Source organism: Silene latifolia, chromosome 9 (genome assembly GCF_048544455.1).
Source record: "Silene latifolia isolate original U9 population chromosome 9, ASM4854445v1, whole genome shotgun sequence".
Taxonomy (NCBI): Eukaryota; Viridiplantae; Streptophyta; class Magnoliopsida; order Caryophyllales; family Caryophyllaceae; genus Silene; species Silene latifolia.
The window spans coordinates 2,851,764-2,985,434 of record NC_133534.1 but is presented as its reverse complement, the minus strand read 5'-3'; the positions used below and the strand labels follow the sequence as shown (position 1 = coordinate 2,985,434).

Here is a 133,671-nt window from a genome sequence, read left to right as displayed (position 1 = left end):
TTGAAATTTGTTTAATACTTTTTATTTAGTACTGAAATTGAATAGGAATATAGGATAGCCCCTTAAGCGACCTTTGACACTTGGTAGACAAATCAGGAGAAACAAAAACATGACCCGGTAAAGTCTCCAGAACGGCTCAAAATGGATGTATATTATAAGGTCTTCGGATTTTAGTGTCTTAGAAAAAAAATGTTCGTAAATCACACAGACGGTTTCTCAGGTATGACTAAGCAACCTCACAAATTTTGCGGAGCAATAGATAACATTTGAGACTGTCGGTGTGCGATAAACCAGTCTCAGACAAAAATCGGATAATCATTGAAATTTGTTTAATACTTGTTATTTGGTGCTGAAATTGAATAGGGTAACTCTCGAATCGACACTTGACACGTGGTAGAAAAATCAAAAGAAATATAAATACAATCCGAAACATCCTCTTGAATGGCTTAAAATGGAGTGTATACTACACGGTGTTCGGGATTTTAGGGGCCTGGAACAAAAATGTATGTAAATCACACGAAAGGATTCTCACATCAGACAAGGCAACTTCAATATTTTTGCGAAGAAACGGATGACATTTGAGGTTGTTGGTGTGTGATAAACCAGTCTTGGACGAAAATCGGATACTCGTTTAAATTTGTTTAATACTTGTGATTTGGTGTTGAAATACCATAGGATAACTTCTGAAGCGACTCTGGACACGTGTTAGAAAAAACACGATTAGGAACATCCTCTCGAACGGTTCAAAATGAAGTGTATAATACATAGTTTTTAGGATTTTAGAGTCTCCGAACAAAAATCTCCGTAGATCACACAGAGAGTTTCTCACATCAAATAGAACTTCACAAATTTCGTGTAGAAACGGATTAAATTTGAGGCTGTCGGAGTGCGATAAACGAGTCTTGAACGAAAAAAGAATACTCGTTGAAATATGTTAAATACTTTTTAATTGGTGCTGAAATTGAACATGATAACTCTTGAAGTGACCCTTGACACGTGGTAGGAAAATCAGGAGAAATAGAAACACGACCCGGTACAACCTCCCGAACGGCTCAAAATAGAATATAATACACGGTTTTCGAGATTTCTAGGTCCCGAGACAAAAATGTTCGTAAATCATATGGACGATTTCTCAGGTCAGACAAAGCAACCTCACAAATTTTGCGGAGCAACGGATAACCTTTGTAGCAATCAATGTGCAATAAACTAGTCATCGGAAGAAAATCGGATAATCATTGAAATTTGTTTAATACAAGTACTTGTTATTTGATTCTGAAATTGTATATCAAGATGGATCTCGATTTGTAGAGAGTGAAAAAAATATGAATTAAAAAGTATTTTATTTTATTTTATTTTGACATGTTTACAACATATAATTTTTCATTTATGCATTAAAAATCTTTAAAATAAAAGTAAAAGCTAAAAGCACCAATTAGTTGACTTTTGGGCTTAAAAGAAATTTTTAACTTTTTCAAAATTGATTGTTTGACCTAACTTGTGCTTAATCGGTAGAAATGTACTTCTAAAAGCCGAACCAAACAGCACCAATGACGTGGTAGCCTAGGTAGCACGGACACTTCTCCTAATCAGCCGTCCCGTGTCCGACACCGTGTCGGACACCGACACTCCTCGGACACACCTCGAAACGTGTCGGACACCTACAAAGCCGTGTCTAACTTTCTACATTTATTCGGGCACGTGTCCGACACGTGTCCATGGTATTTCGGCCGTGTCCGACGCGTGTCCATGACATTTGGACATCATTTGGGGTGAATGATGTTCTTTAAGCGTGAAATGAGCTGTCGAAAGAGATTGATTAAAAGATTCGTTTGGATGGTAAATGAAAACGAGTTATAATCAAGGGTAAGTTTTAGCTTCACTTATTTAAATTTAATATCAAATACTTTTATAAAAATAAAATCGAACGTTTATAATTATAAAATATATATTTTATTAAATTTAAATAACGTGTCCCGTGTCCTAAATTTCAAGGGATGCCGTGTCACGTGTCCGTGTCGTGTCCGTGTCCCGTGTCCGTGTCCGTTTTGGTGCTACCTAGGTGGTAGCCTTGAGCAATTAAAAGTCTGATCATTTTATCATATGTAGACTTCTCTTAAATATTTACGGAAAATACTCTCAAATCCTCTATTTACTAAATGAATAGGTGAACTCCAAAATTTTCCCACCAAAAAGCATCTTTATAAATAAGGAAACTATTGACAATTTAATTGTATTCACTAAATAAGGTAATTAATAATTATAATGTATTTCATTATAAAAATTTTTTTCATTTAATATTAACTTTTTCATCAAATTTTATAATTTTTACGAAACACTAAACTATAATATTTTAATTAAAATATAAATAATATAAAGCTATAAACTATTAAATCTTTTATTGATGCTGTTATTTGAGAATGACTTGACGCATACTATGTATAAACAAAACTATAAATCGTTTTGATTAATTACATGACAAAAACAAATGAGAGAATTAATAAATTGGAATCATTAACTTTGTGGTATAAAAAATAGTTTTTAAAAAATACATTTCAGCACGTTACTCAATCTCTTTGACTAATTTTCAGTTTTAATTTTTTTTTTCTCGAAAAAATATATAATAACGAGAAAATGAACAATTAAATACCATTATTATTTTGCAGTTCAATTTTTGCAGTTCAATTTTACTCCGTTTTCTTAAATAATTTTACAGTTCAATTTTTTTTCTCATATCAAACTATAATGACATGAAATATGAAAAATTAGTGAGGTATTAATTTAGCATTATTCAGTAGTATAAAAGTAAAAATTCTATAAATACCGCGCATTTATGCGCGGGATCTAAACTAGTTCAATACTCATTCGATATACCCTAAATACTTGTATCAAGCGTCTCCAAGAAAATTTGTCCCACGATTTTTTTTTTTCATTTTTTTCTTTCTCAAGCTCATGGGTCTATTTAGAATAGGGTCAAGTAAAGTCTGGTCCAGACTAAGAAAAACCAGCAACCAAATCAACACAGGGTTTCAACATCCACGATTCGAATGGCAATGCACTTACAATCCATCAATATAGACTATCAACGAAACAAAATAAATCCACGGTTTTAGAAGTCTAAAAAAACCTTACAGTACAATCCGATCCTTCTCTGACAATCAAGTAATATTACACATTATATGATATGTAAAAAGTTACAAGGCGAATTCACATTTGTGTTTTTCTCCCTTGTTACATGTGAAGATGATTATTAGGATTCAAGCACAGGGCTGTCCTTAAGGACAGCCCCCACATTGCCAGCAGGATAACTTAGTCGGCAGTCCAACTCTGCTCGACAATCTCCCGTACTCTCCTATTGTACTCCCGCTTGTTCTCGCTGAACATCCGGGCAGCTTCCGAGTTTGCAGGTGAGTTTGGGTTGGGATCGCAAAGCAATGACTGTAAGGGACATAAACAAGAGTCATAACTCATAAGCATGAAACTATGTGTTTGAGAATCGAGAGCCTCATAATAATGCATGGAAATTACACCCGATTCCCAGAAGCAAGAACCGTGCTTTTTTTTTTCTTCTTTTATTTACAAAAGGGAAAAAAAACACCGTTAGGTAATTGGCACACTAAACCCGCCATGCGAAATGGCATATCTAATCCAAAGTTCCAAACCACAATTCTACTCACTCAATTCTTTTGATAAGACACTGTTTGGTAATTGGCACACTAAACCCGCCATGCAAAATGGCATATCTAATCCAAACCGCAATTCTACATCCCATTCCACTTCTCATTTTTTTTTCCCTTCAGGTTACAAATGGTTCTCTTCTATCCCCTTAATCAAATGAATTAGTCCAAATCTACTCCCTCAATGTTTTTGATGAGACGCCGTTTTGTTAATTGGCACACTAAACCCGCCATACGAAATGGCGTATCTAATCCAAACCGCAATTCTACATCCCATTCCACTTTCATCTTTTTTTCCCCTTCAGATTACAAAAGGTTCTTTTCTACCCCCTTAATCAACTTAATTACAACAACAACATCAGAGCCTTAATCCCAAAATGATTTGGGTCGGCTGACATGAATCATCTTTTAGAACCGTCCATGGGTGAACGCACACCTCAAAATGCGAAAATATAGAAAAGGAAAAGTGAAAAACAAAAGGGGAGTGAAACCTAATACAAAAGCCAAGTTAAACTTATAGGTTGTAAAATCGAAATTTGGATTTCTTTTATAAAAACTTAGAATTTAAATCGAGAATAAAGATTAAAACGATTTTGAAAACCGAAGTAAAACTTAAGGGTCCAAATTTTTTTATGAGATTCTTAAACGTCACGGAACCTATCTTTGTAAAAATAATAGTAAAAATGACTTGATTGAGAGGGTGCATAAAAGTGGTAACAAAAAGAAAAGAAGCCATTAATAGACAAGGGGACCAGGGGGATATATTCCATTAATCAGCAAGGTTTATGCGACAGAAGTTACCGCACTATCTGGAATGCTGAGGAATATATGGAGCTCTAGAATAGTAACAGAAGATCTGATAATCTTCTTTAGTTTTCCTATCTAACTCCTACAATCGAATGTTTTGCTAGACCGAACAATTAAACACTAGTTGGCTACATTCAACGTCACCTTATTAGGAAGCTTTGTTCAAAGCAATATCACTCTTATTTAAGATACCAAGGGCCATCTAAGGATATACGTTTAAGCTACCCACACGACCACATAAAATCTCTTAGCAGGTGGCATCCACTAAAGACGTTTAAATACAAATAGTACCACTGTGTGACACTGGATAACACTTTGCTCAAACTCAATAATACACCACCAAACAATACTGGACAAGACAGCCTACAGAATTCATAGGCTAAAACATCCCCGATTCTGGAGATAATGCCCTGTGAGGTAGCCTGTGCCCGGGGCAACCCCAGCGAATATTAAAGGAAATAACTTTATAGAGTAACATCAACCATCAGTACGATCCACGCACAAAGGAATCCTAACAATCCCTTAACCAGTTCGGAGTTCCGACTATCAAAAAGGAAACAAGAGTATGCTTCTGAACCGTTGATCGCCAGGATATAAGGTTTTACTTACGAGCACATGTTAATTCTTGTCCCTTCCACAGTAAACAAGCAACGGACATTTGAGGCACGAAGCTTTCAAACTTGCCTAATATAGTAATATACACCTTTCACGCTCACTATAAAAATTTTGCAGTTTACCCTAACACCAACCCCAAACATTAACGAGTTAACCCAAAGATAAGGACCTGAACTATCAGAATTTTTCCAGTTAAGGACCCGAACTATATAACATTACAGTTAAGGACCTCGTCATTGACTGACGTTAATATATTCATTCTGCCGTTTGCTTAAGGAGTTTGGCTGTCAACTTCATTTGGCTTGTTAAATGCAATACGGAATTGGTTTAATTATAAATTTGTTCAATGTTTTCATTTTTTTCCTACAAGTTTTGATGTTTAAAATGAATAGTGATACCTGATCAGGGAATTTTACTAGGGGTACAAGTACCATGATATGAATATTGTAAATTAATAGAAACAATATTAATAACAATAATAACAAATACTTATATCATTATTATTGAAAAAAAGTATAACAAATACCTGATTAGGGAATTTTACTAGGGGTCACATTTGTATTAGGCCATCACATTTTTATTAGGCCATATATGAGTTCGGTTAATCCGGGAACAGAAAGTATTCTCACATTTATGACACGACCCGATTGAAACCCGACCTAAGAGAACTCGCGAAAAAAATTAACCACCCCAAACCGACCAGTTCGTGACACGACACTGCATAGGCGCATACGACCCGGTAATTAGTGAATCGAACCGGAACTCAACCCAGCCAGATTGAACCCCCGATATTGGCTCGGTTAGAATGATGACCCGACAAAAATAAATAACTTCATTATTGATCAAAATGAAAGTGATTTAGTATTTAATTTGATAGGATTGACTTAAACCAAATAATGAGTTCGAAAACTAAAGTCAATGGTAAAAACTTGATGTAATGCGATAAAGTAACTAGGCAAGATAATGAACCATCTAAACTCGACTTGATCCAATGAATCGACCCGAAATGACTCGACCAAATAACGATCCACCCCGAATCCGACTCGACCCAAAAGGGTAGTCGGGTCAGCATGACCTGAATTCGATAATAACCCGGTCCGGCTTGACCCGGCCTAAAACCGACCTGACTGACCGATTATCACCTCTAGTTTCAGCTAACTTTACAAGCTAAAACATGTAAAAAGAAAGAAAAAAAAGGAAACTTAACGAATTGATTGTTTCAACCCATAATAAAATGGGTAAAAAACTGATCAATGTTAACTAAATAAAATATGAGAAATCCATTAATTGTTAGTGGGGTGATAAAGAAACCACATTAAAAATATGACAAGACCAAAGTAGATAGCCAAATCCTAGGCACTAGGCATACAATGATTAACAGCAGTTATCAATGAATTCCTTAACTGTAAAATTTTATAATTAGATCCTTAACGGAAAAAAATTCGATAGTTCGGGTCCTTGTCTTTGGGTTAACTAAAACATTAACCTAACAACACCGCAATATACAGCCATTCATTCGGCTGTCAAAAAAACAGCCATTCATTATAAAACAATAGAAGCAGAAGATAACTCTGTACCTGTATTGAAGTCAGGATAGCAGCAACATCATAGATTGGACTCCATTGATTTTGTAGGATATCAAGACAGATGCTTCCATCCGCATATACTAATAAGACAAAAATAAATCAGCTAAAATGAGCCAGTCTCATACTAACGTCGCACAGTAAAATAATCATGCAACAGAATGAAGTCATGAACAAAATAATGGATTCAAGTATAAAATTTTGTACGTCCTCTTTAAGTAATTATTGTTTTTCTTTTGGGGAAGGTTTTCTTTGTTCTTCCCATTTTTTCTTCATTCTTTAATTAGGCATTTTTTTGGTTCAAGATTACCAAATATTCTTATAGAAACATGGGCATCATGTATTAACACTACAAATGACTCGTTAACATTTCCAGATTATTTAAATTTAACCGGAAATCACATAGCAACCTTAACTCACTCCTCCCCCAGACCCCCACTAGCAACCATCACTCTGCAGTCTGCACTCCATGAATCACTACACAGGCACACATTCCCAGCCCAGCCAGCTTGGCCAAAATCCACCGAGTCTCTTCTACAGACAACCTTATTCTCAGAGATCCCATCCTCCTCTCACCTACCACCATTCTTTCAGCCATTCCCTTTCTCCTTCCTCCCTTGTTTCCTTAACCACAACCCTCATAGGCCATCACTCTCGTTGAATTACTTTAGCGCCAGCCACCTTAGCTTCAAGTGGGTTTTGGCAGTAAGCAAGGGTGGGACTGTGGAGAAGGTTAGCGTTCGGGGGAGATATTATAATTTAATTATATGGAAATAAGTATAATATTAAGTATCTCTCATTTGATCTTTTTCAGACAGACTTCTTAAGAGTTTGGCCTAAGACACTGTGAAAATCAGAAGTGGAATGAACATTAAAAGTGAGAGCGAGCAGCTGAAAATATGAGGGTACAACTGTGTTACCCTGACTCTCAGACACGACCCGTGTCTGACACGTGTCAAGTGTCGGATACGGCTATTTGTTCGAATTTTTCAATTTTTTGGTGTAAAGTGAAGTGTCGAAGTGTAGTGCAGTATTGGACAAGTAGGTGTCGGATATACAACACGGCAGCTAACTGAAGTGTAGGAGTAACAGGAGGTACAATGCAAAAAAAAAGTAGACGAACTCAAATCAATCTTTAAATGCTGAAGCATTACAAGGACTTTTACTAATACGCCGCAGATTTTATACTGCAACTGTGCTTGCCATCCAGTTTCAGATGGGCCCAAAAGAGTCAAAACACCGCATAGAATCCACATCCGCAGATCATACGTTCAACAATGAATTAATGATGATCTTGAATCTTGATTGGTGTTTTGCAAATTTGTCAAATCGCAAATCATTCAACATGACCCATAATCCTCTCCACTACCAAAACAATCATACAAGATTATGATACGGTTAGGTTTTACTAAGCTGGACAAACACCTCAAGGGGCATTGAACATGTCAGTAAATGAAACTACGCTAGTCATACAATTTAAATGCAGAGATGTACAGGAGATAGTGAAAAGAAAATTGAAGTACAAGACATGCATTTTTAACTTACTGTTAGGATGGAACATTCGAGATACAAAGCGCACTGTTGGCGGCTTATTGGGATAATCCTCACTGAATTGAAGTGTCAACTTGAACGTGCCTGACAGATTCAAAAGTACGAAGTTATACAAATGACCAACAAAAGGCTAAAGGAAAGAGGGGCTAGAGCTTTGAGGGCAAATGACAGACTTGACGCTAGAGTAAACATTTTCCTAAATAAAAGGACTCCAAAGGCAATTCTGAAGACATTCTTCTAAGCCATAACTCACACCACCCCAACATCTTAGCCCTCATGTTATAAACGTTTTATCAAATTGTGGATATGATAATTTAAAAAAAATCACCAGTTCTTCAATACATACAATTAACTAATCATAAACCCATATAACACGAAACTTTGTGGTTTTGAAAAAAAAAAAAAAAAACTATAATAAAAAAAAATAGAAAGCCGAAATGCTATAAAAGGCAGAAAGCTGGAGATTAATGCACAGCACATAACTACCATACTTAATACCAAGTTTAGCAGAAAAGAATTCTTCTGCAAAAGTCTATATTAGTCGACTCATATGTATTGAAGACAACTATTAAGAGAATTAGAAAGGCTATAAATTAGAGATTAACACAGTAACTACCCCACTAAATACCAAGTTTAGCAGAAAAGAATGTTTCTACAAACGTCTAGGCACGTCAAAGAAAAAAAAACCAAATAGGGATGAAGTTTGTCAAGAACGTGTTCAGCAAGATTAAGGCAGGTCAGGCACATTCAACAACGGTAAAAGGTTAATAAGAAGAATCCCCTTAAAGCAGCATTCTATTGGAATTTTGCTTACCTCCATCCCATGGTGTGTCATCAGGTCTGCAATTGAAACGAGGAAAAAAAAGGATCAATCTTTAAACTCTAAAACGGCCAATGAAAGAAAAGACGAAAAATCTATAATCTTCCTCAAACATACCCAAATATCACGGCGTTCCAAAGCATTATGTTATTGTCTTGAGGAGCACCGCTGATACCAGCCGGTGGATCTTGCTGCAAGCGCTTGAAATCCCTCATCAACCTCTTTCTTGCGGGAGTTGACATTCTCGCCGCCTAAAATGTAGACCGCAGAGGTAAATTAGCATATCACGTGAACTTCGTGAGCAATCACGCATTCAACTGACGCTTAAGGAATCTATACACATTAAATGTCTTTACGAGACTAACTTATAACGTAAATGGACTACAAATCAGTAGAAGATTGCCAAAATCAATTATTTTCCGAAATGAAATTAACACAGTATTATTGCACTTGCCAAAAGAACGACTAGCTTCCAAAAAGAACAGCTCTATTGGATATTTTTGATACTCCTAATCGGAGAGAATTAATCAAAGCTCTCAACTTCTTGGCTAAGAAAGAATACATGCATTTCAGTTCACTAACTACCGGTTATTTTAAAAGGGATGTGAATGTGATTGTTTCTTCTTTAATAAAAGTCACAAGTACAAACACAATTGTTAAAGGCTGCATCTTTTTCTCGCCCAATATCTCAAAAACGTATTAAGGTTGCCCTATAGTAGCAATCTACGACGTACAGCAAATAACAGGGAGAAGAAATCCAATCAACTATATAAATGAACAGCGATAAAAGCCAAAACAGAAAAAAAATCAACACTCTACAAAGTGAAAACTTTCAAGGGTTTCCCAGAGCTCATTCAAATTCCAAAAAACATGATAACTTCGGAAACCGCTAGTCGTTTAAAAGATCAAACTCTAATTAATCCATTACTACTCCCTTCAATTCTTTTAAACTACCTAATTTAAATTGTGCGGCAATTCCAAGGAATCGGAGATAATAATTAATTGCTTGTTTTACGACAAGCTTAGCTACTTCACACACAAAACCCTAAAACAATTTCGTGAATTGATCATCTTTCTCAAAATTAGGGTAAATAGTCAAACTTAATTCCACATGTATAAATCAAATCCACGAACAAAAACATTCTTGATAATCTATTAATCTTTCACAACAAAGCGATTCAATTTAACGAAGTATAAACCCTAAAATCAAAACTAGGGTTACGGAAACCAGATAAGTAAAGATGATTCAAATCAAAACAAAATTAATCGATGGAAAACAAAAGTAAATTGATTACGTACCCTAATTGATGAACAATTGCGGCGAAGAGAATGAAAATTGGGAGTGCGAATAAATAATTAATCGACCGATCGATTAGATTCGGAGAGAGAAAAACAATAATAATTCGACAGGCTCAAGAACAACAAGAAGAAGAAAAGGGGAATTTATACAAAGGGTAGGTAGGGGACCTACACTTCACATTCTGATGACTGTGCCAGGTAGGATAGCCGACATCGAGATTCGACTTGACAAAGCTGACCCGACTTAAATAAAGGTATTTTGAATTGCAGTAAGGGTCATCTGTTTCATTTTTGTGTCCCAATGTGTGTGCCACTCCACTCACATTTTGACACGTCAGGTGTTGTAAAACAAAATATTGCAATAATTATATTAATTTGTTGATGTGTTAGAAGATGATTTGGTGACACACATTAGAACAAACGATCCCCACTCTTTAAATTGACTTAATTTTAAGTTTGTGAGTGATGAAATGTTCCTATTAGAGTATTAGGTGGTTTCTAGAATCGATGTCACCTCCCATATACACAGGGGCGGACCCACTTGGTAGCAAAAGGTGGCGTCCGCTACCCCAAACGTAAAAAAATCGTTTATGGGATGGATTTTGTCTACCTCAAATATTTGCTTAATAATGGATAATTACATATTAGTGCATTAAATATGTAATAAACATCATATGGTTCAATGGTAAATGCTTTGTTTTTCCACCAATAGATCCCAGGTTCGATTCTCATGAAATACATATTCCCTCTTTTGTTTTTTGCTCTAGATAAAAAAATATAATCTTTGAATTAGAAAACAAAAAAAAATTAATAAATCGTAAATTGGTAAGAAATATAACATGAATTGAAATTTTAGTTGGGAAGTAATAAAATTTAAGTTATTATGTAAGCAGTCATTGTACTCGTTATACATATTACGAATTAGATTTAACAAGTTATGTACTATATATTTTTCTCGATCCTAAAATTTATTGATATACATGGCTAAATTGTTTTTTCGCTACCCCATACTTTAAATCCTGAGTCCGCCCTTGCATATACATGGAACGTATTTTGATTAACTCAATTTAAATGAACGTATTCAGATTGACTCGATTTAAGTTTACGAAAAATGAGATGGTGCTAAAGTTGTTCATGGACGAGACTAGACTTGACAAAATTCACCCACCCGACCCGAATAACCCGGAACAACAAACGAACTTAAGACTTGAACCCTAATAACCCGATCCGAATATCTATTGTTGCAAATTGATTATTATCGACGATTTACTTGATATCAGCTGACACAAAAATGACCCGGACCCAAAACGGTCCACTCCGACCCAAAATTAGCCCGACCCAAACCGACCCGTTTGACCGTTTGTCCGGTCTAGATGAGACGACCTATTAAGCTCATTTAGTCCCACCTGCTAACAAAGCGGGCTTGAATAATATGCTATCCTAAATTTAGAAGGCAGGCCCACAAACCCGTCATAGAATACAATCTCAAATTGTCATGCAATCATGCTTGAAGAAGCTACGGTATGTGCGTAATTTTGGGCCTAGATTATTTATTATCACCCCTCATCAACACAAGTCACAACCAGCCCACCGTTATTCAGCTCCAATACGTTATGGAGGTAAATTGTTGTTTGAGGTGTCGGTTGATTGTCACGGCGGAATTAATTTTTCATCAGTTTTACAAACACGTGAATTGGAGAATTTAAGTGAATTACTTCAAACTCGTTTTGTGTAAGGCCGTTCTATATAAATACTCCCTCTGTTATGGTCATTTGTTGTCCTTTCTGTTTTAAGAATGGATTTGATGAATAATTTAATCATTCACACTCAATTTGTTCCAATTGTCATCTGGTAATTGACCCCTTTCTTGTTCTTTGTGCCAAAACCAAAGGACAACAATTGACTAGGACGGAGGGAGTATATCGTAAAACAAGTTCTTTTAGTAATCACTTTTATTTACTCCCTAATAGAATTGTGTTTGTATTCGTTTTACAATTATAATATTGTAAAATCACCGTATACGAAACTTACTTTGTAATCCCTAATCTTTAAATTTCAAAATTGTGAACAAATTCCTTATAACTAATTTCTTAATTGTTTATTTTGTTATGGGAATTGATTTCCTTATTATAGGTTGTCTTAGTTTGAGCAAGATTAGGAATAGTTTGCTCTATATATGTACGTGATACATGTACAATACAATACACAATTTTGAGCCAAAAACAAAAAAAATACACAAATTCTTATTGAAGACATGACATATCCGTCACAAGCTGAAAACGGATACACCATTTTACCTCACAATGTACCCACTTTTTCTCTTTCTGCAACACTATTCATGTGGTCCCCTTTCTCCACTAACCCATTTTGTTACCATTTTATCTCACAAAATATCCGTCACAAATGGTAACCCGTCACAAGGGAGACCAATTGAAAAAAATAAACCCTTCTAATTGTCCTTTATTAAACATAAACCCTTCTAATTGTCCTTTATTAAACATAAATAAACCCATTGTTAACATTAACGAGAGAAATAAATCAATATTTCTCATTGATAATGTCGGAGCGTCTTCCCGAAAAATTGATTATCCAAATCATATCATGGTTACCCTCAAAATCATTGTTGCGATACAAATGTGTTAGCAAATCATGGTATAAAATCATCGGAAGTCGAGATTTTGTGTCCTTGCATCTTAAGCGCGCCTTTGAGCGTCCTACCAATTGTATTCCGTTAATTACTCAAGATTTATTGCACGGCGGTGATACGAACGAAGGTAACGCTAAGGATAATCATATATCATAGTAATACGTATCATATACGGAGTAATGTTGTTACCGTAATAGGACTATAGGAGAGTATTGTTATGGTAATAGGAAAATACTGCTCCGTATTACTATCGGTAGGAAATTAGATATTTGATTTTCCGTAATATTGTATCTCATAATTTAGATAACGGTAAAAGTATATTTTACATTATAAATAAGGGTCTTATGTAGTCAGTTATTCATCAATTCACAAATATATTCAATAATAATACAATTTCAATTACCTCCTCTGTTAACTATCTCTCTACAAGTAATATATACGAACTGATGGGAGCAAAAGCATCAACAAAATCATGGATTAGTTAGGCACCAATTTCAGAATAGACGGTCCCATATGTAAGACGGTCCTTTTGTGTAAGAAAACCATTCATTTATTGCAACTAATAAATGATTGTTTTTTCTTTTTTCATAAAAACAAATTGGGTCACAGTGTGAGACCGTCTTACACAAGAATTACTATTTCTTATTCTTAATTGTATATAAGACTCTCCATTAAGTATAGACGGTTTTTACATAAAAATAATGTACGGTTTCATAATCGATAATTGAACCGTGGTATACCATAAGACACTAGTTTTATACCCGTGCAAAAAATGCACGGGTCATAATAGCATGCATGTGCTATTATAGACCTGGCAAAACGGGTCAACGGGTCGGGCTCGGGTCGGGCCAATTCGGGTCTGTTAATGAGTTTGGGTTAATTCGGGTCTGTCAATGAGTTTGGGTTACTTCGGGTCGGGACGGTTCTTTTCGGGTTTCGGGTTTGTTGTCGGGTCTGTTTCAGGTCAAACGGGTCGGGTTGTTTCGGGTCAGGTCATTTTCGGGTCAATGAATAATAGAGAAATAGCCATTTCAAGTCTTTTCGGTTCAATTAGAGTTATATTTTGTCGGGTCATTTTCGGGTTTGGTGGTTTCGGATCGGGTCATTTTCGGGTCGAGTCAATTAGGGTCAGGAAAACTCGGGTCATGTTCGGGTCGGGTCGAGTCAATTCGGGTTTTCGGGTCACAATCGGGTGATGTAGTTCGGGTCACTTCGGATCTCGGGTCAGTCTTTTCGGATCGGGTTGCTTTTACCCGGTCTAGGAAATACCATCGTACACTAGAACTATTATAAGAAATCAGTAATCCCAAAAAGAAAACACAAATTCTCATTATAGACGGACACTATCCGTCCATACGTATAGACGAATACCATTTCCCCTCACAAAATATTCATTTGCCATAAAGTGGAAAGCACATGGGGGTGCCCCATCTTGTCCCCCTACCCATTTTATTAGAGGTCTTTACCCGTCTGTTCGCCCCACCCGTCTATACCAAGACCTATTGAAAAGAAAATTACCTGGCGTTAACTCATTTTCCTTTTGTTAACCACTACACTTTGATGTAAAACAAATCTTATCCTTCGGGCCTCTACTTTTCTTTATTTTTAATTATGGTGTATGATATCAAATTTTGGATAGTGCCGTGTTAATTAAAATCCCTAGAAATATAATGGTCCATTTAATATTATCGCTTATAGTATTTTGTTTTTCAAAAGTGACTAAAAAATGCTTCTAAAATTTATTCTTATTATTTTTCTCCAAAGCAACCCATCACGGAGACCCGGCCAACTCATACGGATTACGGAATAGGAGTTTAACAACATCAACATACTACTTATAGAATTACTTAGCTAATGGTAGAATTATGAACGGTTGAATATTATTGAATTGCATTGCATTGTTTACGATTCATGAATACAACTTATATACTAGAGTACAAGGCTACGATTCTAGGATTAGATAATTAGAGAATATGGAAATCGAAATATACACAAGATACGGAAAATATACGACGCTAGAACTAGGAAATATTTACGATCAACGACCTAGTTAAATATATTACAATAACTAGAATTAGGAATAAGATATACACATTATTAAAAATTATAAAAATTTGATATTTTTATAGCATTCATTACGATAAATCAATCAAGTTCTCACATGACTATATTTTGTCTTATGGACTAAGAATAATATCGAAGATTCCCTACGACCATAATAGTGGCAAAACGGTCAATGTTACCATTGGTCTGGTATAAAGAGAGTATTCTCCATAGCTAAGAGGAATATTCATCCTATTGATGCACTCCGATCCAGTTTTAAAGCATGCATGCAAAAACCCGTACAACTATAAAATCGTCTTACATTAAAACTTACTCCTTTATTAAGAGAGTGAATACACGCTGTTCTCCCAAAAGTCTCGATCATTAAGCGGCACAAGGCTCTCCATGTATGCGGACAAGGTTTCGCAAACACCATAGCCAGTAATCGTGATCACTTCAATCTTCCACGTTTCATCCGTATCCGGATCACATAAGATTAAACCGTTTGGACTATCAAACGACACCAAATTATTACTCACACAGTAATGACCTATTGGTTTCCGAATCCAACAATCAAGTACTACAGTGTACTCGTCACTCCAAATCCTACCATTTAACGTCCATATTTCAAACTTGTAATTATCGTAAAGTGTAACCAAGGCAATTGAATTATCACATACCATAAGACACTCGGAATACGTGTTATAGGTAATTGAACCTTTGATACGTGCCTCGGGTAGTCCAATTTCTTGGCACTCCTCTGTAGCCAAGTCGATAGCAATAATCACGTCTGATTTAGAAGTGTACTAGTATGAATGCCCGTGCGTTGCAACGGGGTAATTAACTTATTTATAATGCCAAAAAAAAAAACATTATAAGGGTTTAATGTTTACATTCTATGTCTAATGATTTGTTTACATATTATTAAAATATCTCTTTAAAAAAAAATAAAAGATTAATATATACGTGGGTTAACTCTTATTTATAATCATCCCACCTTATACTAATCTTTCGATGTGGGACAATTCTACTATTTATAAGTAATATATTCACCAAACTTAGATTTTTTCCTGATCTGGGACAATTCTACTATTTATACGTAATATATATTCATCAAACCTGCATTGTTTTTCAATGTAGGACAAATAACATACTCAGAATTACACCATCTTTTTTGCACTTAGTTCGACATCTAACCAGATCTCGAATACCGAATACAGACAATTGCTACTCATTATATCTAATAGTTATATTTAAATTTAATAATATGATCAAGTACTCTCCATTAATATTTGTACGTTGTTTTTCTTCAAAAAAAATTTAACATAATTTAGATACGGAAATTTTCCATAGTACCCCTTAATTTTGTCAAATTTTCTACGTTACCCCTACTTTTAAGAATCTGTCTATGGTACCCTTGAGGTTCCATTTTTTTGCCCATGGTACCCCCTAATATAAAGGCCGTTAAATGGACGTTAAGTTTGAAGGCGTGACAATAAAATAACAATTAAAAAATAATACCCTTTATTGTTTTATTGGTACGGATATCTCTCTTTTAAATGAAAATTTAATTAACTATATCATTATAATATTGGAAATTTTTCATGGTAACCTCTTTGATAGATTACACATGCTACCATGAACGTTTGTTTTCTATTTTTTTTATGATAATTGAAATATGTGCAAATGATAGGAACCTATACTCTAATGATAGAATATTTTTTAACACAATTCTAATTATATTATTTAAACGTAGTATATTTACCACACCTATATTATTTTTCAATATGGGACATATAAAATCTATAGGTAGAAAATATAATGATATGAACTTTTAAGAGTTCTCCAAGACAATACTTAAGAGACTCAAAAGATTTTGTGTTGATGCCTAAGTTCCAAGGATGCCTCCTATTTATAATCATAGAATCACCCATCTTATGCTATATTTCGATGTGGGAAAATTCTATTTTTTATATGTAGTATATTTATCACACTTATATTATTTTTCAATGTGCGACATATAACATATTACGAAATACACCATCTTTAATATGTGCAAATTATATGAAATCTATATATACTCTAATGATAGCATTTCTTACCATGAATCTAATAATATTATTTTCATAATTTTTTTACCGACATTATTTTGCCAAATGAAATGTAAAAGTTTTTATATAAAAATTAGAAACATCACTTGAATATAAAATAAGAAATAAAGAGTATATATTATAATAACTACAAATTTTTCCAAAGATTAACTTAGGTTAGAAATCATTATTGTAGAGACAGTAATACAAACTCTTTTAAGAGCTCTCTCTGACAATACTTAAGAGAATCAAAAGATTTTGGGTTATGACTTCTATTTATAATCATAAGATCACTCTGCCTTATGATAATCTTCCGATGTGGGACAATTCTAATATTTACACATAGTATATTCACCAGACTTACATTACTTTTCAATGTAAGGCAAATAACATACTAAGTACACCATTTTTTTTTGCACCTACTTTAACATCAACCCGATTTAATAATGAGAAAATACATTACAATACAATCTACACTCTAATGATAGCATTTTTTTGTCACAATCTAATTATAAAATTTTCATACGATACTTTTTTGTCAAATGAAATATAAAGTTTTTATATCAAAATTATAAACATCACTTTAATATAATATAGAAAATGTATATATATGGGACAGTTCTATTATTTATACATAATATATTCATCACACCTACATTATTTTTCAATGTGGGACATATAACATACTAAAAAGTACTCCCTCCGTACCAGACCAAAGGTAACACTTACTATAAACGGACGTACCACGCCAAAGGTAGCATTCCTTATTTGGCCCACAACATTACCAAGTTATCCTTATATCCATTTGATATTTACACAAAATGCCATTACATACCCCACCTACCAACCCACAATTAAACCCACAATTACATACCCCACCTTTTTTTTCCCTCTTTACCCTTACTTTTTCCACATTTTCTTAAATACTCCATTTTTCCCTACGTTACCTTTGGTGTTGTACGGAGGGAGTACATATCTTTTATATGAAAAATTTTTGGGTTAATACCTAAGTTTCAAGGATGCCTCCTATTTATATTTATAGAATCACCCTACCGTATACTCTTATTTCAATGTGAGATACATAATTTAATTATTTAGATGTAGTATGTTCATCATGCCTACATTATTTTTCAATGTGAAAGATATAACATACCAAGAAATACATGTCTCTTCTTAAAAAAACTACTATTGTATACATATTAATTATTTTTCTTTGAAGGTAAAACCACTTAGTCTCGATCATTAGATAGGGATCTCTACATCGTACATATAACGACTCATTAACGCTCTATTACTGCATTCAGAAGATAACCATTAGTAAAATCTTTAGTTTTGTACTGTGTCAGAAGACTACCATTAGTAAAACCATTAGTTTTGTATTTTTTGATTTTCTTGTTCATGTTCTTAACTCTTTCCCGGGTAGTTCCCTGCAACGATTTCCACTTTATTTTTTATATCATATCGTAGATAATGATAGAAAATCTTAAGAGCTCTTTAAAACAATATTTATGAGGCTCAAAAATTTTTGGGTGGATACATAAGTTCCAAATATGCCTCCTATTTATAATCATAGGATCACATCACCTTATACTAATCTTTCGATGTTGGACAATTCTACTATTTATATGTAGTATATTCACCCCTCCTACTTATTTTCCAATGTGGGACAAAACATACTAAAAAGTACACAATTTTACGTATTAGGAAGTACATCATCTTTAATATGTGCAAATAATATGAAATCTATACTCTAATGAGAGCATTTTTTTCCACAAAGCTAATTATATTATTTTCATAATTTTTTTAACGATGTTTTTTTGCCAAATGAAATGTAAAAGTTTGATAAAAAATTTGGAAATATCACTTGAATATAATTTAGGAAATATACATATTATAATAATTAAAAGATTTTCCACTTTATTTTTTACATCAAAAATTATACTTTCCTAAATTGATTTTTGATGATGTGGACGCTCTGAGATCGCTCGAAAAAACTCTCTTTTATATATATATATAGATTCTTTGTCCGACCCTAACCAATAAAAAATTCTATTCACAAAAGCATAACACGAGTTAGGACGCAAATAATAGCTTTTCGATAAATCTCCTGAATATCTCCAAGAGTCCGATTTTAGCGAGTAGATCATGATAGAAAGAGGATAATCCAAATAAGTTTCCCCATATTTATCATTAATCAATTTCTTATAACCCATAATAGCAACCACCTTGAAATCCACAGTCACAGGATCAAACCCGAAACCACAATATTCTTTATAATAAGTTAGATTGGATGACAAATTAGGTTTTTTAATCATCGGTGGTAACTTTTTAATCTCATTGAGTGCCGGATTCCACAAACAACGTGGAGGATAATACCGCGAACTACTTTCACAATAGACGTAATCACTATTCCATGAATAATATATCCCATAAGAAGGACCACAGATATAATTATCAGACGTTAGTGTAGCTTCTAATGTCCAACAATCATGGATTGTATTACTTTCATCGGATTCACCGAACCATAGTAACTCGGGTTCAATTTCCCTGGCTGGCGTTACGCTATATTGAGCAAGTAAACAATTGTTACGACAACCATTATAATTGTGCTTAAGATGCATAGATATAAAATACGGACTTTTGATAATTTTATACCATGTTTTACTAACACTTTTGTAACGTAACAAAGATTTTACGGGTAACCATGATAGAATTTCGATAATTAAACTTTCGGGAAGATTACTTAACCTTTTCTTTGAATAAGACATTAATGTTTGTTCTCTCGTGAAAAATTAAACATAGGGTTTGTAATTAGGCAATATAGCGTCATAAAAGACATGCCTTGCTGCCTAAGTTAGTTAAACCCTAATTTTATACTGAGGTCAAAATTTAGAAAGCGGGCTTTTTAACGTGTACCTTAAAAACACGCAAAATATTACTATTTAATATTTTCTTACTTTATTATAGATGACACACAGGGCTCAAAATTTAGAAAGCGAGCTCAATATTGATGAACAAATGACTGAAACGGAAGGTGTAATGCTCAAGTGAATAATTGTTGACAACGTTGTCTGTTCTCTTTTTTAACGGGAGACTACTTATATTGACCATATTTATACTGTCAAAAAAAAAAAAAAAAAAAAAAAAATTGACCATATTTACGTAGTACACCAAGGAGTTGTAAATGTAAAATTACAAAGAAAATACGCTTAAATAAAATAATAAATAACCATAGATGAACACTTTCCTGGGGACCTGACGCCCGGAGAGGGAATAATCCAGCGGAAAGAACTCACACAGTGCATGTACGCCAGCAGGGTGGGGTCTCGATCCGGGAGGATCCAACCTCCTCGTCATCAAAAAAAAAAAAAAAAAAAAGAAAAAAAGAAAAAAATAAATAACCATATAATACATACATATAGATCAAGTGTAGAATTCAATTCAACTTCGTTCTATTATAATTGAACCGTCTTACACAAAAATTCTAACAGCCATCTATTGAAGTAATTATTGAACCGTCTTCGCTTACACTTATTACGGTTTTCTTGATCTTCATCCTTGTGCCCCAAAAGTCTCGATGGAGTGGTACAAGACTTTCCATGTACGCGGAGACTGTTTTACAAGTTGCACACTTGCACCCTCATGCACATTAAACTTCCACGTTTCTTTCGTATTAGGGTTACATAAGATTAAACAATCCGGACGATCAAATAACACCAAATTATGTGATCTTATGTAAAATAGTTTAGATTGTTTAATCTTATGTGATCCTAATACAGGACGTTGAAGTGTTTGTTTGTTTGCCCACCAAAATCCCATGAATTCAAAAATTCTTGATTAAAAAGGTAAATAATTGATCGAGACACCTAAAATGAAATTGGAAAACAAATGACCGGGATGAAGGGAGTACTTCGTACCTACGATTCACAAACAACCCAGATAAAATTTTCAATAATTACTTCTCTAATTATACATTACACTAGTTGTTAGACGGAGCTATTAAAGACAATAGGTCTGAGGTTCGAATCGTCCTCCCCTTTATTGTAATTCGACAAAGTGCGCGCTTAATTAGCAAAAAAAAAAAAAAAAATACAACTAATGGAATTAAAATCGGTAATCTTTAAATTTCCAAATTGTGTACAAATTCCGTAGAACTAATTTCCTAAATTGTATTTTTTTAATGGGAATTAATTTCCTTATTATAGATTCTCTTAGTTTGAGCAAGATTAGGAATAGTTTGCACTATATATGTTCTTGATACATGTACAGATACAATTCTAATTTTCCTTTATTAATTTCCCATTGATATAAAATGTCGGAGCGTCTTCCCGAAAAATTGATTATCCAAATCTTATCATGGTTACCCGTAAAATCATTGTTGCGATTCAGAAGTGTTAGCAAATCATGGTATAAAATCATCAAAAGTCCAGACTTTATATACATGCATCTAACTAAGCACGGATTTGGTCATCTCAGGCCGAGCTTCATATGTGACCCGAGTCTGGGGATTCGAGCTTGAAGAGGTCGACGATAATGGGTCATGGGTGTGGTGGATATCGCAAAATTGTGATTCTTAATTGTAATTCGTTTCCTTAAATTTTCAAAACAGATTCGGAGATCTACGTACTAGTTAAGAATAAAGTTGTTATTAATGCATGTCTTTTGTCATGCAGTTTAATACAGGTTGTTAATTGTATAATACTCTCGAGGTAGTTAAGGACGATTTTACATAAAAATAATGTACGGCTTTCATAATCGATGATGTACCAAAATTTATTTGAATCCGGATCACATAAGAGTAACTTCCCGAATTTGCCTTCAAGTAATATCATGTTATTATCACAAATATGATTATACATCCAGTTGTATATAGAATATTGTACAACAAGGTATAAGAATCCGAGCTTTTATGTATTTTTTTCTGAGCTAATTTAAAGTTCATATTTTAATGTGTAAATTGATGAGTTTAGATACTTTCTAATAAAGCTCATATTCTTTAACATAAAGCTCGAATACTTTATTACAAAGCTCAAATTCTATACCGTACAACTGGTTGTATAATTCATGAATTGATTATTCACGCTATAGTTGCATGATTAATTAGTTATATTATATTATGTTTGAATTTCTTTTTCCGGAAAATTTGATTATTGAAATTCTATCATTGTTAGTTTGTTACCCGTAAAATCTTTGAAACTATTCAAAAGTGATAACAAATCATGGTATATAAATAAAATAATCAGAAGTCCGTATTCTATATCCATGCATCTTAAGCACAACTATGGTCGTCGACTCGTCGTACCAATTGTTTCAACTGATTGAAGTATAATATTCACGAGATGATCATCCGACTCAAATATTGCAATACTTGACGGCTCAATTATGACCCGTTTAACAAGATTTGTATAGATTTGCATCTGTTAATTTTAACATATTATGTTGATGTCGTTTGAGTATGACTTCTCATTAAGAAAACGACCTATTCGCTCAAAAAAATAAGAAAATAAAAGTAAAGTCTTGTTAAGCCGTACACTATCCGTCTTAAACTAAACACGGTCAAATTATTTGTGGAAAAGGTTTCGTTACTTAATGTGGGTTTATTTTAATAAATACTTTTAATCATTAATAATATGGTTATGTTTCAATCCGTTTTTCATTATTTATGCGTAAAACCGCCTTACAACTGACTAAATAATCGTCTATATGGAGTTATTTGTCCGTTCAGATTGTTCAAATTATGTGACCCTAATAATCGGCTATCACGTTATTCACGTACACCAGAGGGTTTACCCAGTGCACACCGAAGGTAGCGGCTGCGGGTTCCCTTGTCACAAAAAAAAAATAAAAAAAATTAGCATGCTTCCTCTAGTGGTCATGCAAAATCCCTAATCTTCGAACTAATTTCCTAAATTGTTACGAAGTATTTTTCTTAACGGATATTAATTTCCTAAATTGGTAAATCTTTAAATTTCCAAATTGTGAAATAATTCCGTATAACTAATTTCCTAAATTGTATTTTTTTTTATGGGAATTAATTTCCTTATTATAGAATATAGATTGTCTTGGTTTGAACAAGATTAGGAATAGTTTGCTCTATATATGAACAGATTCAATACAGACCTTTGATCAAAAAAATTAAACCCTTCTAAATTATAATTGATATAGAATGTCGGAGCGTCTTCCCGAAAAATTGATTATCCAAATCTTATCATGGTTACCCGTAAAATCATTGGTGCGATTCAGAAGTGTTAGCAAATCATGGTATAATCTCATGAAAAATCCAGACTTAATAAAAATGCATCTAACTAAGCACGTATTAGGTCATCGCAAGCTGAGCTTCATATGTGACCCGAGTCTGGGGGTTCGAGCTTGAAGAGGTCGACGATAATGGGTCATGGGTGTGGTGCATATCGCAAAATTGTGATTCTTAATTGTAATTCGTTTCCTTAAATTTTCAAAACAGATTCGGAGTACTCCGTACTACTTTAAGAATAAATTAATTAATGCATGCCTTATTATTATTATTATTATTATTATTATTATTATTATTATTCATCTTTTCTCATATTCCAAAATTGTGATTCTAATTGTATTTCGTTTGCTTCATAATCGATCGGAGTTTGTTTGAATTTCTTTTTCCTAATTGCATGCCCAACAAGGCCGGAAACTTTAGATATTTTTTTCTTTTTGTGTGTAAACCGGGGTGTCCACCGTCGACAACAGTGTATAATTCCCTCGCCGCGCGTGCTCTCACGAAGAGGTAAACGACTGGCCAAAGAGTTTGCTCCATTCCCATTGGCAGAGATCGAACACCTGACCTCATGGTTAAGGAATGAGGTGAGCAACCACCACACCAAACACATTTGGTAAGATATTTAGAGAAGTCCTAGAATAATTGATAGAATAATCATTTGTGATTACCATAAATGACTCGACTACTCGGAACTGTGATTTTCGCCCCGATTAAATCAAATCCTGACTTCGCTATTGGTAAGGACCCGAGTTACTAAAGGTAACTTTTTAAGTGTATGAATGATACAATGCCTTATGTTTTAGCCAAGAATTGCCAAACTAATAAACTTGAAAATAAGGATAATTAGATTGCCAAACCATTGACGGACTTGTTTTATACTCGCATCCAACTAATAAACTTGAAAATAAGGATAATTAGATTGAATCAATGCAATAAACTTGGAAATAATAATTATAAACAAGATTGAAACCAATAGAAGAAATTTCGAGTTGGTCATGAGTTTGTATTTGTTGTTCCAATCACACGAACACAATATTTTTACGACAAATTGGGCCAAAGGTAAAGCAGGAAGCAACAAAATAGCGAGAAAAGGACCGTGCTTCGGTTCAATCTCCTTAAGTTGTTTTTCAAACTAGCTTCAACTTTGATCTTCATCATTTGCTGCATAACACAACCAAAAGTGGATAAATCCGAAATTCACCATGATATTGATTACTACAAGAGTTTGTGGCTTACCACGTCATACGCGAAAGGATTCTCATCTCTCGCTTCCGCTTGTATCTCTTGCGCCAACTACATAATAATAAAACAGATTGGGACACAACCAACGATGTCTTAGTCTAGTGGTTAAGACGGAGGTATTGTGGATAATAGGTCTCAGGTTCGAATCCCTCCTCCCCCTATTGTAATGCGACTATGTACGCGCTAAAAAAAAGATTGGGACACAAAAGGTTAGCCAAATAAAAAGAAAAGAGAGAAAGAAAATTACATCTTCGAGCTGACGAACTATTCGAGCAATTTCGTTAAACGGAACATCTAAATCGTCATGCATCGGACGATTCCTTAACCGCAAACCCATCTGCCTTGTAGTCAACCTATCACTGTATGCAAATCTAAAAATTAACCCACAATTCAAATATCAAATTATACTTAACATTCAGGAAACGATCTTATATGAGACGATCTCATGATAATTTTACCAGACCTCTCATCACATACTAGGTACTTATGTTTAATAAAAAAAAATCGATTGATTAATCGTTAATTATCATACCTAGATCTGTAGGAGGTAGTAACATCTGGGGGAGCCATAATTGATCAAAAATCACAGAAATTACCAAGAAAATCAAGTAATTGTTATTTGTTAGGGTTTACGATCGAAAAATCTTTTGAAACTTTAATAAATCGGATTTTCTTTTAGAAGATGGAGTAATAATTACTCGTATATTTTGTTGAGTTTTTCGACGTGGATTTCCTTTATTGGGTATAATTCTACGTAGTATTCCTATATTTTCAGAATCATCAGCGATAGCGATATCGTCTAAATTTAGTTTAAGATGGATAATACCGTCTTACATGAAAATTTGTAAAATTCTAAGGGGGTGTTTGGTTGGGGTATTTGGAATGGATTCCATCCATTCAAGTGTTTGGTTGGACAATTTTGGAATGGAGTTTGATACCCAAGGGGTTCTAAATCCATTCCAAACCATTGGAATCCCATACCCAAGTCTCATCCCAGGATTCTAACTCCATTCCACCCTATCTAAACCCTAAAGCTATTGAAAACAGAAGAAAAAAAAAGAAACGGTACATGCTCTTCCTAACAATTCTCCATTGATATCCCTTGAAACTCCATTGTCAGATTGTCAGGTATGCAAATTAGCTTTCAATTTTTATTTTTATTTTGTTTAATTTGATTAACACATATGAAGATTGATTTTTTTTTTTTTAATAATTTCTTTTTAAAACGAAAAGATGATTACATAATTTGTTCTTTAAACAACTTTATACGTAATTAGATATGACTTACTCTTTGATTGGATGCGTATACTTCTGCCAATTTTTGTGGGTAATAATATCACAATTTTTCTACGTGTCATTGGATGTGTATTCGTAATTGAACTTCAAAAGGGAAGTAGGTGACAGTGTTGTTCCATATCCTCGAGGTTATTGCATTGTCAGGAATTCATATTTCAGTATCCAACTTAAAATCATTTGTTAGTGAATTCCTGACATTTTACAGCAATCCCTCAAACATAACATTTTACAAGTGGTTGATGTGTAAATTCCCATGGGGTTAGGTTTAAAGTTCACTGACTGCATAGTAAAGAACTGCCATGAACCGTGGCAGTCTTTTTACTGAACTATTACCAGGCACAAAGTAATGGAGTACCTGATATGAAGCACATATTTCAGTACCACAAATTCTCATTATAGACGGACACTATCCGTCTATACGTATAGACGGATACCATTTCCCCTCACAAAATATCCATTTACCATAAAGTGGGAAGCACATGAGGGTACCCCACCTTGTCCCCCCTACCCATTTTATTAGAGGTCTTTACCCGTCTGTTTGCCCCACCCGTCTATACCAAGACCTATTGTTTCAGTACAATCATCAAGTATTTTAAGTAACTTATATGTGTGGCACGGTTGAAAGAACAATGTTGTTCCATATCCTCGAGATTGACTCTAAAAATTTTCATTTAGTTACGAGTGAGACTAGCTGGTAATTATAATTCATGGTTACATAATTATTATTCGATTTTTTTCATTTGTCTTATAGTTACATAATTCATGGTTTCAGAAATGCCCCCCTCTCAATTGACCTTATTAAGGAGAAGGAAGAAGCAGCAGATTGAGTTGTTATTGACTATTTTGGTTGTGATTAATATAGTCATTATTCTATATCTAGTGTTGTGTATGATGGGCGTGACTATTCATAGAATTGAGCATCCTCGATATAGTAAAGATGAAAAAAGGCGTCTTAGACAAAGACACTTGCATACACTAATTAAGTATAGTGATATAATTTGTAAGAGCGAATTTCGTGTGAATCGAAAGACATTTTACGTGCTTTGTGAGATGGTTAGAGATATTGGAGACTTGAAGGAAACTCGAAATATGTCACTAGAAGAAATTGTCGCCATGTTTTTATATACATTGGCACATCATTTTAAAAATAGGACGATAGGAAATCATTTCTTGAAGAAGTGGAGAAAGTGTGAGTAGAAACTTCCATCGTTGTCTCCTTCATTTGTACTAAAATTACATAGCCACTTACTTAAAAAGCCAAAGCCTATAATGGAAGAATGCGAAGATGGTAGATGGAAATATTTTCAGGTATTATAATTTATTTAATCAATTGCAATATTTTTTTACAAGACTAATAATTATTGAAAATATTAAGCCCGCTCACATATACTTGTTGTTTTGTAGAACTGTTTAGGAGCCTTAGATGACACATACATTAGTGTACAAGTTCCAAATGAGGATAGACCAAGATATCGAACAAGGAAGGGTTCAATTGCTATGAATGTGTTAGGTGTATGTAATCCATTTATGGAGTTTATATATGTTCAACCTGGTTGGGAAGGATCTGCTCATGATGGTCGTGTCCTTCGAGATGCTATTAGTAAGCCTCATGGTTTAAAGGTTCCTCAAGGTAATAAAGCTAAATAATGATATTAGTAAAAAAAAAAAAAAGAATAACTATATATTCAATTGTAAAATGAAATGACTTTTTGTTTTTTTAATAAATTGAAGGTTTCTATTACTTGGTTGACGCGGGGTATACAAATTGTGAGGGTTTTTTAGCACCATATAGAGGTCACAGATATCACCTCAAGGAGTGGGGGGATCGACAACCAATGAGTGCAGAAGAGTATTTCAACATGAGACATTCTAAAGCCAGAAATGTTATTGAAAGATGTTTTGGATTATTAAAAGGGAGATGGGGTATCCTTAGGTCTCCTTCTTTCTTTTCAGTACGAACTCAAGGCCGTATAGTTCAGGCTTGTTCCTTATTACATAACCTTATTCGCAAATATATGCCAACTGATCATACAATATATGAGGCCTCAGATGACGATGAAGATGATGAAAGTGATGATGAGGATTCAGATGATGAAGTTGATTATATTACTTTGATTGAGACATCTGATGCGTGGACTAATAATCGGAATACCTTAGCGCAAACTATGTATAATAATTGGAGAGCTAGACGTAACCAAAATGCATAAGTTGTTTACCACTTGATTTTCCTATGCGTGCTTTGTAATGTTTCAATAACTCTGCAAATGTTTCTTGAAATCCTATGTTACTATTTTATTTTTGTTATAATGGAATACAATAATTTTACTTTATTGTTGGCTGGATTATTAACATTTGATTGTATATAGCATGGATGTTGGGCAAACATCTCAAGGTGGAAGGGGTAAAAATAAGCGCTCTTGGACTAAACTTGAAGAAGAGCATTTAATTGATGGACTGTTAGAGTTGAATAGTGATCCACATTGGAAAGCTGATGGTAGTTTCAAGAATGGGTTTAAGAATAAGTTGGAAGATATGATGAACAAAAAATTCCCAGGATGTGGTTTAAAAGCAAATCCTCATATTGAGTCAAAGATAAAGTGGTTTAAGGATAAATATAATGCACTAACGGAGATGTTTCGCACTTTCCGGCTTTTCCGGGATGATGAGAAGCATATGATAAAGTGTGAAAGACAATCTTATGATGATTTTTGTAGGGTAATACTTTTTCTCTCTTTTCGTTTATCTTTCTTAATTGGTGATTTTTTTTAACTCAACTTGATCGAGAATGTGTTGTATTATTGTTGCAGCAAAATAAAAATGCTCATGGATTGTGGAACGTTTCATTTCCACACTTTGATAAGTTGGCAATTATTTATGGCCCTGATCGAGCCACTGGAAGTTATTCTGAGACTTTTGCCGAAGCAGTGGAGAACCAACAAAATGAGCCCATTGACTTAAGCAAGGATGAAAGTGACGAAGATGATCTTATTGATGATAATGAGTCACTTTATCGGCCTACTCAATCTAGTCCAAGTGAACCGACTTCTAAGAAAGCAAAGACGGTGAAAATTCAGATGGAGAATACGAAACAAAAAACAAGGAAGAGAAAGATGCCGGATGTTGTGGATTTGACTACTTCTTTCAAAGATATGTCTTCAAACTTATCTGATTTCATGAGTGGAATGAATGTTCATATGTCTACTATTGCTAATGCTTTATCAACCACCCAACAACATGAACACGCTATTATGGTTCGTGAGCAAGAATTGGAAAATCAGAAGAAAAATTTGGTAAATGAGCTACTTGGCGTGCAAGGGTTGACTAGGTATGAAGCATTATTAGCTTCACAAAAATTGGCGTCTAGTCCAAGTGATCTCTCTCTCTTTTATCAGAGTCCAGATGATGCATGGAAGAAGGAGTTTATTTTTAACCTCATTCACCCACACTTGCCTCGAAATGGCAATAATTGATGCGTGTGATGTTTAGACTATCATATTTTTCATAGAACATTTTATGTGGATTTTTATTGGTGTTAGAATATTTTGCTATTGTCGTATTATATGAACATGTTCAATGGATTTTTATGGAGTAATTTGGATTTTTGCTTTTGTTGTAGTTAATTTAATTTTAAATAATATTAATTGTAGTTATCTATAATGAAGAAAAGAAAATGATTCGAAATCCATTCCAAATGTGAACCAAACAACATGTATGGCATTTAGAATCCATTACAAGCTCAAACCAAACAAGCATTAAAAAGTATGGGGTTCTAACTCCATACCTACTTGGTATTAGAATCCATTCCATTCTATTCCAATTGTTTGAACCAAACGGCCCCTAATAGATGTACTTTGTGGAGGGCGGGTAAAATGTCGTTTTACTCTACTTTTTCTTTTCTTTTTTTTTTTTAAAAAAAAAAAAGAACTAATCGTGTATGAGTGTAGGTGTATCACTATGTATGTAAGACGATTTTATATAAGTTTATTTTAAAACAAGTTATTTTAGTAACTTATATGTTTGGAAATTGGAATCTTTGAATCCGTTTTTTCATTAAATTTGTGTAAATCTGTCTTACACCAAACTAACAAATCGTCTACAATGTATGGAGTATATGGAGTTATTGAGCAAAATTTGTGAATACTGGCAGCTTGCTTCAATAAAAATTAGGAATAGCTTGCCCAATAATTGTGACCAAATTACGAATACTTTCCTAAAATTGTATTTTTTTTTTTGGAATTTAATTTCCTTATTATTGCTTATCTTAGTCTGAGCAAGATTAGGAATAGTTTGCCCTATATATATGTACCTAACCTAGTAACCTTATATATGTACACGACTTTATACAAAACAAATTTTCCCTAAAGTTTAAAGGAAGCATAAGTAAAATAAAATGTTAAATAGTCTTCTCGAAAGTTTGATTATCGAAATTTTATCATGGTTACCCGTCCAATCATTGTTGGAGTTCAAATATGTTTGCAAATCATGGTATATGTTCCGGGTGTAATTCCAGAGCAGTTATTTGTCACCACCCGTGCTTGTAGAATGACGTCTTTGATTGAATCCTCCTTTCGGTCTCCTGAAACAATGAACAAACTGAGGGCTCGGCTTTGGACCGAGCGAACTCACTCCGACGCTCAAGTCAGTAAACTTAAAGAGATAAGTTGTTACTTGGCGAAGTATATATTGTAGAGAGATAAGGAAGATATTACCAGATGAATAGTGATTCTTAGGTTAAATTGTGGATCCTTTCCTCAATGAGAGTTGAGGAGTATTTATAGACTTTCACCTTTTGTCACGTAGTGGCCAAGTTGCCAAGTGGCTAGCAGGTGGAAAGACTGATCTACCCTCGGCCGAGGGACCCATAGCAGGCCGGCGGGCCCTGTTGACTCGCCGCCGAGGGGTCTTGGATATGAGTTTGCGGATATGTGCCCCGGCTGGCTAGTTGTCCTAGCCGAGGCACGAGGGACAGGCCGACAGGCTGCGTCGTTTAGGCTGTCTAAGTCGTTGACTTGCTTGTGGATATCTTTGACCTTACTCAATATGTTGACTTGGTCAGCGGGTGCAGAATATGCCCCATCATATAAAATCACCAAAAGTCCGTATTTTATATCCATGCATCTTAAGCACAACTATGAACGTTGTCGTACCAATTGTTTTATTGTACAATATGCCGGAACGGATGCTCGTAATAATATGCTTAAGCCTTATTTGGTGTGGCACGGTGAAAGTGACCAAGGTAATACAATCCAAGAATTTAGCACATTAGAATCGCGTCCATATCGTCCTAATTATAATATTTGTGGCCCTTGTTATGGGATATATTATTTGTGGGATAGGATTGTTAAATTTGGTTATTGTGAAAGACTAAAAAATTGCCACCGATGATTATGAAACCTAATATTTCATCTAATTTGGGGTATTATAATGAATATTGTGGTTTTGGGTATGATCCAGTGACGGCGGATTACAAGGTTGTTGCTATTAAGGGGTATATTACTCATGGGACTGAAGACGACCCGTACGGATGGGATTTCTCATCGAATTACCCTCTATCTATCATGATCTACTCATTAAGGACGGATTCTTGGAAATACTTGGGAGATTTATCGAAACTCTACTATATTCGTGACAATTCATGTCACACTTTTGTGAATAGATGTTTCTATTGGTTAGGGTCAAATGATGAACTAGAAACAACTACAAACAACGGTGTGATCATTGCTATCGACTTGGTTATGGAAGAGGTTCAAGAAATCGGACAACCCGATAATATCTGTATCAAAAACTCAATGACCTATGACAAATACTCCGGGTGTCTTATGGTATATAATGGTTCAATTGCCTTGGTTACGCTCTACGAGGAGGAGTGTACGTTTGATATATGGACGTTGAAGGGTACGACTTGGAGTAAGGAATTAACGGTAAAACTTGATTATTGAGTTAGGAGTCCAATTGGTCATTATAGCATGGATAATAATTTGGTGTTATTTGATAGTCCAGATTGTTTAATTTTGTGTAACCCTAATACGAAAGAAACGTTTTCATGTGCGTGGGGGTGCAAGTTGTAAAACAGTCTCCGCGTACATGGAAAGTCTTGTACCACTTAATGATCGGGACTTTTGGGGGCACAAGGATGAAGATCAAGAAAACCATAATAAGTGTAAGCGAAGACGGTTCAATAATAATACTTCTATCAACGTTGCTGGCATTTCTTACAAAGGGATGTGGTTAATGCTGTTTTACAAGTTCTAAACACGGGGATTGTACCAAAGAAATGGAATCAGACATATATTACCCTTATTCCAAAGTGCACGAATCCTGAGGGTGTGGACAATTATCGTCCAATTAGTCTGTGTAATGTGATTATGAAAATTGTTACGAAGTGTATTGCCAACAGAGTACGTGGTGTCATAAACACTTTAGTGGGACCGTTTCAGAACGCGTTTGTGCCTGGAAGATGTATCACTGACAATATCATTATCGCTCACGAAATGGTGAATAAGCTTACGGCAACAAAAGATGGGAAGTGCGCGTTGATGGGATATAAAGCTGATATGAGTATGGCATACGATAGACTGGATTGGAATTTTATTCATTTGACATTACTCCACATGGGTTTCCCAACGAAGCTTATTGCGCTTATTATGGCAACAATAACAACGGTATCATATGAGATTCTGATTAATGGAGCGCCTACGATTCCTTTCATGCCAAATTGTGGAATTCGACAGGGAGACCCCTTATCCCCCTATATATATTTTTGTTATGTGCACTGAATTCCTTTCTCTGAATTTGCTAAAAGCTGAGTCAATGGGTACACTCAGTGGGATTTCGGTGTCCAGGGGTAGCATGCCTATTTCTCATCTACTTTTTGCTGATGACTCAATTTTCTTCATCAAAGGTGATGAACAGGGATGCTACTCCCTTGATAACATTCTGAAATATTATTGTCAAGCGTCGGGTCAACGTATTAACCACTCAAAATCTGCCCTTCTTATTAGTCCTAGCTCACCCCTAGCTTTCGCTAGAAAATGTATGACACTTTTTAAAGCACCCCTTTCAAACTCCTTTGGTACCTATTTAGGTTTACCATCGGATGTAAGTAATTCGTTGGAAAAAATTTCAAAAAGGACTATCTTTAATTTCATTCTTGAAAAAGTTGCAAAACGAATAGCGTCGTGGAATTGCCATTTACTTTCAGCAGCTGGTAGGTTAACCCTTATTTCTTCTGTCCTGTCCTCCATCTCTATTTACTTTCTATCGGTATTTAAAATACCGATAAGTGTGACAGCTAAGATTGATTCTATGCTTTCGCAGTTCTGGTGGACAGGGGGACGAATGGGAAAACATATTAGTTGGTGCAGTAAATTGTATTTGTCTTTACCTAAGAGGTTGGGTGGTTTGGGTATCAGAAATGCAAAGGGCTTTAATCAAGCTATGGTTGCAAAGTTAGCCTGGAGAATGGTTTCACTCCCTTCTTCTTTGCTTGCTAGGACTCTTGGTCAAAAATATAAGCTAATTGACACTTTAAAGGCTCCTGATTTAACGAAGCATCCAACGGGAAAGACTTGGGGTGGCAGAAGCATCCTTTGGGGTTTCAATTTAATCAAAGAAAAATGTGCTTGGAAAATTTGTTCAACTTCAACTCTTAATGTCTGGACTGCAAGATGGGTTGAGGGTTTTGTGCCATCACCTAAAGACCAAGCACTTTTACAAGGATCACCAAGTCTCATTGATCTAAGAGTTCATCATCTCATTTCTAATAATGAATGGAATGCAGTTTTCATTCACCATATCTTTGATTGTGATTGGGCCACAAAGATCTTAGCTATTCCCATTTTGGACAATGTTTCGGCTGACACACTATATCTCGAAGGGACTAAAACTGGGAATTACACGGTGAAGATGGGCCGGGGTATCATACAGCACATTCCATGATATGGTCGAAAGAGGCAACTACAAAAGATATTACAAGATTACAGCCTGACCTCCGAGATTTTGTGAAGAACAAATTATGGACATTAAGGGACCAAAGGTATGGCGGGTTCTCCTTTGGAAAATCTTTATTGATACTCTCCCTATTGGACAAGAATTCTCCAACCGGAATATCTATACATATGATAATACATGTCGACTAGTTGACAGCTGTACACCTATGGAAACTTTGGAGCATCTTTTCCGTGACTGTTTTTTTGTTCAAAGATTATGGGCGACTACATTGGGATAAGAGTGAAAATTGTTCCTTCATAAATATCAAGACCTGGTTGATGAAGTGGTTGCAATTTCTCTTGAAGATGGAGGATAATAAGATTGGGGTGATTTCCTTTCTTTCTACCCTTTGGACTATTTGGAGAGTAAAAACCAACAATTGTTTCGGGGACTCAAGAATGAATATGATTGGTGCGATGAAGCTCTATGAGACACGATTTACATCGCCATCACGCACATCAAAGCCAAAATGAGAATGACATTCCACCGGGTATGCCTTTTTTAGGGGCTCAAGATGAACAAGATCATTATAAACAACAACTTAAAGCAGGAACTACAATTTGGATATTACATACATTGACTTCTTGCGAAATGGCTACAATCTATGTGGACGGTTCCTGGGATCCGACGAGAAAGGCGGGATATGGATGGACCTGCTCAACATCAAATGGGCATACAACTAATCACTGCGTCTCTGGGTTTGCCCAATGTTCAGAACAAGCAGAAGGGAAAGCCATTTTAGAAGCCATGAAGTGGGCTCTTGCTCCATTCCGACTGCATTAACATGCTGAGTCACATTGCAGCGGGTTCATCCAATAATCATCTTACATGGACGACTACAAAGGATATTTATGATTTAGCTTCTATGTTTCACTGTTTTTCAATATCGTTCGTTAATAGATCTTCTAATGTACTTGCTCATAGATTGGCAAATTGGGCCCGAGCTTGACTTGCCACTCTACTTGTCAAAAAAAAAAAAAAATAATAATAATACTTCAATAGATATCTTTGACTTGTGAGAATTTTTGTATAAGACAGGTTCCATTATAATAGAAGTTGAATTGAATTCTACACTTGATCTATATGTAGTCTCTAGTCAAAAAAGAAAAAATAAATAACAGACAACGATTGTCAACGATTATTCTCTTGAGCATCCTTTCGTCTCATTGTCTCAATCATTTATTTAATATTGATTAAAATACCTCTTATAAAGAATATATAAACAAAAGGTAAACAAATTAAAAGATCGGGACAAGGGATTATTTTTGGAAAATACCTCCTGTGTTGTTTTTTTTTTTGTCTAAACCATCCGGTAATCCGAACCACATTGGACCGACTAATCCGGATTTCGGGTCGTGTCCAAGGATTACGGTATTTAAACCCCTCCCAATCGCAGTTGTGGGGGATCGATCCGCAGACCTACCTACCAAGCGCAGCCCCATGCTACCACTGCGCCAACCAACGATTGGTTGAGCCTCCTGTGTGGTGAGTAGACGAAACAGACGAGGTTGGCGGTACACATTAAAAAGCCCGCTTTCCAAATTTTGAGCCTTGTGCATCGGGTTTTTCTAATGTGTGCCCTAAGGGCACATGTTAATAACCCATTTATGGTAAGATTAACAATATATTATCATTAAATATGGTAAAAATGAGAATATAATTGAGTATCTTATGTAAATATGTTGTTAATATTACCATAAGTGGATTATTAATGTGTGCACACGTTAAAAAAACCCTAAATAAAGTAATAAAATATCAAATATATTATTATGTGTGTTTTTAAGGTACACGTTAAAAACCCTGCTTTCTAAATTTTGACCTGTGTATAAAATTAAAAATTAGTTGTCAAATTAGGGTTTAACTAACTTAGGCATCAAGGCATGTCCTTTATGACGCTATATTGCCTAATTGCAAACCCTTTGTTTAATTTTTCACGAGAGAACAAACATTAATATGTCTTATTCAAAGAAAAGGTTAAGTAATCTTCCCGAAAGTTTAATTATCGAAATTATATCATGGTTACCCGTAAAATCTTTGTTACGATACAAAAGTGTTAGTAAAGCATGGTATAAAATTATCAAAAGTCCGTATTTTATATCCATGCATCTTAAGCACAATTATGGTTGTCGTAACAATTGTTTACTTGCTCAATATAGCGTAACGCCAGCCGGGGAAATTGAACCCGAGTTATTATGGTTCGGTGAATCCGATGAAAGTAATATAATCCAGGATTGTTGGACATTAGAAACTACACTACCGTCTGATAATTATATCTGTGGTCCTTCTTATGGGATATATTATTCATGGAATAGTGATTACCGGTTCGACGATTGTGAAAGTAGTTCGTGGTATTATCCTCCGCGTTGTTTGTGGAATCCGGCACTCAATGAGATTAAAAAGTTACCACCGATGATTAAAAAACCTAATTTGTCATCCAATCTAACTTATCATAAAGAATTTTGTGGTTTCGGGTTTGATCCCGTGACTGTGGATTTCAAGGTGGTTGCTATTATGGGTTATAAGAAATTGATTAATGATAAATATGGGGAAACTTATTTGGATTATCCTCTTTCTATCATGATCTACTCGCTAAAATCGGACTCTTGGAGATATTCAGGAGATTTATCGAAAAGTTATTATTTGCGTCCCAATTCGTGTTATGCTTTTGTGAATAGAAGTTTTTATTGGCTAGGGTCGGACAAAGAATTCACTTCTAAATCGGACGTGATCATTGCTATCGACTTGGCTACAGAGGAGTGCCAAGAAATTGGACTACCCGAGGCACGTATCAAAGGTTCAATTACCTATAACACGTATTCCGAGTGTCTTATGGTATGTGATGATTCAATTGGCTTGGTTACGCTTTACGATAATTACAAGTTTGAAATATGGACGTTAAATGGGAGGATTTGGAGTGACGAGTACAGTGTAGTACTTGATTGTTGGGTTTGGAAACCAATAGGTCATTACTGTGTGACTAATAATTTGGTGTCGTTTGATAGTCCAAAAGGTTTAATCTTATGTGATCCGGATACGGATGAAACGTGGAAGATTAAAGTGATTACGTTTACTGACTATGGTGTTTGCGAAACCTTGTCCGCATACATGGAGAGTCTTGTGCCGCTTAATGATCGAGACTTTTGGGAGAAAGGGACAAGCATCAAGGAAATTAAATTATAATGTGTTTTTGCTTTTAATAATGGAGTAAGTTTTATGTAAGACGATTTTATAGTTGTACGAGTTTTTGCATGCATGCTTTAAAACTGGATCGGAGTGCAATAAGATGAATATTCCTCTTAGCTAAGTATATGTTGATGTTGTTAAACTTCTATTCCGTAATCCGTATGAGTTGGCCGGTCTCCGTGACGGGTTATTTTGGTGTGAAACAATAAGATACTCCGTATAAATGGTTAAACAGGTCGGGCCGAGTTATAGAAATATTAAATGGGTTGGGTAGGGCTGAGACAAATGACCCGTTTATGTAATTGGGCCGGGTTAGGGTTAGGGTAGTGGTGACATGTTTAAAGTTGACACGAATCCGACATGACCTGATCTGTTTGCCAGATCATATCGACATTGCTAGTACGGATTTGAATATAAGTACCTAATCTTGCTTCGGGGTTTTCTCAATAAAATAAAATAAAAACTACTCCGTATCTAATTTCCTAAAATATTTTCTTGTTTTATGGAAATTACTTGTATTTCCTTATTATATACGGAATAGCTTACCTTTGTTTGAGCAAGGTACTAATTAGGAATAGTTTGCTCCATATATATACAATGATAACTGATGTACAAATACAAATATACACTTTTGAGAGTGAAAAAAATTCAATATTTTCCATTGACATAAACAAAATGTCAAATTATCTTCCCGAAGATTTGACTATCGAAATTTTATCGTCCTTACCGGTAAAATCATTGTTACAATTCAAAAGTGTTAACAAATCATGGTATAAAATCATTAAAAGTCCGTATTTTATATCCATGCATCTTAAGCACAATAATGGTCATCCTAATAATTGTTTAATTGCTCAATATAACTTAAATCCAAAGTGGGGCTATGGCAAATGGCCAGCTCGAGAGCTTCAGCCTTATATGGTGCGGATTGGTGATGCTGACGAAGGTAATAATATAATTCATAATTATCGTACATTAAAATGTGAACCACCTTATAATTACGATATTTGTGGCCCTTGTTATGGGATATATTATTTGTGGTGTCCTTGGGGCGATGAACATGTTTCATGGAATCATCGACGTTTTTTGTGGAATCCGGCACTTAACGAGATTAAAAAATTACCACCGATGATTATGACACCTAATATAACATCTAATATAGATATAATGTATGCTAGCGAAGTTTGTGGTTTTGGGTTTGATCCGGTGACTGTGGATTATAAGGTGGTTGTTATTAAGGGGTATGCTACTTTTTGGACTGATGATGATGATGATGATGGGCGGCGCAGATGGAAACCCATATAGGATTACCCTCTATCGATCATGATTTACTCGTTAAGGACAGACTCTTGGAAATACTCAGGAGATTTATCAAAACCCTACTACGTTACTCGTGAGAATTCATGTCATGCTTTTGCGAATAGAAGTTTCTATTGGCTAGGATCATATGAAAATCGTCCTATTATAAACGATGTGATTATTGCTATTGACTTGGCTACAGAAGAGTGCCAAGAAATCGGACTACCCGATATGCGTATCAAAGGAGAATTGACCTCTGACACGTATTCCGAGTGTCTTATGATATATAATGGTTCAATTGCTTTGGTTGCGCATTACAAAAAGGAGTGTAACTTTGATATATGGACGTTGAAGGGTACGATTTGGAATAAGGAATTAACCGTAAAACTTGATTGTTTGGTTAGGAATGCAGTTGGTCATTTTAGCGTCGATAATAATTTGTTGGTGTTTGATAGTCCAAATTGTTTAATTTTATGTGACCCTAATACGGAAAAAACGTGGAAGCTTAATGTACCAGTGCTCAAGGATGCACGTTGTGAAATAGTCTCCTCGTATATGGAGAGTCTTGTACCACTTAATGATCGGGATTTTTGGGAGCGAAAGGATGATGATCGAGAAAACCGTAATAAGGAGTGTATGTGTCTATCCGTTAATAATGGATTGATTTTTGTATAATGTACGTATTGCTCCTCACTTCAAACACGATTGTATTTTTATTTGCCAATTGCCTTGATTGATTTATGTTTGTGAGATATATTTTCCAAATGATTACATTCCTTTATCATAATTGTAAAATAATTCATTCGTTTTCCTTAATTGTTAAATATATGAATTAACGTTAAAAATTAATTTAACATAACATTACCAAATTAATATTACATGTACAGAGAGGTGGCAATCAGGTCAGTTGGGTTTGTTACGGGTCAAGTTAAAGCAGGTCGGATCATACTGGTTCGAGTTGTGTTAGGCCAGTGACGGGTTCTGGTTGGTTACCATTCATGTTAGGTCATCTTCAGTGGGTGGCTAGTCGAGTAGGGTCATTAGCGGGTCAGTACGAGATCAAATTATTAACATATATTTTTTATCTTGTGTATTTAGTTTTTTATGTATGTTAACAATGTGTAAGTGTATAACCAATCGTTGGTTGGCGCAGTGGTAGCATGGGGCTGCCCTTGGTAGGGAGGTCTGCGGATCGATTCCCCACAACTGCGATTGAGAGGGGTTTAAATATTGTAATCCTTGGACACGCCAAGAAATCCGGATTAGTCGGCCCAATGTGGTTCGGATTACCGGATGGTTTAGATCAAAAACAATGTGTAAGTGTATTAATTGTAGTTTTAAGTGAAAACAATTAAAATAGATGTCATTTGGTCTTATTTACATAATTTTATTAAGCTAGTTCATTATGGGGGTCATCCATCGGGTTGAGTCAATGTCGGATCACGACTCAGGTCCGGTTCGGGTTGGAAAAATAATGCCGCTGTCGGTTTCGGTTTACCCAATTTTTGAGTCAACTTTTGTCAGCTCTTCATGTACATCATCAATAATTGTAAATATGCATAGATTAATTAATACTTATGTTGGATGTGTTTTCACCCAACATATTCTTTAAGGCACACATTAAAAAAACCCGACGTGTTCAGAAATTCGTTGCAACTAGGGTTTAACTAACTTGAGCCGCAAGGCCTTAATTACAAATACTATATTGCTTAATTACAAATACTCCCTCCGTCCCGGTCATTTGTTGTCCTTTTCCATTTTGGGGTGTCTCAGTCATTTGTTGTCCTTTCTATTTTAAGATTGAATTTGATGAGTAATTTGATCATTCACACTCAATTTATTCCACTTGTCATTTAATCATTGGCCCCCTCCCCTTTCCTTGGTCTTTGTGCCAAAACCAAAAGACAACAAATGACCGGGACGGAGGGAGTACTATATTGCTTAATTACAAACCCTTTGTTAACTTTTCACGAGAGAAAATACCCCATTAGCATGTCTTATTCAAAGAAAAGGTTAACTAATCTACCAGAAAGTTTAATTATCGAAATTCTATCATGGTTACCCGTAAAATCTTTGTTACAATGCAAAAGTGTTAGTAAAGCATGGTATAAAATTATCAAAAGTCCGTATTTTATATCCATGCATGTTAAGCACGATTATGTTCGTCGTACCAATTGTTTCATTGCACAATTTATCGTAACGCAAGCTGGTGAACGTGAGCCTGAATTATTATGGTTTGGTGATTGCGACAAAAGCAATACAATCCATGATTATTATACGTTACAAGATTCAATAGCATCGTATAATCATATTTGTGGCCCTTGTTATGGGATATATTATTCGTGGAGCGATTCTACTAGGTACGGTTATGAAAGAAATTCGTGTTATGGAATTCCGCGTTGTTTGTGGAATCCGGCACTTAACGAGATTAAAGAGTTACCACCAATGATTACTAAACCTAATTTGTCGTCAAATCTAACTTATCATAGAGAATTTTGTGGTTTTGGGTTTGATCCTGTGACGGTGGATTACAAAGTGGTTGCTATTAAGGGATATAAGATATTGAGTAATGAACCATATACGAAAACTAATTATTTGGATTATCCTCTATCTATCATGATTTACTCGCTAAGAACAGACTCTTGGAGATATTTACAAGATTTATCGAAAAGTTATTATGTGCGTCAGAATTCATGTTATAATTTTGTGAATAGAAGTTTTTATTGGCTAGGGTCGTACATAGAATTCACTTATAAATCGGACGTGATCATTGCTATCGACTTGGCTACGGAGGAGTGCCAAGAAATTGGACTACCCGAGGCACGTATCAAAGGTTCGATGACCTATGACGAGGAGTATTCCGAGCGTCTTATGGTATATAATGATTCAATTGCATTGGTTGCGCTTTACGATAATTACAAGTTTGATATATGGACGTTAACGGGTCGGATTTGGAGTAAGGAATTAACGGTAAAACTTGATTGTTGGGTTAAAAAACCACTAGGTCATTATTATGTGGATAATAATTTGTTGTTATTTGATGTTGGTCCAAATTATGGTTTAATCTTATGTGATCTTGATACGGAAGACTCGTGGCAGATTAAAGTGATGACGATTACTGGCTCTGGGTTTTGCGAGACAGTGTCCGCGTACATGGAGAGTCTTGTACCGCTTAATGATCGAGACTTTTGGAAGGAAAGGGATAAAGGGTTAAGTTTTGTGTAAGACGATTTTATAATTGTTTTTGAGTTCTTACATTCTTTGTAGATGTATGATTTTTTCTCAAGCGGCGACATGTTTCTTTTTTTTTAGCGTGAATTTCAATTTTTACGACAAGCAACGACAATAAACGACATAATCTAAACTTCGTAATCGGCCATATATTTCATTTTGTATATGATTTTTATTAGGCTACGGAAATTAGAAGATGCAAAAATTATAAAATAAAATTCAAAAATTATACTTTATTTAATAAAAAAAAAATTGAACTTCATAATATTGTAGAGGACTAAAAAATGCATAAAATAGATTAATTTATTAGAACAGTCTTGAATTTGAGTACAGTTCTTATTTACCTTTCACAATATTATTATTACAAAAAATATTAAAATATTATCAATTTATCATGTTCTAAAACGTAAAAACTTTCTAAAAAAAATATGTTTACCAAAATTAGGGTTTGAGTGTTTGACCTAAGATGCAAGGCGTCGCCTATTATATAAAGTTCAAAAACGTTTAATCATTGGAAAACAAAATTTATAATATATTTGTCATTGGAAAAAAAATGTTAGATCATCTTCCCGAAAATTTGATTATTGAAATCATATTATGGTTACCCGTAAAATCTTTGATACGATTCAAAAGGGTTAATAAATCATGGTATAAAATCATCAAAAGTCCGTATTTTATATCCATGCATCTTAAGCGTAACTATGTTCGTCATATCAATTGTTTCATTGCACAATTTCAAGTAACACTAGCCGGTGAAGTTGATCCTGAATTGTTGTGGTACGGTGAAAGTGACGAGATTAATACGAACCATCTTTCATTATCTTATGATCTTACTAATTCCGATTTTTGTGGCCCTTGTTTTGGGATATATTTTTTGTCGGATACTTTTGGGGGTGAAAACTGTTACCGACGTTTGTGGAATCCGGCACTCCATGAGATGAAAAACTTACCACCGATGATTACGAAACCTAATATTTCATCTAATATGAAGCATTATCATAAAAAATCTTATGGTTTTGGGTTTGATCCGGTGACTGAGGATTACAAGGTGGTTGCTATTATGGGGTATACTAATACTTATGAGTACAGTTTAATGGATTACCCTCTTTCGATTATGATTTACTCGTTAAGGGCAGACTCTTGGAAATACTCGGGAGATATATCAAAACCCTACTACATTCCTCGTGTGAATTCATGTCATGCTTTTGTGAATAGAAATTTCTATTGGCTAGGATCATATGAAAAACGCGCTGATAAACACGATGTGGTCATTGCTATCGACTTGGCTACAGAAGAGTGTCAAGAAATCGGACTACCCGATATTTGTATCAAAGGAGAAATATCTTATAAAACGTATTCCGAGTGTCTTATGGTATATAATGGTTCGATTGCGTTGGTTTCTCTTTACAAAGAGGAGTGTGAGTTTGATATATGGACGTTGAAGGGTACGACTTGGAGTAAGGAATTAACGGTTGAACTTGAATGTTGGGTTTCGAAACCACTAGGTCATGTGGATAATAATTTTGTGTTATTTGACGGTTCAAGGTGTTTAATCTTATATGATCCAAATACGGAAGAAACGTGGGAGCTAGAAGGGGTTTACAATGATGGAAGTTGTAATATAGTTTCCGCGTACATGGAAAGTCTTGTGCCACTTAATGATAGGGACTTTTGGATTAGTCAAGGTGATAAACGTCCCTTGCTAATGCAATAATTCTTGTCTAAGACGGTTTAGTTGTTGTTAGAACTTTTATTACTTAGTTAATAAAATTACTCGTTTGCATTTTGCACCTTTTTAGATGAATTTTATCTTCAACGGATTGAAGTATAATATTCACGAGATGATCATTCGACTCAAATATTGCAATACCTGGAATAACATAAACCTATATTGACCCGAGTCATACTCGACGACCCAATTACGACCCGTTTAACAGGATTTTTATAGATTTGCATTCTGTCAATTTTAACATATTATGTAGATGCCGTATGAGTCTGACTTTTTATCAAGCAAACGATCTATTCGTTCAAAAAACAGAATGGACACTATCCGTTCTAAGTTAAAGACCGGTCAAATTATGTGGAAAAGATTAATAAACAAATTAATTTATTTTATGAATGTAATTCCAAATTCCACCGTATTCGGTTTGTTTGTTGAGCTTAAAGCAGAAGATGCCAAAGTATTTTCTGCAAGTTTAGTTTTGGAGTTTTATTTTAAAATTTGAAATAATTAAGATTCATCTTTTTAAAGAACGAATACAAATTGCAATTGCAGTAGGTTTTATGAGATATCGTCTCCCACTAAATTAGTGGGAGACATAACAGGAAAAAAGGAAAATCAATAATTTACTCACCCCATCAAGTGAGGGGTCTCTCAATAATGCTATTGAATGACGGTCTCTCTAAAGTTTTTATTATGAGTTACAACCTAATTTTTATATTGAAATTCCGATAATAATGCGACAAAATTCAATAGCGAAAATTATAAGACACAAAAATTATAAAATAAAACTCCAAAACGAAACTTTATATCGATAAAAAAATTGAATAACTTCATAATATCGCAGAGGGAGCACAAAAGTAGATTAATTTACTAGAACAATTCTAGGTGATACCGCGTTTCAGTTTTGAATTTGAGTACTCTTATCTATTATCCAAGTTCGGATCTCATGTTCTATTTTTATGTCACATCTTTCTTATGTCTCACTACTTTTATGTTTTGACACATAATTATCGTATGATATTTACACAATTTTAATGATTAGTGGTGATTATGTGTCAAATGGTGAGTTAATAGTATTCGAACTCATATTTTCTTTTCAGAATATTAATAAGAATATCACGAAATCATATCTTCTGAATTTATATTAAAAAATTAAAAAAAATATTAAAATAAACATTATCAATTCATCATGTTTTAAAACGTAAAAAACCTTCTAAAAAGAATGGGATATTCTCCCGTGTACCCCTCAACTTTTTCATTTTCTATGATATACCCCTCTTTTCATGCAAAAAAACTTTGACCGTCAATAACTCTTTGCTACAAGTTCAGAATACGATAAATTTTTTTTCCAAATTGACCGTCTTTATGAGGTCTTCCGTTTGAAAAAAAAAGTCACTGACGTCTCAACTCGTAGTCGGGAATTATGGTCGGTCAAAGTTTATTCGTTAAAAAATGTTTGACCAATCATAACTACCGGGTACGAGTTCAAAAAGCGGTGAATTTTTTTTCCAAATTGAAGGCCTTGACGAGATATATGGTTTGAAAAAAAAAATTACCGTTTTCTGAACTCGTAATAGAGAATTATTGTCAGTCAAAGTTTTTTTGCGAAAAACGAGGGGTATATCATAGAAAACGAAAAAGTTCAGGGGTACACGAGAGAATATCCCAAAAAGAATTCTTTACCAAAATTGGTTTAATTTTGACTGGTATCTCACGCGAATTTAGGGTTTGACCTTGAGATGCACGGCATCTCGCCTCTATAACTACAAAAACCGTTTAATCATAAATCATAAATCATAAATAATTCTAATACGGAGTATTTCTCATTGAAAAAAAATGTTAGATCAACTTCCCGAAAATTTGATTATTGAAATTTTATCATGGCTACCCGTAAAATCTTTGTTACAATACAAAAGTGTAAGCAAATCATGGTATAAAATCATCAAAAGTCGGTATTTTATGTCTGTGCATCTTAAGCATAACTATGTTCGTCGTACCAATAATTGTTTCATTGCACAATTTGACATATCACAAGCCGGTGGTGAGCTTATGCCTGAATTGATTTGGCACGGTGAAAAAGACGAGAGTAATACGATCCATGACTATCTTTCATTACAACATGACCCGCCATATAATTACGATATTTGTGGCCCTTGTTACGGGATATATTATTTGTGGCGTAGTTGTGTGGGTGAACACGATTCACACCGTCCACGTCGTTTGTGGAATCCGGCACTCCATGAGGCCAAAAAATTACCACCGATGATTATGAAACCTAATATTTCGTCTAATATGAAGTATTTTAACGAAGTTTGTGGTTTTGGATTTGATCCGGTAACTATGGATTACAAGGTGGTTGCTATTAAGGGGTATGCTATTACTTCTGATCGGTACGGTTTAATGGATTACCCTCTTTCGATTATGATTTACTCGTTAAGGACAGACTCTTGGAAATACTCGGGAGATTTATCAAAACACTACTACATTCCTCGTGCGAATTCATGTCATGCTTTTGTGAATAGAAGTTTCTATTGGTTAGGATCATATGAAAAAGACCCTTTTAAACACGATGTGATTATTGCTATCGACTTGGCCACAGAAGAGTGCCAAGAAATCAAACTACCCGATATTTGTATCAAAGGGTCGTCAATGACCCGTGTCACATATTCCGAGTGTCTTATGGTATACAATGGTTCAATTGCCTTGGTTGCGCTTCACAACCAGGAGCGTGAGTTTGATATATGGACGTTGAAGGGTACGACTTGGAGTAAGGAATTAACGATGGAACTTGATCGTTGGGTTTGGAAACCACTTGGTCATTATAGCGCGGATAATAACTTGGTGGTATTTGCAAATTATCTAAATTGTTTAATCTTATGTGACCCTGATACGAAAGAAACGTCAGAGCTTAAAGTGCACGTAAAGGATGGAAATTGTAAAATAGTCTCCGCGTACAAGGAAAGTCTTGTGCCACTTAATGACCGGAACTTTTGGGATCAAAGTGATGAACATCAAAGAATTCTTGTCTAAGGCGGTTATATTATTGTCAGAGCTTTTACCTAGTTAATAGTTAATATCACTCGTTTGCATTTTACACCTATTTTTGGTGAATTTTATCTTCAGAAGTTGAATTCTACCCGTCTCATTTTCCTTTTATATATTCCGTACTCCGTAGTTACAAGCTTATATTTATACACCTATTTTTGATCATCCGACTCAAATATTGCAATATCCGAAATAACATAAACCTAAATTGACCCGAGTTGTACGCGATGACTTAATTATCGCTCATTTATCAGGATTGTTAGATGGCTTATAAGTTACGAGTATCATAGTTTAATTTATATTTTTTTTTGACAAACGTAGTTTAATTTATATTGATATATAAGGCATTGTAATTGGAGTTTGAGTAGTATATGGATGTACTCCGTAACCAAGAATATAAGAAAGACAACCAAAGGGTCCGAGTCTTGTAATGGTAACGTTCGTTTTGAGAGTTCGTGTAGGGAGTCGGTTTATAAGATCGTCAGTGGTAGAAAGCGACGTCTTTATTCAGTCAAACTATTATGCTCGGGTGCGTGGCCAGAATATTTGGTTCTTTAAGGACTTTCGGGGGTAGTCTCAGGTTTAATTTGTCATCGGTCATCGTAGGTTGTGAGCATGGATATATGAGTCATCAACGAACATAAAGAGCTCGGAGCCAAGAAGTAATCACTCCTTCACTCGATCTGTGTATACCAAGCAAGATAAGTTAAGTGGGGTTATTTTTTCCGGCAAGACTCGACTAAAGCGTATTAACGATATGGTGAATGGTTTGGTTGGTTCATGTGGGCTTGGGATTCCATTGTCATGGATGGCCAATTGGCCATGTCTGAACAATATAAATGCTGAAGATAAGGGTAGTTTTGTCCGACTGCAACAAATCCAGTGGCCCAGGCATATTTACCCGTGAACTTATGCGCGGCCTTTATTTATTGCTACAATCAGCTAACTAGTTTAATCTGTATCATACAAAATAAAAGCCCTGAAATTCTAAACTAGGGAAAATTTGTTAGTCATCGGTAGGAGGACTAGCACGGAAGCTGGAGAGAAAATCCAGATGACCAACAAAACTAACAATACAAGTACCAAAATTTTGCTTAAAACAAAGCTAAAGTTGCAACCGCAATTGCTAAACCCATTTTCTTGAAACTGTAGCTGCATTGTGTATCCTTTGGCAGCGAAAGCCATTATCTTCAATTATATCCTGTAAAAGAGAAAACGGACGCCATTCAGTTCAAACATACAGTACAAATCATGATTCATGAGCATATCCTAGCATTTGAACTAGAGACAGTTAAGAAAATACATTTGTGACAGTTACAAGAAAAAATATCCGCACAAGTCACAACTCACAACAATGGTTTAAGTGCTCTTTTTTTTCCAGGATCAGGAAATTTGCCTCTTAGTTTCAACAAATTTTGTATGTTTCCTTTTCAAGATTTTAAAAAGGAAACACATGTTAAGGAGTAAAACTTAAGGATAATGTGCCAGAGAAAAGAGCATAATATAGAAGTAGAAGGAAAAAAAATGTCAAAATTGCATAGTAGTGTGCCTCGTTCATAAGTCGGACTTGGGCACACCAAGGCATTTTGGTCAGTACCCAGGGCCGTCTCCGACAGTTCTGAGGCCCTGTGCAAATTTTGAAAATAGGCCCCTAATAATATTTTTTATTACATCAAATTAGTTATGTCAAGTAACTTTACATAGTAATTTCGAAAAAGTTAAAAAAAAAAAGAGAGATATCAAAGATGAGAACTTCTACAGCATAAGAAGCCCTTCACTCTGTTAAAAACATAAGCTACTTTTTTGAATAACAATAACTGATGTTGCTAACATGGTCTTAGCTATCTGTATAATTAGAAGACTGTGGTTCGAATCCTAGCAGATCATCATTTGTGAAATTTATTTTGTGAAACAGAAAATAAAAAAGCAAACAGCAGCTAAGTAGAATCGATCCTAGAACCTCCAGAGTCGAGCTGAGACGGTTGCTATCTCAGCCAAAGGGGTTTAATGATTCTATATCTCACTATATTGTAGTATATGTACCCTAAATCATAGTAAATCTCAGATTTTTTTTGGGCCCTCGATGTTCGGTCGCACATGTTGACCACCCTCTCAGCCGGGCCTGTCAGTACCTCACCAAGCCGTGGGATCAGGTGCGCTTTTTTAATCTAAGATTGAACTACAGCAAAATATGATACAATTCGAGTCCATGTTGAAGATGGTTCATATAAGAATGCTTTATGTTAAGCCTCAAAGGTTTCAATTAGAGGTATCAGTTTGAAAATCAATGTAACTAGGGCTTCGACTCAGAGAGGCGGTTTTTTTTTCAGTTAGAAGTGGCATGTAGTATGTCATATCAGTATAAAGATAAGAAGGAAGACCAGAGTAGAAGCCACATTACACTATTTAACATGCAATTACTTTCACACCACCTAATGCGAATAATTAAGTGGTATCTGTCAGTCTAAATATGCCTACACTTTCAAACCCACAAAAAAAGTAGACATATTTTCAATGTTTTTTCTATATATATTCAAATAGTAACATTTAAGTTAACCCGGTAAAGTTACATATTCGGAGACCGAGGGCCCCTGCCTTTTGACTATATTCGGAGAACCATAGAAATCAGATTGGATGCTCTGGGTTATTAGTATATTTCCCAGCAGCTACTACCAAAGCTTTACAACAGACACTTACAGAGGGCATACCTGGCAAGCAGACCAGCTACATTGCTACTCTTACCAGATTTGTCTTGCTTTGAGGACTTCTCCTGCCGTTTCCTGTAAACAAAATACACAGATAGATCTGTAAATACTGGACAGGCTTTAGACAAATATGCATTTGTGTATTCCATTAAGATATGACAAATTCATGACAATTGACCAATCAAGTTGCTCACCATAGAGGAATCATACACATACTATATGTGCAAGGCTTTATTCATCATCCACAATTTTAGAGATACCATAGTTTACTTTAAACTTGAAAAAAACCACACTTGTAGGGAGTATGGCGACGCTTTCTACTACTAAAGCTAATACCTTGGCTTCTACAAGGGATGAGGCGCATGGAGGCTACAAGGGCTCGTGCCAGCAACACGGGATCGTGGCAGCAAACCACAAGGTGCGAGGCAAAGGCCAATGAGGCACTATGTTTTTGCAAACAATTTTGTATCTTCAAGTATGTTGATAGCAATGATCGAGGAATATCAAGATAAATGATGAATCTAATGATTGGTAGATGAAGTTTCAAGTAAAATTGCAGAAATTACCTTTCTCACATCTCATTTTGGTTTTCCATAATTTCAGCCACAAATTAGTACCTAATATAATTATTGCAGAAATCGCTATCAACATACTTGATATCTTGGATTTGCTCCGAGGGATATCAAGATAAGTAAGGTAGTAGGCGGAAAAAAAAAATACACACTAACACACATTTCAGCCACAAACTTATCAATTGAAAAACAGTGGTGCTATTAGTTGTAATGTGTTTGATGTAGAACTATCCGTATGTTTACACTCTGTATTCTGTAATAGTAGGATGAGTTATTCAAGTAAAATAATATACACAAAGTCTTGGGAGAGACGATCTTTTAAAAAGTTATTAAGAGACCATTACTCCACTATTTTGAACATTATGTACTGCGGAGTATTTACTTACACTATGTTACTAAAATGGCAGAATGGAGAGTTTATAGGAGTCTAGAGAATGATGAATGTATTTACGTACACTTTTTTTTTTTATCAGCAAAGGTTTTAGATTTTTTGAGCAAAGTGGGTTTACAACTTTACATTAAGGTAATGTCTTTACATAAATATGTCTTTAAATTATGAAACAGGCTAAAATGATTTCATTTATCAAGCTTATAAGATTACTATTGTCATAACTAAATACCATTTACATGGCTAAACTGAATGTAAACTAGGACATGAAGTGTATGATCAGCTGAATAGGTTACAATAAACTATGGTTGTATATTCAATTATGGTTCTATTTCCTTTTTTTTAACAATTTAACTCATCCCTCAAATGAAGCATCCGGTTAGAATAGTAAAATGTTTACGACTAACGGCAAAATGGTTGAAAGGGTTCCTGGATAAGGACAAAGGATTTGAATTCCTGGTACCGTCCCCGGAAATTAGACCCATGTAGCCAACACTGTTTTCTGTGATGTATAGTCTTTATTCCAAAGTTGTAGTGTTTTCCTTTAGTCACTTTAGTATTCTACTAATAGAATAATCACGTTCCTTTGACATTGTTTATGGCGGTGGCCAATGAATACTTTGGTGAAGGTGTGAGACACATGTGTAAACATTGTGAGTTACAGGTGTAGACGGGTTTTCACAATTAAGAGTCGTTTAAATTTAAAAATTAACGAATGTTATTCACCCTAAAAAATGTAATATTGTAGGAGTGTACAACTGTACAAGTACTCTAATGTATTTATTTGTCACAATGTTATTATAGCAATTTGCACGGGTGCTAAGCTAGTGACTTTCTAAACCAAGCCTATTAACTTTCAGAATGTTATTATATCATAATATATCAGGCCACTACTAGACAGTTGACACCACAGTAGTACTCACTGAAAGGTCAAATTAAATAAGAATGAACAATGGGTTCACATATTTTTCAAATCTAGTCGTAAAAATGTCTAGTGTGTAACACCGAATTTGAACAAACACAAACACACAGTCTACAGAAAAGAGCGGCATTTCATGCTAGTCACATAATAGGAGTTAGCTCAGTAAAACTTACTTGTCGAATACTTTAATAATTGACTGTGGTCTTTCATAACCTTTTTTCTTCTCCTCAGGTTTTTTTTTACCAACAACTCTAGATTCTGGTTTCCAGGATGCTTTACCCAAAGATTCTCCAAGTAATTCCGCAATATTTGACGCCATAGACTCCGCTCGCTGCCTATAAGGAAAGCTCTCCGCTTTAAAGTGATTTGACAGCCACATGTACATAGAACAAACCTGGTGCTTAGTCTCAAGATCCAAAAGCTCCGTATCATTTCTAGCAGAACCCTTAGGGATGCCCATAGCTATGTTCACGGGCAGCTTATGGCTATATGATGAAGCAAATCTCAAGAGATGATACATTGCCTTTGGATCCCGAATATTGACCGGGGCAAAGCAGAAATTATAGCGATCTTCTAAGGATAAACCCTGAACTTTTTCCAGCATATTAGCCACCTTCCTTATGTTACTTAGCTGACACAAAAAGTAAGACCCATCAAGACGACAACTCTCAGCAAACTTCTCAAGAAGATCAGCAAAAGTAGTATTAGGAATTTGTCCTGCAAAAAGCTCAACTTGCTCATAAAACGGGAAGAGGCCTACTTTTGTAACCTCCTCGAAAGGTTGTTTAAGACATTCAATTAGGTAATCCAAATCTTCTAAAAGAAAGGTAGTGGTAAGACCATCGGGATAACGACTTCCTCTCCTACCAGCCCTGCCTGCAATTTGTTTCACTTGTGACCCTGGCACAGGAAGAATCTTATCCCCATTGTATTTTGAAAGGCTGTAAAAAACCACCCTTCGAATGTTAAGATTCAAACCCATGCCAACAGCATCACTGGCAACCAAAACATCATATTCATTATCTGGGTCATTAAACAGAGAGGCCTGCTGCCTTCGGGTCTCTGGAGGCAAAGCCCCATAGATAACACAGCAGCGATGTTTAGTTTGCTTTTCAATAGTTAACTTGACCTCAAAGATCTCCCTCCTGGAAAAAGCGACAACACAATCGCCAGACTTGATATTTCGAAAATCTCCTTGCAATGTCTTTGATTCAACAACCAACGGTTTGAACCTATCATAATGTTGTTCCACTAACTCGTCCCCTGTATCTGAACATATCTTACGCACAATATTTAGTACACTTGGATCGCCACATAAGTGTATTTCATCAGCATTTAGGCCAAGGAGAGCCCTAGTCCATGCAAATCCTCTAGATGAGTCAGCCATCATTTGAATCTCGTCTATAACTGCAACATCATACAGTTGATTAGTGGATACCATTTCAACGGTGCAAGCAACATGATTGGCAAAGGGTACATATTTCTTCTCCTGTCCTGTAAGTAGACTACAGTAAACACCAAGTGTGTTAACTTTATCAAAAACTTCCATCGCTAACAACCTTAGCGGACTACAGTATATCCCTTTCTTTGCTTCCATGAACCGTTGTAATGCATTATATGTCTTCCCACTATTAGTAGGCCCACAGTGATAAATAATCTTGCGCTTCATAGCCCTTGCAAATGGAAACCATGTGTGGGGCTTAGTAAGATCAGCAGATTCAACCACTTTACGATACCTCTTAATCTCACTAGGAAACTCCTCCAAACAAAATTCAACAAATATAGGAAACAAAAACCTCTCTGCCTCATCGCTAGGTCCCAGTGAAAGCAAGTACTTGGCAACATCATCCCGGCAATGCATAGTGAAGAAACTCCTAAACTTATGTACAGCCGTAGGAAAAAAAGATTTACCAATAAATATAGCCAACGCCTGATTTGACGCCCATGGAGACCTAGCAAGCCTACCAAAAATTTCATGCAACATCTGCCAATCTTCCTTACAAAGCCGCGCATCCCGGGGCAATTCCTGAAGCTGATTATAGATTTCTACAGGGTCACGCGATGCTACGTGTTCAAACCCTTCACAATTCCTAGAGCTACCCGCCTCACCGTCAACGACAGGCAAACTTTCAAGTTCTAAATCATCAACACTCGTAACAGTCGCCGATAAATCATTTTCATTTCTAACTAAACACGGTCCTTCGGAGCATAAATCAACATCAAAATCAGGGACATTATCAACTTCATTATCAACCAAAGTTTCTAAATTTTCAGTAACACCATTATCAACAATACAATCAGCATTACTTTCCCCGCTTTCGACCGAAGTACACAAACATTTAGCATAATAGTTAGAATTCAACAGCAATGGCGACGACGGATTGCTGCTAAATAACGAATTCTTACTAGAAGACGAATAACGATAGCTAGAAAAATTATAACTATGATTATGATTATACCTTGGGGAAATTGAATACAGGGGGTTGCAAATGAAAACCCTAATCTGAGAAAGGCTACGCTTGGAAGAGTATCGGCGGAGGAGATGCGTCAAAGGACTCTTCGCCATTGAAGAAAACTTACTAAAGCATTGAATTTGAATGATTGAAGGAATAAATTGAGTTTCGGAGGACGTAAATGGAGGAAAATTAGGGTTTGAAATTAGGGAAAATCGGATTAAGAGGAGGGGAGCAAAGTATCGTTCGTTTATGTCACAAGCCGAGGTGGCAATCGGGTCATTCGGGTCGGGTTTGGATCGGGTCACGCCGGGTCGGGTCATATAGGGTTAGAAAACCGTTTCGGGTCGAGTCGGGTCATTCGGGTCAAATGATGTATCGGGTCGGGCCGGGTTTGGGTCGGGTCATTATCGGTTCCGGTAACTTAATCGCATTACTATAATTTTTTACTATTAAATTTAGGGGGTGTTTGGTTTGAGGTTTTGGAATGGATTGGAATGGATTCAATCCATTCAAGTGTTTGGTTGGAACATTTTGGAATGGAGTTAGATACCTAATGGATTCTAACTCCATTCCAACCCCTTGGAATCTCATACCCATATCTCCCCCCAACTTTCTAACTCCATTCCACCCAATATTGTTTTTCTTCTCCATTCCAAGGTTGAACCAAACAACTACAAACAAGTATGGGTATCTAACTCCATACCTCCCTGGATTTACACTCCATTCCAATCCATTCTAACACTTTGAACCAAACGACCCCTTAGTTTTTAACCTATTATATGATTTAATTACTTCATTACTAAGTCAAATATATCAATCTAAACATAAAATTACTTTCATTTTGATCAAAATTAAATTTAATAATTGTCGGGTCATCAATTTAATCAGGCTAGCATCGGGTCGGGTCAGGTCTGGGTCGGGTTCGAGTCACTGATAATCGGGTCGACGTCGGGTCGGGTCGGTTTCGGGTCACAATATTTTCGGATCCTGTCTGGTCAGGGTTGCTCGGGTTCGGGTCGGGTCAGACTTACCAGCTCTAGTCACAAGTTCGAATCTCAGATAGTCAGACTTGGTAAATAGGTCGGGTTCGTGTTCGGGTCATATATAAATGAAAAATCTATGCCTCAATTTTATCTTGCTTAACTCATTTAACCCGAATGACTTGTCAGATATAAATGGGTCAAAATGTCTCAACCCTGAAGTTCGTGTCGGGTTCATGTTGGGTTATTAGGTCACTATTTGTCAACTCTACCTGTATCCATATAGTATAATGGTCTTATGCCTCATTTGACACTAATGAGAAAGTGGTGACTTTTGGTTTAAAAAAAAAAAAAGAAATTGACCCAAAATTGGGTGTGACTTTTGGTTTTAAATTCCAAATTGACACACATACTCGGGCTAATATTAAGGGATTAAAAAAACTCGATTTTAAATTAAGGGTATAACTTTTGGTTTTGTACTTGTGTGTTAAAGAATTGGTACGTTATTTTATGATGGTATGAATATATTATGTAAAATTTATAAATTTGTTAACCTACCCACTTGATGATTTTTTTTTTATTAGATAATAAAACTAGATTGATCCTCTAAGCTAGAACCAACATATCTCATAACCTACCCACTTAATGTTTGTTGTTTTTCCTATAAAACTTTTTTTAAAAGAAAATTTAAAAAATGTCAGATTAATAAATCGATATTGTAATGATCTACCGTGCAAGTTTCAAAATGAAATATAAACAAATCATAAAAGTCTATATTTCAAAACGATATAATAAACGTCATAAAAGTCGGGATTTTGAAATATGTTGCGCAACTTCAGCTACGGTGAGTTTTGTATTTGCAAATTGCAAGTATAAAGAGTCATATTAAGCTTACATAACTAAAGCAGATTTAAAATGCATGCATATGTAGCCATACTAGCCAATGTAGGCATGTAGCTGGTCGCCCGAATGGAGACGAGATACCGAACCTAGTCGCTACAAACCCCCACAGTAAAACAATGGACGATTCAAGGCATTAACCAAGGAAAACATAGATAGATAGATTGAAGTTATTTATATACAAAGATTAGAGAGGTAGCATGGCATGGATAACAATACAACTCGATCGACATTTGACAACTTCACTAATCTTCCTATACTGCATTTTCATCGATTTCTTCCATTAATTTGGATATTAGACCGGCGGCATAAGTCATGAATATCAGCAAGTAGGGCCCACAGCAGACGACTGCTCCTCAGAGGCAACTGCCATATCAACATCAACATTTTTTGGCTTGGTGTCCACGACAACAGAGATTTTGTTCTTTGGCGAAAGACGCTTGACTTCATCAGATGTGTAGATGAAGATTTTTCTGACCATGCTGCAAAATTCTCTGTATAAAGGAAGCATTCCATCAGACACCAAGCATGACAGCCCGCCCCCGCTGAATTTGAAAATTCTGAAATTTTTAGTTAAATTTTTCGAAATTTTTAAAATTTTCCTTAAGAAAATTTATCGTTCGCCCCCTCTGAAATTTTTCGCCCCCCCTAACGGGGAATCCTAGCTCCGCCACTGACGGTAGGGGACTAATGGCAACGTCGACCTACAATATGGGTTTGCTACAATAGATAAATCATAAAGTTGTGAGACAATGGGTGAGGAGAGAAACTTACTGCCATGGATCATCTCCGACCATCATCATGTCATCCTCATCATCGGTGTAGACAACCTGCCATTTCTCAGAAGAACCACATAGCTCCCCTTTAATATCAAACATCTGCTCCAACTTCTTGAGGAGGTCCTCATAGCAATCAAAATGGGTCAAATCTACACCCCGCCCAACAGCCACGCCTTGCATATGAACCTGGTATGTATAATTTAGGTCCACTATTAGATTTCAGTTATGGCCTTATAGGAAGATTTCGGCCACGCCTTCCCTAGTTCAAAGTCATCAAAGATAGAAAGGCATTTAAAAAAAAAAATATCTTTTCTTCTGAGACCTCTAAAAATGCGAAAAATAATACGGAGTAACCAAATTTTTAATCTCTGGAATTCATTCAGATATTGCAAGGCATTCCCGTAAAAAACTAGGCTTATATTTTTTTTTTACTGAGAATTCTGAACATGTGCAAAATAGTGTCACAGTTTTAGGCTTTTAGCATGATGTGATGATCAAGCAAAGCAGGAAATTTAAAATAATTCAAGGCATTCTTGAACAGGTCTCACAAACACAGATTAAACCATTATGAGGAATACAGTACTCATGGTTCCAGCATTGGTACTCTCGTTACGTTTTTGGAGTGTTGGGACACTCGTTATAACTAGAGTTAATAAGGTTCACCATTTTACACTTTTAATACTGGTATAAGATAGACATACAAATATACAAAAAATCATTTGACCGAGTACCAACTATCAGGTCTACCACTCATTCACCAAACTTACGTACAAATGAGTCATGAGAAAATACGGCACACAGACGGGAGAGGACTATCTGAAGTAAATAAGCACGAGATATAATGATACTTATAGGACACAAGAAGACTTACCTTTGTGCAGGTCCTACTTTGCTTGCTTTGGGACTCCGGTAATGATTTCTGTGAAGATTTATCAGGATCACCGCTTAATGAAGGCACATCAGGTCGCTTACCATTTGAATGGTCGGACCCTACCTCCAGAGGTGGGATTATATGCTCTTCACCGTTCTTTTCTGACAATGTAGCTCCACCACAAGTTTCATCCAAATTAGAAGAACCAATCAGTTGAATTCCAAATAGTCGACAACCACCACCACCTTTCTTTCTCGGTTGACCAGTTTCTTTCTTTACATCTAAACCACAAGACTCCATGTTTTCTGTTCTGTTGGGGAAAAAAATCTGCTGGCTGGATGCTGCAGGAAGAGCGTTGCTTGATGTCAATCGAAGAGAGCAAGCTCTTCTCACTGACGAGATTTGATCATGTGTACGCTCAGCTTCAGAACATATAGCAGAGGGAAACTCCAACGGTGACTTCCAGATGCCTGATTTGACATAAATGAGAAATATAAAAGGTAACAGATAATGGAAAAAATCTCTTGTAGAACAGTTCTACACTAAGATATTGTAAAATTATCCATCAAAGACACCTATACTCATAGCTATTAGATTTTTTTTTAATATGTATTTAGGTCAAATAAAAGTGGGTTTTACAGTAACATTCCATGTAAAATCACCCTAGTATTTGCACAGATAATATACCCAGTGAAGAAGACATATCAGTGGTTGCAGGTGGCATTGTAGCAGGACGGGGTCGCTTATTTCTCAGGACGGGCTGTGAGTTGCCACAATTATTTGCCACAAGTGATTCTAGTTCCCATGGTGAAACCTTGTCGGGTCGCATAATGGATGAAGGTTCATCCCATTGGACCTGCGGAGCAATACAAAACAATTTAAAAAGCTTTCAGGCTGACAAAACGTTTTATCTATCCTGAAAACAGAGGCAACCCATGATATTGAGCAATCCTCTAAGGCTCAGCTTTCGAGGATAGACAATCATTGTAACATACACCAAACAGTGAGCCTTTACTTCGATAGTCATTATGAATAAACATAAATGAAAGATCAATAGATATCAACTCATTAATCTTAACCTTCAAAGATCTCCATTCAGAATCAACCCAGCTCGAAGATGAAGAATCAGCAACGCCAACAATTGTGCCACTGAACCTACCATATTTTAAAAGAAAACAAATATTTAGAGTCGAACAATAAAAAAAAAAAAAAAAAAAAAAAACAGGGTTAAGAACGATATATACCTTCTTTCAGGAACTTCATTACCTTCAAATCTCATTGTAAACCTCATTCCAATAGAAAGCTTGTGACTTTTGGCCTCAAGGTACTTCTTCACGCTAACAAGGAAGTCAGAGCTACTCGTTCTGTCAAAAATAACAGTTTATAGACTGAAAGGCTTTAGAATGCATGACAACTATTTGTTTATAGCAGGTCAGTCAAACAACAATGTCACGAATGAATGCTGAACAACAAATTAGCAAACACACACAAGAAGTTTCAAACAAAGTATAAACAAAGCATGAACCTTGGCTTGTAAAAAACTGAAAATGGAGTTCCCGTTTGAATTGCATGAGCTGCAGTGGCAAGAACACCAAGGTGCATACTGTGACTAGAGATAACAGAAGATGGCATATTATTCAACGGACTCATTAGCCTCCTTACTCCGACACACAGCTGCTTATCTTCACCTCTGTCCATGGTAGTCAAGGTGAGAACTAAACATAGATAATAATACAAATAAAAAGAAAAAAGTAGAACCAGGGGAAGTGGAACCAATGGAAAGCGTAGGATATAAATTTATTTGAAGTTGCTCCAATTTGAAATAAAACTTGCCTCAGAAATATAAATGCATCACCAGCCACTAGCTTCTTAGAATTGACAAAAACACTCCATCCAGTTGTCAGTAGGTGGCGCCTTGGTTGCCCTACAGTATCATATAATGTAAACGATGTGCCTAGAGCAATAGCTTAAATGTCTAAGACGAGCCAACGCGGGAACATTGGACAGTCCTAATATGCGTGTGGTTGACAGGTTATAGGCAGATAATGTATTAGTAGCAAAAATGTCTTGCATTCATGGCTTACTAAAAAATTCTGCGACATTTTATTCCGGACAATAATATTGGTTTAGTGACTACAGAACAGAAGTATGAGATACAGTGCTCATCAATGGAACAAGTGCAGACAAGAGGTAAACGCACAAAATAATTTACAATGCAAAAGATAGAATGAATTGACACAATGTCACTCACATCAGATAATACATTATATAATGCATCTTCATCCTGAGGTATTATTTTCGACTTTATTCCTTATAAAATATTTACAGCCTAGCTCGAATTATTTGGAATCAAGGAGATAACACAGCAGAACGGCCTTTTATAAGAAAAGGCCAGGGAACTAGCACCGAAAGGGGAAATAAATAACAGATGATTAGGCTTAACGTAAAGCTCAAAAGCACTACTACTAGATTTCACAGCAATGCACTGAAGTTCTTTCAAGCTCTAACCTCGAAAAATGTGACGGAAATGCCACTTGCTACCATGCAGATCACTTGCGACAAGCTCTTGCGAAGGTGGCTGCTGAGACATTTTCTGCAGATTGAGCAGTTTATCATGAAAATACAAACACGAAAGAAACAAGAGATTTATAATAAAAACCACAAAAATAAATCCCCTGAGTTTAGCACCAGTATAATTCCAGTCAAGCACGCTTCACGAGGGCATGAAGTGACTGATATGCTTTTTGATTCCTTAGTTCTTCAATTACTACTAAACAATTCCAAAAATTTGGGACCTTTGCGGAAACTTAGCTCAGCAATAAAGCTTACCAGGGGTGGCAAGCATTCATCTGCATGCCTCCGAAGCACGGAAAATCCACCATGTGTGCTAGTATCAGAAGCTGTAAGTATCTTACAAAAGGAGTGCACAACGCACCTCGGAGGCTCAGGAACAGGAGGATCCAGCTCTGTTACTTCGTTTTGCTGCGCATGAATGAAGGGAGAAAAAAAGATGTGTTATAACAATTATTTTCTTGAAAGACAGTCTCCTATATATAATGAGGGACAAACATATTTCACTATTAACCTTACACATTACCCATTAAGTCATTAACCCACTAACTTAAAGAACTGTTTCAATTAATTTTTATACGGGCCAGTCTCCTGATATTATGACACTCTCATATGAGGGTTTGTGAAGTTATAAAACTACGGGCGTCTGAGAAGATGTAAATGAGAAAATAGAAAACAGAAAGTAGCATAAATAAGATGTGTAACTTGATTGATAATTTGACAAACCATTATTTATATGAAAACAGAAGATAGAAACAATAAAATATTGTATAAAGGCATCCACAATCTCTGTCCCTCGACTTTTATCATGAAGAGGGGTGTACAACAATGAAGCAAATCTTACATCTTTTTCAGGAAATAGCATTATCTGAGCGTAAACTTCATCTGTTTCTGGTTCCGCCTAGATAAAGCAAAATAGAGAAGTTAATGACATATATCCGTTCAACCAACAGACTATAATGGGGAGCAGGATACAGAAGCATCTCGCACAGAAACTTACGCGAAGTTCGATATTACCAACTTTACACAGAATTTTTGATGACAAATTAAATGAAGGCATATGCTGTTCTACCCCCTGGTTAGTTGATGCTGCCAGCTGCAAAAAGAGAAGGATCAATCCAAGTAGAAATTGATAATTTAAGGAACTAGATAAGTGAAAAGATGAAGATATGGATAGATGCGAAGGCCATCGTTCACTTGATACAATTTTTTTTCTTTGTTAATTAATATTAATGTCTTACACAAATGATGTAACACCCAAGCATCAGCCTTAAATTCTCAATAAACCATTGATAAATCCAACGACTGAGGTTCACTTGATACAAAATTCTTATTTGTAAATTCAAAAAATCATTTCTTACACAGATGACATAACGGGAACCCAAGTTTCGACCTTACCAGGTTTTTTTTTCAGATGGCCTATAACGACAAATCGCTATTTACAATGGCTGACTTCTAGATCACAATAAAAAGAAGCGCGCACCATTTACTGGGCTTTTTTGCTTTGTTCGATCATATTCCAAAACAAAAGAATATCAAGTCTTAGGCTCCATCAGAAATGGAAACCAGATACCATTTAATGTACAGAAAAATAAACCAAAACAAGGAGATATGAGTGCCTGGCAAATGTGATGACTACGGATCCATATCCAGATAAGAACTATAACAAGTGAAGGGGAAAGCTATCACGTGACAGACAAATAGTTCAGTAAGGGGTATCACACCAAAAGCAACGGGAATAACAAAAAAAAGGCATTAGCAATGCAAAAGCAATTTCGAAAAGAACAGATTATACGTTAAGAGAATAAGAACTAAAAAATTCCATATACCTGCTCCATATGACCTTGCGGAAAATAATAAACATGCCCCCCTTCACGTGGAACGTTTACGAGAGGACCAGCACAAGCATACCACAACTCTTTGTACAAAGCATCTAGAGACAATTACAAAATTTAATCATTCTCACACTAGAATACATAAAAATCTAAGAACATCAGAATCATCAGGAACACAGCCACATATAAGAACCAGTCGCACAAGTTTTAAGCTGTTACGCACCACTTGTGTGTGTGTGTGTTTTGGGGGGTGGGGGGGCTTGACCAACAAAAAAAATCAGTTACAAAGGAGACATTTATACATAGATTATAAAATGCAAAAGAAGAATATGTTAAATCCAAATCCTACTATTGTTTAATTCAGTCAAAGAATCGCCACTTGACAAATACAGTCTATTGAATTAGAGAAGATATAGTAGCACAAAATTTGAAGAAATATTTCTTGCTTCATAGAGAATAAGGGCCAATAAAGATGATTAATAACTCACATCCCAACCAATACCTAAATGCATACAGAACTATGTTATTTAGAGTTTTAGACATCCACCCTACTAAAGCAAGAATGCATCATAAAAGGAAACACAAGAATAGTGAAAATAACTTAGCCTAAAAGTAAAGAGCACTACATAATTACAGAGTGAAGTGAGAATAATTTAGAATTTAGACCTTCTTGTTTTCCACGAGACCGCTGAGTGTTTGCAAGAGCCATGAGAAGCTGCTACTACACCAGGATTACACCAAGAGCTCTATTTATAGTAGATTCTACTTCCCTGTGTTATGCAACGTGTAACAGCCTAATAGGTTACGGTGGCGTGTTTGACATAACCAACAAAAAGAATAATCAGATTGACAGATGTTCTTGCATTAAAATATTTAGTGTATAACCACGCAATCCATAAGGGTACTAGTTACCGTAAATTTAGTCTAAAAGCACAATAAACATGATTAATGATGTTAAGTACACATTAAGAGGTTTATCATTAATACAACTAGGATCCTTCTAGATCCAAAGTGTCGATCACAACTAGTCACATTCATCAGATCCACGTCAGATAAGCAATGTTGTTTAACGTGTAGCGTAGATGAGCGTTACCAACCCAAAAACATTAAACTTCATCACGAGATCTGCATTTCCATCCTGCCTTTTACCCAAACTGCCACCAGAACTCTGTGGGCTGGTATTGTCCCCCCGGCCACCCCGAGATGTGAAAAACTAAGGTAGCTAATCTTTACAGAATTTTGCAACAACAACAACATCAGAGCCTTAATCCCAAAATTATTTGGGGTCGGCTGACATGAATCATCCTTTAGAACCGTCCATGGGTGATCGCACACCTCAAAATGCGAAAATATAGAAAAAGAAAAGTGAAAAGCAAATGAGGAGTGAAACATAATACAAAAGTCAAGTTAAACTTATAGGTTTGAAAATCAAAGTTCATATTTCTTCTATAAAAACTTAGAATTTACAGAATTTTGCGACTCCATAAAATCTCAAAGACTCTAATCAAATGACTCTAAATGTACACTGAGTAACATCATCAATTTTTGTTATATGACGTCATAAGAAAAAAGATCCTACAATCGGTTGTATCTACAACCAGATGAAGTTACTCAGCTAGATTTAAAAGTTTAAAGGTATCGAGTTTAGCTCAGCTACTTGGCTAGTTAAGTAACTTTGTAAAGGAATTGTGCCCATATACAAAGTAATTGACCTAACTTTAAAGCTAACTGAGTAACTTTGTAAACGAGATCCATAGCTTTACAAATGAGCTTAACAAAAATAATACTGGTTCTACATAAAACCGGTTGATTAGATCCATCAACCAGAGATTATACAATAGAAAAAAGGTAATAAATTATTAGTTCTTCAGTTGAAATGCTCCATTTAAATTCCCTTGGTCATGTAACTTTTTTCATTTCGATCTACATCTACATACCAAATGAGAAACCACTAGCACGGTAAATCCTAACATGCCTCTTAGTAAAAAAAAAATTATAAGCGAATGATGTAGAGTAATTCTTTAGTTTTCTTCTTATCGCATCTAAGACATGATCTTTACTATACTTTTTTTACTAGATAAGGGGAAATTATTTCAATTTGAAAGGAAAGAAAAAAGTTATAATTTTCTCCTCCCCGATTAAAAATGATATAGAGAGAAAAGAAGGGAAATAAGCAATGAAAATAGCAGGTTAACCACCTCGTACTCGAACTATCCAATTCCAGCACAGCTTGTTTGAAAAGGCGTAAAACGCACCAAGGCGCCGAGCGACAAGGCGGAGGCGTGCGCCTTTTGGGCACAAGGGAACCTATTTTCGGTAGCAAATTTGTCTTTTCCGATAAAATTTCGGGTTATAATACCCTTTTAAGAATTTTCAAGTTGTCTAACATATAACGAGTAAGAGTTAGAAATAATGGGTAAAAGAAATGGCTTAATTAAAGCTGTAGAAGAAAATGATATGAGGTGCGTACTAGTGAGTCTCGTTGGGCAAGCCTCATCTACAAGGTGCACCAAAAGTACACCAAGGCGTTTCGGCTAGAGCCTCATCCCTAGTGCACCTAAACTATCACACACAATATCTCATGTCCACACTCCACATTTTGACTAGGCGCACTAGAAATCCCTTCTTTTAACTAAGCATCACGACACCACACTCAACCACAACACCAACACCCCACATGATTCAAACTGATAGCCTGCTGCGTGGAACAAAATACAATGAACTCCGACTACAATTCAGAAGGATGGTATGGGCTCCATGCATGGTTTAATGTCCAAATGACGGCTGTCATGTTCAAATCCAGAATAATCAAGGTCAATTAAGCCTAAACCCTTACAACAATAACATTACCTTAGTGCCTCAATGGCTCCCGCATATTGGGGAGTAGGGTGTGGGATGTACACAATTTTACTCTTGTGTTAGCAACACAAAGTGGTCGTTTCTATATTACCAAATATGAAAATTGCTTCGAGAAATTATCGAAGGACTTGTACTTCACGATACAAAGAAGCGGCACGACTTTAGGGAGCCATTTTGCTTTATTCCATCATAATCCAAAACCAAAGAGTAATGAGTCTTTGGCTTCATTGAAAATGGAAAAAAAAAGTAATTCTAAACCATGGGAGACATTGGGATTGCTTAGATAACAACAATACAGTGATACACTATTGTCTTTAAGGCTCCTCCAGATTGTGGGAGTAAGGGGAGCTCGAATGTATGCAACCTTACCGTGGTAATAGCAACACGAAGAAATTGTTTCCAAACATAGAAATTGTTTCCAAAGACTACAAAATGTTTGGAGCAAATATGCAAAGATTTAAATAAAACATGCAACGCATGACGGAATAGTATGTATATTTCGTAGGAAATTCGTGGAAAAACTGTCGCGTGTGCCTCCGATTTCTTTATCATCTATGAGGATGGCCATGATAGGAAACAAATATAAATGATCATAGCTACATGCGTAATGGTACACCTCTATTACCATGAACATCCATTAGCAACATTGGAACATTCCATACAGAGTTACACACAAACCCAGTTACTACATTCTCCAAATTACCCGACTAAGCTATAAGCAGTTAAGGAAAAAAACATAAATGCACATCAGTTATCCTACTGGCTATAAACTCTCCGATTGTACTACCACACATGACACATAAATTTACTTGAACAACAATTACCGCTATTGCTATTAGTTACGCGAAAAATCCTTACCTACCCCAACTAGCAGCTATACCACATTCTCTTTGCACTTAAAACTCTACTCCTTCCGTCCCGGTCAATTGTTGTCCTTTGGTTTGGCACAAAGACCAAGGAAACAGGAAAGGGCCAATTACTAAATGCCAAGTGGAACAAATTTAGTGTGAATGATCCAAATTGTTCATCAAGTTCATTTTTAAAATAGAAAGGACAACAACTCTCTGAGACACCCCAATATGGAAAAGGATAACAAATGACCCGGACAGAGGGAGTACTCGAATTTGCTATTATGGTACACCATAGTTCACAAGTCTTAATTTTTATTCTATTTGCGGAAAATGCTCTCAATTCCAACATTTTCATTGGCTTCGTGTACGATGACGTAGTACACCGGGTATACCTAAGAATTTCACGGCATCTGCCCCAAATAAGTTTCTCATAGCTCAACCAAAACACCTAAAAAATAAAATTATAATGCAAAATAAATAAATAAATAAATAAATAAACACATTAATTAGATACGGAGTACTATATGTCAAAAAATGAGTAATTGTGTACCTTAGGATTAATTCTAGTGAGGATTAGAGCTGAAATTGGATCAAAATAACCCATAAATTAGACCCAAAAGTATCAAATTTGAGCAATTCCCAGTTGCTGGCTGTAGTTTAAAGTTCAGATTCTTGAATATTGAATATTCAAGTCAATTTGGGAAAGGGGAAAAAATTAGGGTTTGGTAGATAAAGAAAATTTAAAAATTGAAAAGGTTGGGAATTTGGAAGGTAGAAGGTTGGAAGTCTTTGCCTGTTCGAAGCCGACAGCTTCTTTTCCGCCCTTCAATTAATATTTTAATCACATAATATAATACGAAATGGTCTCATGCTATAAAACGGTTATTTTTTTTAATTATTAGGATAATTTGATTTGATTTGATTTTTTACGAGCATAATCACTTATTGATGTACAAATATGTTTAAATGTATTCTATTCAAATTTTAAAGTACGGCGTTTAAAAGAATAAGTAGTCTCACGTTAAGCCGAAGGGTCCTTCCCATCTCAAGGTTCTTTTAGAAGTCTAAAAAATTCAGGCACTACAAACAATCACTCTGTACCCGTTGTTACAATCACTGGTCACTACCTCCGGCCGACAAAACACCATTACACTAACCAACATTACCTACGACCGTTGCCACAAAATGCACAGCTCCGGCCGATAACACAACTCCGTTAACGAAACAACAGAGTATTGTTAGTTTTTGAGTAAATTGGGTGACTCGACTTTCTTCGTGCATTTTATAGCTGACAAGTCCCCCACCCCCGACGGATATTTTGAAGTTTTTAGTTTAAATCTTCAAATTTACAGTAGATCACTACTTGTTCGCTTGATAAAAACCTCCTCTACGGTTAAGATCATATTATAACTCTTGTACAACGGATACTTACTACCACTAGTAGTATTACTTATTGATGTGTAGTCGAGGTTTAGACCATATTCAATTTTAATAAATGAAGTTTAATTTAGTTCAATTCACATATAGTAAGAGAATAAGAATTATCAAAAAAAATATTCTATAAATTGCTAATATTTTGATTACTATTATTTTTACTTTTTGAAGATGACTTGACAGAGTTGACACGTATACATCTGTATAAAACAAAATTATAAATTGATGTATTAACTTCGTAACAAAAAACCCGTTTATAATATGAGAACATTATTATTTGTGCGAAGAAATTATTATTTTTATTTATACCATATATACATTGAGCAATAATGCACGATGTATATTAATATGTACACTTCAAATGACATTATTGTGATCTCTGAAGTAACACGGTCCGATCTCGTATAAATTGGTCGCGTCAATTTCACTGTGGACAAACACGAAGCTCCGTCCAACAACTGCCATTAGCAACTTAGCGTCTCCGTATTAAACTTGGCGTCAGTGGTGGAGCTAGGGGGACTAGCAGAGGCGGTCGCCCCCTCCCCCCTAGCGGATGAAATTTTCGAAGTTTTTAATTAAATTTTTTGAAATTTTTTAGAGGGTGCTTTATGAAAGTCGTTAACCCCCGCTAAAATTTTTCGCCCCTAAATTCAAATCTTGGCTCCGCCGCTACTTAGCGCCTTTCAATTTAAACATAAATTCACTTCCCAAACCAAAAACACTACCATTTTCACAAAACAGCAAACCCTAGCTAAGAAACAACAATCAATGATCCTGCGAACTCCACCACCTCGTAAACGCCGTGCGCCTATCAATGCCGTCAAATGGTATACTCTTATCTTTTCCGATTTCAGCTACTGTATATGATTTCATACCTCATGTTTTTAATTATAAGTTCAGTGAATTTGAATTCGTCAATTCTTATTGGCGAGACATCATTAGCCGTCCCTACGCATTCAATTTCGCCAATTGCTCCATGTTCGCTTGTAATTTTGTTATGTAAGAGGTATTTTTTTGTTTAATCACATTACCGTACACCTTAGCCAATACGAAGCCTAATTTTCCGCTGACTCATATTCTACTTAGTTATTATAATGTTGCGTTGTCAATTCTAATATTCTCATTGACGAGACATCATTTGGCATCCCTACACATTCAATTTCGCCAATTGTTCCATGTCCGCTTGCAATTTTATTATATAAGAGGCGTTCCGTTGTTTAATAACATTATCGTACACCTCAGACAATAAGACGGCTAATTCTATCGAGTAGATACTGCTTAGTTATGTTTGGTTTGTTGTCAATTCTAATGCTCTCATTGCCAAGGTGTGTAATTAACTAGGAATTTCTCGAGTAGAATTACCCGAGACATCATTAGGTTCCCTACACATTATTTTCGCCAATTGCTCTATGTTTGCGTTAAAATTTACTATATAATTGGTTTTTATCGTACACCTCAGTCAATAAGAAGCCTATTTTTACTGCCATTAACTTGTACCTCTAAGGCAAATTTTAGAAAAAGCCATAAAAATTTATTTCCTAAATTGTTTATCTTTTTATGGTAAATTTATTTCTTTATTATATAGCTTATCTTAGTTTGAGCAAGATTAGGAATAGTTTGCTCTCTATATATACGTGATATATCAACACGACTTTTTACAAAAGAAATTTTCCCGATGTTTGAAGGATGCATAAAATAATTAATACTCTTCCCGAAAGTTTGATTATCGAAATTTTATCGTGGTTACCCGTTTTATCATTGTTAGAGTTCAAATATGTTTGCAAATCATGGTATAAAATTATCAAAAGTCCGTATTTTATATCCATGCATCTTAAGCACAACTATGCTCGTCCTACCAATCGTTTTATTGCACAATATACCGTAACGCAAGCTGGTGAGCTTGACCCTTATTTGGTATGGCACGGTGAAAGCGACCAAGGTAAAAAAATCCATAAGTCTTCTACATTATATGATTTACATCGGAGTCGATATTCTAATTATGATATTTGTGGCCCTTGTAATGGGATATATTATTTATGGCATTGTTGGCCAGATATGTCTAATTATATTAATGATCCACGTTGTTTGTGGAATCCGGCACTTAACGACATCAAAAAATTACCACCGATGATTATGAAACCTAATATTTCATCTAATATAATATATTATGACGAATATTGTGGTTTTGGGTTTGATCCGGTGACTGTGGATTACAAGGTTGTTGCTATTAAGGGATATGCTACTTCTTCGACTGGTAATGGGTACGGAAGGGAATCCTTAATCGATTATCCTCATTCAATCATGATTTACTCGTTAAGAACAGACTCTTGGAAATACTCGGGAGATTTATCAAAACACTACTACATTCCTTATGCGAACTCATGTTACGCTTTTGCGAATAGAAGTTTCTATTGGCTAGCATCATATGAAATATTCTCTATTAAACACGATGTGATTATTGCTATCGACTTGGCTACAGAAGAGTGCCAAGAAATCGGAACACCCCATATCAGTATAAAAGGAGAAATGTCTAATAAAACGTATTCCGAGTGTCTTATGGTATATAATGGTTCGATTGCGTTGGTTTCTCTTTACAAAGAGGAGTGTGAGTTTGATATATGGACGTTGAAGGGTACGACTTGGAGTAAGGAATTAACGGTTGAACTTGATTGTGATTGGGTTTCGAAACCACTAGGTCATTATTGCGTGGATAATAACCTGGTGTTATTTACTAGTCCTGATGGTTTAATCTCATGTGACCCTAATACAGAAGAAACGTCGGAGCTACATGAACTGCGCTTAGGTATAACTTGTAAAACAGTCTCAGCGTACATGATAAGTCTTGTGCCACTTAATGATCGGGACTTTTGGAGTAATTCTTAAATAAAACAGTTTTATACGGCCAGTTAATATACAGATAAGTCATTATACGTAATTAGGTTCCTTTTAATAATTACGTAGTGCATAAATATTTATATAATTGGGTCTCTTTAGTATACTCGATTTTTCTAACATCTACGTTATTTATACATGGTGGTTATTTGGCAAGGGTGGCGACGTGTTTTGATACAATTTGATTTTCAATTCTACGACCTAATTTCTGTATTGAAATTCCGATAATAATTTGACAAACTGGATGACATAATCTAAACTTCGTTACCTAATTGTGAGAGGTTGGTACTCTCTTATTTTCCATTATGAATATTACTCTCTTTTAAAATCTAATTTTTTAAAATTACTACCTATAAAAGAACTTTTTTTTTTAAATCAATTTAGGTGACTTATTTTGTCTATTTTTTGACTGATTTTTTTATATTCATGTACTTCGTAGTAGACAAATGACGGTAAAAGTTCAAAAAAAGACAGATGCAATTTTTTGATCAAAGTGTATAATGAGAGTAATTTTAGGAAAAAATATAATGATATAATTTTAGGAAACTAGAATTTAAAAGAGAGTAATTTCTAATTTATCCTATAAACTTCTCCTATATGGATATATATCACGAATTCACGTTGGTATCTTTTGAATTTATATTAAGAAAATATTATATTATATTATATTATGCCAAATCCTCTGCCTTAAATTTGTTCAGTTTTGACTTGTATCTCAAGCTAACTTAGGGTTTGAGTTGGACATGTGATGCAAGCGTCGCCTCTATAAATAAAGTAGGTAAACGTTTAATCATCATAACTAAATATTTCCCTATTTTTCCATTGAAATAAAATGTTAGAAAATCTTCCCGAAAATTTGATTATTGAAATTCTATCATGGTTACCGGTAAAATCTTTGTTACGATCCAAAAGTGTTAGCAAATCATGGTATAAAATCATCAAAAGTCTGTATTTGATATCCATGCATCTTAAGCATAACTATGTTCGTCGTACCAATAATTGTTTCATTGCACAATTTCAAGTAACACCAGCCGGTGAGCTTGAGCCTGAATTGATTTGGCACGGTGAAAAAGACGAGAGTAATACGGTCCATAACTATTATACATTACAATCTAAACCGCCATATAATTGCGATATTTGTGGCCCTTGTTACGGGATATATTATTTGTCGGATCCTTGGTGGGATGAGTACAGTTTACGACGTTTGTGGAATCCGGCACTCAATGAGATCAAAGAGTTACCCCCGATGATTATGAAACCTAATATTAATATGAATTATTATAACGAAGTTTGTGGTTTTGGGTTTGATCCGGCGACTCAGGATTACAAGGTGGTCGCAATTAAGGGGTACTCGAATTCGACTGATCAGTTCGGAATTAGAATATTTTTGGATTACCCTCTTTCGATCATGATTTACTCGTTAAAGACAGACTCTTGGAAATACTCGGGAGATTTATCAAAGCGCTTCTACATCCCTTATGCGAATTCATGTCATACTTTTGTGAATAGAAGTTTCTATTGGCTAGGATCATATGAATCAGACCCTTTTAAACACGATGTGATTATTGCTATCGACTTGGCCACAGAAGAGTGCCAAGAAATCAAACTACCCGATATCAGTATCAAAGGAGAAATGTCGTATGGCACGTATTTTGAGCGTCTTATGGTATATAATGGTTCAATTGCCTTGGTTGCGCTTTACAAAAAGGAGCGTAACTTTGATATATGGACGTTGAAGGGTACGACTTGGAGTAAGGAATTAACAATAGAACTCGATTGTTCGGTTTGGAAAGTTGTTGGTCATTATAACGTGGATAATAACTTGGTGGTATTGGTTAGTAGTCAAAAATGTTTAATCTTATGTGACCCTAATACGAAAAAAACGTCAGTGCTTAAAGTGCGTGTAAAGGATGGAACTTGTAAAATAGTCTCCGCGTACAAGGAAAGTCTTGTGCCACTTAATGACCGGGACTTTTGGGATCAAAGTGATGAACATCGAAAAATTCTTGTCTAAGACGGTAATATTATTGTTAGAGCTTTTACCTAGTTAATATCACTTGTTTGCATTTTGCACATATTTGGTGAATTTTATCTTCAGCTCATTGGAGTATAATAGAAGTTGAATTATATATACCCGTCTCATTTTCCTTTTATATATTCCGTACTCCTTAGTTACAAGCTTATATTTGTATTTATTTATTTTTGGTTCAAATAAGCGCATTTATGTCGCGAATGAGAATCGAACACCCTAATTCATAGTTGGAGTAAGAGAGCTTTTACCACTTGAGCTAACACTTATTCTCACCGTGCTTATATTTTTATATAAAGCAACTCGTTTTCTATACCTTAGGGGTAGCGTGTCACGAGATGATCATCCGACTCAAATATCGCAATACTCAAAATAACATAAACCTAAATTGACCTGAGTTGTACGCGATGACTTAATTATCGCTCATTTATCAGGATTGTTAGATGGTTTATAAGTTACGAGTATCATAGTTTATATTAAGCCCTTTAACTTTGTCAAAATGATGAACATATAGGAATTCTTGTCTAAGACGGTTTTATCGTTGATTTGTTGTCGGCGCTTTACATAGTTAATATAATATCAATCGTTTGCATTTTGCACCTATTTGAATCCGTATCACATGAGAGTAACTTCAATAATTTCCTAAATTGTTTTTATTTATTGTTTAGTTTTGACTTGTATCCCACGCTAACTTAGGGTTTGAGTTTGACATGCGAAGTAGGGCGTCGCCTCTATAAATAAAGTACATATAAACGTTTAACCATAAGTAAGTATTTCCCTATTTTTCCATTGAAAAAAATATTAGATCAACTTCCCGAAAATTTGATTATTGAAATTCTACGACTAATAATGTGTGCGGATGGGAATCACATCGCTTGTGGAATCCGGCACTCTATAAGTTGAAAAACTTACCACCGATGACTATGAAACCTAATATTTCATCTAATATGAAGTATTATACATAATCTTCTAGTTTTGGACTTGATCCGGTGACTGAGGATTACAAGGTGATTGTTATTAAAGGATATGGAACAACGACTAATAATGTGTGCGGATGGGAATTCTTAATGGATTACCCTCTCTTTCGATCATGATTTACTCATTAAGGACGGACTCTTGGAAATACTCGGGAGATTTATCAAAACCCTACTACATTCGTAGTGACAAAACACGTCAAAATAATTGTGTTATTTTTCGGTCAAAATTCTATGATAATCTTATATTTACCCTGATACGGAAGAAACGTCAGAGCTTAAAGTGCCCGCATATGAACGCGACCCTACAACTTGTAGGATAGTCTCCGCGTACAAGGAGAGTCTTGTGCCACTTAATTAATGATCGGGACTTTTGGAGGCAAACTGTCTTTCCCTTAAGGGTACTTTCTAATTTTCATCTACTCGCTAAACAAAAGTTACTATATATGTTCGTGATAATACATGTTACGCTTTTGTTAATACAAGTTACTATTGGTTAGGGAAAAAAATTGAAGACGAGAAAATCATAAATAAGTACCAAAATAAACTTTATATATTAATAAAAAATTTGAACTCATAATATTGCACCAAGTGATACCGAGTTTTATTAGAATAGCACCAGGTGATACCGAGTTTCAGTTTCGAATTTGTATACTTTCTAATTTTCGTTTCCGAATATTACCCGGAGAAGATCCTCTAATATCCATATTTTGAATAAAAAATACTCATATTCCGAAATTTATATAAAGAAAATATTAGGGTTTAACTTTGACTTGTACTTCAAGCGAAATTAGGGGTTGACCTGAGATGCAGGGTCGGCCTCTATATAAAGTACAAAAACGTCTGATTATATGTAAACATTCAAAAAAAAATGTTAGCTCATCTTCCTGAAAATTTGGTTATCGAAATTCTATCATGGTTACCCGTAAAGTCTTTGTTACAATTCAAAAGTGTAAGCAAATCATGGTATAAAATCATCAAAAGTCCTTATTTTATTATATCCATGCATCTTAAGCATAACTATGTTCGTCGTACCAATTGTTTCATTGCACGATTTGTCGTAACACAAGCCGGTGAGGTTGAGCCTCAATTGTTGTGGCACGGTGAAAGTGACGAGAGTAACACGATCCATGACACTATTTCATTAAAAGATGCACCAGCATATCATTACAATATTTGTGGCCCTTGTTATGGGATATATTATTTGTGGAATCCTTGGTTGGATGAAGATATTGGTTCACGTTGTTTGTGGAATCCGGCACTCTATGAGATCAAAAATTTACCCCCGAAGATTATGAAACGTAATATTTCATCTTATATGAATACAAATACAAAGTCTGTTTATAACGAAGTTTATGGTTTTGGATTTGATCCGATGACTGTTGATTACAAGGTGGTTATTATTAATGGCTGCCGCCTTGAGTGTTTGAATTTGACTGATGAGTACGGATGTAAATCCTTTTTGGAATACTTTCTTTCGATCAGGATTTACTCGTTAAGGACAGACTCTTGGAAATACTTGGGAGATTTATCAAAACGCTTCTACATTCCTCCGGATAATTCTTCATGTCATACTTTTGTGAATAGAAGTTTCTATTGGCTAGGATCATATAAAGAATACGCTATCAAACATGATGTGATTTTTTCTATCGACTTGGCTACGGAAGAGTGCCAAGAAATCATACTACCCGATATCATTATCAAAGAAGAAATGTCCTATTCCGAGTGTCTTATGGTATATAATGGTTTAATTGCCTTGGTTGCGCTTTATAAAGAGGAGTGTACGTTTGATATATGGACGTTAAAGGGTACGACTTGGAATAAGGAATTAAAGGTACAACTCGACCGTCGGGTTTGGAAACCAATTGGTCATTATAGCGTGGATAATAACTTGGTGTTATTTGATTCTCCAAATTGCTTAGTCTTATGTGACCCTAATACGAAAGAAACCTTGGAGCTTACTAAAGAAACATGGGAGCTTAAAATCAGCAATTACGGTTATGATGTAACTTGTAAAATAGTCTCCGCATATAGGGAAAGTCTTGTGCCACTCAATGATCGGGACTTTTGGGATCAAAGTGATGAGCGTCCTTGGTAATGCAGTAATTCTTGTCTAAGACGGTTTTATTGTTGTTAGAGCTTTTACCTAGTTAATATACAGAGTATCTCGTTTGCATTATTCTTTGTGTGTCCTGTTACTCCTATGTCAGCAAATTTCCTAAATTGTTGTCTTTATGGAAATTATTTCCTTATTATACACGGATTCGTCGCTTATGATTACGAATAGTTTCCTTATTATATACGGATTCAAATTTCATGTTAATGTTATTCTCGAGAGTGATTGTTTGCAAGTAATGGATGCGTTCAAGAAGAAAAAGCAAGGGAAAAGCGTTTTTACCAAGTACACAATCATTGAGTGGCACAAGACTTTCCCTATATGCGGAGACTATTTTACAAGTTACATCATAACCGTAATTGCTGATTTTAAGCTCCCATGTTTCTTTAGTAAGCTAAACAGTGACCGTCTTAACTAAGAGCCCAAGATAAATAGTGACCGTCTTAACTAAGAGCCCAAAATCGACAAAACTAGCCCAATTTAACACACATTACTTTCAAGTTTCTTCCTACACAAAGTTGACAACCTGAAATTTAACAATTCACAATTGATAAACCCTACTCAAACCCTAACCCTAGAAAAAATCCCCAAATCTTACACCAACAGAATTCACCTGAAAAAATGTCTTACCACGCCGAAGAATCAAACGAATCTGTATCTGTATTTAATCGATTATCCAAAGAATTAATTATCGAAATCCTTACCCGAATCCCATCGAAACCCTTATGCCGTTTCAAATCCGTTTCGAAACGTTTCAATTCCATAATTTCCGACCCCAAATTCCTTCCCTTGTACGTTTCTCGCGTTTCTCTTCCATCTTCCTGGTTCATCCTCGACCGAAACCCCCAACTCGTTCCCGAGTCGGCTCACCCAACTCAGTTCCAACTTGTTGATCCCCCAAAAATCTCTACTTGCACCATAAACCCTAAGAAATTAACTCCTGACCCGACTCTTTGGACTCAAATACTCCAAACCAGTAACGGGTTGATACTGTTTTCCATGATGGTTCACCATCCGCGTACACAGCTTAGGTTTAATCCGAATATGTTGGCGTATGTAATCATGGAGGAATGTTTGTTTGTAGTTAACCCGATTACGAGTGAATGGGTTGGGCTCTCGAAGCCGGAAAATTGTAAGCTTAGTCCCCGGCCACATGTTGGGTTCACTACCCGGGTTGACCCGGTATCTGGTCTGGTAACTAGGTTTATGGCTGTCGAGTATCGACCGGCGATCGAGTCAATGTATGAGACTTTGTTGTGTTTTGTGTCGGATACGGGTAAATGGGTCGAGAAGACCGCGAATTCTATGTTCGATTCGCGGTCTTGGAAGTCTGATGGGTCGTTTGAGTTTGAAGGGAAATTGTTTTGGGTTGATTTGAGTACTGGTTTGATTACTTGGGATGTTAAGGATAATGATTATTTTGCGAGTGTGAAGAGTTATGAGATAGCCGTGTGTCGGTTTATTCCAGTACCGGTTATTACGTCTGGGTTGGAGGGTGAGAGGTGGGTTGGTGGCGGAGGCGGGTTTATTCAGTTTATGGAGGTTTTTAAGGAGGGACAATGTGTTTTAAATTGTTGGAGGTTGAAGAATTATGAGTGTGGTGATGAGTGGAGTTTGATTTATAATGTTTCGAGGGAAAATGTCGAAAGGTTTTTGAGTTGTGAGACTGGTAGTAAGATGCCTAAGCCTTGTTTTGTTGATCCTTTTGATGCTGATGTTGCGTATTTTGAAACGGGGGATTTTATCTTTTCGTTTAATCTTCGTACTCAAATGATTGGGGCTGTTGATGTTTTTACTACAAAACAAAATGTAGTTCCATTTGTACTGCCAAAGTGGCCTTCGCCAATTCCGAACCATCTGAAGCGTCTGTGTATGTGGCCACTAGTTCCTATTTAACTGTTTTTATCGTTTGCTTAATGTTTTTTTTACATTGTGATTGTTTGGTTAATGAACTCTATTGAGTGAAGTCGTTATGAGTTGAATAATAACTATGGTTGGATTATTTCTATTGTTGGCCTACTCTACTGCAAATGTTGGACACTCCTGTTTTGTGTAGAGTTGTTTTGTGTCGGACACAGGGTACGCTGTCTAAGTGAAAGTGTTGCGCCTAATGTAGGCTTAAGTTGGTGTTCGGAATTAATATTTTAAAGGATGATGTATGTTGGTATAGCATATCCCTTCTAAATTTAAATTGTTCTTAAGTTGGCATTCTCCATTGATATTTTGAAGGATGATGGATGTTGGTATAGTATATCCGTTCTTTCTAGTTTCTAGATGTTCAATTTTGAACTTTTATTATGAAAATAGCTCTAGGGGATGATTGTACGAAAGGCTGACCATTTCGCAATTTAGACAGTCTCGCTCCTCTAAAATTGTTTTATTCTGTCTTACACTTCTATTCCGTATATTTTTGGCATTTTAAACATTACTCTATTATGCTAATGTTTGGTAATCTGCATAGGTTGCCAACTAACCACTTACTGAACAAATTATATTTCCTAGTGTCCGTTATGTAGCCATTTCTTGGATTTAGGTATAAAGAGAGTGGTTTATTTGAGTCAGGGACAGGTGTTTGAAGTGATGGCCCTTTTCTTTTAAATAGTATCTCAACATTCATCAGGAAACGAGCTTGGTGGATAATGATTAGTAGAATGTGTCGAAAATTGTGTGCCTGTAACTTTCCTGTTCTATTTTTCAACTTGGTTCAACCAACATCTTTTATTCAATACTTTAGTCATGTTCACGTTATTGGCTATTGCAGATGCGGCTTATGCAAAAGAAGAAGGAAATGAATATTTCAAGAAGCAAAAGTTCATCAAAGCCATAGAATGCTACTCTATCAGCATCGATGTGTCTCCAAACGCAGCGAGTTTTGCAAATAGGGCTATGGCATATCTGAAGGATGACAACTATCAAGAGGCAGAGAATGACTGTACTGAGTCCTTGAAGTTTGATGCCAACCAGTTCAAGGTGTATTGGCGCCGAGGACTGGCTAGAAAAGGGCTTGGTAATCTGAAAGGAGCTTTGGAGGATATCGAGCTTGGGCTGAAGTTGGAACCAGGAAACAGAGAAGTGAAGAAGCTACATGTTGAGCTCAAGTCCATGCTTGAGAAGGTTTGGCTTCTTCCTTGACGTACTTCTCGTTTGTGGTTTTTTAAACATGACTTTTTATTATTGGAGTATGTGTTGGAGATTATCTAGGATTTATCCTCTTAGTCTGCACGCGTGCATGGTGAAACAGGATGGTTGATTATGCCTGATTTTTACCTTTTTTTTCTTTTTAGAATTCTCTGAACATATTTTACGTCTATGACCTCTCACCCTCTTTTGTCTGTCTCCATCGCTTTCATGGACCACCATAGTGATATTATTTGTCTGTTCGGTTGAGGTTACTAACTGGCTGAGTTTCCCACTTCGTAATAGGAATAGGAATTTCGGTGTAATTGTTTCGATTCCCAAGGAAGTGGATTTACCTCTGATGGTTGTTGCTTGTTGATTGACCATTGATTTATAATTTCCCGTCTCTAAGAACATAGACAAGCATGGTCTCAATCTTGAGAATGTAAACTTGACAAGTTACTGTTAGGCGCAAATAATTGGTAACTACATTAATACGCGTGCATGGTTTGAGTCAAATCCATTTTACGTGACTAGACACACTTGTACTTTCTGCAGGAGTCAAGTGAAGTATCTGAATCTGGTATGGAAGAAGACGCTGCATGTGGCATGGATGTGAAAGCCGAGGGTAACTGTGATGTTAGCAGCATGTAGCCTGTAGGTATGCTATTTAAATAAATTAGGAATCTGTTCACTTATCGTGTTAAATAGTACTGTATATAATTAGCCATGTCGCCTTTGGAGCCGCTTTTGATGCAAGCAACTGATGTTAATTATCCGTCTTGTGAAGTCGGGTTTGTACTGGTGTTTTGTTTCAATCCAAAGTTAACTTCGCATCAGTTTTTTATGTTTTTGTGTAACTCAGTGTGTTGTTTTACCGTTTTGAGTTGTTTCAAGGAGCTAAAACGGAATAACTCGTTTTGCCATATATATGCACTTCTCAGAGCGTGAAGTAGCCGCCGGTTAATACTTCTTGATACTTCAATTCTTGACACAACATCCATTTTAGGTGGTGATTTGTAATCCGAAAGCAGTTATTCTGCTTTCATGGAGAGTCTTGTGCCACTTAATGATCGGGACTTTTGGAGGCAAAGTGTGTCTTTCCCTTAGCGGTGGAGTGGTTTTTGTGTAAGACGGTTTTATAGTTATAAGAACTTTTCGGGATTGCATTTTTCACCTAATTGGATGAATTTTATTTTTATCTTTAGCTGATTGGAGGAATTAATGGAGTATAATAATTCCGTTGGAAGTTTAATTCTACACCTTATGCATGTTAAGGTATAAGGTCAATTGACAAAAACATCCCTTTATGTATCAAAATTTCAAAATTACACCCTTTATGTTTTTTCTACAAAATTACACCCATAAACTAGAAACTACCATTTCCTTAAAATTTGATATCTGGCTAAACAAATTATAAACTGACCATTTTGCCCCTGACTTATATACACCTTAATACCTTATCATTTACCCCTTTGATTTTTTTATAGTCATTTCTCACCGTCCCCAAACTAAAACTAGATTAAGTCCCTAAATTTTACCCTAAATTAATTCAATGTCTTTCATCTCAAATCAGACAAAATCATCTTAAATCAACCAAAATCAATAACAAGGAGCTCTGATTGGTGCACAATCTCTCTTTTTTACGGAAGAAATTGATGTATTTTTCTCTATCCCCTTAATTGTATCATGCTTTCATATCTCCCTCTGAAAATTTAAATGGTAACTTTACCAATTACCGGTTTTCATGCGTATAGTTTGAAATTTAAATGATATTGATCTCCAAATTATTGTGTGGTTGGTCTTAATCCACTAAAAGTGTAAACCACGTGCCTAACTACGTAATTCATTGATTAAAAACTAGTACATTTAGCTGTTTATTACATCAAAAACTTAAACCCTAATTTAGTTTCAGGAATGGTTGAAATTGTGGGGAAAAATTCATTGAAAATGAAGAACAATGAGAGAGAAGGATGAGAGTGTAAAAATAGAAACAAATGAGTAAATATATAATAGGGAATAGGTTAGTCATTTAGATGAAGGGTATGACAGGAAACTTATACTAGAATTTAAAGAAATTTTACATTATTTCACCGAAAAATTCATTATTTGCTGCCGGAGTTAGAATTGGTATCAAATTTTAAGGAAATGGTAGTTTATAGGTGTAATTTTGTAAAAAAAAAAACATAAAGGGGTGTAATTTTAAAGTTTTAGTGGGTGTTTTTATCAATTGACCCTACTATATATCTAAATTAGCGCACAAAAAAAACCATAACATATATTTATATCTAAATTACAGACTCACGATTAACACCACAAACTTGCTTAAAAATATAGTAAAACTAAGAAGGAAGAAGGGCATGAGAGGGTGAGGGAGTGGGTGAAAGATGTGTGGAGGGAGATAGAGGTAGGGGAGCGAGGGAAGGTCATGTTAGGGTGCTGGGCTATTTGGGAGGCTAGAAATAAATGGGTTTTTGAAGGGAGAAGGGTCGATGTGCAGGTGGTTATTAGGCGGGTAGACGAGCTCACTAATGAGTTGGAGGAAGTGGAAGATGTTGGCATGGGATGCGTGCAAGCTGCGCAAGGACGTGGAGGAGGGGAGGGCAATCGAGTGGGTGGAAGACTGGAGGAGGATTGGATGCGGATCACATGTAATGCTGGAGTCAAGGAAGGGTGGGGTCTCGGACTAGGGGTGGCGTGTAAGGATGCAGAAGGTGGCGAGGTTTGGGCTATGGCTGAGAGGCGACGAGAGCTGGTGGAGGTTGCAGAAGCGGAGGTAGAAGCGATATTGGAGGGGGTCAAAAAGGCTGCGAGAAGAGGCCACCGTAGGATTGTAGTTGAGAGTGATAGCAAATTTTAATCGAGATCCTGCAAAGCAAAAGGAAGGGAAGAAGCTACTTGTTTTTAATTATTGAAGAAATTCGTCTTATTAGCTCTAGTTTTGATAGCATTGTATGTTCTTTGATTCGGCGTCAATTTTCGCAATGTGCACATGATTTAGCTCATTTTGTTGGTTTACAATCTGGTAGAAAAGTTTGGGAAGGTCGATTTCTTGACAATGTAGACACTCGGGTTATTGTTGCTGATAATGATAGAAGGTAAGCCCGCTTTTCAAAAAAAAAAAAAAAATACAGTAAAACTGATAGACAATCGATGAAAAGGCAATTTCTTTTTTTGCAACTTTCATAGAGAGATTCGAACCCTGATTGCATGTGCTAACTATATGCGCTTAATCCCCCTTAACTAAAAGAATAAGAGTTCTCCAAAAATTTTACGCCTAAATGAATTTGGCTATAATCGAGCTTTTATTATATCATATCTGTAATTGAGTTTTTATTATATCATATTTGTAATTGGGCTTTCATCGTATTATATTTACATCTGGATTATGCAGAACTTTCCCTTTTTCTATCGATTAATACAAATTTCAAATTGAGTTAAATATAAGTTTTATAATTATTATTTCTTTAATATTCCTATCTAAAACTGCGCATTCGCGCAAGATCTATACTAGTTGTATATTAACCATAGTAACTTTCCTGGTCCATTTTGGGTTTGGGAATTGGGCAGCGACTGCCACCCATGATGCTTAATAGCTCCGCCGCTGGTCACACATTTTGGTAATTCGTTTGATTTTTTTTTGTTCATCCCATCGCTCATAAAACATCTTAATCATTATTAATCGGTATAAGACTCTCTATGTATAAATGAAATTTTCACTAGCTAAAACTTTGACCCAACCTAAATATTTTCAACCTCCCAAACAATTATCGTCGATAATTTATAATAACTCTCCTAATTTATCGCTCACTCAAAACCTCCCATATATTAACTTTTTGGGTTTTTCTCATTTGTACCCCTATATTTTTGGAGTTTTTCATATATACCCCTTCTTTTTTTTTAATCCCCACTTATACCCCTATATTTCAAACTCATTCCCAACTGTAGCCTTACTATCTTTTCCGTTAGTTGGTGTTTAGTCACCTTCCCTGCACATAATTCATCTTCTTTGATCTTCGTTTACCGTAAACATCCACCATATTCACTTTACCCCTTTCACCATTTACACCCATTTTACTACTAAATTATCAAGGGCACCGTACTAATCATCCACCACATCCACCTTTCGACCAAGTTCACCCGTCACCTGTCAACAGCAAGACCACACATCACGTACTCCTGCTCACTTCCAGCAATTCGTGTTCTTCATCTCGGAACCGAACTCCGCTACAACTCGCCGCAAATCATCTGACAGGCTTCTCCATTAACATCATCATTCACCACGGTTCCGTTCTTAACCTAACTCCGCTGTAGACCTCCGTGATTTGCCAACAACTATTCGAAACACCAGCGTAATCGAGTAACCCACATTACCTGCTCATTCTCGCATTCACCACCGCGCTCTTTCCACTGATGACTGAACCACCATGGTCGAGCACGGGGCTTCCTATGCAACGGACAAACCAGCAGCAGCGTCAATTGCGAACCCCATAGTTCCGTATGAGAATTAAATAACAGAAGAAACCCTGATAAATCAAAAGGTGAATGAACTATGGAATGAAGCTTTCATCAGCAAAGGCTTTGAAAATGGTGTCATTGTTGATTAATTGTTTGGAATTAGAGTATATGAATTAGCTTTCATTAGCAAACAGAGTATATTGAATTAGCAAAAGCTAAAACGTCATTTATAGCTGCAATTCTGTTAGTTTTTTCTTGTTTATTTGTTCTCCAATTACGTAAATTAAGCATTTTAAGTGGTTTTAGATTGAACAGCAATGGGATTGTATGTTTTTGTGGCCATTTTCTAATGTCTCAAAAATAGAATCTAGAATAAGAAGATGAATTGAAGCGAAGAAGGTGGTGCTTTAATGACTAGTGAGGAGCCAAACTAACGGAGTCATTTGACATTCTAACGGAAAAAGATAGTAAGACTACATTTGAGACTGAGTGAGAAATACAAGGGTACAAATGGGGATTAAAAGAAGAAAGGGGTATATGCGAGAAATTCTAAAAGCACAAGGGTACACATGAGAAAATCCCTAATTTTTTTTTTCAAGTACGACATTTCCGTCACCACCGCTTCAATTTAACACACATTACTTTCTAGTTTCTTCCCTCACAAAGTTCACAACAATTCACAATTGATAAACCCTACTCAAACCCTAACCCTAGAAAAAATCCCCAAATCTTACTGCAACAAAATTCACCTGAAAAAATGTCTTACCACGCCGAAGAATCAAACGAATCTGTATCTGTATTTGATCGATTATCCAAAGAATTAATTATCGAAATCCTTACCCGAATCCCATCGAAACCCTTATGCCGTTTCAAATCCGTTTCGAAACGTTTCAATTCCATAATTTCCGACCCCAAATTCCTTCCCTTGTACGTTTCTCGTCCATCTTCCTGGGTCATCCTCGACCTAAACCCCCAATTCGTTCCAGACTGGGAAATCCCCGACCGAAACCCCCAACTCGTTCCCGAGTCGGCTCACCCAACTCAGTTCCAACTTGTTGATCCCCCAAAAATCTCTACTTGCACCATAAACACTGAGAAATTAACTACTGACCCGACGATTTCGACTCAAATACTCCAAACCAGTAACGGGTTGATATTGTTTTCCCTGACGGCTCACCATCCGCGTACACAGCTTAGGTTTAATCCGAATGAGTTGGCATATGTAATCATGGAGGAATGTTTGTTTGTAGTTAACCCGATTACGAGTGAATGGGTTGGGCTCTCGAAGCCGGATAATTGTACGATTAACAACCAGTCACATATTGGGTTCACTTCCCGGGTTGACCCGGAATCTGGTCTGGTAACTAGGTTTATGGCGGTTGAGTATCGACCGACGATTGAGTCAAATTATGGGATTTTGTTGTGTTTTGTGTCGGATACGGGTAAATGGGTCGAAAAGAGCGCGAATTATATGTTGGGGTCGCATTCTTGGAGTGGTGACGTGTCGTTTGAGTTTGAAGGGAAATTGTTTTGGGTTGATTTGAGTGCTGGTTTGATTACTTGGGATGTTAAAGATAATGATTATTTTGCGAGTGTGGAGAGATATGAGATGGCCGTGTGTCGGTTTATTCCAGTACCGGTTAATAAGCCTGGGTTGGAGGGTGATAGGTGGGTTGGTGGCGGAGGCGGGTTTATTCAGTTTATGGAGGTTTTTAAGGAGGGACAATGTGTTTTAAATTGTTGGAGGTTGAAGAATTATGAGGGTGGTGATGAGTGGAGTTTGATGTATAATGTTTCGAGGGAAAATGTCGAAAGGTTTTTGAGTTGTGAGACTGGTAGTAAGATGCCTAAGCCTTGTTTTGTTGATCCTTTTGATGCTGATGTTGCGTATTTTGAAACGGGGGATTTTATCTTTTCGTTTAATCTTCGTACTCAAATGATTGGGACTGTTGATGTTTTTACTCCAAAACAAAATGTAGTTCCATTTGTACTGCCAAAGTGGCCTTCGCCAATTCCGAACCATCTGAAGCGTCTGTGTATGTGGCCACTAGTTCCTATTTAACTGTTTTTATCGTTTGCTTAATGTTTTTTACATTGTGATTGTTCTGTTAATGAACTCTATTGAGTGAAGTCGTTATGGGTTGAATAGTAACTATGATTGGATTAATTCTATTGTTTGCCTACTCTACTGCAAATGTTGGACACTCCTGTTTTGTGAAAAATTGGATGTTTTTGGGTTAAAATAAAGTGTGTAGAGTTATTTTGTGTCGGACACATGGTACGGTGTCTAAGCGAAAGTGTTGAGCCTAATGTAGGCTTAAGTTGGTGTTTTGGATTAATATTTTAAAGGATGATGGATGTTGGTATTTTGTTCGCATTTTGAGGTGTGCGTTCACCCATGCGCGGTTCTAAAGGATGATTCATGTCAGCCGACCCTAAATCATTTTGGGATTAAGGCTCTGATGTTGTTGTATGATGGATGTTGGTATAGCATATCCCTTCTAAATTTAAATTGTTCTTAAGTTGGCATTCTCCATTGATATTTGGAAGGATGATGGATGTTGGTATAGTATATTCGTTCTTTCTAGTTTCTAGATGTTCAATTTTGAACTTTTATTACGAAAATAGCTCTAGGGGATGATCGTACGAAAGGCTGACCATTTCGCAATTTAGACAGCCTCGCTCCTCTAAAATTGTTTTATTCTGTCTTACACTTCTATTCCGTATATTTTTGGCATTCTAAACATTACTCTATTATGCTAAATTGCTAATGTTTGGCAATCTGCATAGGTTGCCAACTAACCACTTACTGAACTATACAACGAATTATATTTCCTAGTGTCCGTTATGTAGCCATTTCTTGGATTTAGGTATAAAGAGTATGGTTTATTTGAGTCAGGGATAGGTGTTTGAAGTGATAGCCCTTTTTCTTTTAAATAGTATCTCAACATTCATCGGGAAAAAAGCCATGTGATTATGACTACCCTTACAAGAGCTTGGTGGATAATGATTAGTAGAATGTGTCGAAAATTGCAGATGCGGCTTATACAAAAGAAGAAGGAAATGAATGTTTCAAGAAGCAGAAGTTTATCAAAGCCATAGAATGCTACTCTATCAGCATCGATGTGTCTCCAAACGCAGCGAGTTTTGCAAATAGGGCTATGGCATATCTGAAGGTTGACAACTATGAAGAGGCAGAGAATGACTGTACTGAGTCCTTGAAGTTTGATGCCAACCAGTTCAAGGTGTATTGGCGCCGAGGACTGGCTAGAAAAGGGCTTGGTAATCTCAAAGGAGCTTTGGAGGATATCGAGCTTGGGCTGAAGTTGGAACCAGGAAACAGAGAAGTGAAGAAGCTACATGTTGAGCTCAAGTCCATGCTTGAGAAGGTTTGGCTTCTGCCTTGACGTACTTCTCGTTTGTGGTTGTTCCTGATGGTTTTTTAAACATGACTTTTTATCATTGGAGTATGTGTTGGAGATTATCTAGGATTTTTCCTCTTAGTCTCCACGCGTGCATGGTGAAATAGAATGGTTGATTGTGCCTGATTTTTACCTTTTTTTTCTTTTTAGAATTCTCTGAACATATTTTACGTCTATGACCTCTCGCCCTCTTTTGTCTGTCTCCATCACTTTCATGGACCACCATAGTGATATTTTTTGTCTGTTCGGTTGAGGTTACTAACTGGCTGAGTTTCCCACTTCGTAATAGGAATAGGAATTTTGGTGTAATTGTTTGGATTCTCAAGGAAATGGATTTACCTCTGACCATTGATTTATAATTTCCCGTCTCTAAGAACATAGACAAGCATGGTCTCAATCATGAGAATGTAAACTTGACAAGTTACTGTTAGGCGCAAATAATTGGTAACTACATTAATACGCGTGCGTGGTTTGAGTCAAATCCATTTTACGTGACTAGACACACTTGTACTTTCTCCAGGTATCAAGTGAAGTATCTGAATCTGGTATGGAAGAAGACGCTGCATGTGGCATGGATGTGAAAGCCGAGGGTAACTAGGATGTGCAGGCTGGGTGATTTATTTCTATGGTGTCATTGCCTTCAGCTTCACAACTGTCATGTTAGCAGCATGTAGCGTGTAGGTATGCTATTTAAATAAATTAGGAACCTGTTCAGGTATCGTGTTAAATAGTATGTAATTAGCCATGTCGCCTTTGGAGCCGCTTTTGATTCAAGCAACTGATATTAATTATCTGTCTTGTGAAGTCGGGTTTGTACTGGTGTTTCAATCCAAAGTTAACTTCGCATCAGTTTTTTATGTTTTTGTGTAACTCAGTGTGTTGTTTTACCGTTTTGAGTTGTTTCAAGGAGCTAAAGCGGAATAACTCGTTTTGCCATATATATGCACTTCTCAGAGCGTGAAGTAGCCGCGGGTTAATACTTCTTGATACTTCAATTCTTGAGACAACATCCATTTCTGCTTTCAGTTTATAGTTAAGATTGCATCATTTACACATGACCATTGCTCCCTCCATAGGCAGGTATATATATATTCTCCCCTTTTCGGAGCACTCCGTGACTCAGATTGACGTTTTTGCTTCTTTGGAGCTGGCACCTTGTCGTTACCAGTGGAGTAATATTTGGGTGTAATTGTATACACACAGACAGACGATTATGACGCTGTACGGGTTTAACCCGTCAAATTAAAAGTATCGTTCATTACCCGATTGTTCTTGACTATTGTTAGTTTGTTACCAAGTTCCTCAACATGCCTGCTGTGAAGTAACATGGAATCCGGCACTCTGAGTTCAAAAAATTACCCCGATGATTTTTTTTTTTTTTTGGTTAAGAGAAGCGGAATACATCCAAACTAAAAAGAAAAACAAGCACAAAACTCTATACTAAAACAAACCAAAAAAAAAAGAGCAGACAGCTAAAACGGAAACATAGGTATGAAACGAGGCCAAGCCACCCCTCCCATGTCTTGCTGGATTAAATGAAAAAGCCGAGACGGCATATTCGTCTGGTCAACACAGCACAGCTGAAAAGGTTGCGTTACTCCAATATTTGCCATCAAGTCCGCACACATGTTTGTCTCACGATATATATGCAAGATCCGTACTTGCCATTGCGAGTCTTCAATGGTTAAAACTTTGACCCGATCTAATTGTTTATTGTTGCAAACTACGAGGTAACAAATATGGGTTTGGAATCAGGAATCATACCCGGGTAGTATGGGTTTGGAACTTGATTCCTCATACCATGTGTTTGTTTCAATTTCAGGTGGAATGAGATCGAACTTCATCAAGGTTAAAAAAATCTAAAATACAACATTAAAAATAATTATTTTTGATACTAAAAAATCATGAAAATGAATAGTTAATCAAATAAATGTAAAAAAAAATTCATTTAAAATGTTCCATTTAAGTTTTTTCATGTTTTTTGCTTTTATTACTTGATACCCATGGGTATCAATCTCATACCCACCCCCTCCCTTGGGTATGAGAAACCCATACCTCATGGGTTTGAGGTATGGGTATAAAACCCCTATTTTCGCCAAACAAACACTTGGTATGAGTTTGACTCATTCCAAACCCATACCTCATACCTTTATGAGTTGAACCAAACACCCCCTAAATAGGCTGATAATAGACTAATAGGTAGGTAATAGTAGACCGAAAATGATTTGATCGAACCTTAATTCCCACAAACCCGAAAATATCTTAACCCGACCCGATTGACCCGTTTTAGACTTTAGACACATTACAAGTAGTAAGGAGAGAATTCAAAAATGAGCTCCAAAACTAATGAAAAAATTTGTGGTAAATCATATGAAGCCTAACATTGTTAAGTTAGTTTCAGATGGACATTTTAAACAAGCTTTACATTTATATACCAAACTTCATTCTTCTTCAACCCCATGTAATTTATTTACATTTCCATGTCTTCTTAAAGCTTGTTCCAAGCTTAACAACCCAATTAATGGCTACATTGTGCATTGTAACGTTATCAAATCTGGGTTTGTTTCGGATATTTACGCTGCGACGGGACTTACCCATATGTACGCTACGTTTGGAGAAATGGGTAATGCACACCAACTGTTTGATGAAATGTCTAAGAGAAATGTAGCGTCTGTGACTGCTTTGGTTTCTGGGTATTGTCAGAATGGGTGTTTTAAGGAAGGTTTTCGGGTTTTTAAGGAGATTGGGTTGAGGGAGTTTAGGCCGTCTTCTGTTACGATTGCGAGTGTGTTGTCGGCGTGTGAGGATGTTGATCATGGGAGTCAGGTTCATTGTTGGGGAACGAAGATTGGTGTGGAGCGGGATGTTTTTGTTGGGACTGGGCTTTTGACGATGTATATGAGTTGCGGCGAACCTGTGTTGGGTACAAAGGTTTTTGAGATGATGGTTTATAAGAATGTTGTGAGTTATAATGCGTTTGTGACAGGGTTGATACATAATGGTGTTTATCGTGTCGTTTTTAAGGTGTTTAAGCATATGCTAGGATCTTCTGATCAATTGCCTAACTCGGGCACCTTTGTTTCAGTTTTAGGTGCTTGTTCCAGTGTGACAAACCTTCATTTTGGAAGACAGGTTCATGGGTTTACTATCAGAGTCGGACTACAAGCAGAGACCATGGTGGGAACTGCACTTGTCGATATGTATGCTAAATGTGGTTCTGTTATGGCTTATCATGTATTCAGAGAAATGGATGGAAACAGGAGTCTTGTAACGTGGAACTCGGTCCTTTCTGGGTTGTTCTTCACTGGTGATTGCGATACTGCTCTAGAGCTATTCTCCGAGCTAGAATCTGTAGGATTGGTACCTGATTCTGCAACTTGGAATACAATGATCAGTGGGCTTTCTCGACAAGGCAATTGTTTAAAGGCATTTCAGTTGTTTGCAAACATGGTGTCGAGAGGTATCGTTCCAAGTTTGAAGGTGCTTACTAGCATTCTAGTGGTATGTTCTGTATCCTTGTCTCTTCAAAGGGGAAAGGAGATTCATGCTCAGGGTATAAAGGCTTATATAGATAATGATGAGTTCTTCGTTACTTCCTTAATCGACTTGTACATGAAATGTGGACAACCAACTCATGCTCATAAAATTTTTGATCAATTGACAGTCAAACCTGTGAAAGCACCAATTTGGAATGCAATGATTTCAGGATACGGAAGAAACGGCATGGAAGAGTTGGCATTCAGTATTTTCAATCTAATGCTGGAAATGAATGTTGAGCCTAATAGCACCACTTTTACTACTGTACTATCCGTTTGCAGTCATACGGGTCAAGTTGACAAAGCATTACAGGTTTTTGAGATGATGACGAAAGATTATGACTTAGTTCCGACTCCTCAGCATTTTGCTTGTATTGTCGACCTCTTGGGTCGTTCTGGACACCTTGAAAAAGCTCGAGAACTGATGAAGCAAATCCCAGAAAATTCTGTGTCGATGTTTTACTCATTGCTTGGTGCTGCTGGGTACCATTTTGATTCGGAACTAGGAGAATATTCAGCAGAGGTATTATCAAAGTTGGAGCCTGGGAATTCAGCTCCGTATGTTGTCATGTCTAATATATACGCTGCAATGGGGAGATGGAAGGATGCTGAGAGAATGAGGGATATGATGGTCATTAAAGGAGTGGAGAAAAACCCTGGTTATAGTCTACCGATGGCATGATATTAAATTATTAACCCTGGTTATCGTCTACTACCGCCATATCCACAGCTTGAATCTGAAGAAGTAAACTCTGCAAGGGAGCTTATTGATCTTAAAAAGTAATAAAAATCGTCTCTTCAAGGAGAACTGGCTGGAGAAGTTTCAGCCTTAGAGCGGTAATTGCGCACATTGCGTTGCATCGTACTTCTGCTGTCCTACATTACGGTTAACCTAGAAACAGATGCCCTAGAGGCCCTAGTTTACTTTGAGTGATCTCAGCCTTGGGAGCAGAAATCAATCAATATCAGTCCATCCCAATGCTTAGTTGAGCTGAAACTGAAAGAAACCGTTTCTTCGTCTGAAACTTTGACATTTACAGACATTCAGTGGAGAGAAAACCTGTCAAAGTACAGAACTGCTCGCCTAATTCGTTCAGCGTCTGAAGTCTGAAGATTTACAGGCAAAAACACTGATATATCCAAAGTTTGTCAAATTGAGTGGCGTCTGTTTTACAGTTTTACCAATACGTTCAATGTGGATCGATATTTCTACAGTCCATTCTAATTTCATTATTTTCAATAAGAACACCAATCGAAATGAAATAAAGTTTGTTTGATGCAATTCATGGGGCACTGATGTTTGTCTATTGATCTTTTAAATCAACAATGGTGTAAGACTTTACCTTGGTAAAAACTTTCAGAGTATTTTCTGACATCAACATTCGTCGAATGAACATAATCAGTAAGAAGCAACACTGTTCATACATTTTGCCATAGACATGTAATGAGCTTCTAAGCTTAAAGAAAAGCGCCAAAAAAAGCGCATGGAAACCAGAGTCGTGACTCGTAAGTTGTCAGTACTGCTAACAATTTCTGTGATTAAATGTGCTTATTCATCTCCAGGACAGCCGAACAGGCATTTCACTTCTTGAGCAACTCCTTGGCAGAAAAACCAAAGTAATCATCAAAGTAGTTTGCAGGTTCGAAAATGAAGCAAGAAATAACATCTCTGAGCGTAATGACGCCAACGACTTCATCTTCCTTCCCCGTTACTACATATATCCTGTGAACCATCTTCGAAGCCAGGTTGTGGATGACATCACCGAGGGTGGATTCAACCTTGCAGGTTATTGCTGGCATTACTTTTCCTACCTCCTGCGAAATTGACGCTATCGTCTTTATGAAATCCTTTACTGTGAGATTCCTGGTATAAAACAAACAAAAGTGTTGAATTATGTTCCAAACAATTTTATGAAAAAACTTCATGCATTTTTGTTCTAAATAAAGTGTCAACTGTCAAATGTTATACCCGTGTCAGACTATCAGACACGGGGCAGTGTATATGTTTATCAATATTTTTTTGTTCAGGAAATCCCCGTGAAAGCTAACATGCACCCTGTTAATGTCACCACAGCCACATCTATTTACAGTTTACACGTTCGGACAATTGTAGTAAATATAAATATCCTACGCTGGAAAAAATCGATTTTCCTGAAATAAACCTATACACAGAGTCAGGTAAACAAATTTAAGACTTTGTAGTAAATAGTCGATTAAATTCTGTTCGATTACCTGAAGTTGGAGAAAAGCTCAGGTTTCAGTAACAGGTATCGAATATCTCTCATGCTTATATTGCCAACGATCTTCTTATTTGATCCCTCCACGACTGGAAGTCCACCGATTTTGTGATCCTTCATTCGTTTGAAAGCCTCCAAAATCAGCTCACTGCTATTGATGCTGATAAGCTGCAAAACAGAATTAACAAAATTACAGTCATCGTAAATCTTATAGGATGATACAGTGTAGTACACGAGAATGTAATATAAGATGATACCTGGTCCCGTGACATAAAAGGGAGGCCTAAGTCAGAAATGGGATGCGCAGCAATGGAATCAAACCAATCTCGTCCACGGCACCCCTCAAGCCCCTTTATGATTGCAGATTGTGTGATGAAATTCTTCATGGATGGCTTTCCTGGTTCTATTACCGGTACATTTCTCATCCTATACTTGGATAAAAGTAACATAACTGTCAACATAGTGCTGTCTGTTGCCACCGGAAGGAACGGTGTAGATCGGAATGATTTTACAACTTCTCTGACCTGCAAAAATACGATTTTAAGTTCATTTCCATAACATACGAATTCCTACCTGTGTTACTCAGACACGCCGACACGTGTCGCTATTTGGGGTGAATTTTCCTGTTTTGTGGTCTAAATTGAAGTGTCGTATCGTGTCGGACACCAACACGTGTCTGACACGCGACATGACAGTTAAGTGAAGTGTCGGAGTAACATAGATTCCTACATGACAATATGACATCGTTAAAGGCTTAACGAAACGTACTTTAGTTGACTTGAAAGGTTCTTCTTCCAAGATCACTTTATAGAAATCGTCGCCTAAGTGACTCGCAGCAGTTGGAGCATCTTTCCCCATCCCTTTCTCTGCCGCCACGCCGCCAGCAACTGCTGCCCCAACTGCCGCCACTGCCAGCCCAGCAACAGCAGCAGGGCCAGTGGCACCTAAGGCCACTGCGCCAATGGCCCCAACTGCACCAGCCCCTACACCAGCAGCAGTAGCTGAGGTGGCAGACAAAGCAAAGGCCGCCACTTCTGCACTTTCTAGGACCCACAATATAACGGCAGAGTAATCTATGATCCCGAGATACCTCTCCCTCCAATCACTGCTATTAACAGCCGTATCAGGGTTTGTTACAGGAGCTGACATAATATTGCTTTCAGACAGAATTTTCACAGCATCTGCAATTGATGTGTCTGCTGAAATATCTATTACTGCAATACGAAAACACATACGATCATACGTTAAATGTTATTTACTCATTTGAAGTAAAAGAAGTAAAAATTAGTCGTAGATTGGTTGATATGATAATCACTTTTTCCGCCAGGGACTTGTGGGAAAGTAGAAACAGGAATCTTCGCAAATGCAGCTGTCAGGGACTCCTGCAATGACCGCGGCAGCTTTTTTCTACTCTGAACGGTCTCAAAATACGCATCACAACTTGTTGCTGTCGCACTTTCCTTCTTTTTCTCCGCTGATTTATCCATGCCTACTGCACCACAGGTAAGCTGTGAAAGGCTTTTCTTCCATAATTTTTATACTCCCTCAGTCACAATCATTTGTTTACCTTTGATTAAAATATCCCTCACAAAATAGAAGACGGTAAATAAATGATCGGGACAAGGTGTAAGGGGACTGGGGACATGTGCATTATCCTGTTCAAGCTCAAGGGATTTACGGATGGTGGCCGAGGGCTGAGTTAATGTATAAAATCATTAACTCGGCCCAATCATTAACTTAAGCTTTTGGTTGAAACGGTATTCTTACAATAACAAGATAAATGGAGGGTTTCGTTAAATTTCACGTTCTCTATAACTCTGGTATGAGATCTATCATTGGTAATTTTTATCAATGCCCCTAAATTTTAATCAAATCAAATAGATATAGATATACTATTACGGAATACTCCCTCCGTCTCAATCATTTGTTTACAATTTTAATTCTTTATTCCGGTTAAGGGTATTGTAATTAAAAGTAAACAAATGACTGGGATAGACGGAGACAATATAAGAAGAAGGGTAATCAGCTAATCAAGAAAATCTATGTCATAAATTTGTAGATCAATAACAATAATTAATTAATTAAACTAACTATTACACCCATCTCAGAAATTAGAAAAATAAACAAAATAAACATTAATCAGGATAATAATAATCATATGAAATTATAGAAATACCTGTTTCAGAAGTTTCAGAAATTAGTTGCAAAAAATGACAGAATTTAACGAACTGGGTAATTATGGAAAATGATGAATATGCATTCAAAATAACTAAATAGGCAAGTTTTACGCTAATTCAATGTGTGTGCACCAACAGACTTGCCCATTTTTGCCACATGTCGCACTCATACCAGCTCAGGACCTTCTTATTGTTTTTTCTTTTCTTTTCTTTTTTTTCCTTGGGACGGTAACGTGAGACGGTTTTATGATAAGATTATTACAATCTTGTTTAAAAGAGTTTTTTTTTTTTTTTTTGGTGTAGTGACTTGTAGGACCATTGGGTCGAATAAGACCACACGGATGAGTTTCTCGAATTTGAGATATATGTTTTAAACTTAATAAGTTTTCACCGTTGATTAAAGTGCTCGTGAGTGAATTAAATTAAGAGTGAATAAAGTTTTATTAGTTATATAGGTTGATAAGTCGGTTTTACATTTATACTAATATGTAACTGGTGGGTAAATTTCACTATTGACAGTTATTTGATTATAATGTTTGGTAAAAACACAAAATCGATATACAAAAAGTAAATTATAAGGCCGTTTTATGATGATGCTGGTAATTTCATTCAAACAAACAAAAAAAAAAAAAAAAAAAAAAAAAAAAGACCGTCTTATAGTGTAAGTACAGCTTCGATCTTTACATGGCAGCTCACATTTCATCTAACAAGGTTCAAACTGGTAACTGCTGTACACTACCAGTAGTTGATGCATGTTTATGCCTTTCAAACTGTATTACAGTCATTGGAAGAAAATCAACAAACAGGAAAAAAAAGTTACTGTTAATTTGTCTTTGAAGCGGTATATTAAATAAATAACCTTCAACATTCACAATCTCGATTATGAGAATGTGTCTTCGTCTTCTGAACCATGAAAACCTCGAATCTTTGCATTGACAGCATTATTGACCTCTAAAGCTGTTTCTCTGAACAAGTTCTTCTGTTATGACCAGTTACCCCACAATTCCTACAATGATAAGGTCGACGAGTTTTTTTGCTAGCATTCATGTCCACTTGTTCCAGTGATTTCTGAGGACATGTCCTGCTATTGTGCCCAAGTTGTCCGCATAGGCTGCACCGATAATGGTGCCGGTCATGACTTGCAGAATCATTCAGAGAGTTTCCATTTACAGGGAGAGTGTCGGCTGGCTCTGGTTCCACTTTCACAGAGCAAGTCCTACGATTATGGCCGACTTGTCCACATGCCCCGCAATGATATTGCTGTAACACTCTTTGTTTTGGCTGACTAGGCCTGCCACATGTTTTTCGATTGTGGCCTCGTTCTCCACATAACCCGCATCTGAATCTCCTGTCTAGGTTTTTTCCATGTTTGGGACAGTAGTGGCTTCTGTGCCCTTCCTGTCCACAATTCTTGCAAAAGAATTTTGTACCTGAGAATGTGCAAGGGATGATCAATATTTACGAGTCGAGAAAGTAGACTTGTTCCTTTCAAAGATGATAATGCATAATAGTACAAATACAAACAAGAATACAAATGTACAACAACAACAACAACATCAGAGCCTTAATCCCAAAATGATTTGGGGTCGGCTGACATGAATCATCCTTTAAGAACCATGCATGGTTGAACGCACACCTCAAAATGCGAACAAAAATGAAAAGGAAAAATGAAAAACAAAAGGGAGAGTGAAACATAATACAAAGTCAAGGTAAATTTATACGTTTTAAAAATCGAAGTCTGGATTTCTTTTATAAAAACTTGAAATTTAAATCGAGAATAGAGATTTGAAAACCGAAGTAAAATTTAAGGGTCCGGAATTACCTTAAAAGTGAACCAAGTAAAAATATATAAGAAAGTTGTTGGTAAAAATGGTGTAATAAAGGAGAGAAGAACAAATAAGTTTTTAAAAAATTAAATAAAAACCCTAAAAATGTCAAATAACAACAAATACTAAAAATCCACATGTATTCTTTCCCTCCATTGTGCCCTCTCCGTCACCATTCTCTCCTCAAGCCCAAGAAATCTCATACGTGTCGTATCACTCTCAGCCATGTCTGTCTCGGTCTCCCTCTACCCTAGGAATCTTTTCTGTTTTTGTATGGATCAATTGTCCTAAGAATATGACTTCCCAAGCCATAGTCGGATTATGAGGGTAGCTAGCCCGTGACGTGGTACGAATCATAGAATTTTTTTCCTTGGCTAACCCAGGAAATCTTTGTTATGTTGTCCTGTTGAAATTTGCTAAATTATTATAAACGGTAAAAATCTATAAAAGAAAAAAAAAACACCAAAATTAAGCAAAATGCTGCAGAATACCATGTACATGTTCATAAAACATGGATCGACCTATATGCCAGCAACGGTTCACTCAGTGAACAAGATAGCAGAAGCGACTTCCAATGTTATCCAAAAAAAAAAAAAAAGATTACAAGTTCATGGATATTCAAGCAAACCTTTCATAGAAATACTTCTCTTGCGACGATTTTCTGGATCACTGAAAAAGGTTTTCAAAGATTCAGAAGCCTGTTGTCTGGCAGCCGCAGTTCTTTTAGTTTTCTGCATATTAACCATAATACTTATTTATTTCAGTATCAGAATATTTTTAAACATCATCAAGCTCACAAACAGCTAAATCTAAATTAGGGTCCATAAACATTGGGAGAAAAGATCAGAGACCTTGATTGCAGCCACTCGTTGCGCATGAAGTTCAGGATCCTTGTGAATAATCTTCATTCTATTGCTGAATAGTCCTGTTTTTGCATTCAGACTCTGCAGTCATTCAACTAATACACATAGATTATAATAAGGATACAAATATTCACCACAAAATAGATATTCATGCTATACTGGCTTTGATGCTACTCCCCAGTTGAAACAGTGAAAAAAGCCAGAAAAAGAGGAGCAGCAAGATCATTTATTATCGAATACAATAAGCAAAATGATAATTAACCAGGCAACTAACTTTTAACGAGCGGCTGATTTTAAGTCCCACTTCAGGAGTTGATCGGTAAACTCGCTTTGATTTCTTCCTCACCTCCAGCTTTAGGTCCAAGTTGTCAACTTCGTCATCTTCTTTGACTTTGAGTGGAGAGCTGCATATTGCAGCACATTTAAACATCGAGGAACATAGACAACCATATAAATGGGTTTACAGGCTTAGCCACAATTTTAACAAAGGCATGATTGACAAGTAATAACAAACCACAAATACTGCAAGCACAAATTACGTATGACACAGATTTATCGATGGAACTATCTCTCTTCTGACAACGAGTGAACAACTGAACAATGACACATTCATGCTTCATACTACAGATCATAAATCCAAAAAGAGACTGTATGAAGAGAGTATACCTGGACCGGGCTTTTTCCCATGGAATTTCATCAATTGACTCCTCCCATATGACACACTCCCCCGTGCATTTCTGGCACGTCATTATTCCCTGAAGCGCAGCAAAGAGAATATAAATTGTGGAGAAACGGAGGAACTTTCACAAATAATGTGCAAACTGTGAAGTTTAAACACTGAAAACTACAATATGATTAAACTAGCAAACTTCAGGCATACTCATCATACTTAACTAAGCTACCTCTCGTTTGGATGGAGGGATTTAGAGGGAAAGTGAGGGAGACAAAATCCCTTATTGGGATAGATAATAAGTTAGTTGGTTGGAGGGAAATGGTGTGGAGAGAAGTGGAGGCGTGGAGCGATCCACATTAAGTTTCCTTCTACATACCAGATTAAATTCCTACCAACATAGGAAAGATTTGAAAATTTTGTACGTACACCCAGTAGACCACGTCATCATGCACCCTATCTAAGAAATTTTAAACCATCATACCTTCACCCCCTCCTACAAGTGCTACATGCCGACAACAACTAATTAACGAAGAAGCAACTGTACATAATAGTATCTGTCATTCCATACCTTCCCACTGCATAGTGAACAGTCTTTTCTGGACCTCTCTATTCCACACTCGGCACAAGGAGTATATCCCCTTCCCCGGCAATTAGGGCAGGGAAGCTCTCTAATATATTGTCCATTAGGCCCAAACCATGATCTGGGTTCGGAAGCATCAGATTTAGCATCCCTGAAATTAAAGCAATAAACTTAGTGGCCAACTTCCACATTTATCTAAAGATTCACAGAATCAAAGCAGACCGCTTTATGATGCTTATCCTGTTATCCATATCCAAATAATAGCTCTCCCATCAATCCAGTAAAATGTTTCAATGATAACAAAAAGATCATGCTCTGGTAAGATGATTTGATGATGCCACGAAGTAAAGTAATTATGAAGTAATTAGCACAGCCAGCTGACCAAATTCCTTGATACTAAATAAGTAATGTGGAATGTTTCGACCAGATAACTATGCACAAACTTGATCTCAACTTAAGCAAAAAGAACGACCAATAAGCGAATGCTATGGCAAACTCTATCAGATAATCATTAGCTAGGTTTCTTAAGCTTCGTGCAGAACGGGGAGCAAAGGCGCATAAACTTTACAATGCAGTACCAGAATAGCATACTGAGGCCAGCACACCTAACAAACAAATGAGATATATTCATCTAGCAATGAAATGAGATGTGTACAGCACATTATTACAAATTCGCCGAATTGTTTTTACAATTTTGAGCTGTCTACATTAATCAGGAAAATTGACACACAAGATGTCAAGATTTCTAGAGATATGACTGATCATAAAAGCAACCCATATGAACATGCAATCATAAATTACAACTCTCTCCGTCCCAATTGTTTACTTTTGATTAAAATACCCTTCCCAATGAATATAAAAGATAAACAAATGAATGAGACGGAGCGAGTAGAAAGTAAGCTATTTCATATCACAAAACGTAAAGAATTGACTGAGACACCAAAAGCTATAACAAATGAAGTTAACCTGGATGGTATATCAACATCAAGACCATATAATTCATCTGCATGATCATAACCCATCTGAAAACACACAAAAACAAAACCAAATCAATCAAACCCACACACTTAAACTACAAAATATAAACTGGGTACTAATCAAAATCAAAATCAAAATCAAAATCAAGAAAATTAATACTTGGCTTTGTTTTGAAGGAGGATCATCTTGTAAAGAAGCTTGAACAATTCTATGGTGTAAAGAGGGATTCTTTAGTGTGTTTGAAGATGAAGTTTTGTTGTAAAAAGGAAGGATTTTGAGATGATGATGATGATCAATGTGATAAGAATGCCATGGAGGTACTAGAACTGCATTGAGAGTTGAACAAATTGACCACATTTTTCATGGCAGAAATTTAGTGACTGGAATAAGATTGGTGATTTAAAGTTCAGGAATTATTGTTTGGGAATTGAGAATGATGTGGAACTGTGGGCGTGTGTGGATAAGAAAGAATTGGATAGGAGTCATAGGACCATAGGTAGACTTGTAAAGGGTTAATCGGGTCGGGTCAGTTCAGGTCGAGTTATTTGCGGGTTTGTAAGGATTTGTGTTAAATTGGTCGGACCGGGTTATTTTGGGTTTGACATTTCGGGTCTATTATTATCAAGTTCTTTATGGATAATTATCAGATTGCACTATAAATATTCTAGTCGAGTCATATTGGTTTGATCACTTTGGGTCACGGGTCATGCTAAGGTTCTCAGTTCGGGTGTCGGATTGATACATGTTGGATTATTTAGGTTGGATCATTCGAGTCGAGTCAATTTTGCCAAGACTAGCCATAGAGGGCTTGGTATTCGCATCCGCAACAATGGATTATTCATTGTTGCTGACAGTGGACACTCCAATCTATACTTGAAAAAAAGGAAAGATAGAGGTAAAATATGATGATAAACCTCCTAGCAAAATCTGAGGCAAGCATTTAAGGTTTGAATAGGTACAGGCACGAGACACCCCGAAAAGATATGAGTGCGGCCGTGCAGGGTATCACATTAATGCTTTTATAGCAAAAGTTACTGAAGGTATGACTTCGTTGGGAAGGATGGTGGCCGTTGAGTGTTGACGGTACTGTTATGATTGGGTAGATGCATACTCTGTGCAGGACATTCAGACATTCAGTTACTCGGTAACTCTTAAGGACCTGCACGCTGCAGTGATACACGCCTAGTTCAGCTGAAGGATTAACACACATGAAACATCTCAATATGATAGATTGATAGTACATGGTTTTACAGTTTTAACATTTACCAGTAACATGCTGAAGAGGTCAACATATCCAGCTTACGTAATTTTACAGGCCCGAACAGGCCAACTACTACATACACACAACCGATTCAGCACGATACAGATACACATCACTTCAGTTTCCTGTGCAATTAAATGTTCCGATGCTTCTATACAATTGTGCTCCCCAATTGCTTCAACAAAATCAGGTGAGAATTCATACTGTTTCCCAAACCTTGTAATCGTTGCCCTCAATAACCACGGACCATTTCTGGGACTCACTTGGAGGTTCGTAGTGACCTGGTCCAATCTTCATCGCCACTTTACCATCAATTACAGCCGCATATACATCTCTATCTGCTTTGGTTATCTTAATCTGAAAAAGGTCAAAAGGGAATCGGTCCTTTTTAATCAGGTGAAAGCCATCTAAGTGTAACATTGACAGTTTGTTTGGTTCGAGGCTATTATAGAGAAGGGCAATGAGTTTTGCACATAAATTAAGTTGAAAGGTTTCATTCAAGTTCCCATACTGCAGTAGTTGCCTAAATAGCTCTCTCGAATTTCTCATGGTTGTTTTGACGTGAATAAACTATTAAAACACGATAAAAATGTAAACAAATTTTTGGACAATAAGCTTCACTTATACTCCCTTCGTTCATTGACGGTCTTCATTTGACTTCGTTGGTCAAACGATATCTCGACTTTGACCAATATTTTCAATAATGATAATAGTAGTATTAATAAATCGAACATGAATATTTTTGCATTATATCTCTACCTATTTTTTTATGAACCCATTTAGCTAATTCATTATGTACATCGACTGTTTTTTATGCTTTTTCCATTTTTCTTTCTGCTCATTATTTTAGTTTGTTGGGATTAAGCCTCCGTTTGTTGTATACTTACATATGTTTGGAGAAGTCATTGATCAAAGTTCACAACGGTTGACCCACATAGTCAAAATGGGATCATAAATTTGGGATGATGAATACTTACAGTGCTCCTGCAACTGATCTTCTTCCTGTTTCTAAGAGCGAGTAATGCAGCTATTTCCTGTTTGTAATGGAAGACGTGGTCGTAAAACACAGATGGCGTTCCAGGGTGTGTCAGGATGTATGCATACCCTTGCATTTCCTTGCCACCAGGAAATCTCCAGTGACCCTTCAAAGACAACGGAAAAGAAGAAAGATCAGATCATCTCCAAATAAATATCGTTTCTTCACATCATTAAGAAATAGTGTAACTGTAAATCTGTAATTTACACGACACAGTTCTACATGATAGTAAAGAAAAGTATGCACCTGAGTTGAGCCGGTGTCGTGATTCTCAATAAAGGTAATTGCACGAGATGGCCACCAACCAACCACCCCTGGTGGTTTCCCCTTTGAATCCGTTAAACGCCAATATTCACATCTCTCTAGTGCCTGGGAGAAAGAATTTACAGCCATAAGCATAAGCTACTCATATAGTCATATCGAGTCGAAACAACTGCAAATGAAAGTGGCCGGGGCAGGAGAGATCATCAGTTTTTCTTAAAATTAAAAAAGAAAAGTTAAAAATTATGAAATCTGGTATAGGTCACTGTTGCAGTCACGATTCCAAAGTCGCGGCTGAAGAGACTGTAATTCTATAAAATTCACCAAAAGCTTGTTTGGTGAGAAAGGATCCAAGAGATAACACAAGGAATTAGACTTTATCATAGCACCATCACGACTAAAGCACGTAAAAGACTCACCGCATGAAGAATCCCTTTGGTGGTGACATCAAAAGCTCCTGCAGTTCCACCAGTAGCATTAATCCAGTCTACAATTCTCTGCCTATGGGCATCTTGGTCATAGTCCATCTCTCCATATGAATAGCTAAGGGAGTCCCAGTACTCCCCCACAGCAAAGTAGGGCGTACTCGCGTCAATGTAGTCCTTCACGTAACCTCCCCAAAACCCACGGACAAAATCAAGTCTCCAACCATCATATCCAATATCTTCCCTGCAAATATTAAGAGAAAAAGTAATTTTCACAACTTTGGACAGAAAAGATGTTGATAACCTACAACAACACTGATTTAAAACATGTACAACGGCTAAACACGGATTTCATCTGTCAGCTTCACTAAAAGAGCTGTTTGGTAGATCAAGACAACAACACGAACTAACCTCAGCCAGCACAACCATTCCTTAATGTCGTTTCTAACAAAATCTTGTGAATGATCAATGTTTGGAGCTGCATGGAAGTTATCTCCGCTACTCTTGTTGCCCCTACCCTGAAAAGTAAAAACAAAGAACAAAATCCTTAGATGGAGGGATTTAGAGGCAAAGGAAGGGAAGAAAAAACGAGAGGGGGAATTTCCATTTTTTTGTTAGCTAAATAGGCTGGAAGGAAATGGAGGGATCCGTTTTTTTTCCCTCCAAGCAAAATCAAAATACTTCAAACACAAGAAGGATTTTTATTGCAAAACTGATTATTATTATTATTGCACTCGATTGTCATCTAAATATGGTGATTACTTAATAAGCATCAAATTTACAATGATTAATACGTTGTATAGTCTTATGAAAAAAGTTCAAATCAAAGACTTTGAAAAATAGTAAATGTCAAAAGCGCATAAAATATGAAGAGATGCTTCAAACTGAAACTGCACTCGCCAAAGACAACTAAACAAACAGCATATACCTGGAAATGAGGATCATCAGCCACGACTGCACGATCATCCCAATTAAGCCGGCCCCCAAAGATATTCCAAATACCATTTCCATTTTTGGAATGTGCGCAGCGATGGTTCAAGACAGCGTCGCCTAGAACTTTTATACCAACTTTATGAAATTGCTTTACGGCCTCCTTCAGCTCATCTATTGTACCATATCTAGTTTTCAAAAGAAAGAAAAAACCATGTCATGAACGGAGAAACACAATAGTTTACGACCTCGCATCTTTCACCAGATTTCATTCCATTCACATTCTCTTATGGTTCTTCATGCAAAACAAACTAGGAAGTTTACTGCTGGGGAGATCAAGTATAAAGAAGGCATTAAGATTTAAGTTAGCTAACCTTGAATTTAAGTTGTAAAGATCTTTTGGCATGTAACCTTCGGGCGACACGGATTCAGTAGGAGGTGGGAACCAGACTACGGTAAAGCCAAGTGAAGCCAACTCAGCAGCTTGTTGCTGGAGCTCCAAGTACCATTTTCCAGATTTATGGGACTCCCAATTAAATCCCTGACAAAGAATTTCGAACCCTGACCCTGTCCCAGATCTAATAACAGGTGCCTCTATTGCTGCTTCAATTTCTAAAATAGATTCCTCGGAGAAAGTTACACTGGAGCTTCTAAAGATACTATATGCTTCAGCAGCCAACTTCTCAATCTCTTGCAGAATTCCTTCCTGGGCTTCTTTTGTTTTAGTTTTCCATTTCTTTTCAGATGAGATGCCCGTTACTAAAGTTCGTATATCTTTGATGATTTCATCAGTATATGTGGCATCAGGTTCTTCTGGAGTTGAGGAGGATGGTTTTTCATCTGTACCTCCGGAACCAGACAGCAATCCAGAATCATCCTTCTTTGCTATGTCTTCAGAAATATTCTTGTCTTTACGAGTTCCACTCAAGGGAATTAAGAAATCATTCCCCTTATTGTTCAACCAAGTGTCATCATCTAACTTTAGAGCAAAAGGAAATCCAGACACGTCTTCGTTTAAAGAAAATAATCCTTTTGCTCCAGATCCATCCTCTTTTTTCTGCAAGAAAAAAGTACAAACATGAAAGTTAGACAATTTAGTAAAACATATTTCCATTGTTCACAATGTTCTTCCAATGTGACTTTTTACGATCTGAAATTTTCAAAATTTCGGTCATAAAAACAACAAAGCCTTAGTCACAGCATAGTTTAGGGTCGGCTAACATAAATCATCATCCGAATCCGTCGAGGTTTGAGAGTAATATATATGAATTCAAAGAGATATAGTCAATGTGTCATCTTAAAGACTACGTAAAGTCAGATGCAACAAACATTGTGAAAAAAGAAAAAAATGCCATACACAAACAGATGTATAGTCCAAGTCAGTCCAGTTAAACAGTTATTTATGAGCTCATTTCCAACTGTTTTGGAGTTCCATACCTGCAACTGTGTACGCAATGCCTTGTTCTTAAATACTTCAGTTTCTGGAGGATGAGGCGTCTCAGGTAACGCCCATATCTTACTGTTGTCAAAGCATACACCCCAGTGAACTAAGACATTCCCAGGCAAATCAGTTTCCATATGGACGAGATTCCTACTTGTCTCGGGACATTTTCTCACAGAGACTGAAAGTGAATTGCAAACAGGAACTTCTTTCACTATGGTTAGGTCTACATCAAATCTTTCCAGTGGCTTATTTGCCGAAGGTGATTCAGAAGAAGCTTCATCGTTCTCTTCAGCACTTTGCTGAGATGCTCCCCCATTAACAGACAAGTTAGAAAGCTGTCCAGAACTCCCTACAGTGCACAATATCCGAAAGAGTAAGTCATAAAAGGTAATAAGAAGATAAGATCTCTAATCCATTTATCTATCAACTATTATGAACAAAACTTAACACTACCAAAAGTCATGCCATACTTTGACAACATGAAACATTTTTCAATCTTAATTTTTCTACGGAGAACAATCGCACAAATAGAACACGATGCTATCAGGTTTAAAATTTAGATCTCACGTGACACTTCGACAGGGTACATCATGGTACAACAACAACAACAACTTTACCCATGTGCCTCAAAAGCAGCTGCAAATGATGGGGTTAGGAGAGATCGGATGTGCGCACCCTTACACTTGTAATAAGGGAATAGGCTATTTCCAAATGACCCGATACAAAAGTAGTGTGGAGAATTACATTAGTGACTGTTACTTCACAATTTAAAGAAGCCTAACCACTTTAGTTAACCGTTTTGATTTCCAAGTATTTAGCTCCATTGAAAATGGATTTGAGGTACATTTTGGTATGCGTGCAGAACACACCTGGCCACAAACCAATGTCCCTTTTTTTTCCAACAACATTGTCACCATCACGAAGTTCATTAACAAGAGGCACCACAAAATCCCTTCCTTTGTGCTGATACCATGATCCAGTTTCTTCATCCTGATCACCACAAATATATACCAACAAAAAAAAATGACAACTGCGAAACGTGGTAGTGTAGCTTGAATACACACAAAGTGCTAAGAATTTTCAGAGTTAGAACCTTTAACACAAAGTTGATTGCTGCAATTTTGCTATTGCAATTGAAGTTAATATTCACTTCTTGAGAAGAGTCTCCACCCTCAGTAGCAGTTGATTGACTCAGTGGCGTCTCTATAGCATAATCCTGAGATTTTTATGTGTAGAATATGCATCATATACGAATAAATCTCCTACAAAAATTACAAGCTCTATATCAAAAGGCAGGAATACCTTTATGGCAATAGAACCCGGAGGCCTAATTTCTTCCGGAGGTTGATCCCATTCACTGAACATCAATTCAGAAGAAAAGAACACTTGTGAATAACCAACCAACCAGCAAATATAATCTGTCTAATAACAGCAATGTATGCTACTCAAACATCATATCATCTGGAGGAATCAAGAATGCACATAGATCTTAGGAAAACCCCCCGAGTACTTTCTGAAGTGCTGCCACACAAAACCTTATGAGACGGCCGTATGCATACATAAAAGATTTTAACATCGGTCTCACTCATACAACCGTCTCATACAAGACTCAATGCTGCAACACTACCAAAATAGCAATATCTCACAAGTTGTAACATAACACCCTTAATCAACAAAAGATCACACCATTATTCCAACTTCCAACCAAAACCCTAAATTCCGAAGTGCATGCAAACTTAAGTGTATGAAACATACAATTTTATCTTATGCCAAGATTTGGTATCAGAAATTAAACCTTCCAACAACACCAACATAATGCACACCCCAGTGAAGAACCCATTTCCCAGGAAGAGTACATCCAACTGTCAGCTGCCAACTATCTTCATCTTTCCCTTGATCCAACCTTATGTATATCTTGCCTTCCACCTAAAAATCCAAACCAAAAACAAATAAATTACTACAAAACAACCCATATAACAACGATAACAACATTACACCAGTGCCTCAAGCACTCCCACAAAATGCAAGGCAGATGGGGTCGGATGTACACAGTCTTACCCTTGTATCACAAATAGATTGTTTCCTAATGACACCACAAATAACCCATATCATATAAGTGATATAACAACATAATTACCAAAAACATCAAAATTTCCACAAAACAAAACAAACCCATTTCATCAAAACAAAGAAAGATCATAAATTTTGATCAAAGTAAACTAAAACAGCCCATATAACAATAGCATTACCCCAGTGCCTCAAGTATTCCCACAAAATTGGGTATAAGCCCAATCATTTGTTTAGCTTTGATTAAAATACCTCCCACAATGAATATAAAACGTAAACAAATAACCGAGACAGAAAGAGTAATAATTAACAAAAGCATCAAAATTTCCACAAAACAAAACAAACCCATTCCATCAAAACAAACAAAGATCATAATAATTAATCAAAGATCAAACCTTTTTCACTCTAGCCAACTCAATTGTCTCATTATACAAAACTGCATCATCAGTATTAGAAACAGCAGTAACAGTAGCAGTAGAACAAGCAGTAACAGTTAAATTCTTATGAGGATTAATGCTACAAAATTTCCTGCCAAATTTAACTGTTTTAGAAGTTAATTTAAGTGAAAATGGTGAAAAATTCTTGGATCTAATAGGGTTAATTCTGGGATTAGATCTTCTGAGAATGGTGTTCAGAAGAGGTTCTACTGCAACCGTACACATAATTTTTGTGGCTAATTTTGGGGATTTTTTAGACAAAAAATAGTGGACAAAAAAATACCACAAATTCGAGTACAATAATGTAGGAATGAGATTGAATTGGATATCTTGATTGATTTTTTATGTATCTATATATCTACTTGTGTTGTTCTAATAATGTGGTATGTTTTCACTTAACCATCTCATTCTTTCCTTCCATTTTTGGTTTATTGCATGTTTTCTACTCGTACAGTCATTAATTTGTGAGTTTTATATACAGTAATATACTAATATCTACTTACCTTCTATTTTTTTGGATTGTTTATTTAGACTTGCTAAATGAGTCATTTAGATTGAATTCGGTTTGAATCACTTTTGATTGTGTCATTTACCGGCCAATAGTTATCCGGTTCTTTTTTGGTCGAGTCATTTTAGATCGAGTCAATTTGGTCAAGTCATTTGGATTATATCTGGTCAGGATTTTGCCTCAAATAACTCATTTCAAGTCATTTAGGGTCTACTGATCAATTCAGGTCACTTCGAATCCAATCACTTTCGATTGGATCAATTCGGACCTATCGAAGTATCAGGTCAAGTTTAGGTCACACTTTTTAGATTATTGTGGGTCTCGGGTTTGCTTTATCGGGTGGAGATGAGCTTTACCAAACTTACATAAAATGGTATAACCATGATTTATGTACACTTCTGGTCTCAACTATTTACCTTTTATATTTATTATCGCTAATATTATATTCAAAAGATAAACAAATAATTTGAACCGGGTTTTATATTATCATTCATTCATTCCTTAGAAGTTGTAAGAAGTTGTAATGGTCGGCCATCTATTGCTCCTAGTCCTGGTCGTACACATTTGTGTGTACTAAAGAAGTGGTTCTAAAGAAAAATAAGTGGCTTTTTCTCCACTACTATTGGAAGAAAAATAAATAGTTATGGATCCAAAGAGCATGGACGGTGGTGATCTAAGATTGAACGTCGGCCTTTGCGTACATCCAACGGATATCCCATATGTCATGGTACACAATAGTAACCCAAATTCTTACTCCCTCCGGCTTGCTGTTTTCTTCCCATTTCATTATAATACTCCTCACATATATTAGAGAAACGGGAAGAAAAATAAAAGCCAGAGGGAGTATTAAAGATGGGCGCTATCCGTCACAAGCTTGTGACGGATACCGTTTTCTTTCACAAAATACCAATGAGGCAATGAGAGGTGAATGGGGAAGCACATGGGGGTGCCCCACCTTTCCCGTCTCCCTTTTTTCGTGTCACAAGCAAGACGTTTTGCAATAGTAAAGGTAGTAGTATTGGGGTAGGAAATCAGAGAAATGCACGCGGTGTCCTTGAAGTTTCGAATTTTGCTCAAAATACTCAATGTTTTATTCTGGAAAATTTTAAGAGGCTATAACTCGTGTCTACGAGTTCAGAAAGTGATAATTTTTTTTTTCAAATCGATTATCTTTCCGAGAACTACGATTTGAAAAAAAAAATGTCGTATTTGGATCCCGTGGCTAAGAGTTTTTGTACGTCAAAGTTTTTTTACCGAACAAACTTTGAGTGACCATATCTCTTGGTCACGAATTCCAAACTCGAGAATTTTTTTCAAGTCGTAGTTCTCGAAAAGATAATCGATTTGAAAAAAAATCGTCACTTTCTGACCTCGTAAACACGAGTTATAGCTTCTTAAAGTTTTCCGGATCAAAAAATTGGGTACGGGCAAAAAATCAAAGTCCAAGGGCACCGCATGCATTTTCCGTAGGAAATATGTGCTATAAAATTTCTTAATTTTTAATATTCTTTCGCAATCGTAAAGGTAGGAGTATGAATTGTATGACTCGAAAAATGAAATAAATCATAAAATTTCCTCTTTAATCGCTCAAAAAATTGCTTCACTTTGATCTTTTTTTAAAAAATAAAAAAAATAAGTCTTCACAAGGTGATAGAGATACGTGTGTATAAGACTCGTCGGACCATTTATTGTTTGACTTGCAGAGTTGCAGGTCTTTTCAATGCTTAACTCCCCAATTTTTAGTGCGTAACTCGTTAGTCTTTTCAATGTGTAACTCGCCAATTACTTATTTGGAATTAAATTTAAGATGTATCCATGGTTGTTGGAAGTGTTGTTAGAGCATTTTATTGGTTTTGGTACTGGTGTTGTTTTTTTAGCAATTCGCATAAATTGGGTAATTCATATATTTTTAAAATTTATAGGAATTTAATTCCTCATTATCAGGTATATGTATATGTATTGTACGCAATTGCTGTAATTAAAATATTAGGAAAGAGAGGGAGAGTAGGGTCGCAGCCGCCACCAAGTGGATGGGTAAAAGTGAATATTGACGCAGATGTTAAGGAGGGAGTGGGTGTTGTAAGTCGAAATGGTGAGGGTACGGTATTATGGGGTATGACGAAACACTGGAGAGAAGTGGGGCAAGCTAGAATTGCGAAGGCGGTCGAAGGTCATTATTGAAAGCGATTGCAAAAAAATTAGCGATGCTCTTACAAGTGGAAATGACGGACACTGTTATTTTAGTTCGGTTCTTAATGATATTAGATCTCTTGTTCCTTCTTTTGAAGCGGTGAAATAGTCGTTGGTTAGTAGGACAAGTAATGTAGTAGCACATGCTCTAGCTCATGCAACGCCTTATATAGTTCGTAGACGTTTCCTAGTCTGAGGGCTTGCCTCAAGTTAGTACAGATGTTGTTACTGCCGATTCATTATCAATATAATTTAGTACCATTCGGGGTTATTTAAAAAAAACACACAAATTAGTAAAATACAATCTATAAAATACTATTAAAAGGCTAGCCTAAAAATGACACGTAGACAATGTCACATGCGATGAAAAAAAGCCACGTACACAATAACAATGTGACTTGGCAAACGAAATGACATGAATTATCAATTTATTATTATATTGCATTAATCTATAAAATATTATTAAAAGGTTAGCCTAAAAATGTCACGTAGACAATGCCACATGGGATGAAAAAAAGACACGTACACAATAACAATGTGATTTGGCAAACGAAATGCCATGAATTATCAATTTATTATTATATTGCATTAATCTATAAAATATTATTAAAAGGTTAGCCTAAAAATGTCACGTAGACATTGCCACATGGGATGAAAAAAAAAGCCACGTACGCAATAACAATGTGAGTTGGCAAACAAAATGACATGGATTATCAATTTATTATTATATTGCATTAATTTAATTCGATTATTTCCTTTAAAAATCCATCCATATTCTATTAACTTTAAACTTAATTAACTTAAAAAAAACTACAGTAAAAAAATACGCATTAACTATAAGGTAATAATTTAAAGATATCTATATAATAATAACATAAAAAGCCTAGATTGAGTAGTTAGTAGAATGACACATGGCGCGCAACATTTATATGTTAGATCAATTTTTTTTTTAAAAAAAAATAAAAATAGAAAATAAAAAGACAAAGATAGACTAATTATTCATCTTATTTATCAATTCATGGACTATACAACCAATTATATATGTTGTACGGTGTAGAATATGAGCTTTTGTGATAAAGTATCCGAGCTTTGTGTTAAAAAATACGAGCTTTATTAGAAAGTATTGAGTTCATCCATTTACACATTAAAAACATAAACTTTAAATTAGCTCAGAAAGAATACACATAAGCTCGTATTCTTATACCTTGGTTGTACCATGCTTATGGTACAACTGGATGTATAATCCTATTTGTGCTTATTTAAACACTTTCATTTACCATGCATTATTCCACTTAATAATCATTATTTAGTGCTAATTTTTTTTATATTCTACCGTTATAAAAAAAAAATTCACCTATAAAAAAAATGATAATATTCTATCATATTCCTAGCAAAAACAAATAAATGAAAAGTAACATAAAAAGCCTAGATTGAGTAGTTACTAGAATAACACGTGACGAGCTACATTTACATGTTTGATCAATTTTTTATTTTTTATTTAAAAAAAAAAAGTAAAAATAGAAAATGAAAAGGCAAAGTAGTAATCAATAGACTAATTACTCATCTTATTTAAACACTTTCATTTATCACGCATTATTCCACTTAATAATCATAATTTAGTACTAATCTTTTTATATTCTACCGTTATGAAAACATTTCACTTATAAAAGAAAATAAATTGATAAAAAATCTAGCACATTCCTATCAAAAAAACAAATTAATGAAAAACTTTGTTTATTTTCACCTAATTATTTTATTTGATTTATTTTTCAACAATTCCCATATCTTTACTTTGTGGTGTGTAGGAATCAAGTGGACAATAAATGAAGAGATAAGAGAGAAGTAGAAGAAAAGTGGAGAATTCGACAAGCATTTGTATTATATAGTTTGCTTTAGGCATTGTCGAATGTATATAAAAACACAAGAGATCGTCGATGATTGAATTAATCATCAGCGAATGGTGGTCAAACTTTGTTGAAGGAAATCATCAGCGAATTACTGAAGGAAAAAGGTTGTTACTGACGGAATTTGCCCGTCAGTAACCCGCGTTTTCGTAGTAATATAACTTGACTAAATTGTAACTTTAGTTTTTAAAATCTCTTTTCAATAGTGATAGACTATTTTGCGGATGTTTTTAATGTATTTATCATTGTTAATGTGTAATAAATTTATTAAGATTGATATTAACAACAAATTACAAATACGACTAGGACAAGTTGGTGTAAATATAGTATTCTCTATATATTTAATTAAGTTGGTTAGATGGGTAAATCTATATTTGATGGGGCATATTCTACACCCGCTGACCGAGTCAACATCTTGAGTAAGGTCAAAGATAAAAGACAGCAAGTCAACGTATTAGACAGCCTAGCCGACGCAGCCTGTCGGCCTGTCACTTGGGTCTCGGCCAGGCAACTAGCCAGCCGGGGCACATATCCGCGTACTCATATCCAAGACCCCTCGGCCGGCCTGCCATGGGTCCATCGGCCGAGGGTAGAACGGTCTTTCCACCTGCTAGCCACATGGCCACTTGACCACTACGTGACAAAAGGTGAAAGTCTATAAATACTCCTCAACCCTCATTGAGGAAAGGACCAAGAAATATAACCTAAACCACTCATAATCTGGTATAAACTCCCTTATCTCTCTACAATATACTTTGCCAAGCATCACACAACTTAATCCCTTTAAGTTTACTGACTTGAGCGTCGGAGTGAGTACGCTCGGTGCAAAGCCGAGCCCTCAGTTTGTTCGTTGTTACAGGAGAGGCCGAAAGGAAGAGTCAAGCAAAGTCATCATTCAATTAGCTCACGTGGTAACAACACTGCTCCGTAATCACACCCAGAACAATTGGCGCCGTCTGTGGGGAATTGATACTAAAAGCTAATCAAATCCCTTAAAAACACAAAACAAAACCCACCCAAAAAGCTACGAAGATGTCAACACAACCAGAGGTAATTGTGAGTGACGAAACCGCACTCTACCAAGATGAAGCAGTCCCTAATTCTGGGATAGGGCAGTCCCCCACCGGCCGAGTAATTCAACCGGCGTACGGGATGCCGAAAGAGATAGAAACACCACTGCCTGCCGGCCAAGTCACTGTCATGGGACGTGTGGTCGATGCAGCGAAACTGAAGCTATTCCTGGACCTGATGGATAGTATGCCGCTAACCCCCGTCGAAACGACGGTTACAGCAGCGCATCCAAAGGTCCCCAAGATGACTCCGAACAACCTAATCGGAGTGTTACAAGAGGTTGGGCGTACCAAAACGCCAGCGGTGCCCGTGGTGTCAGTGTCCGACCAAAGTCCTTCCCGCACTCGCGAAAGGACAGGCGTGCCGCGCGGCACCAACGAGGTCACCCCCGAAGAAGTGAAGAAAGAAGCCCGACTTTCCTAAGTCGGGGAGCAAGAAGTCCTTCCCGCCACGGGGAGAGAAGCCGGACTAGGGCTGTGAGGAGCCGATCACCACGGGTCATTCGACACGTGGTCAGACAGCCCCTCAGCGCCTATGTCCTCGACGTTTCCGTACCAACCAAGCTAAAGCTGCCGGCCCTATCGTACATAGGGGAGAGTGACCCAACCGACCACGCCGAGGCTTTCGAGTCTTACATGTCGGTATGGGAGCAGCCTGATGAGGTATGGTGCCGAGTCTTCCCAACAACCCTGCACGGGATGGCCCGGAGTTGGTACAAGGGGCTACCTAATGGTTCGGTATACTGCTACGCCGACCTAAGGGATAACTTCGTAGCCCAGTACGCCTGCAACAAGAGGAGGGCCGTGGAGACATCGGATCTCCTCACTATCCGACAGGGGGAGGACGAATCTCTACGAAGCTATGTGAAGAGGTTCGACGCAAAAGCTCAGCAGATCCGGGAGCTGAACACCGAGTTGGCGGCCTTCGCACTGATGAAGGGCCTCCCGAAAGGCGAGCTCAAAAATGAGCTAATCAAGTGCGCAGACCTCAACCTGGACTCCGCCAGAAGGATGGCTGATCAAGCCGTAAAGGTGGAGGATTATCACAAGACCTGGGTAGGACACAGCGAAGCTGGCCACCCAGAGAGGAGCAGCCGCCGGGATAACAGAGATGAAGGACGCCGTGACAGTAATAGGTCACGGCCTGAGAAGGATAACAGAAAACAGAACTCGGCGGGAGCCGGGGGGAGTTCGGGACCATACACCGCGAGGCGGTACGACAGTCTCACCCCCCTGGTTAAATCAGCGGCCGAGGTCTTCGCCCTGAGCAAAAATGAAGGGCAGAAGTGGGCAAGACCCCCCAGGACAAAGGCGGAAGGCGACGCAAGCCAATTTTGCGATTACCACGGCCAGCCCGGCCATAAGACCGACGACTGTCGGCATCTGAAGAACGCCATCGAGGAGCTAATCCGAAAGGGGAGCCTCAGCAAGTATGTAGTTGGAGACCCAGGAACGAGCTCCGACGGGACAGATAGAAAATCCGTTTTTCAACGGATAGGAGTAATCCAGTGACGCCCATCCGGCCCCTGACTCTAACGAGCGTCTCGGACCGGGGGGAGCACAAAAGAAACATGGGGGTGCCATCGGAACACGAATTTTCTAAGGAAATACTTTGTATGGCGGTGGAGGTGTCCAAACCCATTGTGGGCACCCCAACGCATAATTATTCCTTATAAAAGTGATCCAACCTTTCCATCCAAATATCCGTCCCCTCCATAGTCATGCCAGAGTAAACGCCGCAAATTAAGCCGGATAGTCACTACAGACATGTTCACAACGGTGGTTGGGATAGCAAATCTGACCGCCTCGGCTAAGACCGTGCGCGTAAGAGGAAGCGACCAACCTGCCAACATGCACAAATGCGTATAAGCACTGTTGAGACGCAAATCTGACTGCCCCGGCCAATCCGGGAGTGGCAGAGGAAGCGATCAATATGTCTACATATACGGAAAGCAGTCGAACTGCGAACAAGCAGCTGTTAACTCGCTACAACGACCAACTTGCTTAGGAACGTATAAGCACTGTTGAGACGCAATTCTAGTCAATCCAACGGTATGTATCCGGGGGTGGCGGAGGAAGCGATTCAATACGTCTACAGATACGAACACCTCGGCCGTTACCCCGAAGAATGACGGGGACACAACGGCTGATTCGTAACATGTTCACAACGGTGGTTGGGATAACAAATCTGACCGCCTCGGCTAAGACCGTGCGCGTAAGAGGAAGCGACCAACATGTTTGAAAAAAAAAAAAAAAAAAAACCGTTAAGTACAGTTGAGATACGCATTCTAGCTGCCTCGGCCAAGCCGAGGGTAAAAGCAAAAGAAAAGAGCGCTCAACTAATAACGTACGAAGACAACCCAGACAAAAATGAGAAAAAGACCTCGGCCAAGCCGGAGGCAAAATAAACAAACTCTTGTTAAAATGTTCACAGGTAATACAAGGAAAAAGTCGACGGCCGTCCCCATAGGGATAAGCCAAAACACAACCTACCAAAGTTTTACAAAAAAACAAGGAAAAGAAAAGCAAAAGGTTACAGACATATCATTTGAAGCGCCAAAAGATGGCAGGGAGGAAAGACTTAATAATTGGCCCCCGAACAGCTGAAGCTATCCGAGATGCCGGGTGAACCTGGTGACGACCGTCCGTCTCCCTATGCCTGTTGCTGCTGCTGCTCGCCATCGGCGACGTCAGCAACATCATCTTTGGTAGGCGACCCAGAAGCTGTCTTGGCAGCTTCAGCCTCAGCAGCCTCAGCTGCCCTCATTCTCTCAGCTTCTTTCTTGGCCGCCTTCGCCTTCTCAGCAAGGGCCGCCTTCTCCGCGGCCTCCTCTTCCTCCTTCTTCACCCTTGCCTCCTCAGCAGCCTTCGCCTCCGCGGCCTTCTCCTTAGCTTCGAGCTTATCATCCAACAGCTCGTCAAATTTTTGCCACGGAAAGGAGCCATCAAGAAAGAGCTCTCCTATCACCTCCCTGGCGGCCTCTTCGGCCAGGCCCCGGTACTGGGCGCACATTTTAGGAAGGACAACGCTTTGGAGCGTCTCAATGTCATCCTCCCTCTGGGCAATGATAGCCTCCTTATTCCGAACCACCTTCCCCTGGGCCTGGAACATGGATTTCCATTCGTCCCTCATTTTGGCAGCGAAGTCAACAGTAGCCTGAAGCCGGTCACGCTCCTCCAGCAACTTAGCGGCACCAGCGTCCGCAGCCTCGACCTTGGCTCTCTCGGCAAGGACCGCCTTTTCAGCGTCCTCCCTAAGTTTTCGCTCAGCAAGGACCGCCTTGTCAGCCTCAGCCTTGGCCCCCTCAGCTTCCTTCTTCGCAGCAGCGAGCTCAAGCTTGAGCCGCTCGAGCTGTGGGACAACTTCAGCCATAACCTTTTCTTGCTCCACAATATGAGCACCGGCCACCTCAGCCCACTTCGACAGCATCCTGGACAAACTCAGGCCCTCTGACCTAATCTGGGCGGGGGTAGGCTTCGGGAAGGAGGAAACGACGGTGGCATCTTTGCCACCCGTCTGCACAGCCCGCTTCTCAGCCCGCCGTTCAGAAGGACGGGTAGACGGCGGCGGTGGATCTACAAAAAATTCAATCAAGGCATCTGTGTCAACATATGTGGACATACCAGAGAGATTGTCATCAGGAACGCCTAATGAACCGGCTAAGTCGGAACCACAGGTTAGATCCGTACCAGTCTTGGCCTTCTTGGCCGGAGGATCCATTTCTTTGCCGGCCTCGGCATCAGCAGCAACGGCAGCAGCAGCCCCTTTTCTCTTGCGTAAGAGAGGAGATTCCTTTGCCACAGTGACCTCATCCTCGGCGGTGATATCGACGATCTCCACAGTCTCCTTTTGGACTGAAGGGAGTGGAGGTGGAACTGATGTCGACGCCGTCGCCGCCGAAGACTTTGTTTTTCGCGTTCGGCGCGGTATGTTACCAGCAACCTTCGCATGGGCCGCCGTCGTATCTAGGCCTTTCAACTCCTGGTCCATAAGGTCGGTTGGCGCCGGTCTGCGATCACTTTTATCGGCCTTCGGATGCTTCTCAAGAACGTTCTTGCCTTTGTCAAGCCCCATCTTCAAGAGGAATTCCTCAGACAGATCTGGGCCAAAACGGTCTGCAAAGGAAACGAAGCAAGAGTTAAGTAAAAGAAATAAATCAAAGTTCAAAAAACATAAACATTAAAGGCAGAGATGGGCCTCACACCGACCCCACTCACCCTGTGCTAGGGCCGGTATGAGGCCGACGTGGCAGATAGGCTCGTCTTGAAGAATGATCTGAGTCGGGGGCATCCATCCCTTCGGCGACCCATCATTCTCAGTCTCAAACAGCCTCATCGCCCGCTTCTCATCCGCATTAAGAGGGACCATGCTGGCGTCCTCTTAAGCTTATTCCGGGAGACCCATTTGTCATGATCCCCCTTACTCTCGCACCGCAAATTGACTTGGTGATGGAAGGACCGGGGCAGTGGATAATCATCCGGCACCTCGACGTATACCCACCGCGCCTTCCAGTCCTTGCAGGAAGAAAGCTTATAAACGGAGATGTAACCCGGCTCCGTCTGCACGCTATACCATCCCCTGCCACCGGCGACGTTCAGTCGAAGGTGATGAAGCCGACGGAATAGGTTCACCGTCGGAATCTCCCCCTTGAACTGGCATAGCCACACAAAACCAATGATCGTCCTAACGGCCAACGGATGCAGCTGTGTCACAGCGACGTTCATGGCTTTAAAAATGTTAGCAACGTATACATTGAGAGGAAACTGGAGCCCATACTCCAGGTGTCTCATGTACACGCCGATGCAGCCCGGAGGAGGGCAACAGACAGCCTGACCCTCTTTGGGAATAACAATACTATACTCCCCGCCGAAGGAGAAGTGACGTTCGAAAAAGTCAGGACCAGAACAACTGGCAAACTTGTGGGTCCAGACACGGTCAGGGCCGATCTTACAGGCCTCGCCGTGATCCATGACGTACGGTCTCACGTCACCAGAATGAGCCCTTTCCATATCATCACCGTCATCATCAACATCATCATCCTCATCCTCCCATTCCTCCAAAACGTTTGGATCAACCTCAGGAGAAGGAGACCTAGGACCCCCGGACCTTAGCGGGACGGCGGCTAGTGCCTCCTCTTCGTCGAGACGCGACAGGGAACCTCCCGGCGCAATGTAACTAGGTCCGGCATCAGCAGAAGACATGTTCACAACAAAAAACTTAACAATTAAAAAATTGGAAAATTTGTTTGTTTACCTTGAGGAAAAAGTGCTACGCCGAAGTAACGATTCTGAAAACTAGAGAGAAGTTTCGTCAAAGAGGGCTAGAAAGAAGAAAATTTTTGAGAGAATAAGATTTTGGTGGCCAAAATCTGAGGCTAACTGCTCTATTTATAGAGCAAAGCCCACGAAGCTGACCAATCAGAGCAAGGTACACGAAACGTCCACCAACCGACACGTGTCACGCATGCAGCAAGGGAATGTCAATCGACAAACAGTTACAAAACTTCTTCAACACGCTCCTTAACAGAATGCCAATCGACATATCTTCTTCAGAATGATCCTTGGTATCTACTTGCCAAACGACCCGCTGTTCAACCAAGCTTGGAAGCACTGGCTGGGGGCAATCAAAAGCACACGGCACTCACAACCTCGGTCTCAGCCAGCACTATTTTCTTTTCCACATCTGATGTCCATTACACATCCATGTGGAGGGGGGATATGATACGGCCTAAGCAGAACCAAGCCGAAGAAGAAGAAGCTGGGGAAGAAATTCAACATGCGCAGAATATACGCTCAACACACATCGGAGCCCATACCACGGCATAGACTACGCCGGGGGCAAATTGATGGGGCATATTCTGCACCCGCTGACCGAGTCAACATCTTGAGTAAGGTCAAAGATAAAAGACAGCAAGTCAACGTATTAGACAGCCTAGCCGACGCAGCCTGTCGGCCTGTCACTTGGGTCTCGGGCAGGCAACTAGCCAGCCGGGGCACATATCCGCGTACTCATATCCAAGACCCCTCGGCCGGCCTGCCATGGGTCCATCGGCCGAGGGTAGAACGGTCTTTCCACCTGCTAGCCACATGGCCACTTGGCCACTACGTGACACAAGGTGAAAGTCTATAAATACTCCTCAACCCTCATTGAGGAAATGACCAAGAAATATAACCTAAACCACTCATAATCTGGTATAAACTCCCTTATCTCTCTACAATATACTTTGCCAAGCATCACACAACTTAATCCCTTTAAGTTTACTGACTTGAGCGTCGGAGTGAGTACGCTCGGTGCAAAGCCGAGCCCTCAGTTTGTTCGTTGTTGCAGGAGAGGCCGAAAGGAAGAGTCAAGCAAAGTCATTATTCAATTAGCTCACGTGGTAACAACACTGCTCCGTAATCACACCCGGAACAATATTTTTCTTAAGATTTGAATACTAATGAGATGAGATAGGATACATTTGATTTTGTTATCTTATTGTTGCTTTGATGATAAGATGACAAGAGTACATTGTCTATATCGATTTGCGATAATCTGTTTATATTAATTCTCTTAGTATAATTACTTACATTTTATCACAAAACAACAAAATACTAACACTAATGAGTAGAATATCTTTTTTTACTTTTAATTTTCAGAATGAATGTTTTATCTATTTACCCACCTTATTTAAATTATTTTTATTTGATTAAACGTTACAATAGTTAAGAGAAAATGAGTGAAGAATATTTTAAGTCTTAAATATTATCATTATTTCCAAATTAAAAAAAAAAAGAGGTATATAAACTATGTTTAATACTACTTATTATTTTTTTAATTAATACGGAGTATCATCATTTTAATAAAGTTGACTAACAAAAATATCAAATTTGATGTTGAACAAAAATGATATCATTTGGTTACAAAAGTAATGAGAATGAGAATAATAAAATAATACTCCGTAGGTTATAATCAAAAAAACAATACTAAAGAATGGCGTAAAATCGTAAATAAGTTAGAGCTTAACTCTTACACTTTTACAATAGGTTATCTCCTATTGAATAAACCACACCTCATCCTTTCAATTTTCCTATCATAATAATGCAATAGTTAGAACTCTACACAAATGTTTTATGTGTCTTTCCATCTTTTCTTACTTTAGTATGAGATATCGTGGAGGGTCTAATGTGTCAACTTTATTTTTGTTATCGATTCATAGGAACGACTCATTTTCTAGCTCAGTAAAACAAACCTAAAATATGAACGGCTAATTTAGTTTTAAAATATACGCCATGCATCCGCCCTGGTCAATTGTTTACCAATTCCATTTTGAGGTGTATTAGTCAATTGTTTACCTTTCTATTTTGAAATGTTTTTGATAAACAATTAGATCCTGCACACCCCAATTTGGTCCATCTGTGATCACATAATTGGTCTTCCCCCATTTTCATAGTCTTTGTGCCAAAACCAAATATAAACAAATAATCAAAACGGAGGGAGTACTTTTATTTCAATAAAAAGTGATAAACTTAAAGACTTGTAGAAACTGTTTTCAAATCTTATTCCGACTTTAACTCAACTGTTTTCAAATCTTATTCCGGCTGTTTTCAAAACTTGAGAATAGTAGATGTGAGAAAGTGTTGTGTATTCTGAAATGATAGAGTGTAGGAGTATTTATAGGAGATGTAGGAAGGATTCAGAAACCGTTTTAAACTGTCTCGTAAATAGTTTTTAGAATTTTTCAAAATAAGTATGGTAAATCCACAAAGTCAGTACAGAATTGTCCCGTAAATAGCTTTTAGAATTTTGCAAAATCAGTATGGTAAATCCACAAAGTCAGTGCAGTCTAGTGTGGTAAATCCACAAAGTCAGTACAGAAGGCTGCACTTTAACTTTAGAAAAAACGCAGCAATCACTATAAAAGATCGAGCAATCGGTCTCGAAAATTGTGCAAAAATAATATACCGAGCAATCAGTCTCGGAAATTGTGCAAAAATAATATAGAGAATACGTGATTTTGCTTCCAAAAGGAGCCTACGGCAGGTACCAGAGCTCGTGGCGTGGCATGGCGCGTGTGGTGGTAGGGTCCCTTTACTACTACACATCTAGTAGTCAAACATAGGTGATCACTTATAAATTATATTACTCCAACATAAACTATCAATGTGGGATAAAAGTAGTTTCGTTTGAAGCAATACTTCCAACACCACAACTTAAGACCATCTCCCTGTATCGCTATGAGAAATCTTGGAGGAGTCAGCTTCAACTAATGGAATTCTTGCTCAAAAGTGCCCTTGCCTTGGACAAATTAGTTATTGTATCCATACAATGTCGATTAAAGGAAGCAAAGGAGCTTGAGTTTGTTAAGAATGTCTCGAATTTCCCGAAGGCCTCACCAAGTGCAAGGGTAACATTTGCTTGACAATGACAAGTGTTGTTTATGAGCTAATGACATGGGTAAGTCTGATGTATATCAGTATATGACAGTATGACTTTATGAGAATTGCATCTTTTAATTTTAATTCAGATATGCTTTATTTCTTTGAGAAATCGAATGGAAAAGAAATTTATGATGTGTTAAATAAGCGGCCGTTAGATTGAGCTTTCCTTATGCCTCGACTACCTCCATTCGTCTCCCTATGGCATATATTATGGTTGTGAGCCTGTGATGACGCATTTTGATTAGGTTGTACGTACATGATCATGCGCATCTCCTCCAACAACAAGAAGTCGAAGTTAGGATGTTTGCAAGAGATACAAGCAATGTCTCTCCAATCTCTCAAAATCACTCATCATGCGCATCTCCTTCGACAACAAGAAGTCGAAAATGGACTCAATACACAAGAAGAGTATGACACTCACGATATAACTTTCGTCACTTGGAAGGTAGAGGACCCCATAACATGTCCGAGAAGATGAAGTACCAGAAGGTTCATCTTCACAAAGAAGGATAAAAAGAGGCCGTTTTCGTAGAGGGTAGCATATTTTATGTATCCTAATTTTTCAAAAATGATGACGTAAAATGAGTTTGAAATGAGCCTTAAACTGTGAGTCCATATGAATTAATTTTCTTTTTGAAAAATTACTCTCTTGGCCTCGTCATTTATTTATATTTTTTATTATTCTCAGAGGTATTTTAGTCTAAGGTAAAACAAATGAAATGAGACGGATATTATCCGAGAAAATTTAAATTGATCTAATGATACATCAACGGACAACGGCCAGGATTACATTAACTATTTCTACTTATAATTAATTAACCAAGTTAAAAAGAACAATTTATTAACCATTAACAAATTTAACAAACATTTTAGTATTTCACCGTCTGTGATCTCCAGCTTAACTTCAAAATTCCAGACGATACTTTACTTCTGAAAAAAACCCTTGTTCATTTTTTCTCTCTTTTGAAAAACCCAGAAATTTGAGATGAAAGATCCAGGTAAACTCAAAAGTTAATTTTTCAAAATGTTGTCAATTTTTTAGTGATTAATTGGTCCAAAGTTACAATCTTTGGCACTTTTAATTTGATGGGTTGCTGTTAATTTGTGTTTTGATTCATGGGTTGTTTTCATTTTGTGTTTTGATTTGTGTATTTGTTTGTTTGATTGAATTTAATTGATATGATTAATGTTGTTTAGATCTTTTAAACAAGGATAATCAAAGTGATATCAAGTTTGCCATTACTCCTTCCATCTCCCCTAAACCTGTAAGTCTTCCTATTCTTGTTTCGCTTTCTTGGGTTATTCGGAATCAGCCTCTATGTAGTGCTAACACAAGAGCAAAACTGTGTACATCACTACATCCGACCCCTTACCTCGTAATCTGCGGGAGCCATTAAGGCACTGGGGAAAAGTTGTTGTTATTGTGTATGTTTTTGTTGGTTGTAAAGTTTGATGTAATGTTGTTGAGGTAAAGGTTGTAGGAAGTGATTTTCAGTGTAGGCTTGATGGTTGAGGAATTTATTCGGGAAATCGACTGCATTGGCTGTTTGAGGGGAAATGTTTGTGTTTTTGAGTTTTGTTGAAGGGAAATAGTATTTATCTATGAGGATTTTGTCTTGTTTTGATCAGGTTAGAATTGCCCATTAGAAATGTTTGCATGTGGTTCTGTCTGCATTAGTTTCGCGTTGATGATTCCGGTTGGTTATAATGAGTATGGAGTAGTTTTTGATTTACTTGAATCTCTAAACCTAGTGGGGGCAGAAATGATCTAATTTGTAACTTCAGGTATCTCATTTGAGTTTGGTAGGATAGATTTTCCGAGTTGATGGGAATATGGGATGGATTTAAGTTAAGTGGCATTGTGGCAAATGGTTATTACAGGCTCAACAGAATGCAGCTGATTTATGTATTTTGTATTCAATTTCGAAGTTTCTGTCGTGCCAATTTAGTATATTTCGATTCCAGGCTTTGTTTCATTCCCTGTCTTTTATGTCTTATTTTTCCCAAAATGGAGGAATCGCCATGTTTAAAAAATGTGAATTCTTCTGTTTGCGTGAGTCGTTATGTCTGTATTCGAGGGAATTACATTTAGCGTACATCATTGCTTGTTGCCTTTTTTCTGCTGCTGTGACTCAACTCAGGACATTGAGACTTCTTATATTTTTTTTTATTTTTATCAAGAGCTGGCCTTAAACCAAAGTAAACTAGAGTTCTATCTAACTCCCGAGTTCTGAAGGACGTTGTGTAAGTGGCTTGGGTTGTGGGTTTTAGAGTTGTGGATACCAGGTGATACACACATCTGCCTATCCGGGATTCCGGGTATTATATATTCTGCATAGAGAGCGTTTATGCAATAAAAACCTTGAATACTTTCTTTATTGATTAGTTGACTATACCATATGCGGAGTATGATGATTAGGAATCAAATCCATTCACAGTAGCGAGGGAGGGTATGTAGATCTGGTGTTTCTTTTCCTATTCCGGTTAAGTTGAAGCTTTCACCTTCATCTCCAAGGTCTTATGTAAAATATTCTGTCATCTCTCAGCTCACGTGTATTAGTACTCAACTCCTTAAATGCAATTTGCGTTTGCTGTCAAATTCATAATACCTGGGTAGCCTTTACCTCACAGGAATCACCGGTGGTTCCCAAAAAGTCTCCGCTCCTATTGAGGCTGCTTGCCTTAGTCTTTGCAGTGCTTTGTGGTCTACTCATTTGTCTAGTCTGCCTCAGTCAGTTTAATAATGTCACCGCCGCTTCTTTCCTAAATGTACAAGTCAGCAACACGCCGTGCCCTAAACTTGATTTGCAACCCTGGGAACTTCCTTATGTGCATTTCCCAAAACCTCTTACTTATTCCAGGTTTGATCTCTTTCACGTTCTTCTTTAGGTTATAAGAATAACATCCCATATTCCTGTTTCGTTTTTAGCCTTTCAACTGTATTAAAAATAAAATCTTGTTATAATTTAAAGCATAAATATCTTTTAAATTTGTTCCACAAGCACGCCTCATCTATTTCTAAAACAATACATCTTTGAGTATTTCTTTGTACATATTCAATTTGTTACTGTTCCCTTGCTTCAAAAAATGTACGGTTTTTTTGTAGGTTATATATCTTACAAATCTATTTTGTTTGGTCAAAATTAGATGAGCACGTTAATGTTCAGTTAAATTTAAAAAACTATCTATATACATAACTTTTATTTTACAAGTTTATCATTTTTATGTGATCTTCATAACATCCGAAAAAAGCTTTATTACAGACCCAATCCGTCTCTTATCAGGGCTGAATGTGCGTGCAATCCTGTCCGATACTTTGCCATTTTGTCTACTCAGAGATCTGGAAGTGGCTGGTTTGAAACCTTGCTAAACAGTCACATGAATGTCAGCTCCAATGGCGAGATTTTCTCCGTCAAGCCCCGAAGGGCTAACGTAACAAATATTGTGGATACTCTCGACAAGCTTTACAACCTCGACTGGTTCAGTAGTGCTTCAAAGAATGAGTGCACAGCTGCTGTTGGCTTGAAATGGATGCTCAACCAAGTGAGTGCGCTTAATTCACTTCTTCTATTGCTTCCCTTCAAGTTTAGGAAATGCTTTGTCTCACTTAATTACTGAGAAAAGTTTTGTCACTATTTCACACCGACTCTCCAGTTTTAATCCTTTTGGAAAATAGATCCTAAAGGGCAAATAGTTAGAACCATGAACAATTTTCCCTTCAAAGATCCATTTATGATTCTCTGAGGAGTTACTAGACTAAATGACCTATATTTACGGATTATGACATATATTCCCACTGTCCAAGTTAGTTGTTACCACTTTACCGTTTTTTTTTTATTATTTGTGACGGGTATTTTAATCAAAGTTACTAGACTGGATGACCTATATATGTTTACCCTTACCTCACCAAAGGCGGGAGCTTTTGAAACATTAGGTAATTATTTTGTTTGCGCTCAAAACCTAAAACGTTAATTGCATGCTCTTGTATGTTAGAGCCTTACATGACCTGTTGTTAGAGCTAATTACGGAGTATTTCCTTTATACACAGTTCTTATTCATGATGAAGTTTTCAACTTTTTCAACTTTTTCGCCCCTTTTAAACCCGTCACATTTGGACATTGGCTTGTATTAGTTGCAAGTCTCATTCTGGAATTTGGCTCAAATAAAGCATCAAGTCGACACGTATGTTTAGGTGTCCAATACAGTACATGGGGGATAATGAAGAGATATAGTAGTATTTATAGTGGAAAAGATTTAGTAGATCCTATACTTCCCTCGGTGTAGCTAATCGATGAAGGTTTTTTCTGAACTTGTTGCCCCAATGACTACCAAGAACGCAAGAACCAGTATGAATGAGTAAAGGGTAAGGATCCTAACTATCACATTTTTTTCCAGTTAAGGAACTAAAGTTTCAAACTTTCCAGTTAAGGGACTCAAGGTCAACTTCTGTTTACCTTTGGTTACTTTCCTGAATGATGAATTATTAATTGATTACCCCAGGTTTATTTTTAGCCGTTGCCGTAATTCATCTCATATTCTCATCATCAAATTTTCCGTGGTCATAAATCTGATGACCAAATAAGCTTCTCATCATCAAATTTTTTGTGGTCATTGAAAATTTCTATATACTCACAAGCTATGACGTTCTGACATGGGTAAAAGTTGTTGGACATGAGTACTTATCCTAGTGTCGCATTTCACATAACTAAAATTTTGAGACACGGGTGCGGGGACACGTCTTCAATGCAAAAATACACTTCTTTATTTGTAATATTCCCATTTTTTTAAGTAAAAACGTATAATTGAAAGGATTTCAACAAATAAGATTTAAAATTATTAAATATAGAACTAAATGCCCTCTAAACCCTTATTGCTCCAATTTTGTGGAACGAGGCACGAGCCTCACTAGTTAAATTCTCTTCGGAGAAGTGTCGGGTACGAAATTCATACTCATATCAATGTCGTGTCGTGTCGACACAAGTACGGTTATGTTCGAAGTAACATAGCTCACAAGGCTACAGCTCCAAATTCTGAAGAAACTCTTTGCCAACATAAGAATGGTTTGCAAGAATGTGTGAAAAAATGATACAACAACAACAACAACAACAACAACAACATCAGAGCCTTAATCCCAAAATGATTTGGGGTCGGCTGACATGAATCATCCTTTCGAACCGTCATACAAATTGAAAAAATGGTTTACAAGAATGTGTGTATACAACTATCAGTATGATAATCACACGTACTCAAAACAAAACAAAACAAAAACTTTTTCCTTTGATTTGTGTTTTATCTCTCTTTAAACGATTGATTTATATGTCATACAAATTGACAAAATGGTTTGCAAGAATGTTTTAAAAAATGATATGCATGATCGAGTATTGCAGAAAAAAATACTGGATTGAAGAGATAAGAGACCTATTCATATTTCATATATAGAGGAAAGATGGCATATTGGGCAATCAAAAATAAATAAATTACATATACATATCTAGAGTAAAATAAAAGGTTGTCACATTAATGATACAGTTAACAGAGACTTCAGATTTTGAGACTGAAGTCCTTAACTGTAAAGTTAGATAGTTAAGGTCCTCAACTGGAAACAATGTGATAGTTAAGGTCCCTGTCTTACGCTTTACTCCAGTATGAATGTATGATCTTACGCTCTTGTTTGTTTTGTTAAGTGGTCTTAATGCTTATTAGCATATGAATGACGAACAACATTTATGGTGATGACTCAGAGAAATGAAATGTTATGGAGTACAATTTTTAGACCTACCTTTTGGAGCTTATTCAAACGAGACCATTTTTCTAGATCATACGATCATACGAACCAATCTGTGTCCTTTGACCTCTTCATAGATTTGTGTGGTTCTGCCAAATTTCGATTTGTGGTTTAGTTTTCATATTAAACTTATGTAGTAAGTTGGTGCAGGGTTTAATGCAGCATCATGAAGAAATATTGGAGTATTTTACTTCTAGAGGGGTCTCTGTAATTTTCCTTTTTAGAAGAAATCTTTTGCGTCGGATGATATCAATACTTGCAAACTTGTACGATCGTGATTTTAAGCTGTTAAACGGGACACATAAGTCTCATGTCCATTCTCCTCGGGAGGTATGTAATTTATCTTCTTTTCGTATAAATAGCTTATAACCAATGTCAAATGGCAACCTTTGGTGTATGGCTAGTTATTGATTTCCGTGAAATTTATTTCAGGCCGAAATACTTGCTAGCTATAAACCTGTCGTAAATGCAACGACATTGATACCCGAATTAAAACAAGTCCAAAAGAACATGGTCAAAGCTTTAGGTTACTTCAACAGTACTCGGCACATAATGCTTTACTACGAGGATGTCTTGAAGAACCGCACTGTAAGTACTCTACTCGACACTCATTACAACTCCGTAATTTCAACATTCTCTGAAACCCGTCATAAAACAGTCCCTTTGCAAATTACTTGTTGCAGAAGTTATTGGATGTTCAAGACTTTCTGATGGTTCCGAGAATGAACCTAACTAGTAGACAAGTGAAAATACACAAAGGATCTTTGTCGGAACAAGTAGCAAATTGGGACGATATTCAAAAGACGCTCAATGGAACCGAGTATGAAAGTTATCTCAATGGTGATTATAGATTGTAGGATTTTGTTTTCTAGATGTACATAGCTAAGTAGCTCGGCTTTCCCCCCCTTTTTTCTCCACGCCATCTATCATAAGCGATCAACCCTATCCGCCTCCGGATCCTGGTGGATGATCATCCTAACCTGTAGGCCAATTTTGTTTCAATCAGATTTTGCAGGATTTGTTTGTCATTAATTATTTATTTATTCATTCATTTATTCTTAGATTTGTATGCTTCTCCATAATTGCTGAATTTTGAAGAGACTGGTCTTTTTTAGCACGTTGTGCTACAGTTCCTCTTTTGCGAAGTACACTTTGATTGATGCTGACAGATCTCGAGCTCGAGTCCTCTTTTGTTGAACTGAACCTTTTTGAACTGAACCGAACTTATAAAACCGAACCGACCGAAGAAGAAGAACAATGAACTTAAGAGGAGTGCCACCTTCCTTCACCAAAATAAATGACTTCAATTACATTAGTTTTTGTATTAATGTCTCAATGGTAAAAATATGAAGAAAAATGCACACACGAGACCATGTTCTTTTGAACTTAAACGAGAAAAGTTTGAAAAAATTTAGTCCAAAAGAATAGGATTCTAGTCCAATGTTTTTTTTAGCTAAAAATGAGTTGAACGGATCTTAATGGAGCTGAACGGAATGAAGTTGATCTGAACTGAATGAGCGGAAATTAAAAGCCCAAAAGAACACAGCCTTGATTATGATCCGTATATATATGTTACCTCTTCCGCAAGTTTCTCTTAAGACGATCTTAACTTAAAACGATCTTTAGACGGGTTTTTTCAATAAACAATTATTAAAAAAAATAAAAAAAAATGTACACCGTCAAACAAGATACACATCTTTATCTCCAAATTCGATACTATATTAGCCCTTGAGTCCGTAACATTGTTCACCGTCTACAACAAATTCTTCCCCAAGAAAACCCTTTTCTCTCATTCTTTCTCTCTCTCTAAAAAAACCCAGAAAAATTCAAAGATGGCTAAGGGTCCAGGTCTTTACTCTGACATTGGCAAGAAAGCTAGAGGTTGATTCGATTTTCCCCTTTAATTAGATTGTTCTTTATTTTTTAGTGATTAATTTGTTCAAAGTTTTAATTTTTGCAGTTTTTATTTGATGGGTGGTTGTTATTTGTCACAATTACATTGCGTAAGACGGTTTTATACAAATTTATCGTAAAATGAGATCTTTTAATAACCATTTTTACCCCATTATATTGGTGTAAAATCGTCTTACACAAGACCGACTCTTTAGTGATACTTAGATCCATGTTTTAATGATTGTTGTAAACTTTTGAATTTTTTATTTGATGGGTGGTTGTTAATTTGTGTTTTAATTAATGGGTTTAGGGTTTATGTTTTGTGTTTTTAATGATACCTAGATTCATGTTTTAATGATTAATTTGTCAAAATTGGCACTCTAAATTTAATGGATTGCTGTTAATTTAGGCATAAATACTTTTGTAAGACGGTTTTACACAAATTTATTGTAAAACGGCATCTTTTAATAGCCACTTTTATCCGTTTACTCTAATTTGGGTTATTATTGATGGGTTGTGATACTTAGATTTATGTTTTAATAATTAATTTGTCGAAAGTTGTAATCTTTTGCAATTTTTGTGTTATAATCGATGGGATATCTTTATTTTCTGTTTTTCTGTGACATTGATTTAGTTTGGCCCCATTTTTATGATACTTATTAATCTTTAGCAATTAATTTTCCAAAATTATGGTCTTTTGCACTTTTTATTTGATGGGTTGCTGTTTATTGTTGGTTTAATTGATGAGTTGTCCTAATGTTTTGTTTTATGTGACATTTGCAAGAAAGTCAAAAGGTTGATTTTTCCGATTCTTATGATACTTCTTCATTTTTCGGCGATTAATTGCTCCAAAGTTACAATCTGTCTCTTTTTATTTGATGAGTTGCTTTTTTTTGGTGCTTTAGTGGATAGTTGGTCTCTTATTAGGCGGTTTTACTCTAATATAGGTTAAAATGGATCACAAATGTTACAGAGATAGTTATAACAATGATCCGTTTTACAATATTTCTGTGTAAGACCGCCTTACACAAGAATTTGTGTTTAATTGAGGTGTTGTCTTGATTTATATTTCTAATTTGTCTTCCATTTTTATGAAACTCATTCATTTTCTGAGAGATTAATGGGTCCAAAGTTGCAATATTTGGCACGTTTTAGTTGATGGGTTGCTGTTAATTTGTGTTTTAATTGATGGCCATGATGGGTTGTCTTTATTTTGTGTTTTATGAGACGGGTTGTGCCTTCGTGTTTGGTTGGTTTTTAATTGATTGATTTTGGTTTGATGTTATTAGATCTTCTGAACAAGGATTACCAAACTAATCACAAGTTTACTTTTAACTCTGTCACCGCCTCTGGAATTGTAAGTCTTCCTATATACTTTTTTCTGTTCGTGTTTTTGTAAGTTGTAACTCTTGATGAATTTTGTTGATTTTCGATATGCTTACTTCAATTTTTATTGTACTTGATATGATCTGAGAAATGTATCTGTGTAATCAATCACTTTCATTGTTTATTCGTGGGGAACACAATGTTTTTGTTATGACTTTTGAGTTTTGTTGAAGATTTATCTATTTTGGAGGATTCTGTCATGTTTATAGTATCTAGATTTTAATCACCCCTAAGAAATGTTTGAATGTAGTTCCATTCCATCAATTCGAGCCGAGGTTGGTCACTTGTAAGTATTATATATATATGATTTATATGTTTGCCTAAAACTGATCAGGGGAGAAATGATCAGATTTGCATCCTGAGGATTATGAATTTGAGTATGATAATGATTGATGATTAGTTTAGTGATTGTAATTCTTTGGTCAATCAAATGCGACTAATATATGTATTTTGTGATTTTGAACTCTCTCGTGTCAAATCCCGGAGCGGCCATTATGCAAGGCTTTGTTTCATGTTATCTTGTATGGCTTTTTTTTTCTTCCTTTTTTTCAATATGATGGAGTATGGAGCGCCTCTCTGTTTAAAAATTCTGAATTCTGTTTAAAAATTCTTTTCTATTTTTTTTTTCCGCATTTTGAGGTGTGCGTTCACCCATGGACGGTTCTAAAGGATGATTCATGTTAGCCGTCCCCAAATCATTTGGGGATTAATGTTGTTGTACACTGCATTTTGTTGGTTGATATGGCTGCATTATTTGAGTAAATTTCATATAGGTCTCTATTTCATATGTCGTTGCATCTTGTCATTCTATCTTGTGTGTGTTTAGGCTATCACTTCTACTGCAACAAAAAAGGGAGAGTTGTTAGCTGCGGATGTCGGCACCAAGATCATAAACAAGAACATCACTGCTGATTTCAAAGTTGATACCGGCTCCAATGTGAGTAATATATCTTTCTTTTGCTTTAGTATTTACCGATATGTGATGGAGTATATCTTTCAGGTTGTAATTCTTCTGTTTTAGTACCATTTGGCTACTAGTCATATGTAATACGGGTGTCCGAGGAATTTGGATCGTGTGATGTTTTTGCCATGGTCTGACTTCATCTCTTGTCATCTTTTTTCTATAGCTTCTCAGCACTATCACGGTTGATGAACCTGCTCCAGGATTGAAGGCTATTATCAGCTTTAAAGTCCCTGATCAGAAATCTGGCAAGGTAACGCACAGTCACATTTCGATGCCCTTTTTTATTTTGCTAGAGTTTTTGTGTTTTAAAAGACAGTTGTTTTCCTAATATGTGATTATTGATTTCTCACAGGTTGAACTCCAATACTTGCATGAGTATGCCGGGATTAACACCAGCATTGGCACGACTGCTAACCCGATTGTTAACTTCTCTGGTGTTATTGGAAACAACACTGTTGCTCTGGGAACCGACTTATCATTTGACACTGCTTCTGGAAACTTCACCAAGTGCAATTTGGGACTGAACTACACCAATGCTGATCTGATTGCATCGTTGAATGTGTGAGTACTTTATGCTAATAATGCCCGTCTTTTTATAATTACTTGTTTTTAAATTTATTCAACATTGTTACCGACTGTGAGAAAAGTACTCCCCTCTTAATTTGTACGTTTTGTTAGTTGTATGGACCGAGCTGCTTGCAAAAGCTCACATTAGAGTGGAATTTTGTGAATGATGGGTTACTTCCGAGTTTCAAAAGAGAAGTGAGGTGAACTTGAGATATTTAGGGTGTGTTTGGATAGCAAAAGTGGAGGGAAAGGGAGGGGAGGGAGGAGGGAAGAGAAAGGGAGGTAAGGGAAGGGGAGGGCAAATGGGGTGTGGGTGTTTGGATACAATTCCTTCCAAATCTTGCCTATTCTGGAGAGATTTTGATTTGCCTTGGAGGATGGAAAATGGATCCCTCCAAATCTCTCCCCCTCCATTTCCCTGCACACTTATTTCTTATCCAAACAAGGAATTTAAAATCCCCTACTCTTCCTCACTTTCTTTTCCCTCCAAATCCCTTAATCCAAACACACCTTATGGTGTGTTTGGATTGAGGGATTTAGAGAGAGAGGGAGGGGAGGGAATTGGAAGAATGAAAAATTCATTGTCTGGTTAGCAAAATGAAGGTAAACGAATTTGGAGAGGAGGGAAAATGGATCCCTCCATTTCCCTCCTACAAGGTAAATTATTTTCCCACGAACATAGGCAAGATTTGGAGGGAAAATCACCTCCTCCATTCTCCCTCCCCTCCATTCTCCCTCTTTTTTTCCTATCCAAACACAGGGAGGGAAAGGGAGGGGAGGGGGAAGGAGGGAAGGGAAGGGAGAGAAGGGGAGGGGGTGTGGGTGTTTGGATACAATTTCCCTCCAAATCTTGCCTATTGTGGAGAGATTTTGATTAGGCTTGAAGGAGGGAAATTGGATTCCTCCAAATCTCTCCCTCTCCATTTCCCTCCATCCTCATTTCCTATCCAAACAATGGATTTTAAATCCCCTATTCCCCCTCCCTTTCTTTTCCCTCCAAATCACTCAATATTGATGATTTATATACTCGTGTAATGTTAACATACTCTTACGTGCCCGTACATGTTTAATTTCCCCCCTCCCCCCTCTTTCTTGCCCTCGATCTACCATTTTTGTTTCTATTGGTTTGGATATTTGAGCATACAATGGTCTTGTGCTTACATACATTTTTTTTTTCCTCGATCACCATTTCATTGGAACACTTGAATATACATACAATGTAGAGAACAATGGTTATGTGCTTATATACATGTGCATGCATTTTTTGCCCTTTACCCTTGTGTGGTTGTTTGGATCCTGAACTTGGCTTTTCTCATGATTGTACGACAATTTGACGATGATGCAGGAACAACAAGGGTGACAGTTTGGTTGCTTCATACTACCACAGCGTTTATCCACTGACTAACACAGCTGTTGGTGCGGAGTTCAACCACACCATCTCAACCAACGAGAATACCCTTCATCTTGGTTCCCAACACGCACTGGACCCATTGACCCTGGTCAAGGGCAAAGTCAACAATAATGGAATAGCAAGTGCTCTTATTCAGCATGAATGGCGCCCTAAATCATTCGTCACCTTAGCTGGAGAAGTCGACACCCGTGCCATTGAGAAGAGTGTCAAATTCGGTTTGGCTGTGGCTCTCAAGGCTTGAAGTGCTTCGTGGTAGTTTTTCTAGTCGGAAATAAGGACCATTAGGCCGAGAACTTGGAACACTTTTTTGTCGATGTCATTTCTAATGGGGTTAACTTGTAAACCTTAATTTTAATTGGTGTGAACCAACAAACATGCTTTCTTTTCTAGAGTTTTCGAGGTCTTATCGATCATTGCTTCCAAATTTTCCTCTTCAATAAGAGCCTTAAGAATTAAGTACTTGGCTAATTAGCCTTTCCAATTTTGCTATTTAAATGTTTGCAAGTTCTGTCGTTGGGTTTCGTGCATATCACTCAAAAATGTAACTACACCAACTGCAATTACTATCCGTCTATAGCTTTAGACAGATGGTGTTTCTCTACATTCTACAATGATACGTATTGAATTTTGAAAAAATTCACGGTCTTGAATGATTGTGTGGAATGATACTTCACGACGTGTATATATAATCGAGTGATAATATTTGACCATCTTTTAAGCTTAAGACGGATAATATCGTCTTAAATGAGAATTTGCGATCGTGGAATGATCTACGTGAGTGCAATCATGAAGATTAAGCCTTGGCCATCAATTATTTAATTTTCATACGTATATCTTCACAATCTTCCTTGAAAGCTGGCCATTATCAAATCCTGCAGGACAATATTCTGTTTTTTCGTTGTGTGATTCACGTCGTTAGTCTCGCCTTGCCGTCCCTCGCCACGTTATATCTTCATTGTTCATTTTTCGTATTAAAATTCCGAAAAAGGCCACAGAATTCGATTACACGACCTGGCAATATCATTGACATTTCAACCCTTGATAGTGCGAGTACCTGGCAAAAGTAACCCGACCCGAGCCCCGGAATGACCCAAAACCCGACCCGACCATGACCCGAATTGGCTTAACCTGAAAATGATCCGATTCGAAACCAGCAAACCCGAAAATGACCTGAAAAAATATGACTCTAATTGAACCAAATAGACTTGAAAAGACAATTTCTCTATTATTTATTGATCTGAAAATGACCCGACCCGAAACAACCCGACCCACTTGACTAGGAACTAACTCGACCAACAAACCCGAGACCCGAAATGACCCGTC

General features: G+C 36.8%; 20 protein-coding genes across 30 annotated transcripts; 13 read left to right on the top strand and 7 right to left on the bottom strand.

Moving 5' to 3' along the window:
- Window positions 1-3,039: 3,039 nt before the first annotated feature.
- On the bottom strand, window positions 3,040-10,595 carry LOC141598714 (ubiquitin-conjugating enzyme E2 2). Its single transcript, XM_074418458.1, has 6 exons — window positions 10,350-10,595; window positions 9,168-9,301; window positions 9,045-9,070; window positions 8,225-8,314; window positions 6,674-6,762; window positions 3,040-3,435 (listed from the first exon to the last, which is right to left on the bottom strand). Exons 2-6 carry the CDS (start codon window positions 9,290-9,292, stop codon window positions 3,307-3,309), a joined length of 459 nt encoding a protein of 152 aa, XP_074274559.1. The 5' UTR covers window positions 9,293-9,301; window positions 10,350-10,595; the 3' UTR covers window positions 3,040-3,306.
- A 13,730-nt stretch (window positions 10,596-24,325) lies between these two features.
- On the bottom strand, window positions 24,326-25,392 carry LOC141602347 (bet1-like protein At1g29060). Of its 2 annotated transcripts, none has more exons than XM_074422644.1 (4): window positions 25,157-25,392; window positions 24,872-24,995; window positions 24,619-24,675; window positions 24,326-24,543 (listed from the first exon to the last, which is right to left on the bottom strand). In XM_074422644.1, exons 1-4 carry the CDS (start codon window positions 25,192-25,194, stop codon window positions 24,421-24,423), a joined length of 342 nt encoding a protein of 113 aa, XP_074278745.1. In that variant the 5' UTR covers window positions 25,195-25,392; the 3' UTR covers window positions 24,326-24,420. The 2 variants fall into 2 exon arrangements, with proteins under 2 accessions (XP_074278745.1, XP_074278746.1); XM_074422645.1 differs by having other exon boundaries at window positions 24,872-24,983.
- Window positions 25,393-36,009: 10,617 nt separating this feature from the next.
- On the top strand, window positions 36,010-37,089 carry LOC141600027 (F-box protein CPR1-like). The gene has a single exon (XM_074420182.1). It carries the CDS (start codon window positions 36,010-36,012, stop codon window positions 37,087-37,089), a length of 1,080 nt encoding a protein of 359 aa, XP_074276283.1.
- Window positions 37,090-40,527: 3,438 nt separating this feature from the next.
- LOC141600023 (F-box protein CPR1-like) lies at window positions 40,528-41,613 on the top strand. Its single transcript, XM_074420179.1, has one exon. It carries the CDS (start codon window positions 40,528-40,530, stop codon window positions 41,611-41,613), a length of 1,086 nt encoding a protein of 361 aa, XP_074276280.1.
- A 560-nt stretch (window positions 41,614-42,173) lies between these two features.
- On the top strand, window positions 42,174-43,361 carry LOC141602346 (F-box/kelch-repeat protein At3g06240-like). The gene has a single exon (XM_074422643.1). The coding sequence runs from the start codon at window positions 42,302-42,304 to the stop codon at window positions 43,331-43,333; it is 1,032 nt and encodes a 343-aa protein (XP_074278744.1). The 5' UTR covers window positions 42,174-42,301; the 3' UTR covers window positions 43,334-43,361.
- A 1,803-nt stretch (window positions 43,362-45,164) lies between these two features.
- On the top strand, window positions 45,165-46,474 carry LOC141602345 (F-box protein CPR1-like). The gene has a single exon (XM_074422641.1). It carries the CDS (start codon window positions 45,179-45,181, stop codon window positions 46,370-46,372), a length of 1,194 nt encoding a protein of 397 aa, XP_074278742.1. The 5' UTR covers window positions 45,165-45,178; the 3' UTR covers window positions 46,373-46,474.
- Window positions 46,475-47,283: 809 nt separating this feature from the next.
- Window positions 47,284-53,683, bottom strand: LOC141598711 (DExH-box ATP-dependent RNA helicase DExH18, mitochondrial). Of its 3 annotated transcripts, none has more exons than XM_074418449.1 (3): window positions 51,148-53,683; window positions 49,085-49,167; window positions 47,284-47,588 (listed from the first exon to the last, which is right to left on the bottom strand). In XM_074418449.1, coding segments are annotated over exons 1-3 (2,478 nt in total). In that variant the 5' UTR covers window positions 53,541-53,683; the 3' UTR covers window positions 47,284-47,586. The 3 variants fall into 3 exon arrangements, with proteins under 3 accessions (XP_074274550.1, XP_074274551.1, XP_074274552.1); XM_074418450.1 differs by having other exon boundaries at window positions 49,096-49,167; XM_074418451.1 differs by having other exon boundaries at window positions 49,130-49,167.
- Window positions 53,684-55,446: 1,763 nt separating this feature from the next.
- Window positions 55,447-65,894, bottom strand: LOC141598712 (auxin response factor 1-like). Of its 6 annotated transcripts, XM_074418454.1 has the most exons (16): window positions 65,627-65,894; window positions 65,469-65,524; window positions 62,033-62,136; window positions 61,361-61,464; window positions 60,532-60,627; window positions 60,376-60,432; window positions 59,790-59,942; window positions 59,469-59,553; window positions 58,794-58,884; window positions 58,486-58,650; window positions 58,205-58,324; window positions 58,040-58,115; window positions 57,648-57,816; window positions 56,961-57,430; window positions 56,085-56,275; window positions 55,447-55,804 (listed from the first exon to the last, which is right to left on the bottom strand). In XM_074418454.1, exons 3-16 carry the CDS (start codon window positions 62,073-62,075, stop codon window positions 55,633-55,635), a joined length of 1,992 nt encoding a protein of 663 aa, XP_074274555.1. In that variant the 5' UTR covers window positions 62,076-62,136; window positions 65,469-65,524; window positions 65,627-65,894; the 3' UTR covers window positions 55,447-55,632. The 6 variants fall into 6 exon arrangements, with proteins under 6 accessions (XP_074274555.1, XP_074274554.1, XP_074274553.1 ...); XM_074418453.1 differs by lacking the exon at window positions 65,469-65,524; XM_074418452.1 differs by lacking the exon at window positions 65,469-65,524 and having other exon boundaries at window positions 62,033-62,160; window positions 65,627-65,735.
- A 2,671-nt stretch (window positions 65,895-68,565) lies between these two features.
- Window positions 68,566-69,393, top strand: LOC141600018 (F-box protein CPR1-like). The gene has a single exon (XM_074420166.1). It carries the CDS (start codon window positions 68,566-68,568, stop codon window positions 69,391-69,393), a length of 828 nt encoding a protein of 275 aa, XP_074276267.1.
- A 970-nt stretch (window positions 69,394-70,363) lies between these two features.
- LOC141600017 (F-box protein CPR1-like) lies at window positions 70,364-71,416 on the top strand. The gene has a single exon (XM_074420165.1). It carries the CDS (start codon window positions 70,364-70,366, stop codon window positions 71,414-71,416), a length of 1,053 nt encoding a protein of 350 aa, XP_074276266.1.
- Window positions 71,417-73,408: 1,992 nt separating this feature from the next.
- On the top strand, window positions 73,409-74,503 carry LOC141600014 (F-box protein CPR1-like). Its single transcript, XM_074420162.1, has one exon. It carries the CDS (start codon window positions 73,409-73,411, stop codon window positions 74,501-74,503), a length of 1,095 nt encoding a protein of 364 aa, XP_074276263.1.
- Window positions 74,504-75,038: 535 nt separating this feature from the next.
- On the top strand, window positions 75,039-78,485 carry LOC141598710 (F-box protein At1g49990-like). The gene is made up of 3 exons (XM_074418448.1): window positions 75,039-76,391; window positions 77,283-77,635; window positions 78,197-78,485. The coding sequence occupies exons 1-3, from the start codon at window positions 75,143-75,145 to the stop codon at window positions 78,290-78,292; spliced, it is 1,698 nt and encodes a 565-aa protein (XP_074274549.1). The 5' UTR covers window positions 75,039-75,142; the 3' UTR covers window positions 78,293-78,485.
- Window positions 78,486-80,066: 1,581 nt separating this feature from the next.
- LOC141600011 (uncharacterized) lies at window positions 80,067-80,498 on the top strand. The gene has a single exon (XM_074420160.1). It carries the CDS (start codon window positions 80,067-80,069, stop codon window positions 80,496-80,498), a length of 432 nt encoding a protein of 143 aa, XP_074276261.1.
- Window positions 80,499-82,617: 2,119 nt separating this feature from the next.
- LOC141598709 (putative F-box protein At3g23970) lies at window positions 82,618-86,371 on the top strand. Its single transcript, XM_074418447.1, has 3 exons — window positions 82,618-84,132; window positions 85,133-85,485; window positions 86,039-86,371. Exons 1-3 carry the CDS (start codon window positions 82,854-82,856, stop codon window positions 86,114-86,116), a joined length of 1,710 nt encoding a protein of 569 aa, XP_074274548.1. The 5' UTR covers window positions 82,618-82,853; the 3' UTR covers window positions 86,117-86,371.
- A 1,375-nt stretch (window positions 86,372-87,746) lies between these two features.
- LOC141598705 (pentatricopeptide repeat-containing protein At2g02750-like) lies at window positions 87,747-90,488 on the top strand. Its single transcript, XM_074418442.1, has one exon. The coding sequence runs from the start codon at window positions 87,865-87,867 to the stop codon at window positions 89,734-89,736; it is 1,872 nt and encodes a 623-aa protein (XP_074274543.1). The 5' UTR covers window positions 87,747-87,864; the 3' UTR covers window positions 89,737-90,488.
- Window positions 90,354-93,753, bottom strand: LOC141598707 (SNF1-related protein kinase regulatory subunit gamma-1-like). Of its 2 annotated transcripts, none has more exons than XM_074418443.1 (6): window positions 93,468-93,753; window positions 92,607-92,783; window positions 92,060-92,505; window positions 91,549-91,815; window positions 91,287-91,459; window positions 90,354-90,918 (listed from the first exon to the last, which is right to left on the bottom strand). In XM_074418443.1, exons 2-6 carry the CDS (start codon window positions 92,776-92,778, stop codon window positions 90,636-90,638), a joined length of 1,341 nt encoding a protein of 446 aa, XP_074274544.1. In that variant the 5' UTR covers window positions 92,779-92,783; window positions 93,468-93,753; the 3' UTR covers window positions 90,354-90,635. The 2 variants fall into 2 exon arrangements, with proteins under 2 accessions (XP_074274544.1, XP_074274545.1); XM_074418444.1 differs by having other exon boundaries at window positions 92,607-92,780; window positions 93,468-93,617.
- A 298-nt stretch (window positions 93,754-94,051) lies between these two features.
- Window positions 94,052-98,857, bottom strand: LOC141598708 (uncharacterized). Its single transcript, XM_074418445.1, has 8 exons — window positions 98,548-98,857; window positions 98,377-98,432; window positions 97,399-97,561; window positions 96,824-96,912; window positions 96,432-96,561; window positions 96,146-96,238; window positions 95,923-96,025; window positions 94,052-94,898 (listed from the first exon to the last, which is right to left on the bottom strand). Exons 1-8 carry the CDS (start codon window positions 98,743-98,745, stop codon window positions 94,420-94,422), a joined length of 1,311 nt encoding a protein of 436 aa, XP_074274546.1. The 5' UTR covers window positions 98,746-98,857; the 3' UTR covers window positions 94,052-94,419.
- A 720-nt stretch (window positions 98,858-99,577) lies between these two features.
- LOC141598697 (alpha-amylase 3, chloroplastic) lies at window positions 99,578-106,693 on the bottom strand. Its single transcript, XM_074418431.1, has 13 exons — window positions 106,208-106,693; window positions 105,541-105,671; window positions 105,048-105,102; window positions 104,839-104,961; window positions 104,615-104,735; window positions 103,739-104,094; window positions 102,676-103,358; window positions 102,300-102,489; window positions 101,783-101,889; window positions 101,366-101,615; window positions 100,932-101,054; window positions 100,627-100,791; window positions 99,578-100,006 (listed from the first exon to the last, which is right to left on the bottom strand). The coding sequence occupies exons 1-13, from the start codon at window positions 106,472-106,474 to the stop codon at window positions 99,848-99,850; spliced, it is 2,730 nt and encodes a 909-aa protein (XP_074274532.1). The 5' UTR covers window positions 106,475-106,693; the 3' UTR covers window positions 99,578-99,847.
- Window positions 106,694-121,151: 14,458 nt separating this feature from the next.
- On the top strand, window positions 121,152-127,260 carry LOC141598695 (uncharacterized). 2 transcript variants are annotated; one of them, XM_074418429.1, is made up of 7 exons: window positions 121,152-121,340; window positions 121,540-121,607; window positions 122,974-123,203; window positions 123,606-123,885; window positions 126,278-126,457; window positions 126,560-126,715; window positions 126,811-127,260. In XM_074418429.1, the coding sequence occupies exons 1-7, from the start codon at window positions 121,328-121,330 to the stop codon at window positions 126,982-126,984; spliced, it is 1,101 nt and encodes a 366-aa protein (XP_074274530.1). In that variant the 5' UTR covers window positions 121,152-121,327; the 3' UTR covers window positions 126,985-127,260. The 2 variants fall into 2 exon arrangements, with proteins under 2 accessions (XP_074274530.1, XP_074274531.1); XM_074418430.1 differs by having other exon boundaries at window positions 121,160-121,340; window positions 123,627-123,885.
- Window positions 127,261-127,723: 463 nt separating this feature from the next.
- Window positions 127,724-132,829, top strand: LOC141598704 (mitochondrial outer membrane protein porin of 36 kDa). Its single transcript, XM_074418441.1, has 6 exons — window positions 127,724-128,008; window positions 129,310-129,377; window positions 130,233-130,343; window positions 130,534-130,620; window positions 130,723-130,931; window positions 132,283-132,829. Exons 1-6 carry the CDS (start codon window positions 127,960-127,962, stop codon window positions 132,587-132,589), a joined length of 831 nt encoding a protein of 276 aa, XP_074274542.1. The 5' UTR covers window positions 127,724-127,959; the 3' UTR covers window positions 132,590-132,829.
- The last annotated feature ends 842 nt before the right edge of the window (window positions 132,830-133,671 follow it).

What these genes read in the sequence shown, in the direction of transcription:
- LOC141598714 (XM_074418458.1), bottom strand. Translation starts at nt 9,292, where the DNA reads ATGTCAACTCCCGCAAGAAAGAGGTTGATGAGGGATTTCAAGCGCTTG. An exon ending in TCGAATGTTCCATCCTAACA is followed by an intron (nt 6,763 to 8,224) that starts GTAAGTTAAAAA and finishes TTGTCTTATTAG; the next exon opens with TATATGCGGATGGAAGCATC. An exon ending in CTATCCTGACTTCAATACAG is followed by an intron (nt 3,436 to 6,673) that starts GTACAGAGTTAT and finishes TGTCCCTTACAG; the next exon opens with TCATTGCTTTGCGATCCCAA.
- LOC141602347 (XM_074422644.1), bottom strand. Translation starts at nt 25,194, where the DNA reads ATGGCTCCCCCAGATGTTACTACCTCCTACAGATCTAG. An exon ending in TAGTTCGTCAGCTCGAAGAT is followed by an intron (nt 24,676 to 24,871) that starts GTAATTTTCTTT and finishes ATTATTATGTAG; the next exon opens with TTGGCGCAAGAGATACAAGC. An exon ending in ATCCTTTCGCGTATGACGTG is followed by an intron (nt 24,544 to 24,618) that starts GTAAGCCACAAA and finishes TGTGTTATGCAG; the next exon opens with CAAATGATGAAGATCAAAGT.
- LOC141600027 (XM_074420182.1), top strand. Translation starts at nt 36,010, where the DNA reads ATGCATCTTAAGCACAATTATGGTTGTCGTAACAATTGTTTACTTGCT.
- LOC141600023 (XM_074420179.1), top strand. Translation starts at nt 40,528, where the DNA reads ATGCATGTTAAGCACGATTATGTTCGTCGTACCAATTGTTTCATTGCA.
- LOC141602346 (XM_074422643.1), top strand. Translation starts at nt 42,302, where the DNA reads ATGCATCTTAAGCGTAACTATGTTCGTCATATCAATTGTTTCATTGCA.
- LOC141602345 (XM_074422641.1), top strand. Translation starts at nt 45,179, where the DNA reads ATGTTAGATCAACTTCCCGAAAATTTGATTATTGAAATTTTATCATGG.
- LOC141598711 (XM_074418449.1), bottom strand. Translation starts at nt 53,540, where the DNA reads ATGGCGAAGAGTCCTTTGACGCATCTCCTCCGCCGATACTCTTCCAAG. An exon ending in ATTATTAAAGTATTCGACAA is followed by an intron (nt 49,168 to 51,147) that starts GTAAGTTTTACT and finishes TTTTGTTTACAG; the next exon opens with GAAACGGCAGGAGAAGTCCT.
- LOC141598712 (XM_074418454.1), bottom strand. Translation starts at nt 62,075, where the DNA reads ATGGCTCTTGCAAACACTCAGCGGTCTCGTGGAAAACAAGAAG. An exon ending in ATGAATGCTTGCCACCCCTG is followed by an intron (nt 59,554 to 59,789) that starts GTAAGCTTTATT and finishes CTCAATCTGCAG; the next exon opens with AAAATGTCTCAGCAGCCACC. An exon ending in GTCGGAGATGATCCATGGCA is followed by an intron (nt 55,805 to 56,084) that starts GTAAGTTTCTCT and finishes TCCTTTATACAG; the next exon opens with AGAATTTTGCAGCATGGTCA.
- LOC141600018 (XM_074420166.1), top strand. Translation starts at nt 68,566, where the DNA reads ATGTCTAATTATATTAATGATCCACGTTGTTTGTGGAATCCGGCACTT.
- LOC141600017 (XM_074420165.1), top strand. Translation starts at nt 70,364, where the DNA reads ATGCATCTTAAGCATAACTATGTTCGTCGTACCAATAATTGTTTCATT.
- LOC141600014 (XM_074420162.1), top strand. Translation starts at nt 73,409, where the DNA reads ATGCATCTTAAGCATAACTATGTTCGTCGTACCAATTGTTTCATTGCA.
- LOC141598710 (XM_074418448.1), top strand. Translation starts at nt 75,143, where the DNA reads ATGTCTTACCACGCCGAAGAATCAAACGAATCTGTATCTGTATTTAAT. An exon ending in GAACCATCTGAAGCGTCTGT is followed by an intron (nt 76,392 to 77,282) that starts GTATGTGGCCAC and finishes TGGCTATTGCAG; the next exon opens with ATGCGGCTTATGCAAAAGAA. An exon ending in TCAAGTCCATGCTTGAGAAG is followed by an intron (nt 77,636 to 78,196) that starts GTTTGGCTTCTT and finishes TACTTTCTGCAG; the next exon opens with GAGTCAAGTGAAGTATCTGA.
- LOC141600011 (XM_074420160.1), top strand. Translation starts at nt 80,067, where the DNA reads ATGTTAGGGTGCTGGGCTATTTGGGAGGCTAGAAATAAATGGGTTTTT.
- LOC141598709 (XM_074418447.1), top strand. Translation starts at nt 82,854, where the DNA reads ATGTCTTACCACGCCGAAGAATCAAACGAATCTGTATCTGTATTTGAT. An exon ending in GAACCATCTGAAGCGTCTGT is followed by an intron (nt 84,133 to 85,132) that starts GTATGTGGCCAC and finishes CGAAAATTGCAG; the next exon opens with ATGCGGCTTATACAAAAGAA. An exon ending in TCAAGTCCATGCTTGAGAAG is followed by an intron (nt 85,486 to 86,038) that starts GTTTGGCTTCTG and finishes TACTTTCTCCAG; the next exon opens with GTATCAAGTGAAGTATCTGA.
- LOC141598705 (XM_074418442.1), top strand. Translation starts at nt 87,865, where the DNA reads ATGAAAAAATTTGTGGTAAATCATATGAAGCCTAACATTGTTAAGTTA.
- LOC141598707 (XM_074418443.1), bottom strand. Translation starts at nt 92,778, where the DNA reads ATGGATAAATCAGCGGAGAAAAAGAAGGAAAGTGCGACAGCAACAAGT. An exon ending in ACAAGTCCCTGGCGGAAAAA is followed by an intron (nt 92,506 to 92,606) that starts GTGATTATCATA and finishes TTCGTATTGCAG; the next exon opens with TAATAGATATTTCAGCAGAC. An exon ending in GAGCTTTTCTCCAACTTCAG is followed by an intron (nt 90,919 to 91,286) that starts GTAATCGAACAG and finishes GTTTTATACCAG; the next exon opens with GAATCTCACAGTAAAGGATT.
- LOC141598708 (XM_074418445.1), bottom strand. Translation starts at nt 98,745, where the DNA reads ATGTGGTCAATTTGTTCAACTCTCAATGCAGTTCTAGTACCTCCATGG. An exon ending in GATGTTGATATACCATCCAG is followed by an intron (nt 97,562 to 98,376) that starts GTTAACTTCATT and finishes CTTTAATTTCAG; the next exon opens with GGATGCTAAATCTGATGCTT. An exon ending in AACGAGTGGCTGCAATCAAG is followed by an intron (nt 96,026 to 96,145) that starts GTCTCTGATCTT and finishes GTTAATATGCAG; the next exon opens with AAAACTAAAAGAACTGCGGC.
- LOC141598697 (XM_074418431.1), bottom strand. Translation starts at nt 106,474, where the DNA reads ATGTGTACGGTTGCAGTAGAACCTCTTCTGAACACCATTCTCAGAAGA. An exon ending in CAATCAACTTTGTGTTAAAG is followed by an intron (nt 104,736 to 104,838) that starts GTTCTAACTCTG and finishes TGTGGTGATCAG; the next exon opens with GATGAAGAAACTGGATCATG. An exon ending in CCAAAGGGATTCTTCATGCG is followed by an intron (nt 101,055 to 101,365) that starts GTGAGTCTTTTA and finishes TCTTTCTCCCAG; the next exon opens with GCACTAGAGAGATGTGAATA.
- LOC141598695 (XM_074418429.1), top strand. An exon ending in AAACCTCTTACTTATTCCAG is followed by an intron (nt 123,204 to 123,605) that starts GTTTGATCTCTT and finishes GCTTTATTACAG; the next exon opens with ACCCAATCCGTCTCTTATCA. An exon ending in ATGTCCATTCTCCTCGGGAG is followed by an intron (nt 126,458 to 126,559) that starts GTATGTAATTTA and finishes AATTTATTTCAG; the next exon opens with GCCGAAATACTTGCTAGCTA.
- LOC141598704 (XM_074418441.1), top strand. Translation starts at nt 127,960, where the DNA reads ATGGCTAAGGGTCCAGGTCTTTACTCTGACATTGGCAAGAAAGCTAGA. An exon ending in CATTGGCAAGAAAGCTAGAG is followed by an intron (nt 128,009 to 129,309) that starts GTTGATTCGATT and finishes TGATGTTATTAG; the next exon opens with ATCTTCTGAACAAGGATTAC. An exon ending in AAGTTGATACCGGCTCCAAT is followed by an intron (nt 130,344 to 130,533) that starts GTGAGTAATATA and finishes TTTTTTCTATAG; the next exon opens with CTTCTCAGCACTATCACGGT.